Genomic DNA, 143,756 nt, shown 5'->3' on the forward strand with positions numbered 1-143,756 from the left:
CATCTCCACAAAGTTCCTCAAGGCAAAGAAGATCAAGATGCTCCAGGATTGGCCAGCCCAGTCACCAGACATGAACATCATTGAGCATATGTGGGGTAGGATGAAAGAGGAAGCAGGGAAGACAAAACCGAAGAATATTGATGAACTCTGTGAGGCATGCAAGACTGCTTTCTTTGCTATTCCTGATGACTTCTTCAACACATTGTATGAATCCTTGCCAAACCGCATGGATGCAGTCCTTCAAGCTCATGGAATTCATACAAGATATTAAATTTGAATCTCACCGCACCACTACTTAATTTGCTGACATATTTTTGTATTTGAAGTAAAATTTTTCAATTTCTGTATAGGTGACAAAACTTTTGTCTTGCCAAAATTTGCCATTCTGTCTTGATTAAATGATAAAAAATATTTGAGGTAAACTAATTCATTTCAGTGCATTAAACATCATTTGGGAGGGTTTTAGCTTTTCATATGAGCTATTTCTAACAACAATTGATTAATTAAAAGTCAGGTTAATAGCAGGTGTTTCCACAAAATAGATAACGACAAGACTTTTGTCAGGGAGTGTAGGTCTTGTTTAGGACTCAAACCTGTCTGGACACGAACTTGCCTCGGACTCGACCAACCCTGGTCTCGGACTTGAATCAGCTGGTCTCGACTACAACACTGGTTTATTTTCATTTCAAAGTAAAAAAAATGTTTATTTAGAAAAGTTTAGTAAAAAGAGTTCACTCATAGGAAATCATAGCAAAACTTTTCATAGAATATTTTCTGAAGTTCTCTCTAATTTAGATCATTATAAACTTACAGCAATGTCCCAAGTGTGGTCCAGCTCGAGGTAATGAGTTAAATATGATACAGTAGCAGTATTTTAACAATTAGAACTTTTAACACTTCAAACTGGGACAGTACCATAAAATGCAAATTTGGTTAGAAATGCTACAAAGCAAATTGTACAGTACAATGCAATGTGTATGCATAGACAGTAAGACAAACACCCGGGTTACAGTTTAAACTTAAGCAGTCATTCTGAACGTACAGCCAGTAAGATATAACAACTGATTTCTGTACAAGAATATTTCTCATAAGTCAAGTAAAAAGAAATATGGGCTACCAAAAGCCTTTTGATTAAAGCATTAACAGCCTATAATCAGTCAGATGAATCGAATGAAAACCTGCATTATTCTCCTTAGTCACATTTTACAGTCACATTCAAGGTTTATCAAAATGTTTCTACTCAGACTTCACTGATCTCAGTCACAATGAAAGATCTGGAGCGCTGTAAGTGAAAACAGGAGTGCAGTTGTAAAACATAAAGAAAAGGGAGACACGCTGGTGGAGGAACTTGGTGTGCTTCCTACAGTTGCGTTTGTGCTCCCTACAGTTGCGTTTGTGGTTCCTACAGTTGTGTTTGTGCTGTTTGTTTGTTTATCGGGGAAAGAACCCACCACAGACGTCAGGAATGATGAAAAGCGTGAGGTTTTAGTGAAGCTCTGGATATCTTGGGTGCGAACAGACCGGCTTGCTACTGTGGAGTTACTGACACTTGTGTTAGTGCTGTTGTTTTGTATCGTCACAACAGCAGCCTGGATCCATGACAGACCTTGCTTACACATCAGAGGACCACCCTGATAACCCTGAGGAACACATAAAGAGATTTCAATGTTATTGACTGTAATGTATATATATATATATATATATATATATATATATATATATATATATATATATATATATATATATATATATATAAATCCTCTTTTTTTTCAAAAGTGATTTGAGCTGTTTCTATTCATTCAGAATAAACTTGCCTCCTGTAAGTTCATGGCAGTTGTACAAATACTGCTGTTGGAAGATGAGTCCCCACAATTGACAACAGTGGTTTGGATTTGTTGAAGGGTTTGAGTAGCTGTAAAAAACAAATACAATGAAAACACATATTTAAGGACGATAAAGATGATAACTTGAAGACGTTATCCTTAATATTTTTCACTATGTGGCAGCTATGTAGTTAAATATAAGCTAAACTTAAAGGGACATTCACCCGTTTGCATTAAAAATCCTCATTTTGCATTATTGAAAGAAGGAACTGCTGTATCTTTGTCGAGGGTGTAAAACTACAAACACTCATTGATAGTTTTTCTGGGGGGGGGGGCATTCACGCAACAGACCTTTTACAGATCAGTGGGTGGAACTTGTTGTGAAATGTGAAAATACACAAACATACGCGGAAAAAAAACAATACCCTACAATCTTTTTGGAAACTAAGCTAAACGACGTTGTGGAGCAAGCCAGACTTCATGTTACAATAATAGCGGAAGGTAATCGATATGATATGGAAGAGGGTGATTTTGCAAGTATGATGGTCTAATCTGCTGTTCGTGGCACCTTTATGAGCACAATACAGCGAATAGCTGAGGCAGATGGAGGAACAGGAGGAAGCTGCGGCAAGAAGCCCGCTGCAGCCTCTGCCTCGGCTTCGTAGAGGAGCCTGGACTGGCTCGAGCTTCGATGGACTAGTAGTGCCTGTACTCTCGCTGTGCGCCTTCTGTACGAAATTTCTACATCAGATCAGGATATGGACGTTTGTGTGGTGAATTGTCCCGGGGGAGAGAGGTACTTTGCTTACGGGCGTGTTTGTTGTATGGCGTGTTCGTTTCACAGACGTGTCTGTGAAGTAAACATATTGTGCGGTGGACGCGTTTGTGTGCGGAATTTTCTTCTTTGGAATTATTCACACGTTTGGCCAAGCACTCTCAAAATAAATAAGAAACTGAGTGAAATCTGCACCTGCAACACAATTTGTTTGTGTGGTGAACCACCAAAGCTTTGTACCGTATATGGACAGCGGCGTCCTGGATACATTTAAGAATCCTAAACTGGAAGTGACAGCCAAAGCCTGCAGGGATAAATGGACGTCTGACTATAAAGTGAGTTTTACGATTTTCTTTCTTATACTAACGTGGCATGTGTACACAATAGCATACAGCTAAGCGGTGTTTTGGATTAGTGGGAGTGGCTTGCAGAGCTGTGCATTGTGGTGCATTGTGGGAGTTGTAGTTTTCCATACAAATGCGCCCTAAAGTCACATTCTGTCTTTTCTCGGTCAAAAAGGACCAAATTCTAAATTTATTTTACATTTCGACTACAAATATGACCCACTTTCAATAAAGATTAAAGGCGGAGTCCACGATGTTTGAAAAACGCTTTGGAAAAGGAGACAGGCCGACTACCAAAACACACTCATAGCCAATCAGCAGTAAGGAGCGTGTCTACTAACCGACATCCTTGCCGGTTGCGTATGTGTGGGGCGGGTCTATCAACAGAAGGTCCAGTATCTATTGGGGTAAGGGCGTGTTTGTTTAGGTGATTTCAAATATCAACATTGGCTTTCAAACATCGTGGACTCCGCCTTTAATTCAATTCAATTCAATTCAATTTTATTTATATAGCGCTTTTCACAATTTGGTAATTGTATCAAAGCAGCTTTACATAATAGATGCAGTGAAAAGCACAGAAAATCGACAGATAGCACAACATAATAAACGATAGCACAAGCAGTTAAATTTGCTACGGCTATAAATCAACATTATAAGCAAACGTATTACTAATGTAACGTATAGAAGTTAAGCCCAAAAAGGCTGCCTCCCCGGGTTGAAAAACCCCCTAGGAGAAAAAAACCCCGGAATTTTAGCCGGGGAAGTAAAAAAAGTCATAGGAGGAAAAAACCCTTGGGAGGTATATATATATATACACATTGAAACGGAAGGAGATTAAGCGGAGATTAATGTTTCAACGGGTAAAGTTTTCATTTAAATATAAGCCACTCAAATCTACTGCAATCTTCTTTATGGCGTTTATAGCACCTTAGTCGGAACAACATTGGCCTTATACAGTTAAACATCCTCTCATATCTTTTTGGACATCATATGTCAAACATGAAATACTAACCTCCTCCTGATCCTGAACCCCAGCCTGCCGTCCAGCATGTAGCATTAACGTTGAAGGTAGTACCTCCCAGATCCACACATATCGGTTGAATGAAATCTGAGAGTCGTGGTGCGCTGGCCAGCTGCACGACAGCAATGTTGTCACCTGTCAAATTGCTGATGGTGATGTTGGCGACTTGTACGGAGACCTCATTGGGGTTGAAACTGTTCTGATTCAAACGGCCCAGGATCACAGTCCACTGGGATGCATTTGTTGATCTGAGTAAGAAAAGATGTTTCTAATGAATCCAGCCAATCTGGTTTGATTCCAGTAACAAAAAAAATGGCATTGAAATAGCATTACCTGGAAAAACAACTGGCAGTGGTCATGACAAACCGCTTGGCAACCATCGTTCCTCCGCACACGTGACTGCCGTTAAATTGTAGACTGGCCATCCAAGGCCATGCACCAGAAGATGCGAGCGAGGTACCTCCTCCATCAAGGGTGTTCAGTTTGGCCTGTCCACACACCACAGCTAAAAAAAAGTCAATACAAAGAGTTAATTACCAAAAGTTGGTGTTTCTTCTGCGTTTCTTTTTGTATGGGTGTGGTATATATTACTCAATGTGTTTCTTATCAATGCTAAGGTCATGAGATCAAACCCTAGGGAATGCATATAGTTAAAAAATATTTAGCTTGAAGGCATTATAAGTTGCTTTGGATGTGTCAATAATGGTCACATCGGTTCATTATTAAAGTAACCTAAAGTCTTACGTGCAGGGGTCGTAACAGTTGCAGCAGTTGATGTAATGGCAGGTACACTGGTACAGCTCACGCTTAGGTCACCGTCAGTACCATTGGAGGTGAACGTAATGAAACCTGGCTGGTTGGTAGTGATAGACTGGTTGATCCAACTCTGGTACTGAGAAACTCGGGTATACACACCAGGAAAGTTAGCTAAAGCACACTTTTGTCCAAAGCTCACAATCCCAGACTGGATCCAGACTGAGTCCTGTTTGCTTACCATTGGTCCACCCGAGTCACCCTGTATTACAAAGGACAGGTTAAGATCATTACTAACAATGTAAAAATGATTGACAGGTACAACTCATTTAACCTGCTAGTTTTCCAATTACCTGGCAGGAGTCTTTACCCCCTTGTTCTAGTCCAGCACACATCATGTTGTTTGTGATTTCATTGTTATAAGCGCAGTTGCACTTTTTGTTTCCAATGACAGGCACATTTACTTCCTGAAGAGTTTGTGGGGAAGGCAGACTAACTAAGAAACACATTGAATAATCAAACGTGTGCCAGGTACTGCAAAATAACCTGAAGTCGATTCATAAATTTTATTAAATTCTTACCACCATAGCCAATATTTCCCCATCCGGTGACCCAGCTTGATGTGCCATTGTAGAACATGCTGCCTTCTGCGGCCAGACAGACTGGTTTTATATAGTCAGTAAAATTTACAGGTGAAGACAGATGCAGAAGAGTGATGTCATTGTCATTAGTGTTGCTGTTGTAGTTTGGATGCTTTATGATTTTAGAGACCGTACGGATGGTTGAATTTGGATTTGATCCTGACTGTATCTGTAGGCCCAGGAGCACAGTCAGGGATGCAGTTGAAGTACTGTAATTGAAGAACAAATGAGAGTAAATGAAGAGTAAAATGCATATTTATTAGTAATTTGCTGATAGTTATGTGGTTACCTGGGAAAGCAGTGAGCCGCTGTCAGGACCCATTCGTTGTTGATGAGTGATCCACCACAGAAATGATGAGAGTTCGATTGAAGACTGACCTGCCACGGCCAAGCACCAGGATTAGCACTCTGTCCTCCTACTATTTTAGTGGATAATGTAGGCCTGCCACATACTGACAATGACACAAAATAAAATTACGCTTTAGATATATACCGATAGCAAAAGTATTATTTTAGATGGAAAAATTATTACTACCTGAAAGTTGTGCATCACAACCTAGAGTAAAAAAGTGCAGTTAGTATTCATTCCAAAATATATGCAATTATAAAACAAAATCACCATGAATGCTTCAGCGTAAATTAACTATTAAAGGTACTGATTACTTTTTTCATATGAGGCTTACCTCTCACTAGGAGAATGACAGTGAACACGGCACTCAGTACATGAAACATCCTCATCGTCTCTGACAACAGTAAGACTGGCTTCAACTTTTACATGTCCCTGTTAACCACACTCCTTTCATAGGCTCATGCATGCTTATGAGATTTAACTAAGACACACCTTCTGCTTGTAATCCATTTCAGTCTTCGTAAGTGTTATTTACTGAAAAACCTGTTTGTAGATATAAATAATTTTGGAAAAATAAACAGGAATTCAGGAACTGTGATAAGGCACATTCTGGTGACTCTCAGTCATGTGTTAATTGAGTGTTGTTTCCTTCCTGTAGGCTTGACTGGTAGAGCATGACCCAAGCAATGCCAGCCATTGCACTTTAGAAAAAAGAAAAGACTTTGGACTGAAGCGAAATGTATTATTAACTAATCAATTGCCTTTAAGGTTTATTGCTAAAAAATGTGTTCCTTGTGATAGAACCTTTGCCCTTGGAGTTGCAAGTTAGGCTACAAAAACACAAGGGCATTATATAAGCATTAAAATGTCAAATGGCCAGTCTTAGTCATTGGTCTTTCTCCTCAACATTCCATAGAAATAAAGTGATGAATAAAGTCTGCGTAAATCGGAATTTAGGGCCGACTAAATTGTGAAAATGTAAAGTGAAAAATAACAGGGCATGGCTTGTTTTTATCCCCCTGCAAATGCATTGGATCGGAACTGGACTGCTGTTTCAGAAAGAAATGTGTATTTTCAGATTTTTATTTTTTTTATAAATTGATGAAAGTTTCATCACAAAACTATGTGTGTAAAGTAAATTAGGGTCATGTGTGATATTATGTAGAAGTCAACTTAACAACAGCAGGTTAAATTGACTTGTTTAAAACACAAAAGATCAAGATTCCAGTACAGGTAATAGAAGTTATCCCTCATTCTTCAATGGAAACTTCTCTCCACAGAAGAAAAGAGTTAGGCATGAAACTTTATTGTCTTACCGCTTGCTGGAGGAAAAATGTAGGGCATGCGAAATTAGTCATAACCAATAATAGTTTCTGCATTATAAACTGACTTCATTACAAACATTTGTGCAGTTGGTGCACTTGTAATGTTTTTTTATTTTGATATTGCAGTATGTTAATTTCATACTTTATTCACAAATTAAAATAATAATGACTGATAATAATTTTGCAGGAATCAGTGATTATGTGTGGTAATACTATATATTACTAAATGTATTTCTGTCCATACCAGTTGTGATGAGGATATTTTGCTCTTGTCAGTCATTAAATTAAATGTATTAAAGATGAGCACGTGCTACTGGGGACTTTTTAAACCAAAGTTGTGTAAATATTGGAAAGAACATTGACAAAACCTATATGCTGGGTTGTTTCAACTCATTGTTTAGTTAACAACAACAACCCAACATGTGTTTTGTCTGTTTCCTGAATTGAAAATTGAATTGAAAAATAACTCAGCAGAATTTAGAATGTACATCACTTTTCGACCTCTTTAAGAAGAATTCATATCTCAAAAGCCATTTATGTTGTTTGCTATTGCTTTAGCTCACCTGTCTCTATGTTAGACATTACTGACAATATTGCTCCACATTAAGTATTGAGTTTTAAGATATTGCTTGTCAAATGTTTAATTTGTATATATACTTAATAACTTAATCAACGTTATTAAGTTATTAAGTTATCTTCTTTAGCTATTACTTCCTTATTAGGCATATTAGGCCAATGAAGTAATGCCGATGAAGGGAATTTTTCTTGGCCCAGATCCAGAATTTCACACCCATTTGCCACAACCATCAGCACCAACTTGATCTTTCTGATTCCATATTACAAACAACCAAAGTAACTAAGCAACCTGTACAGATTTGACTTATTTAAAATGCAATTGTGAGGTTTTATCTACATCAGGTTATGACCTCCAGAGCAGAATTGTTATAATTGAATAATTACAATTAATATAGTAATTATTCTTGTTTCTTCTCTAAGGTAATATCATATAGAGGTTGGACCCATCTGCACCCATTTGTACTTATTTATTTCCTGCATATCTATTCATATAATTTTAATTATAACCTTAAGTCAGTATTGTTATTAAATCGTTTCTCTTACAAATCTGCAGACTAGTTCTGATTTGATAAATCCAAATTATTTATTTAAAAAGTAACAACTAAACTTGAAATGAGAAGAAATTACATTGCTGGCCAGGAAACATAGTAACAGTCACGACAAGCTGGCTCATAAGGTTGCATTCGTTATTAATATTTACATTCAGATGTTAAAGAGCCCCTATTTTCATTTCCGTGATTTTACTTTTTTTGTTGTGTTAGTGTGTGTAAGTACAAAGTATAGTCCCAAATCTTGAACCACAATGAATGCAAGGATTGTAGTCATCGGTTTACTTCCGTAATGAGTCGATGTGGACTTGATGCATATTTTCAGAATCCAGGCCACTGTGTGCTTTGGTACGCCCTCAAAAATACACTGGCGTCTAAATGGAATGCAATTGGTTTTGGGAGCTGATATTCCAAATATGGTAAGGAGTAAAGCAATTCCGTCACACGCTAGAGGTATTCTGCCAATTTCAACACACTGAACAGCTGACCAGTCAGAGCACACAGTGGGTTTTTTTTCAAATGATGAGCTTTGTACAAATCACCACATTTCAGAATGGAAGGGCATAGAGTAGCAACACAAATGTATTGTATGTGAGAAAAACCACATAAACACATTGCATTACACAAAATATACAACATAATGTTTGAGTACACCTCACTGACAATTAAGTGGGACTGCTAATATGTGTGTTTAGCATGCTGTTCCAGGGCGAGGGTTGCAACTATATACGTGTGGCAGTATGGTGATCTACAGTTAACAACGCAAGTTCACCTACTTGCAGGGGAATTTCACTACGCCTCCTGGGAACTACCCAGGAAACAAAAATGACCACTAGGTCACACAGGTTCACTTCTCATATATAATTAAAGGCAGGCATTATAATCAGCCAACGTGAGAGGGAGAATCCATAACGGATAGATATAAAGTTTTAGATAGGCTTCGATATCGAGCCTTCCAGTCCTCCTCACCACACTTTCCCCTGCTACCACAGAACTTAAGAGAGGATCCCCAGAACTTAACAGGGGATTCATTACTAGCTGCATGGTTACCCCTGTCCCAGAATTTCCGTCTACTTCCGGAACTACACCAGACCCTTGAGGGGCAGGCTGGACCGTACCCTGAAGTGCTGAACCACTAGTACCCGGAGCAGTTTCAGACACCAAAACAAACAAATCACCCTCATCCAAGTCGTCCTCACGTAGCCGCACAGGTTCCACTAATGGAACATCCTGCAGGACAGGGAAATGGCTCCTACAAATCTGTGGCTTTAATAAAGATCGGTGCACATGCTTCAATTTATCTAAATCTGTAGTAGGGGTAATGGTGTACACCACACCTCCCTCTGTGGGTGCCTTGATGATCTGATACAACACAGAGCTCCACTGGTCATGGATTTTGTTTCTACCTCTCACGCTGTAATCGCGGAGATATACCAACTGACTCTCCTTCAGTACCGATTCTCGTACCTGTAGATCATGACGTGCTTTTCGGCGATTGGGTGCAACCCCCAACCGATCACGAGCACCCTCAAAAGCCACCTGCAACCGATCCTGGTGCTCCAGGACCCACCGATGGACACTACCAGCCAGCGGTTCCTCAACTCTACCAAGCAGGAAGTCTACCGGAAGTCTAGGCTCCTGCCCGAACAACAAAAAGTAAGGGCATTCTTCTGTGGTTTGGTGAGGGGTAGTATTATACGCAAACAAAACCTGAGGGAGACAAGATGGCAAATCCCTTTTTTTCACCACTGGTAAAGTACGCAACAAATCGTGTAACGTCCTATTAAAACGTTCACACTGGCCGTTCCCAGCAGGGTGGTATGGTGTAGTGCGCGATTTTTCCACTCCGTATAAAACACAAAGCTGCTGAATGAGAGCTGACTCGAAGTTACGGCCCTGATCTGAATGGATGCGACCCGGCACGCCCAACCTGCAAAACCATTCATGCATGCTGAACCCCTTTGGCACACTGGCACCACTCGCACTCCTGACACCACTGAGCAATATCCACAGACATCCCGGGCCAGTAGCTGCATGGTGTGCTTCACCCCCTGGTGCCCATGCAGCTGGTGCAGCTGCGTCAACACCTCAGACTTCATGGCCGCCGGTAATAGCACCTGCAGGACCTCTTCCCCACCATCCGGGCGATACACCCGACGATAAAGCACCCCCTCGATCTCCACCAGGCGGCTCCACTGCCGCAACAAGATCACCGTAGCCCTAGACAGTTTCCTACGTTCTTCGGAACTAGGTGGGAACTTTCGCCTCCAGAACACCAGAATCTCTCCGATAACCAAATCGGCCTGCTGCTTAATGGACATATCACTAGTGGAATTACCAGGAAATTATACAATTTGGTTTACCCGAGTCACCACTCCCTCTTGGCCAGCTTGACGCAAGGCAGCTGAAACAGCAGCACCCAGGTACCAATCCTGCATTTCTGCTACCCCAGGGGGGTTTTGATGGGACAGAGCGTCAGCATTGCGATTGCTCTTGCCTGACCTATATTTCAGCTCGAAGTCAAAAGCAGCCAACTGGGCAGCCCAACGCTGTTCCATGGCACCCAACTTGGCTGAGGTCAGGTAGCTAAGGGGGTTATTCTCAGTGTAAACTATACACTTTTGTCCTAATAGATATTCACAGAATTTTTCGGTGAGGGCCCACTTAAGCGCAAGGAATTCCAGTTTCATAGAACTGTAATTAGAAGTATTGCGCTCAGTGAGCCTCAAACCTCGGCTACCATAAGCTATGGGACGCATCTTACCTTGTTGTTCTTTTGAAAGAACTGCCCCTAAACCTCCATGGCTGGCATCTACCTCCAAAATAAAAGGGAGTGTAAAGTCAGCATAGGCAAGTACAGGGGCTGTTGTCAGTCTACACTTTAACTCCTCAAAGCTACTCTGGCACTCAGTAGACCATGACTCCGCAAACTCCCGAGACTCACGCTTTGCCTGCTTCGGAGTTGCCAGCTCAGCCACCAATCTGTGGAGGGGGCAGCCAGCTTCGCAAACTCCTCCACAAATCGGCGGTAATAGCTAGGAAACCCCAAAAATGACCGCAACCCTGACACACTAGTCGGCAGCGGCCACTGAGAAACTGCCTCAATCTTACCTGGGTCTGTGGAGACCCCTTCCGACGAAATTACATGACCCAAGTACTGCACCTCTTGTCTGAAAAAGGCACACTTTGACAATTTGGCCTTCAACCCTTCCCTGCACAACCGATGTAAAACTACCTCCATTCGAGCTAAATGTTGGTCAACTGAGGAGGAAAACACAACAATATCATCAAAGTACAAAAGGAGGGACTGGCACTGTTGGTCCCCAAACAACCATTCCATCAATCTCTGGAAGGTGCTGGGGGCATTGCACAGCCCGAATGGCATCCGATTCCATTCAAAAAGCCCAAACGGAGTGCAGAAAGCTGTCTTTGGACGGTCTACCTCACTTACCGGGACCTGATTGTACCCGCTGGCAAGGTCCATGGTGGAAAACCAACAGGCCCCTGCCAGCGAGTCCAACGTCTCCTCAATACGGGGTAGGGGGAAGGCATCCTTCCGTGTCTTTGAATTTAAATGACGTAGTCTACGCACATGCGTAGACTACCGTCCTTTTTCTTAACCAAAACTATAGGTGGCGAGTAAGGACTACAGCTTTCTCAAATCCAAAAACTGGTTAATGTGTGCCTTCACTACCTCGTACTCAGAGGGGGGAATACACCTGTACCGCTGCCGCACAGGGACCTCATCAAACAAAAGGAATCTCATGTGAAATAAGGTTGGTACATCCTAAATCCCCATCATGCAAGGAAAACACAGACGAGTACTTATGCAATAGAGTCCTTACCTTGCTCCTCCACTGACAACACAGATAAATTGATTTCACTAATCTGCTCCTGCACAGACGGGGACGCCTCCACTAATTGAGAACTCACCCTAGCCAAAACCTCCTGAACCTCAGTGACCCCTGGGGGTAAACTAACCACATAAATGTGATTAATAGTGCCTATAACTGTACTAGCATACATCATTACATCCATCGTGCCTACATTGACCACAGGCACATAGGCTGTACCCCGGTCCACCTGTACCAAAGCTGGAGATGCCAACAAACTGGCTGAAAGACCAGAATCTGGTGGCTCAAAAAGTACCGTACCGCTTGAGTATTGCGCAGAGCATGTTACGGCAACCAATTTCATTGTGCCCCTTAAGATGCAACACATCTGATGTCCCCGCACCTTAACTCGACCCCCCTGATTTGGACTTGATTGAATTTCAACGTGATGTCAATAATGTAGTGCCTTAAAAACCGAAGCGTCGAGTTGCGGACACTTTGACATGAGACGAGACATAAAATCTAAATTACCCAAAACACCCGAGCCCGTCTTTTCCCCACCCAAGCTGTGGCTCTGCAGCTCAGTGGGAACTAGTTTTCCGACGGTTGCATGGACTGTGACTGCCCACCCCAAGTTGATGCTGTATCTACACGCGAGGCTGGAAAATGGGAAGATCTCCGTTCCCGATCGCACTCTCTGGCAAAATGACCAGGCTGCTGGCACCTTCTACAAATAATCTGACTCAGCCTAGATGCTTGAGACCATGCAGGGGGGTTTTGAATCTGAGCCACACTTTGAGTTAATTGATTTAATTGTTGCTGCTGCTTTTTCAGCATTTCGCGCAATTCACTCAATTCAGAAGTCGACGAGATATTACTATGGGTATGCTGATGTCCCTGTACCCCATACTGACTGCCATGCGCAGATGGAACCGATTGACTTCGACCTCGTGACCCCCCAGGCATTCCCTCACGTTCCCAATGCTTAGCTTCACTGCAAACCTCCAGTAATTTAATCCTGGGTTGGCGACGGACTAATTGTTTCAGCTCACATCGTAGAGCACCATCACTCACATGTTCCACAAATTCATCCAGCAATAAAATGTCTGCATTTGGCATACCATGGGGTGGTTGAGATTTCACCTTTTCCAGAAGATTCAACAGGGCCAGGGAGAACTCTAACAAGGTCTCCCCGTCCTGTTGTTTCCTAAAAAAAGGACCCCTGAAGAGCCACGTAAGAACTTGTGCACCCATACAACTCACGCAACGCTTGAATAATTTTGTTTGGATCCTCCCTCTCATGCCTTGACCGATAACGAATTTCCTCTCTCGCTTCACCCTCCAAATGATCAGCCAAAAAAAATGCCTGATCAGTTGTAGAGAGATGGCAAAGTCGCATACAGGCCTCAGCCTCTTCTACCCATTCATCGATCGTAATGCCGGACCTACCATTACATTTTGGGCACTTACGATCCCGAGGGACAAAGACAAATCGATCCGTCGCTGATGCAGACACACCAGTGAGTGGGGGATCTCCGGTGGCTGGAATTGGTACATTAGAGGGGACAGGCGGGGCACTCGCCGCTGGTTCCTGTTGCAATCTTAACTGGGCAACCAATTCTCTCAACTCATGCAATTCATCATCCATAATGGTAAAACGCACAAGCACTCACCACTACCGATGAAAATACAAGACCCAGCGGGGATGCTCCTCACATTAATTCACAAAATAGAATACTGCTGCCTGGTTTCTGCAAAAAAAGAGAAAGAGAAAAAAACCTACACAAAATACCCACACTAACCACAAAATGAAACTCACGCGAGACTATGCCAAATGTGGCGGTATGACGATCTACAGTTAACAACGCAAGTTCACCTACTTGCAGGGGAATTTGACTACGCCACCTGGGAACTACCCAGGAAACAAAAATGACCACTAGGTCACACAGGTTCACTTCTCATATATAATTAAAGGCAGGCATTATAATCAGCCAACGTGAGAAGGAGAATCCACAACGGATAGATATAAAGTTTTAGATAGGCTTCGATATCGAGCCACGGCCAGGATGCACAGCATTCGGATCACCCACGGTTACACTGGAATACAGGGACTCCACATTACCAAAAACCCACCCTTTAATCAGCCAGCCCTTTTGAATAAGCCCGACATTGTGATACAGAAACCAGCGCTCACTTACCGGAAAGGGCAGTCAACAGGTGGTCTAGTGATCCAGAGCCAGCCATGTTCATTGACTGATCAGTTCCTCCCAAACCTTGTTTACAAAACATTATTTTACGAGTTCACCTCACTGACAGTTCAGTGGGTCTGCTGATATGCGTGTTTGGCATGCTGTTCCAGGGCGAAGGTTCCGAGCTCAGGAAAAACGAGAAGGTGAGGTGCTCGCCATGTCTGGGGAAGTTGCTGATGCAAGTGTGCTTGCCATTTAGAAAAGGCACCTCTGGAGAGTGGGGACTGGTGCGCAGTGCTGTGAAGAGATAGGTTGGAAGGTTCCTTTTTAACCAGAGCACCTGGCTGCAATATTCTGCTGTGTCTGAGGCTTGTTTAACTCCTTTAGCAACTTGATGGTGGAAGTTGCTACAAAGCCCCTGCAGCTGACCTCCACAGGGCATACAGACATTTCAGCCACGCTGCTAAGCCTCATCTGCCATTTACGCATACCGTAGCCTCTTGCTTTCATTAGCTTCCTCCGTAGCATCTTCCCAAGGTACTGTCAGTTCGATTAAAAATAGACAGACTTCAGGGTGTTGGACCAAAGTACTAAATCTGGTCTTTGAGTGGTGGTTACAATCTTGGCTGGGACTGTGAGTCGCTGGCCTACATCAGTCAGCATCTTCCAGTCCCTAGCTCCCTCCAACCACCCAATCTTCATGAGTGAAGTGGCCCTTTTCTGCCCCTGTTCCCCTTCTCTGATTAATACCATATCTTTGGTTGGTTTAATGAGGGGCATGGAGTTGGTAGATGTTCCTTTGATCTCAACTGCTGTAGCTAGACATTTAAGTACTTGGTTGTGCCTCCATGTATACCTGCCCTGAGAAAGGCTCACTTTCTTGAACCACCAGTTTCCATCGTTCTGATGGTGTTGCCTTATTTCATAAGGGTCTGCCCTGAGCTAAGCCAGCCCCCTCTCTCGTACTGGACATGACCCACAATGTCAGCATTCTGCAGTGTTGATATGGATAGTTGTACAGCATCACCTGGTATCCATTTTCGTCGTAAGAGGCCACATCAACCGAGGTAATAGGCCAAACTGTAGGCACCACAGTTTTAATTTACCTGGAAGCATGGATTGGTTGATGGTCTGTAGACCCTTCTTCACTTCCTGAGTCAATTGCTGGACCTCTTCACAATCCCTAAAGCTTCTGTCATAATATCTTTCCAGACTTTTGATGGGCTTTTCTAGAATAGTTGGAATTGGTTCATCATTAATATAGAACCTTTGGTCAACCAGTTTTCCAGCAATGATTGAAATACTTCTGGATTTAAATTAATTAATTAATTCATTCTGGCCAATGTAATGTTTTCTTGAAGCTTGTTAAGTATATGCCTGGTACAAGGTGCTGATACAAGGTGCAGTACACCCCTAGCCCTGCACAGGCCTTAGGTATCACTTGTTTCTCCCAAACCACTCTCATTAATTTCCATAGAAAGTGGAGGACCTTAGGTGCGTTCTTATACACCTTGTAAGGGACCCCTTTAGGGCCTGGGGCTGATGAAGATCTTGTTTTCGTAACTATAAACTCCACCTCTTTCCATTTTGGAGGATTCACATCCATCAAGTGCTCTGGCTGTTCGATAGGTGGCATCTAGGCTGGGATCAAAGTCTGTTTGTGCCTCCTTGAGACAGAATATGTTTTACCCAGGTACTCCTCAAGGACTTTCTTTGACATTTCAATGTCCCACTCTTTTTCTCCACAAATAGGGATTTTACAAACTTAATAGCATGGAGTTTTAGTGAGCTCTATACTATGGAGGTAGTGGTGTAAAGAGCAAGGTAGGGCTCCAGGCGAGCAAAGGAAGCAGTTTTGTGCCCTGTGACGGGGCTGTGCTCTAGAGCAGGGCTATTTAAATCTTACCCTGGAGGGCCAGAGCACTGCATAGTTTAGCTCCAACCCTGATCAAACACATCTGAGCAAGCTAATCAAGGTCTTCATGATCACTAGACAATCACAGGTGAGAAAATATGATTAGGGTTGGAGCCCTCCAGGGTAAGATTTGAATAGCCCTGCTCTAGAGGATCCGAATATGAGGTAGTTGGAAAAGAAAAGCTCCTGCTGGAGCAGAACTGCTGAGGTAGTGATAAAGCATGAACTCTGCTACACAGAGCATGCAAAAGGAAGCAATGGCCCCTGCGGGGCGGTTGCTGTGGCGATACAGGCTTCGAGGTTGGAAGAAGTCTGCTGCAGCAGAGCAAGAGGGAATGGCATGAGCCCCTGCAGGGTGAGTCACTGTGGCAATACTGGCTTCAGAAAGTTGTTTGCTGCGGGAGAGCGAGAAAGAAAAGCACAGCTACGACGATACTGGCTTGAAAAAGGCATCTGCTGTGGCAGAGTGTGAAAAAAAGGCTCAGGCTTCTGCAAGAGCAGTCGCTGCATTGACATTGACTTTGTGATTGGGATGGAGTCTGCTACGGCGGGCTCAATGAGATTTGGTGGAGGTGTATGCTTTGAACAGTTGCTGATACTGGCTTCTGCAGAGGCGGGAATGTGAATCAAAGGTGATGGTGAGTTTAAGTGGTGTGGTGTGACTTGGTGCCTGTTCCCTGGGCAGTGAGTGTTTGGTGGGCTTCTTTGATGAAAGCACGGTCCGCCCTGATGTAACTGTTGAAAGCTTCAGAAGACCAGCGGCCTAGGGTTTAATCTGGGAGTCCATACTGGGCCGCTGTTGTGGCTGCTCCAATGCAGAAGGAATGACTCGAGAAATCATTGGGGGAAGCCGAATAGTTGCAAAACTTGTTTTAGGTGCTTCTAGAACCAGAAACGAGTTACTGGGCATTAAAGTCATCCCCAAAAAGTGGGTCGGATGGGAATTTGATTGAGGGGTGATGGTAAAAAGTGTAGGCCTTGAGAACTTGGTAGGGTTGGATGGTAGTTTGAATGTTGAAATGTATATAGGGTGTCCTTTCTTCATTTGGTCCTTCTTGCTGCGTTTGATAAAACATAAGATGGTTGTGTTGTCTATTATTGTTAGGTCGGAGACTGTTGGGTGTAGGTTTGGCTCAAAGGTGGCTGAAGCGGTAAACTCTGAACATCGAAGGAAACCAAAAAAGGCTTGCATAAACATGGCGTCTAGGGTGCGGGCAGTGTGGCCTGAGGAGTAGCCTTTGCGGAGTGCAGCTAGACATTTTGACAGAATTTCCAGGGTAATGGGTAGCCTGGGATCTGCACTTTTGGGTTGGGTTTTTTCGATGCCTTTTAAAAGCATGGTGGCCCGGGATTGGTGATGGCAGTTGAGAGTGATCCTAACATGAGTTTGTGAAAAAATTGGATTCCGCTAATGTACCCTTTAATTGTGTTAATTCGAAGGTCTTTGACTGTGTGCAGATATGATATAAATAAGGTTATGGTAAGAAGAGAGAAGTTGGCTAAGGGCATCTGGTATAATTGGTGGAAAACTCTGAAGCTTCTAAAGGCTGTCAGATAGGTTTGAAGAGTTCCTAGGGAGACTGCGAGAAGTACGGTATCGTTCAGAAGGCAGCGTTCAGAATGTCTTTGAGTGGATGTTTTATGGAAATATTAGTGTTGAATAGGGAGGCACTGGTGTTGGTTAAAGATCCGCTCCCGGTGCCAGCTGCCTGAATTTCTGGAAAGCAAATTGAGAGAGTGAGTTGGCTATTGTATTGTTACAGCCGGGGTTGTATGTGGCAGAGATCAAAAATTTATCACATGCTGAAATCCATATTAGACGTCTTAGTAAGGGCATTAATGTGAGGGAATGAGAGTGACCTTTGTTGATGCATTGTATGGCTGCCTTACTGTCGCTGTGAATGACAATGCTGGTGGCGGTCCATTCTTTCCCCCACAAAAAGGCGGCAACTACTATAGGGTATAGCTCAAATAATACTGATGAAGACAGGGGTTCTGGGGATCAGAGAGTTGATGGGACCATGCTGACGTGAACCAGCGGCCTCTGTAATAACCGCCGAAACCAGCAGACAGGACAGTGTCGGTGTATAATTGGATGTCCGTGGGATGAGAAATCATGCTTTCGTAAAAGAAAGAAATGTCATTCCACTGCTTTATCTATAGGCTGAGCTCGTTAAGAAACCGCTTGTCTAGGGATATGCGACCCTCAAGTGTGTTTACTGTTGTCGATAGAGAAATGAGATGCGAGATGAAAGGGCGTCCTTAGGGATTGATGCGCATTGCAAAATTGAAATAGTCGACTACTGAGAGTAACTGTGCAATGCGAATGGCACATTTGGCTGAAAATAAAGAGTGGTATGTGTAAAAGTGAGATCCTCAATGTGATTATGCGAGCTCTGTGATTATTGTAAGGTAATCGCTGAGCTCGCGTTTCCTGTGTAGGTACATTGTGCAAATGACTTCTAAATAACTTGAAAAGCAATGGTGAATTTGGCTAAAGTTAAAATGGGTGATGGATTTTGTGCTGTGTTTTTAAGTGTTACTGTGAAATCCCCGCAGTTGATCTGCCTATCAGTCTGGGGAGGTGACAGTGGTGAAAGAAGTGTAAAAAGGTCTATGTCCATACCTGCGAGGATCTGCTGCCTGATGATATTGACACAGGGGGAGGTTCCATGACAAATGCCTTGGGTGGGATTGGCATCGGTGATGTGGTAGCCAGCGTGAAAGGTTGACAAACCTGTGGGAATGAATTAAGTGCAAAAAAAGCAGCTGGAGCCGCCTGTGGAGGCAGCATACTGCTTTGGATCAATCCTTGGGTGAAAAAAATAGGAGGAAAAGTCATAGAGAAGGCCGAGGCCTGACCCGTTAGCTGAGGCATCCTTATGCTCGTGTCGGCTCCTGCGGCTGAACGCAACCCCGTATGATAGAGAGACCAAGGGGCAGCAGGGCATTGGCTGGGAGAAGAGAGCAGCGGTGGGAGGAGCGAAGCCGTTGTCGAGAGCAGAGCCGTGCTCGCACTGTCTGGCTGGCTTGCTAGCTTACTTTCTTGTGGGTTAGCAGCTGGAGAAGCCAGCGGGTGGCTTAGGCTCACTACAAACATTTGACAACATAAATGGTTCATATAATTAGTCAGATTATTTTATAAGTAGGGGAGAGCGGGGTAAGTTGTCACACGGGTAAGTTGTCACACTGTTAATAACTCCAACACTAGAGGCTCTATCTCAAAAATCAAATAGCCACTTTATGTGACTTCTTCTTCTATAGTCAACTTCCTGTTCACATGTGGTCAAGATCACTGTAATCTGAGGTTAGCACAATTTTCTTATTTTTCTGCTTAAAAAGTAAAAAAAAAATCACTTTACATTTTATGCAATACAACTGTGTTAGGTGTGAATGTTTAAAATGATTATTTTGCACAAAATAGAGGAGACCGTAAAGTGTCTTTTGATACTTTAGCTAAAGTGATATGATGAGCTAAACTTGAGATTTAGACAACATTAGCACACAAGTAAGTATGGGGCAAGTTGTCTCAATGACTTTGGGGCAAGTCGTCACATCTGACAACTTGCCCCTGTACAAACAAACACATCGAACATGCTCAGAAAACATGATATAGAAAAGAATAAGCCTCAATCTAGCAAAAAGCTGTTTCAAAAGAAAGGGAAGCAGAAATCTGGACCTATGAAAAACAAGGCAGCTAAAAGAAGAAAAATCATGCAAGAGTCATCATCAGATGATGAAGAGTGCTTCTGCCTCGTCTGTGTAGAGCCATTTTCAAAGAGTCGTCCAAAGGAGACCTGGGTAAAATGTGTAAAATGCAACAATTGGGCCCATGATGCTTGCACCTCAGGCCAGGCAATTTATGTGTGTCAGAATTGTGATTCTGGAGATGAGTCCTATTAGTCATACAGGGCATCTGTTTTGTTCAGAGGTTAAACATGTTAAGTTAAGCAAGTTATCTGCAGCGTTCCATTCAGTTATCTGGTTTTATGTGAAAGCCATAGAACATTTGAACCAAAGTTCAAAGTAAAGTGGTCTTGCCACTTAATTGAAATGTGCATTATTTGGATTGAAATAATTGTTTTTCCAGATTCTCCAGGCACGGATGTTTATATTTCCAGTTTGGTTTGAGTTTAAAAATTAAAATCAATATTCACAATTAAGTAGTTGTGTTCTTATTTTTAGATAATCTAGTGTGACAACTTACCCGCCCTAGTGTGACAACTTACCCTCCGATGGGGCAAATTGTCACAAGTGCACAGTCACTATTCAACAGTCTACAACTCTGTAATGAGATAAGATATAAAGATGTTATGAATACAACATATGTGCCCAAGACTTCCTTCTTTCATTTGGTATGAGATTTATACCATTTTGATGTATGGTGCTCAGTAAATGTTAGACAGTGTGAAAAGTGTGACAACATACCCCGCTCTCCCCTAAGTATTATTCATCTAATATTTATAATTATATAGTTGCTTTTGATATCCAGTATACTTTATATAATGCATTTTACCTTTCTTGTCAACTTTATGGAAAATGTTCATCTAAATTAAACAGTTATTATAATTGCCAAAAGCCCCAATTACAGCTGTCCGTTTGTGCGTATTTCTGTGCATATCAGCAATATGTTTGGGCACCAACTACAGTGGTTAATCAAAGATTTTAAAATTAATAAGTTGATGCGTTCTTTAGCCATTAGTTTTGGATTTTTTTGTAAATTAATTATTTGTTATTTACATTATATTATTTAGTTTAGGGTGTTTAGAATTTACCATGCAGCTGCTTCACAGAAAGTTATACAACTCTTCAAAACTTCAAACTTCAAATCTATTAATCATCAATAATATTTGCAATTACAATATCAAATATTAAATAGTAAGGTAAACAGTCAGCATTAGAATTTTTGTCATAATTGTGCAGCCCTAGGTGGTTGCAGTTATTGAATGGGTGACATTTGATGTAATGACAGGCACACAGCTCAGGCCAATGTCAATACCAGGTTAGCACAAAATGACAACACAAAAAACTATTGACAGCATATTTGCAATTTTATCTATTTCTGGAAGAACAGGTTATAAGGCTGTGAAACCACAAGAAAACAAAACGTTCAAGTAAGATCTGTCTCAATTGTTTCCGCTGTCAAAATCACATGATTTATTTATTAATCACTTATTTTCACTAAAAATGTATTTATGAGTTGACTTTACCCAAAGAAATATTGTGGGCTTCTTAGTTGAATGCATTTCTATCCAACTGTAGTAAATATTTTGTGATGCATGTGTTGTCATACTTTAAAATAGCAAAACTTATATTAGGTTTATTTTGAAATGTTGCACAAAGAGCAATTGAGGTAGCCATTTAGACAAAATCTGCGGTAAAACCCCCCCACATCATTCACCCTTATTCGTACTTTATTTGGTCCATGAAGTTCAAGCCGGTTTATGATGTTCAAATGACTTGGGTCGGATCTATGACATGAATGTACCTAGATTAAGTCAAAACAATCAGGACAAACTAGATCTAGTACAAGATAACATGTACAGTTTCATGTGTGCATTTGCGAGTAGGCGGTGGATTAGTGAATTAAAGCAGCCTAACAATTTACTGTATAATTTTACAGCAGTAGGTTAAAGTCAATAAAGAGAAGTCTCTTCTGATCACTTTAGAGTTTAAATTGAAACTGACTTGTGTTTTGACAAACAAGTTTCTGTCAAACAAGTATTTTGTCTGTTACAGTGTCTTGTGTTTCATGTCTTGAAATATACTTAAAGGATCAGTCCATTTTCTTAAAAATAATCTAGATAATTTACTCACCATCATGTCATCCAAAATGTTGATGTCTTTCTCTGTTCAGTAGAGAAGAAATTATGTTTTTTGAGGAAAACATTCCAGGATTTTTCTCATTTTAATGGACTTTAATGGACCCCAACACTTAACAGTTTTAATGCAGTTTAAAATTGCAGTTTCAAAGGAATTAAATGATCCCAAACGATATAAAAATATGCACTTTTCTATCTCAGGTCCTGTGACGCGCCAGCGCGACCTCACGTAATTGCATAATGCCGTGGGAAAGGTCAGGTGTTACATATATGAAACCCACATTTGCGGACCATTTTAAACAATAAACTGACACGAAGACATTAATTAGTATAAAAATCGACATACAACAACGTCGGAACGCTCCTCTTTCTCCACACTTGTAAACACTGGGGCGTAGTTTCGATACGATTTTTTATTTTTCTTGCCAAAAATGACAATCGTTTCACTAGATAAGACCCTTATGCCTCATTTAGAGTCCTTTGAAACTGCAATTTCAAACTGCATTAAAACTGTAAAGTGTTGGGGTCCATTAAAGTCCATCAAAATGAGAAAAATCCTGGAATGTTTTCCTCAAAAAAATAATTTCTTATTGACTGAACAAAGAAAGACATCAACATTTTGGATGACATAAATAATTGTTTTATGAAAATGGACTAATCCTTTAAATTTGCATGGTGAGAGATATTAAATGTATCACGAATTGTGACAGAATATATCTTTGTTTAGATCAATCAATACAATTTATTTTATTTAAAGTTAATTACGTGGATTCTTTAAATAAAAGAAAAACTTGACTTTGATGAAGGACTGATATGTGTTGGTGTTTATAATATGCAGCCCTGCTAATAAAGTCTTTTAAGTGCCTGGATGTGGAATCTTTGTCTTCTTATATGAGGAAAAATACATTTTTTGTTTACATCTCGCACCCTTACCTAAACACTTGTATTATTATTTGAAGTACCAGGCGTGATCTTGGACTACTTAGTTGTTTAATATCTATTGACCTCTGTTCATCTCTACCATGTCATACCTCATTAAACATCCAAACAAGTAACCTATTTTCTACCACTCGTTCTTTTATTCTGAACTGTGCTTGAATACAGAACAATGCTGTCTTTACACCTGACACCAGAGTGAGTCAGAGCTTTCCTTTACACTATTGTTACTAACAAATATTGACACCAAGTGTTGATTTTGGCTAAAGTGGAATGTACAGATGCTTAAGTACAAAGTAAACCTGTTCATCTAGTCAATCTCCTACTTTTGTTCTAAAACTGAGACACAAACTAAACACACACACACAAAAAAAAAAAATGTTAAGGTCATTGAAAATGTCCTGTCACGCTAGTGTTTTCATAGAATTTACGTCATTGGAATTATGATAAGCTTTTGTGTGCCAGTAAAGAACTTTGGTGCAAAGCTTATATGGCAGAAGTAAAATGAAACAAAATGTTGTGGGGTATGTTTAAGACTTGTGAAGAAACATACTAATGAAATACAACAAAATGCGTTCTGCATTCTCATACTGGGTGCCTAAACAGGTTCATCACAGCGATGCCATAGAATAAACATTGTTGTATCCTCAATGAACCATTTCTTTCTTACCCTTTTGTAGTCTGTCTGTAGGACCTTTGTTTCTCTACAAAGAACTTTTCATGAATGTTAAAGGTTCTATATATAACCATGCATACAGACAATGTACACTTTATTTTTTAATAATAATGTTTAAGGGGAAAGTCCTAATATGCAGTTTTGACTTTTATGTAGATTCATCTTAACTTGTTATGTTAGTTAATGTTTATGACACATGAATTTTTTATTCATAACACCTTTTAATGGTGTCCAACGTCTGCCGCACAGCATTCTCCCATCTTAGAAATATCTCAAAAATACGTCATATGCTGTCTGCATCAGATGCAGAGAGGCTTATCCACGCTTTTATGACCTCTAGAATAGACTATTGTAACTCATTATTCGGGGGATGTCACGCAAATCAGGTAAACAAGTTACAGCTGGTTCAAAACACCGCCGCAAGAGTGCTTACTCGAACTAAAAAGTATGACCACATAAGCCCAATTCTGGCATCTTTACACTATAACTAATCACCTACAAAGCCTTAAATGGCCTAGCACCCTCGTATATTAAAGAATTACTATCAGAATACAATCCATCACGTACACTGCAATCACAAAATTCTGGCCACTTAATTATCTCTAGAATATCAAAAGTGTCTAAAGGTGGTAGATCTTTTTCCTACTTAGCCCCTAAGCTCTGGAATGATTTACCAAATAATGTTTGAGTATCATAAACAGTCGATCAATTTGAATCTAAACTTAAGACATTCTTCTTTAACAAAGCATTCACATAAAATGTCAAGTAAACGTACCTATCCCACAATAGTTAGTTTGTCCAGAACAAAGCATTCACATAACTCATCTGGGTAATATACTTATGCCGCAATAGTTAGCCTGTCTGGAACTGAGCTGATTTAAACCACTATAATGTATGACACTTGCATTACATGTGAAGGCCCCTATGCTAATAGGATTCTGAATCTCTCTCCCTGTCTCGTCCTCGACCCCAAGGACAATGAGACAAACAGACCCAGTTCCTGCTGCTGTGAAGGTCATAACACCACTGATCTACTGACCGTCCTTCAATGTGTAAATTAATTTTTTAATCAATTTGGAGTTATACATTTTTTATATATAATGTTTTTTTCTGGCTCTCCTGTGATGTTGGTAAAATGTCTTACGTCCTTCTGGTTCTCACCCCCTCGAATTACAAAAAGAGCTATATAAATAAATGTAATTATTAATTATTTAATAATAATTAATAAATTTAATCGAATTAAAATGATATTTCTAATGTATTTCAGTAAGCCTTAGTGTATACAGGAGTCTTTGAAAGAGTTTTAAAAGAATGTCACATTATTTCTCACGAGATATATTTACTCCATTGCAGGAAGCAAAGGTTTGTATATTAAGAGAGATATATTTTCTACATAACAATGGAGCATCAACATGCAATAAAAAATTCCCCAGCAGTACTTAAAAGTAAGCTCATCACACAGCAAGACATAATCAAACATGTTAACAAGTGTTCATCAGATGAATGGTATAATTATTGTTGTGAGCTGCATTTTCTACAACTAATAATACAAATAATACAAAGCATTTTTTAATTGATTTTTAGTCTGTAAGGGAAGCCCCACCCAGAAAATGTTACATCTTACATAATTTCTGGTTTTGCTTAGACCTAAATACCTTACAGATGTTTCATTCATCATTTGCATACATAGTTTAAGTTATTGTGGTTTGTTTGTTTGTCTGTTTGTTTGTTAAAAATTTCCATTCTTACCTGTCTAATAGCCTAGCCCAAGTATTTCATCTCCTTGAACGTGTTTGCCCTATGGGCTTGCTTACTGGTAGACTGCTGACATTAGATTGGCGTGTTAATTTAGTTAATATGTCCTTTCATTCAAGGACAATAAAAAGTATGCACATTCAAATTATTTAATTAAGTGTAGGATCAAAAATATAAAAACAAAAGAGAGATCTGCACACAGTTCTATTCCCTATATTCATTAACAAACAACTGGCAACCTTTTGACCAATAAAGATCTTTGTTAGGAACAAATCTTTACCAATCCAAAAGTTGCCAGTTTATAATATAATTTTTATTATAATGGTCCAACCACTTAAGAAGTTTAAGGGCCTTTTTCAGTATGCGATGTTAATGTACAGTATATGTCATGGTCATTTCTCTATGCATGTTACACTCCTGTTTATGGCATTATCCACAGTTATTAATTATTAATTAACTAAATGTCCCATAGCCTCACAAAAAGTACATACCATTTAAGAAAACCACATTATCTTATTATCAGGACTATAATACTTCCAGCAATACCATGTATTATATTAAAGGGGACATTTCACAAGACATTTTTAAGATTGTCTTGTTTGTCCCCAGGGTGTGTATGTGAAGTTCTAGCTCAAAATACCATGTAGATAATTTATTATGGCATGTTAAAATGTACACTTTATAGGTGGCGTTTTTGGGTGTGTCTTTTTAAATGCAAATGAGTTGATCTCTGTACACTGTTAACCCAGAAATTGTCTTTACTCAAACAATCAAGGAAAAATCATTAATATTTTCAGTTTTGAAGCCAAAGCTTAAAAGGTTTAGTTGATTTAACTGTTAACCTTACAAAATCTATTAAACTAAAACATTCAAGTAAAATGAACTTAAAATTATTAGTTCATGTTGTGAGGAATACCCATAATCCTTTGCGGCTGACTATTTAGATTATTTTTTTGCTTTTTCACAAATTAAAAACTGATAAGAACTTTCTCTATTCAAATATTTGTTAATAAAATGTCATATAGGTTCAAGCTCTTATATTATTGATGTTGTTTTGTTGTAAATGATAATTTTGTGAAGTCACCGTTCAGGTGATCAGTGTTTCCGTACATGAACCCTGTTCAAAACATTTTATTGTATTTCTCTCCACTGTACTTACAATGTATGTCAAAACACATTTTTTGTGTGTTTCTGTGGAGAATCACGTTTATTCAATGATTGACTTAAAGTCAGTCATTAATTTTTGGTATAATACCATTTATAACATCAAAAGTAATATAAAGTGATAAAAACTAAAGTTATATGCAACAGGTTTCCTCACACATTTCTAGTAATGTCATCTAATCTGGGTTAAGAGTGCATTGGAAGAAATTAAAACATTAAGTATGTTAAACTTAAAATTAATTGTTATTTCAACCAGGCAAACATAACTTTTTTAGGGCAACGAGTTTCCATCAATTTTTAAGTTCAATTAACCTGTATGGGCTTACAGTGTACTAAATGACAGTGCCGTGGTTGGAGAGTGCAGATTAAGGGGCAGTATTATTCCCTTCTGACATCACAAGGGGAGCTAAATCTCAATGACCTCTTTTTTTACATGCTTACAGAGAATGGTTTACTAAAACGACATTAAGTTACTTGGTTGTTCTTTTTCACATTTTCTAGGTTGATAGAAGCACTAGGGGTCCCAATTATAGCACTTAAACATGGGAAAAGTCAGATTTTCATGATATGTCCCCTTTAAGTATGTATTCAACATAGTAATATATGTGACATTGCAAACATGCTAAATTAATTGAATATTTAAAACCAATGACAATCTGGATAAATATTGTGTCTTTAATTCTTTGGATCTCAGCCTTTGTGACTTGGTCTCCCATAGAGACTAACCGCAGTTATGCTAATTTGAAAACCAAGCCCACGGGGGGGAACAATCCAACTGTCTCCATTGACTTTGTATTGTGTGGGGCTGCCTCCTTGTCATTTCTGGCTTGTAACAGAAACAGAATAATGCCTAGAAGCTGCTGTGGGACAATATGTGCAGCTAACAACCCAAAAACCCAGAAATACGTTTTTATAAGCTGTCAAGCCATAAAACCCAGCCTTTAAGGAGAAAAAAGTGCTCACCGACTATGTTTCCCTCTAGTGGGCGCAGTTCTACTAATAGTAGTACTATAAAAAGTTGCCTGTTTCCACTTTTGTGTCTTTAAACGCTTGTTTTTTGTGGGTCGACAGTTTATAAAAACGTAGTTCTTGTTTTTTTGGGTTGTTAGCTGTACATATTGTCACAGCTTTTAGGCATTATTCTGTTTTTTGTTATAAGCCAGAAATTACATGGGGGCAGCCTCTCGCAATACAAAGTCAATGGAGACGGTTTTCCCCGGTGGGCGTGGTTTTCAAGTTATGACGCGTTGCGCTCTGTCTCTATTGTCCACGACAATAATATGGACGCCAGGTAATCTACTAAAATATAAAGCATGGCCTAACAAAAAATAACTAAGCACCAATCATGTTTAAATTATTGAATCATTCAAATAGTTGTTTTGTCTACTTTTAAATAAAAAGTCAGTGGTTACCAACCCTTTTCCTGGAGATCTACTTTCCTAGAGTTCACCTGAACCTGCTAATCAAGCTTTTAAAAGCTAGCTAAAATCAGAGCAGGGTTGCATCTACAGAATGCAGGAGGTTAGATCTCCAAGAACAGGTTTGGTGACCACTGTTCTAAGTCATCTTGATGCCCCCTGGTGGCCCTGGTCCTTTGGTTACAAATGCTGCTCTAAAATTATACAAGAAACTCTACCTCCATCTGCAGGGCAAACATTTCAACTGCAACTACACTTTTATATTAAGTACAACGGATTGTATGTATGGGACACAACACAAAAAAATCTGATTGTCACTGAAACAAATGTACACATTTGGCAGACATGTTTCTTCAAAACACCTTACAGTGTATTTAAGGCCTATGCATTTGATAATTGTAGACCTTGCCTTAAAGTAGTTATTTTTGTTATTTACTCTCTAAATATTAGTGCTGGGTAAAGATTAATCGTGAATAATCGCATACAAAATAAAATTGAATTTTTGCCCAAAACATGTGTGTGTTCTGTGTAATTATTATGTACACTTAAACACACACACACACATATATACATTTCAGAAAAATTTTATTTATATATGAATTTTTATGGTTAATATATATATATATATATATATATATATATATATATATATATATATATATATATATATATATATATATATATATATATATATATATATATATATACAGTAGAGGCCAGAAGTTTGGACACACTTGACTAAAATATTAACTATAATCTAGACAAAAATAAACCTGTGCCAAACATTTTTGTTATTATAAAACCTACATATTATTTTAAAATATTATTTTTGAAATAGATGACTTACACTGAATATTGAAGAAAAAGCAGTCAATAAGAGCCCAGATTAATTATAAACTCTTTCTATACTCTTTAAAATTCATCCTAAATTGAAAATTTAAAGGTGCAGTGTGTAAATTTTAGCAGCATCTAGTGGTGAGGTTGTGAATTGCAACCAACGGCTCAGTCCACTGCTCATCCCCGCTTTTGAAACACATAGAGAAGCTACTGTAGCCACCACCGGACAAACAGGTCATCGTCGGAGACAACTTAGTAAAAAAAGTTTGTCCGTTAAGGGCTTCTGTAGAAACATGGCTGCCCAAAATGGCGACTTCCATGTAAGGGGACCCTCAGTAAAAATATTTTATCGGATGTGCCTTTCGTTTACACGGCGATGGCGTTTTGGGGGCTTAAAAGCGCAAAAAAGTGAAACCACCCTTCAGAGTGGAAATCTTAATAACAATCTACCGTCGCGTTCTCGTCTAAAAAACGCAAAAGTCTGCTCATGGTGGCTCTCGTCGCGTACGCGTTTACGTCACAGGCATGTGCCAGTTCAGGAAAATAACAACAAACATGTCTGATTATTTCCATACGTTGGACCTTCAAGTTGCCATAGCAGCTCTGATAAATATACAAGTCTTTCCAGCAGTTGTACGAATTATTCACAGCAAGTATTACTGATCAGAGAAGGCGCATTAATTACCTCAGTCAAACTGTACGCAGGCTCACGGGCTTGGTGTTGTTGTGTGTCAGTGCTTCACATTGCCACCTAGCCGCCTGGAGTGCATACTACATCGAATATCACACACTTTTGCGTCACCATATGCACGTAGATTTCCCCCTCAAAATGCTCATATAAACGCGGAATAAAAAGTGATAACGCAACGCCACTTTTGCGGTTTCTTTTCAGATCATTTCAATGTAAACTTAGCCTCAGTGTATGTAGATAAAAACATCTCATTCTAATGTAATAAACACATAATAGTTAATTATGAAAGGTCTTTATACACCCCTGATAATATAGTTTTGTATATTATTTTGCATTTCTGTCAAGAGATCCTTCTAAAAAATTACACACTGCACCTTTAAGAAGCTTCTTAAAAAAATGACACGCATATGGTTCAACAATTTCTAGACAAAGGGTGTCTGCACTTCAAATAATTAAATATAACAGAGTTTTGGTTTATTTTGGATGCTTTTAGTCACCAACATAATTTCCAATGTAAATGTTTCTTAAATACATACATGAATGTGAGTGTATGTATTTATATACATAGTAACAAGCAGCACACACTCATATATTATGCAAAGAAATCACTTTGATTTTGTATGCCCAGCACTAAAAATCATCATATATAATGTAAAGAACATTCTGTGAAAATATAATCTTGATATCTTTATATGTCTGAATTACCTGGAAACCAAATACAAACACTATGCTATAGGAACATGAAACAAAATAAGCAAACAAAATATGTGACTGATGCCAACAATCTTTGCTTTCAGACTGGTAACTTACTACCTCATTATTGTATAAAAAATACATTTTGCAGATATAATGTTTCTTTACAGTGAGGCACATGAAGAAAAACACACTGTAAAAAATAAATTGTTGGCTCAATGAATTATTTTTTAGTAACTAGTTCCACAGAAATTTTACGTTCACTCAATTTCTGTCTCCAAAGTGTTTCCTGGATTGATGTTTTTTAGTTGGCCCAAACTTGACTCAAATATAAAAAAGTATGTTGGCGCAATTAGCTTTATAGTTCATTCAACTAAAATGTTTTAATCAGTTGAATATTTAAAAACTTACAGCAAAGACTCTGTCAATTAAAATTTAAGTATTTACTCAATGTTTTATGTGTTACTTCAATTAATATTTAGTATTTGGGATTTTTTTAATAACATTTTTAAATTATTTATCAAATAATTTATGCTGGTGTTGTTAACAAAATAATTAACTTCAGTCACATAAAAACAAAAGCTTTTTATTCACTTATCATACAGACTGAACACACAGAATTAAGTCTTCTTTAAATAGAGGGCATAAAACAATCCAAAAAGCACTCCAAAGTCAGTCAGAACATCTGCAGGGCCGGAGAAGCAAAAAAGAAATTTGGAAGAGAGATTAATATTTGTGTGACAGATAATGCTTCCATGTCTTGGCTGAGTTCCCGTTGCAGTGGGATTTTCTCTTCATGTAGGACAAGGGAAACTATTAAGGATGTCTTTTTCCTGACTGACCAAGCATGCCTGTGCGTGCCCTTCGTACCTTTCCTGTGTGTGCAAGTGAGCTTCCGTATGCGGGTGCTTTATATGGACACTATTGCTATAAATGCAATGTTTTTTTGTTCACACCGCAACAGTCATTTATGCTTTATATAAACTATATTAAAGATCAGTCTCCCAGTGAACACAGTTATGGTTTGCATGCATAATAATTTCCAAGACTAAAAATAACCTGCATTGAGAGATAACTACAGTTGAGGCCATAGGGCATACTTGGTAGAGATTTTATTATGCTAAATATAAAAATGTATAGCTGTCAGTCAATTAAAAAAATTAAATTTAACAAAGTATAAAAATCACAAAATTGCACTCAGCTGAATCAATCTTGTTAAAAGTTTATTTATAAATACATTTCAATGTAATCTGTATGTGCCTATGCAGTACATGCTCCATGCACATGGTTGAAGATTCATACCATCACAACATTATAGCAGCTGTCCTATATGGTTGCCAATGGTGACTAAAGCTTCATCTTAGGCATGAGCCAGGCTGGGCATCAGGGGGTCCCACCATAGAAACAGAATAAACGTCAGTTCATTGGGTCCCACGGCCCTTTGCTGCGAGTCACATGGTGCCACCATGACCAACCCCCCTTCTTTTCCCTTTAGAATCCGTATGTGTGGGGGAAGGGATGGAGAGGAGGGAAGTGAAGAGGGAGGGTAGGGTTGAAAGTATCAAGGCAAGGTAAAGGCTGTGATATGAAGAAACGAATGAACATGCGATGGTCATAAAGAGTAAGTGAGAGAAAGAGAGAGAACAACAGAACATCCTGTATCCTCCGTTATACTGGAGGGAGGAAACCATTGCCACAGCATTGACCCTGTGCCTCTGCTTTAGCACATAGCCTGAAGCAAAAGCACAGAACCAAAGAGAGAGAAAGTGACAGAAATAATAGGAACGATCAGGAGCATTTGGCTGACTTGGAATAACGAGGAAACGAGATTCAGAATGCATCTCAGAGCTGGCTATGTAAGAACCTCTCTGGATTTTTATAAGGATTCCTGAATTAGGAAAGCTGTTGTGGGAATATTGCACTGATAAGCAGGAACGTCAGGAATACTGTGCCATGAATGGGATCAGGAGGCGGAGGAGGGATTGCTGAAGCATGGAGCAGGTGAGCGATACAGCCTGGATATAATTATAAAGAACAAACATTCGCATTTACACACATAAGGTCATTTTTCCTGACAGCAAAAAAGCAAACAGGACCGAAGGATGCTGGCATCACTTTCAAACAATCCTCAGTGTGTTATTATAATAAACACATTACCTTGCAACTTGCTTTTTCTTAGCTGATAATGTTTCATTATTTTGTCTTGGTGCTCAGAGAGACCCATGTCACATTCAAAACAGGGTGGTGCACAACCTTACATATTTACGTTGATGTATTGATGCTAGAAATTAGATATCAGTAACCTTACACTTTGCTTTGAATGAACAATATTGCACCTGTTTTGCTTCTACACATGTACCATGCTACCAGTCATGTTTATCATGTTTGATCACTTAAAATGTATGCTAAGGGTTGCAATTTGGAAAAGTCAATTATTTTGGGTCCGATGAAACATGCTTTGATTTCTCTGACGCGTACAACAGACGGTTGAACTGCTCTTTAGTTGTTATGCGGTTACAATACAAAGAAAAGACGCTGATTCCCAGGGTAGATTTGCAGCCTGTGCATTATGTCACTCTTTCTCCTTTGGGCATGACACTGCAAATTCATAGCGTTTTGCATGTGTGTATCTTTATACCGTCTAGCTCCTATAAAAAAAACATTTATTCCCTAAACAAGCGTTATCTTTCCTCAAGCGTGTCACATGCTGTTTTCCCGCTCTCCGGTGATTTATCATTAATGTGTTTAGCGGGGAACATTGCATGTTTACAATCACGTCTTGCATGAGAGTAACGTCAGCCAGTTCAGGTGATGTCACCCCCATGCAATTGTAACCATTGGACCCAATGGATGCAACCATTGGATTGTTGCTGAGAACAATACAGTGTATGTATTGATGGGTGCTTGTGAATATAAATGTCCAGGAACAATGGACACATTTGAGCTATTTTAGTGGTTTCCAATTGATACCTTGAAAACTGATGGGTTCTGGTGGGGTCTGAGACAACAGGGAAACACAATTGTTAAATGCAAATAATATGTGACCCTACCTGTGAAATACAGCCGTATAATCTAATGAGATTGGGAGCATCAAAGTTGGACTTCACTTTATATTCAGTCTTTGACATGGTCTTACTCAGTCAATATTTAAGGGGGGTTCAGCGGTTTTTAAATGTATTTCATGCTTATTAACACAGTTTAAGAGTTGGTTTCCTCATGCTAAACATAGGCAACATGTAGCAAAAAAGCAGTTGTGTTGCAGAGTAGTTTCAGATTTTTTTCGAATACAGGTCCAGCTGACGTATCAGGGTATCACTTCTTTTTATGGGTACATCCCACCGGAAAAAGCACGTCAACACGTCAATCAGCTTTTTTATATCAAGACTCAACAATGGCACAAAAGAAGAAGTATGTTTTTGGATGTAAGGAGAAGAAAGCCAGCATTATGGAAACAATGGATATAGTTTGTTTATCCGGGGTAGCAGCGGAGTTTTGTGTGTGTGTTGCAGGTCTATAATGGTTCATGGAAACTTCATGAACGTCAATGATTTTAAACTGTATTTACCTAAGCATAGATGAATAGCTAGAGTTATGTACATGGTAATGACATATCGTGGGCCTCAAATGCATTTGTTTCCTAATTTTTATGTAAACCTTGTGCACGCAAAAGACAGCTGGAAAACATCTGAGGCCAATCTCAACATAACACCGACTGTGACTTTACAGTTGAGATGAATGCCCCAACATTAAATTAATTACAATGTTGTTACAATGCTAAAAACAAAGTTGTTACTGCTAGTTAGTCCTACATGCTAATTAATGCTATATTCTAGTGTTTAGGCTAAAGTTTTATTTTTGACTTTACCGTTACATTTTGCGGGTCCATACTGAAAAAAAAGCACAAACTTACCACCCAGAAAAATCCATCTTCAAACAATTATTTATTCCTTAAAATCTGTATTTTCGTCTAACACAGGCTTAAACATATATGGTCTGTTTACTAATGTGAGCTACTGACATGAGCCTCAGAGCAGAGCAATCAGAGCAAAGCTCAATATTATTATTCATGACCCTTCCAAATAAGGTAATAACAATTTAATTCAAATCTTAGGGTTGTAAATGGACATGTAAAAACGTTTCTGGATAATTTTTGCATTTAATAAAGTTACATAACTTCTATGTAAATATCAAAGAACAATTTATCATCAATGTATTCTTTGGCACCTTTAAGGACAGTTTGATATTGTGTTGGGTTTCATTGATGTCTAAAGTAAAACCCGTTGAGGACCACTGTCTGATCTAAATATATTAATTGTAGCATACTGTTGTTGACAGTCCTAGTGTACATGGATTCAAGTATGTGAATGTTTGAATGAACCCTAAAAAAAGTATGCCTGTATCAATTTTAAGCTCTGTGAACTAAATATGCAAGTAATGTTTCATGCAGAAGTTTTTAGTTGACTGTTCCCACTAGAATTGTAGTAGTTTGACATCTGTATTTGAATATGCTCACATAATTATTATGAGAGGAACAGGAAAAAGATGTTGTGAAAAGTATCAGTTTGAGCCGAGACAGGTCAGTGCTGGACACAGTGTGTGTGTATTTGTGTGTATTCAGCATGGCGCACTGCCAACAGGCAACTAGCTAGCTAAATAAGAGACCACCATGGGCTGAAATTAGCAATAGATCAATACTCAGAAAAAACTTGAACACACACACTGGAAACACACACATCTTTGCATTCATTGGTGCAGGGCGTTTAGGGCTGAAGAAATGAAAGTTAAAGCAAAAGATTATTGCATCTCATACATAACATTTATCACAACTGAGACCTCTGAGAAATATAAGGATTAAAGTACATGCGTGTTTGTGTGTATAACTGTGAGAGTGAATGTGAAGGTCGTCTCATTGATCACATGTATGGAGTGACTCTAGCCAGTAACACTAGCTGGCTCATAAAAACATTTAATACATTCAAACTAAAAATAACAACTGATTTCATCTAGTTACTTGTGATTGGTTTGTGGCTTATGAATTCATACATAAATTAGACATTATATTATGCATCAGACCCATGTATTTCCAGCATATTCTTTTTGAATCTCTTTCATCTCCACCCTTTTACATCCGTTATGACCGTAAATGTGATATTTCAGGTCTCTGTATCGTGCTGGTTAGATTACATGCATGGATTATGGATATATTTGAAATCCATTCCACTCTGTAGTAAGTGGGCAGATGGCTGAGGGTTTGTGTTTACTAGCAGATGTTTCTCTCATTTGCTCATCATTTCCACAGTAGCAGCAAAACATCATTGAATGTACTTGACAAAGTGAATAACTTCATTTCGAATCGTATGATTGTGCTTTTAGATATAGGTGTCAGCAGAATGGACATCTTGCAATGTTTTAAGATTAGCCTAGAGGAAGTGATGTAAAAAGAAAGGAAGTGGTGGTATGTATGCTATGCCACATGTGTATTCGGAGGAAACAGGACGTTTGAGCTTTACAAGCGCTGTGAGATGCTCTCAGTGGTCAAAAGTGTCCTCATCTCAGCTCATAAATAGAGAAGATCAGTAGTTCATGTAACACAATACAATACTATTCATAGAGATTCCTCTCACTAAGGTTTTATTTTAACTCTTAGTGCACTATTCTTTCCTGCATGTATAATTTATAGGTGCATGAAACAACGATTTTATTTTATTGATAAAATATGGACCTACACTGTAAAAAAATTCTGTAGAAATTACAGCATTACTGTGTATTACTGGCAACTAGCTGCCAGTCAAAATGCCAGTCATTTTGTGTATTGGCCACCAGTTCTGTGATTGCAGTACCAGTTTTAGCCACAAGTTTTGTGATTGCAATATCAGTTTTGGCCACAATCCTACATACTGTTCCTTTAACACATTTTGAATATTAATTAATTATGATGATAAATATGATTCATTGTTTCTGTCTTATAGTGTAAACAGACAACCATATTAGATGTCCACAACAACACAGCATGGCTTAGTTTGACAGGAGTGAACAGTGCAGATTTACAACAGCCTAGCCCTAGAGAATATGGGTTCATGAACCCTGTGACCTCTCTCCCTCTGCCCCAGACTCATCCTTGTGGACCGCTCGGATAAAACGCTTTGTTTCCACACAGTAGCTAACATATAAAAGCATTACTGAGTGTATAAAATAATAATGCAGCGTCCAGTAGGTAATGGGCTTTTTTGAGAGCACAATATGGATTTGATAAGATAAGCACATAGGAAAATCTCCACCATGAGCATGCATGCACTTAACTTACAAAAGAAGAACTTAAAAATAGTAAGTGGCAGAACACATGGTAACAGGAAAAAAAGGTAATTAAAATGAAAGGTGCTCTAAGCGAATTCACGTGTTTTAGACCATAACATTTTTTTGTTACATACAGCAAACATTTCCTCACTATCTGCTTGCTGCCTGTTCGCTGATCAAACTGTAAAAAAATGCGATCTCTGTAGACAGCCCAGGCTCCACAAACTGCAATAAAAACAAAGTGGCCAAACCTACAAACAGAAACGATAACAAAGTGTTCCAGCCAATAAATGACAAGAAGGATTTGGGGGTGGGGGTTGTGCGCGTTCATGAAAGCACGGAATGGAGGGGGAGCGGGAGGAGTTACCTACGCTCCGTTTGTTTGAAAACAGTTCAAACATCAACAAAAAGTGACGTCACACAGATTCGCTTAGAGCGCCTTGAATTAGAGATATGATGTTGGTTTGATAGTAACTGGGAATGAATGGAGTCTAACAAACCCTCTTATATTGTGACTTTGCCGTTGTTATTGAATTGAATCTGGTTTGGTTGGCTTTTTGTAACGCAAGCTCACTCACTAGCGATATTAAAGTTCGATAGGAAATGTATGTACAACTAAAATGCAAAGCCTGAATGAACTATTGTAACTTTGTATTAAAACATCTGCCAAATGTGTAAATGCCAAAGTTAAAAGAGGATTTAAACTGATGCATATGTATCTTAAAGGGACACTCAATTTTTTTTGAAAAATATGCTCATTTTCCAGCTCCCCTAGAGTTAAACATTTGATTTCTACCGTTTTGGAATCCATTCAGCTGATCTCCGGGTCCGGCGCCACCACTTCCAGCATAGCTTAGCACAATCCACTGAATCTGACTAGACCATTAGCATCGCACTCAAAATAACCAGAGTTTCAATATTTTTCCTTTTTAAAACCTGACTCTTCTGTAGTTACATCGTGTACTAAGACCGATGGAAAAATTTAAAGTTGCGAATTTCTATGTCGTTATGGCTAAAAACTATAATCACATTCTGGCGTAATAATCAAGGACTTTGCTGCCGTAACGGAGGCGCAATGATATTACGCAGCAGCCGAAAATAGTCCCCTTATTCAATAGCAGACTATTTTCGGGCACTACGTAATATCGTTGCACCTCCTGCATTTTCGAAAAGAAAGTGGAGTGTCCCTTTAATTTCCCCTTACATATGTCTCTTACTTTACATATTTCTAAACATATACTTATTTATTTAAGGGATACACCGATACATAATCTCTGTGGCAATACCAATATTCTATACCTTTTCTGCCCCTTTTGAATACCAGGATACAATCTGCCCTGATCACCTGCTATTTTTAAACAATCGGTCGATGTCCTATGGTGGGAAAAAATGCGTTAATCTGCCCATACCGATTAAAGGCCAATATATCAATGCATCATAGGAAGAGAGAGAGAGAGAGATTTACTGACATGCTGATTCACTTAAATCATGTATCATTACTTTTGTCAGCTATGCACATTGTGGTTTTGTTTATACACATACAATACCCACAAAATCTGCGTAAGATTGCCTGGTTTCTTATATTTATTTACTGAAGACAAAGAAAGAGCTTAGAGTATTGCAAAATAGTCTTTCTTGCCTCTCTCTGTAATGACAGCCACATGGGCAAAAGCACTGAGTGTCAGGTCATCTGTATTTCTCTGCATTGTTTTAGCTTTAATGCCCCAAGAAACATTAGAAGCTCTGATGATCTACAGCTTCCAGAGCAATGCAGTCACAAAGTCTGAAACGCTCACATAATATCTCCTGAGCTCTTACACTTCAATTCAGGTCATGTTAGGTTAATCCCTGGGAAAAAATAAACACACTTGTGAAACGTTTTGTAAATGAGACTGCCTTTGTCCCACAGAGACCTAATGGACTCTGTTGTTGAGTTTGTTAACTTGATCTAAGAGCGTGAAGAAATAAGGTCCGGTCAGATTGTTTGCTTGGTCTCTCCGAGCGACTTTGTAAATGCGCCGCCGGTCGGCCGGGCCAGTAACAATAAGCCAGCTTGAGTGGACTTCCTACTGTATATTTACCTGGCAGTCATTTCACACCCAAGCCTTCCCGCAAAATCAAACATACATAGCGTACACAAAGAAAGCTGTTTGCGTTGCGTTCTTACAAGGAAATCTAAATGGAAAAACACAAAAGCTTTGTGAGCTACCTGTATTCATTGTTTTGAAGAAATTCCCAGATTGAATTCAGCATTGTGTTTTGTGTGGTAAAAAGACAGATCTGAAGCTGTGACCTTTAAATCAATACAACATTTGCACGTCTGTTTTTCGGCATCACATTGATTGATCTGTCATGACCACAGCGTGACCTGAAGAGCTCGTGACTGAAGTGCATTGCATCTCCACATTCTGCAGGCTACAATGCCTCAAGCTCTTAAAACTGCAAACTCTGACCTCTACATCTACCATTTCCTCCCAACACGACTCATATCTCCCATGTTGTGTCATCATTTGAGGGAAGATTATTTTTGTAAACTATTATGTCATTTATTAGAATAATAGGCCTATGAGTCAGAATATCCAGTAATAAAAACATGATACTACCATGTTGTATTAAAATTTCTTCTTTAGTGTCTAAAACAACACGAGGGTGAGTAAATGATGACAGAATTTCATTTTTGGATGAACTATCCCTTTAAAAGGTCCTAAAATGTACCATTTAGGTACAGATATGTACACTGGTATACAGTATCTTTTGGTACCAATATGTACATCTAATGTAGCTACTAATATTTACTCTTTATGTATGTATTTGTACATTTAAAAAGATACCTCCCTCCCCAGTGACAATTTTTTTTACTAATTTTCTGACAGTAGGCCTATATAAGTGACCGGGGTCGGCCGGGGTCTGCTAGGGCTCTCACCCTCTAGTTTTTTTTACATTACATACATTATTTCCGCTTATTACCTGGGTACTTGCTACATTAATAAATAACCCAGATAGCACAGGTACGTCTGCAAGATGTCTGGTAAAGATCTGGAGATCTGGAATACATCTGGTGTGTAAAAACGTCTTATAAAGGTCTTAGAAAGAGCTGCTTTACATACATTCTAAATCAAAAACGTCTTGCAGATGTCTTCAATATGTCTATATGACATCTTTTAGGAAACATCTCAGAGACGTATTGCAGATGAGCAAACAATCTAAATAATACGTCTTGCAGATGTAAACGCAGACATCAAATAGACGTCTTCGAGATGTTTGTGTGCTATCAGGGAACTGGACATGAAATATTGACTGACAAACTCAAATCTGGTATGAGAAAACATATCATATTAATTATGGAGCCGTCTGGTATCATCTCACAGTACCTGGTTGAGCGGTGTTATCAGTTTTAAAAGCAAATGTTATCAGTGAACATACCACGCGAAGGACCAACCAGAATCAAGTATCCCAGAAAGCCGTGTAAATAATGATATGAAGAGTTTCGTTGCAAAACGAGATAAATCCTTTTTTTTAATTGTTCAGAAATCTCGTTTTTTTGTTGTGCATTCCAATTAATATCAATTCAACTGCAGTTGGTTTGTTTTGATTAACTTAAAAAATACAGTTAAGTAGCACCTTAAAACAAAATAATAACATGATAACATAATAAAAACATGTTTTGACAAAAATGTTAAAAAAATGGATTTATCTCGTTTTGCAACAAAACTCTTCATGTTTACTATAGACTCACAGAAGCACTTTATTATTCAAGCATTAGCCACCTTCACCACTTCAAATGTCCTCCCAATCTCTATTTCACAGTCTCGTACCTTTCTTTTTTTCGGCTGTTATGTCTTTTCGTCCCCGTCTATCGTTTTATCTTGGTACAAAGAGGGCTTTGTTTGCAGTGGCCTTGAACGCGCCGCGCTCTGGCTCCCGTCACGCGCCCTGCTACGCTTCTTGTAATGCCCGCGTGCCGCCACCAGAGAGAGCCCCGCGCCATTCACTTCCATACACTGATTGATCCAAAGCGCGCGGTGTTGGGACAGCGGATTTGCATCGGGGAGAGGGAAGGAGGAGGGCGCTGCGGGCAGACCAAACAACGGGAAAGAGGCAAATGGACGGAAGAAAACGGGATATGTGAATGCCACGGTGCAAGATAGATCGCTCAGATCATTTTTAACAGCCTCGTTTATTTGTAATTTATTTAAAACATCGCGTTTATATCATCTTAACCGCTCACTATCCCTCTGCAAAACAAGTGAAGCTGTCCAATGAATGGAGTTGCATTTTGCCTTGTTGGAATACCACCGTATCCAGAAAACGAAGTAAGTGTTGGATCCATACTAAGGCAAGGGTTAAAGATTGAGTAAGTTAGCTGATCGCTCGTGCGATGTGGAGTTTGAAAACAGTTTGTGTGTAACGTTATAGTACTGGTTAGAAAGCATGATTTACTAAGAGGATTAAGTAGCGTGGCGGCAATGTGTACAAAGTAAACTAAGACATAACAGATGTGACTAACTATTCGTTAAAGATTTGATTAATAATCGACCCAATTTCTCCACTAACTACGCATATAAGTAGTTTATGAAGCTTGACATCAAAGGGAAAAGTGATTCATGTTGTTGTTGTTGTTGTCCTGTCAGTCACTTCACGTGTTATTTACTTATCTGCTGTAAAATCTAATGTAACAGCAAAGTCAAGTGTACAGTCTGTTGATGTTGTATGCTTTAAATGCATATACAAATAGTAATCAACTTTCTATTTCTTAAAAATAGTTTAGATTTTATAACATCAACCTATATTTTGAATTAAAAGCTTTTTCCACGTTACATCATAAGTCTTGTAGGCCTACATCACATGCTATATTATACGTACAGAAGGCTTTTTCTCTTTTATCTTTGTGTACAATAGAAAGATGGTTGTTAAAACAAATAACAATATGTTTATAGACTAGTACAGAGCTGTGTGTGTATGTTTGTGTGTGTGTACTGTGTATGGGTGTGTACCAACATAATGCAGCATCTCCTGGAGCAAATAGCTGTGGCACTGTATGTCGTATATCATTATCATGTCACAGTTCTTGTTTAACACTAAAAGATTTTCCTATACAATTTTTTTTCTTCTGACAGAAGGAAAAAATATGAAACTACAGTATATGGAGGAGGAATAGATGTATTTTGTGCATCATTAGCAATAGATCGCATTACATGATTACAGCAATAGTGGATTTGCAACTGGATAGATGTACTGTATCTGCTCATGGTTTTTTTTTTTTTCGGTTTAAAAGCTGATGCTTTCGAAATCAATCTTGATTTGCATCATCATATTACCATTTTTCTGTTCTCTTTTATCATACATTTACAAATACAGTAGCATTTGGAATTTGCAAGCAAACAATACTAGACCTGTTTTGTAAACTGCTGCATAATGAGATCAAATGTATATGTTACCAGTTTCTTTAGTGGAACCCAAAAGGAGAAATGATGAAGAATTTTGAAAGTTTGGAATGACTTTAGGGTTGATGATATTACATTTAAGTGCACTTCTGCATCCATCTGGAAGGAAATTATACAGTTTTGGTATTTAAGGAGACCCAAATAGACTAAAATATAGCCGAGTGCTATTTTTATTAGCGGGAGTGGTTGATGTTTGTGTGTATGAGCAAGAGAATTTGTGTAAAAGTGTGTTGTGACCAGTGACTTTCTCTCCTGGTCATGCCGAATTGAACCCTGATTCAATTATCATAAAGCGGTTGGGCGAAGAGGGAAGACAGGATTAATGGAGAGTGGAGAGAGAACATAACACATTTCAGTTCATTTAGAAAGAACAGCAGCCTACATTAAGTGTGTTCACAAACATCAAAGCATTTATTGATTTTGAGCAGTGAGACAGACTTAACCTCTTCCATTCAATGCTACTGAAACAAACTGAGTCACATCTACCCAAAATATCAGGGTGATTCTCACGAAAACTTGGTTTTAAAAAATGTCAAGCATGAAAATGTAAAAATTGCTTAAATTTACTTTTTTTCCCACCAGACATTGAAAAACAAAGTCTGGAGTAAATGGGAACATTAATTTAAAAACTTTTACTTATCATTTAACACTTTTTGTAACATAATTTAAAAAATTAGTCCTAAAAAATCTCATTACCGCAACAGTCAGAAAACATCAACAATGACATATTTTCAAAATGACATGACAAACCTGAAAGAACATAATTTGGAGATTCTGCACATGCATTTAAAATCAAAGTATTATGCTTCTATTAATTAAATTAACATTTAATAAGCATCTGTTGCGGTAATGATAATCAAAATGTCGTGTAAGCATTCTGACAAGACAATATTTCAAATTAACTGTAAAAAAATGATCTTACCTGGTAGCCATCTTGAAGTAACTGGTCCATGTGCTTGGTCACTCAAAATCAAACTTTATTAAAATTCTGTATGTGTGCTTAAACTGTTCTCAAAAAGTGTTGCGGAGGATGAGAACATCAGGCATGGACACATCATTTTCCTAATTTTTTTTCATTATTATTATACATGAATATTCAGTAAATATTTTTTCTCTCATCTAAAGCAGTCTAGCAAAACATCCATTTATTTTTTTTCATAATATTTTTGTGTTCATTTGATTAAATTACAACATAACGCATGTTCAAACACAGCCGGACATATTGCGGTAATGAGAATTTCAGCAGAAAATGAGATAAAATTTACAATTATAAATTCTTATGTTAAAATCACACATTGTGCAAGGTAGAACACAGTATTGTGTTAATTCTGATGCTTTTTAATGTTACTATATTACACATTTTAAAGCTAAAATCATTAGTGCCGTGGTGTTTCAATGGTTTCGTGAGAATCACCCATCAGGTTTGCTATTGAGTATAGTCTGTATAACTTCAACCATACAAGAAGGTGTGTGATTCCCTATCTAATTAAAAATCTTAATTACTTGTAATTTGGTCTCAGGTCATTCAGAAATACTGGTAGAATACCTTAAACACATTGATGTTTCAGCAAAGTCATCTAAGTGCACCGAAGATTTGCATTAACGATGGCGTGCTTACTTTAAGGTGCAAGAGCTTTTTATCTGAAGGGTTTTGTTGAATATATTAGGATATTGACGAAATGTTTGAGATTTTTACTTTTATTTAGAAAGGACAGTAAAGAGTGACTGGAGATTTTGGCATGTACTTTTTGCAAGAAAACATGTCAGAGACGCACTTCAACTCAAGGCATAAAAGATCTCAGATCTGCACATGGCCCATTTGGTGCTGTAGGTCACCCATTCCTGTATAAACAGAAGCATGTGCACACCAGCCTCATTGAAACCTGGCAACATGCTGTGAAAACGACTGATGATTTTTTAGTTAATCTATGCTAAAACATTAATCTTTAAATAGCCACTGTTGTTTTTTATAATGAGCTGATGTTGGATGACCTGAGTGGCGGAGACTGAAGGATAGAGGGACAGGAAAAATACTTCTGATGAGGTTTAAATGTGTTTTAGCAGGATTGTAACTTTAATCACCTAGGCCCATTTTACACAGAGATTACGGAAAATACACGGAAAGTGCGTCCAGGGTTTGATTTTTGGTTCATTTACACTGCCAATGATTTTGCGGAATCTGTTCCGTAAAGACACGTGACGTATTTTTTCCACAGCGTCCGAAGTTAGCTTATTATCCATGATTTCTCTCTCAAGAAACCACGTGTGTGCATTTTAGCTTATGACAAGATCAACATGAGCGCGTGATGCGCTGTTCTGTCATGCTGGTAAATGATCTCAGCTTTATCTCGGATAGCGACGACCTCTCTGATCTCTGCTTCAGTCCAGTTTGCCAAAAATTCTCAAAGTGAATGTTGATCTGCGTTTAAATCTGCGTTTAAATTCCTGTGTCAAAGAGCTAAACCATACTTTTAGAGCTGCCTAATGATTAGTCGCAACAAAACGTTTGCAGAATAATAATTTTGTTTACATATTAAATATGTGTGTAAAGTGTATAATAATTATGTATATATAAATGCACATGCATGCATGTATATATTTAAAGGCAGAGTCCACGATGTTTGAAAGCCAATGTTGATATTTGAAATCACCTAAACAAACACGCCCCTACCCCAATAGAATCTGGACCTTCTGTTGATAGACCCGCCCCACACATACGCAACCCTGGCAACAATGACGGTTAGTAGACACGCTCCTTACTGCTGATTGGCTATACTGTAAGTGTGTTTTGGTAGTCGGCCCGTCTCCTTTTCCAAAGCGTTTTTCAAACATCGTGGACTCGGCCTTTAAGAAATATTTGCATGTGTATAAACATTTGTAGATTTACATATAATTTATAATATATCATATATAAATATAAATATTTATTATATCAATATATTTTTTCTTAAAATTATACATACATGTGTTTGTATTTATATATACATAATATTAGTTGATGTACTGTGTTTAATAATAATGTAAACAAAAACTTTTATTCTGCAAACGAATAGTCGTGACTAATCATTAGGCAGCCCTACAAAATTTCAGGTTGCGATGACACACAATAAATCATTAGGCAGCCCTACAAAATTTCAGGTTGCGATGACACACAATTGACACACAATAGTTTCTGCTTCTTGTTCAAACAGAATGTTTCGTTACGGCAAAGTTACTAGGTCCTTTTTGCGGGAGCGATCCCAGAACATTTACAGGACGCGTTTGTGTTCACACAGAAGCCTCTCTACCAATTTTACGGAAATTTTCTGGGACCAAATTGCTGCACTGCAAGTGTGTGTGTTGGAGAGATGGAGAAAGAATATGTATGAGGTCCATTAGCATTTAAATGCTGACTTTCTCAACTACTTTAACTTTAGATCTGCTTTAGTAAATGTGATGGTGTTATAACTTTATAGTTACCTATAACTCTTCTCTCAGATTGTTATGCTGCCATTATACGTTTTATTATACGTCTTTCTTAGTAGTGTTCCACACGCACTATATAACCAAAAGTATGTGGATACTCAAGCACCACACCCATGTTCTTGTTGAACATGAAACCATGAGTATTAATAAGGAGTTTGATCTTTAGTAAAGTCCTCACAGCTTTTACTCATCTGGCTATTTTTTACTAGATATTGGAACGTGGCTGCAGGGATGATCTGCTTCCATTTAGACACGGGGACATCTGTGAGGTCAAACAGTGATGTTATGTGATGGGGTCAGCAGCAATCCAGTTCATCCTAAATGGGCTCAATCTGGGTTTTGTGTGGGCCTCAGCAGACTCATTAACATATTTTCGATTAGATGGATAGATAAGGCATGTATGGTTTGATGATATACCCATATCCTTTCTAAATAATGGAGTGCTGAGTTTTCAATGCTTTCATATCAGTCTCCATCCATTTGAATGCATCAGTGAGTCCTGGAAATTAGTGAATCAGGAATTGATGCACGCTTACCCAAACCCAAATTTAGATGGGCTGCTTTTCTGAGAAGTCTGATGGTCTGGGTGGGGCGAGATGACTGTACAATCCTGCAGGATCTGACAAAGAATTAAGCTAAATAAAGATATAAGAAACTGTTTCATCTTGTTTATGAACCATCTATTTTATCCATAGCACAATAGTAGCTGTCTGTGACTAGTTCCTACTTCCTTAATTTCTTAATAAAGCTCCACCTATCCGATATCACTTACTCATCACATTGAAATGCAGGAGAGAAGTGTAAGACATGTGTGAGCAGTATGTGTGCGTGCGACTATACTGCGCTGGGCCAGTAATGTTGGATCTGTGCGTGAAGAATGAATCGCTGTAGGCTTTAGATGTTGAACTCTAAGCCCCAGATGGGCGTTGGCCTTCACAGCTACTCCCAGCGGATGACAACACAGATAATGGGCTACTTATTGATCCCCTCATTCGTGCTCTCTCTATAACCTAATGTAAACCCGAGGAACCATTACACAAATGGTCTTGTTTGTCATCTCGCTGTCTCTTTAGCATGCAGTCACTCCAGTGACCTGTGCTTTTTGGTAATAATAACCGTGACAGTAGCAGTGACCCTGTTTGTCACTCTTAACTCAAATAGTGGATCAAGTGACTGATGCAGATATCAGTCTGTATTTGTTTTTGGGATGACACCATTTTTTTTTAAACGACAGATACTGATTTGCCGATACTGATATTTGTTACTTGCTTTTATTATTGAAATAGATCACTGTTTTGATGTTTAATATGAGTACAGATAAAAAAACTAATGCATTAAGGTTTATTGATGCTGCTGCTGCTGCTGCATCATCAAATAATAATTGTCATAATGAATAATTAAAATAGTTTTGAACATGTATTAAATCCATTTAAGAGAGGAACATTGTGAAATGTTAGGCACATGACTTACTTCATGTACTATTTTAAAGGGGCCATGGCATGAAAATCTGACTTTTTCCATGTTTAAGTGCTATAATTGGGTCCCCAGTGCTTCTATCAACCTAAAAATGTGAAAAAGATCCACCCAGTAACTTAGTTTTGGTGACCCATGCTCTACACGCACATGAAAAAATAGGTTGTTGAAATTAGGCTCTCCTTATGATGTCATAAGGAGCTCTTATTATAATAATACCACCCCTCAATCTGCACTATCCGACCACAGCACTGCCATTTAGTGCAGAGAAAAGCACAATTGAGTTTTAATTGCAATAAACCACCATCATTGTGATCAGTGTTTGAATTTCATCAGCTCATTTGCATTTTAAAGGACACACCCAAAACGGCACATTTTTGCACACACCTACAAAGTGGCAATTTTAACATGCTACAATAAATTATTTATGTGGTATTTTTAGCTAAAACTTTACATATGTGCTCTGGGGACACCAAAGATTTATTTGACATCTTAAAAAAGTCTTGTGCCATGGCCCCTTTAAACATTTCTCTTTATTTTCAATCAGCATGCATATAGTTTTCAACTTTTATAAAAAATAAAAGATTGCATGGAATGTTTTACAGCAGTGTACTGTATTCCAGTTAATATTCAAAGCATCAAAGCAATGCTCTGTCAATGCTCTGTCACCAGTTCTACATAATTTGTTTCTGTTAGTCCAGCAAAGGGTTTCCATGCTTGATACTGATATTGAAGCAAAAGTCAACACTCAATTTCTGTCAGAACGGAGTGGGCAGAGGGCAATTTTATGGTGAGGGTGATAAAAATGCCTTTCTTCCCACTTGCATGAACATTCCTCTGTGCCCAACAGCAGCGAGAGCGCAAAACGAGGACAGAATTATAGGAAAAGCAGGGAAGTTGTGCAGGGCTGTTATTGGTATTGGATTGGAAGGCGTAATGGGAATAACACAATGGCTCTCTTTTTCAGAAGAACACCAAGGACATAGCAACTAATGCAGTTCAGCTTGTTGATGGTACACAGCTGGTGTGTGAGAGAGAGGAAGGAAGAGAAGGAGAAAGAGACACAGATCATACTGTATATTTAGTTGTAGAGGTGCAAGATCATTGTCCAGGCCAGGGAGTGATGTGTAATGAGGAGTTGAAGTGTGTAGTACTGTATGGATTGTGTAAACTTGCACTCATAAGAGGGGTTCATACAAACAGTGAGTTTTAGTGACAATTTAGTGACAAAGCGACCAAAAGTCATTTATTTTCATTGAGAATCCGTTGATCGGTCATGTGACAAAGATGAGAAAATGTTAACTTTATATCAGTGAACAAGTGAAGACACTGTAACTCATGCAATTCATCACTAGTACCGTAGGTACTGTAATCAAATGTACTGTAGAGGCTCCTAAAGGTATTTGTCGGCCTGTATGGTTCCATTAGGGAACTTTAATTTTTAAAGGGGTCATATGATGAGATTATTTTAAGGTGTAAAATGGGTGTCCCCAAAGTGCATATGTGAAGTTTTAGCTCAAAATACCCCACAGATCATTTATTATAGCATGTTACAATTGCCACTTTGTAGGTCCAAGCGAAAAAGTGTGTCCTTTAAAATGCAAATGTGCTGAACACTGCAATGATGGTGGTTTGTTAAAATTGAAACGCAATTGTGCTGTTCTTATTAAATTTCTTTCTCTCTGCACTAAATGGCAGTGCCCTGGCTGGATAGTGCAGATTTAATGGGTGGTTTTACTGTAATTTGACTTGCTACCTACATCGCAAATCTGGATGACCTATTTTTTCACATGCTTGCAGAGAATGGTTTACCAAAACTTAGTGCTTGGTTGTTCTTTTTTCACGTTTTCTAGGTTGATAGAAGCACTGGGGACCCAATTATAGCACTCAATCATGGAAAAAGTCAGATTTTCATGCTACGACCCCTTTAACAAAAGGTAAAGTCATTCTGGTAAATTGTAGGTAATTTACTAAAACGACAACAGTAAAAGTCAGAAGAAGCTATTGCCTCTAAGTGGCCATTTTCCAAATACAGAGATAATATCTTACATTTTTTTATTAAAGTTGTATCAGAAATGGTGATAATTCTAACGCTACGTTTACACGGAAACGATCTGAAGGGAAAACGCAAAAGTTGCATTGCATTATAACTTTTGGGGGGAAATCTGCGTGAATACGGTGATGCAAAAGTGTGTGATAGTCGATGTAGTAAGCACTCCAGGCGGCTAGGTGGCAATGTGAAGTACTTGAAACCCGACGTATGGAAATAATCCGACATGTTTGCTATTTTCCTGAACTGGCGCATGCCTGTGACGTAAACGCGCACGGTTCATGAAAAAAATCCGAACCGTTCGGTTCGCTTGTCTCGGAGCGCGTGTGTGTCGTACGGTTCAACGGTTCATGGCATGCGCAATGTATGTAGCCTTGTGCCCTGTATGTGACCTCAGATAGCGTGTTCCCCTTTCGCGAATAGCGCGAAAGAAGAGGTGACTGGTGTGGAGAGTGAGTGCTGCCGGTCATGTTACGTGTAGAAATGGCAAGAGGGAGAGAAAAAGAAGTCTGCCCGCAGTTGGAGGATGCGCCAGCGTCGTATAAGTTTGGTGTGTGGAAACCTTTTTTATTTCATGTTACCTATGATGACAGCGGAAATAAAACAATAGATACAGCCACATGCGACAGCCTTCTCTCCGACCATTTATCTAATCTGAAGTAATGAACACTGTTTTACGTCTTTTCGTATTCAGCGCTATTTTTAGCCTTTCGTTGATAAAACGAAAGCGGCTGATTTCCGCGTAGTTTCATTTTGCTAGCGTGTGAAAGTTGCGCGATCTTATTTCATAAACTGCCCCTTAAAGTAATCAGGACAGAAATGGTCAAAAGTGGACAAAAGGGACGGATTTAAATATTACAGGTGTAAACGTTATGTTTCTCTCTCGTTCACATATACTCTCTGCAGTATTTAAGCAGCCTCTCAGTAGAGCTACACTGAAGTTGGCATTTTGATAAAGGCAAGTTACCTTTCATGTAGATGGCAATACACATTCTCTTTTTTGCCAAATAAATGAAAAGCATGTTGAAATCATCAATGTCTTCCCTCTCGCTGTGTCAAAATCTCGCCTGGCTTTCCTCAGGGATGTTCCCAATAATGTGCTTAAAGTCAAATTCAGTTTGTGCATGATTACATGATATAACTTTTTTTAATACTGTATCCTAAACTATGGATAATTAATACATTAATAAGATAATACATTTCTGGAGTGTTAAAAAAAATACATTTCTGGAGTGTTAAAAAAAGAACAACAAGAACCGTACTGAACCGAGAACCGTGACCATAGAACCGTGATACGAACCGAACCGAGGGTTTTGTGAACCGTGCCACCCCTAGTTTTTACCCTTTAGACAGGAACGCGATGGTAGAGCATTTTTAAGATTTTTTGCATTTTTAAGCCACAAAAACATCATCATCGTGTAAATGAAAGGCACATCCGATAAAATATTTTTACGTTTTCACCCTCGAGCGTTCTCGTGTAAACAGGACCTGAGTGTGATTGTTTCATAGACTTATAATAGTTTTATTTGTTCAGGATATGAAGCATTATATGCAGGTGCATTTATTGCAAAATTCTGATTGTTAGAGCATTCAAGCTATACATTTTATCAGTATTAAAGAATAACAGATTGACGGGACTGGTACCGGCCTGCCAGCCTGCCTGCGAAGAAGAATCGCCTGCAATAATCGCCTGCTCTGCAGTGAACTACGGCTTTGTGTAGTAAATGCTGCTCCATCTGAAAAGGTGATGGCGATTTACTTCTAATCATGGATCCGCATGACAGTCCCCTACAATATATCGCCCAGCCCTATTATACATAGTGCACACACATATATAAACAAAAACTTTTATTCTGCAAATGGTTAGTCACGATTCATTGCATAGCCACAAATAAGACTTTTAAAAACACTTGCATTTCAGCATGTACGGTAACGAGTCGAAATGGTCTTGAGTTTTAGACCGCAGTCGGCCCATGCCTATATTGATTCCTGCCTTGCATCCGCACCACAAATAACACGTTGATATGCAGGACTCTGCTCTGGATTACCAGATGTTCTCCAGGCAGAGGCTTCAGAAATCTGATAAACTTCCTCTTTCCAACTCGGACGTTGCGTTTCCCAAAATTGTTTAATCTCGTGTCACACATGCAGCCAGTTACAGGATGATTCCGAAACAGCAATCAGTTTCACCACAGATATTTGGACATCTAGCATGTCAGTGAGCCTGACTGAGTCTGAGAGCATTTTATTTTGAGATCTGTTCTAATGAAAATCTTGTTTTTTTTTTTGGTGAAAGTGCAATTTGTGATAATTTGTTTTTATGATGAAAATGATTTTTTATGAAAAAAAAGTGAATTTTTGGTTGTAGCCTTTATGCTGTCAATTACAGTTCTTGGAAAGAAAATAGGTAATCGTCAGGTCACACCTACAGAAAAATCCGAAGTCGGAATCGGCCAAGAAAATTGAAACCGGTGCATCTCTAATCTGTATGTGTCTTCCATGTGAATCAAATATACGAACTCTTGCGCTGCTAACACATTGCTTTACCAGTCGAGCCACAGGAACACAATGAATTAAGAATGATATCTTATTTATATGGCTAATATATATCTTATTGATCATAACTTTTATACTTGCAAGTTTTGCAACCCATTAAAATCCTAATGGCAACAGCAATCAGAAAAGCCATATAAGTACAGTGACCTGGAGATCTTCAGTGCTAAAATGTGACTTTCTGCTCTCAATGTGACCCATCAGGATGCATATGCACATGTGTATTGTGTAACTGCACTTTAGTGCTGCCTGTCTCTTCAGACTGATCAGAATGCCTTTATGATCGTTCATGTGCAAACTTGTTGACCTCATCTTATGTTTATCCATATTAAGACTCATAAAATGCAGTTATACACACAAATACAAATAAAAGCTTGTGTTCTGTATATGACTGAACATGCCACCGTGACCCCACAATCACAAACATCCCGCTTTCTGTGTGTGTAATGGGATAAGATGTTTTTCTCTTGGGAAGCGTGTCTAGGCAGGCCGGGATTGGAGCCTGGGACTTGCCTCACTGGAGTGGCTGATGGGGAGATAAGCCAGCGTAGGGCACAAGAGCATCAGCCTCAGGGCAGGGAGGAAAAAGCTTCAACCACAACTTATTTTTGTTGTACTCTCTCTTTACATGTCTGTATTAGCTATTAAATTCATCTGTGAGAATATGCTAATAATTTTTGGTTTGGGACGGTATATTAAATTTTGGTAATATATCAGAATTTTTGCCACTGGATAAGGGATGAAACAACGACCATTTACATTGGAATGGTCTGATATGACTTTATTTTTTTGCAAAAAATGCTCTGCCAAAAATTTACACTGAGGTCAGATGTAAGCTTTCCAGCCAGCATGCCTGTTGTACAGCTGAATATTTTCAAACATGGACGAAAACCTTTAAAAGTATTAGAAATATATTAGAATTTCATCATACGCTGTTTCTTTAAATGCAATTGTGACATCTCACTTTGTAGAATACAGAGATATTTATTGAATATCGTCATGCGCCCAAAACTAACAGAGTAAGTGTCGCCCACCCTCAGTCAACATGACTGTTTCTACCTTTTGTGTCCCCAGACAGAGTATGTATGTAAATTTTAGCTTAAAATACCATATAGATCATTTTTATAGCATGCTTAAATTGCTACTTTAGGTGTGAGCAAAAATGTGTTTAGGGTGTGTCCTTTTAAGTGCAAATGAGCTGATCTCTGCACTAAATGGCAGTGCCGTGGTTGGATAGTGCAGATTAAGGGGCGGGATGCCCTCCTGACTTTACAAGGGAAGCCAAATTTCAATGTCCTATTTTTTCACATGCTTGCAGAGAATGGTTTGCCAAAACTAAGTTTCTGGGTTGATCTTTTTCACATTTTCTAGGTTGATAGAAGCACTGGGAACCCAATTATAGCACTTAAACATGGAAAAGTCAGATTTTCATGATATGTCCCCTTTAAAAGAATAGGTCACTATAAAATGAAAAATGTATTATTTAAATTTCTATATATATTTAACCTCTATGTTGTTTTAAAATTGATAAATGATGGGAAGCACACATTTGACGGTACCCAATGACTTTGTATTTGACTACAATTTGTTTTTCCTACTATGAAAGTCAGTAGGTACCATTGTGTGCTTAGCATCAATTATCAAAATATCTTCTTTTGTGTTCAACAGAATAAAGAAACTCATACAGATTTAGAACAACATGAGGTATGTGTTTGCACTAGGATTCAAACCCATGACCTATTTAACTATTTCCTCGCCAGCATTTTTTTTTTAATTGCCAGACAGCATTTTTTTATGATTTTTTTAATGCCTTCCAGAACATGTAAATATATTACCATACAATATATCAAATGAAAGAACAGACGCTCTGCTTTCAAAAAAAAAAAGTTTCATCCTACCTTCATTTGTTCTCTTTATATCATTTTTTAGAAGGACTTTTTATAGAGATCAGATTCAGAGCGATCATCAAAACATACATGGAGTTTGAACTGTTTACTCTGAGGAAATACTTTATAAGTTGGGTAAGAGCGCCACCTGGTGGATAATAGCGGAAATACGGATTGCCGGAAAAACTCTTCATTGGCAGGAAAGCGTTTCTCTTAATAGACAAGTTAACTCGTCAATGGCGGCGAAAGAGTTAAGCGGAGCTACAGATATGCTATGAAAAACAGAACCAGCAGACCTATACAAACAGCTGAGAAAGATAGCAGAGGACTGGAGAAATAGAATGAGGGAGGGAATGAAATGTGTATTCAGAGATTTCAGCTGACAGATAACCAAATATGGCATTGACTCAAAGAAGAGCAAGTGATGTTGAGAAAGCACTAAATGGATGAATGCAGGAGGCACCAGGTTTGGTGGAATGTTAGACTTATAAACAAGATATCCAAAAAAAAAGAAAAACAGAGGAGTGTGGAGGAGAGCTTATAGTATTGAGATGACTGAAGCCATATTAACTGATGTTAACTCAGATTAGAGCCTGAACGATATGCAGGGGGGGCAATACAGATATTAGGGATTTAAACAAAATGATAATGATATATCGGCCAATATTCTTTATGCGTATATTACAGTATAGTATTTATTTTTTAACGCGAACTTTAGACTTTTATAAAACAAAAGCGCCCTGCTAAAAAAACAATAGACACCATCACAGAAATTCTATTGGTTTTATTGGGAATTTTATTGGTTCTGATGGAATATGGCCCAAAACACACTACAGTGTAGTGGTTTTAATGGTAAAAGCTAATGGTTCCTATTGGTATTTTAATGGAAACCATTAGAATTTTCTGTAATGGTTTTATTGTTTTTTTCAACAGGGCGGGTACTCTCTGCCTCTTTCATTTTAATACCTGCAAACTAGTCGCTTTTTGGCGAAAATCGCCGTTTTGAATTGAAAAAGGTCATCCACATAGATCATGTAGATTCGAAGAGTTTTTTTGGGGGGGTCTCGACTTTCCATAAACGGGAGTTTCAAAACCTACTGTGGTCTGCTTCATAAAAACAATAAAAGCTCTTTGGTCATCATGCGAGGTCATCACAGCGTGGTTAAGGTTAGGATAGTCGATTGGTCAATGGATGGGACCTGAACAAATGGGGTTACGTGAAGGGCGGGTCTTCGCGTTGCCAGCAGCTTCTCTAAAAAGGCCTTGACTGCATCAGCTTTCCCGCGGATGAATTCAACTTTTGCGGGCGCGTATACAATGTGTCACCTTTTTTCAGCCCTTCTGAGTTTGCAGGCATGCATTTTGCGAGGGTGTGAAAGTTGTGCGAGCTTATTTAATCAATTGCTCTGAAATGAGCATGTTTAATAACAACACAAGCAGTTGTACTCTCACATACTGTAATATAAGTGCACAACTGCACGTCAGTTTAAACGTGCCATTTCTCTGTGTGTATTATGTGTAACAACACACAAGTGAACAAAAATGATGGATTAAAAACACCAAGTGAAAATGGGAATGTGTCTTTCTTGTCCACTTATAAGTCAATCGACCAAAGCGCGTCTTAATACTAGGTGTAAAATGTCGTGAAGACACAGCTTGACTGCAGCCGCATGAACAAGAGACCACTGACTGAACCGAAAGGGTTGGCTGGTGTCACCAGTAGCAAACAATGGAGACAAGCTCATATCGGCCGATAAAATCGGCAAAACGATAAATCGGTCAGGCTCCAGCTCAAATATCTACATCTACATCTGCATCTCTGTGTGTTATCGGAAGTCAGAATGTGATGCTACTGATGTATTTTAATGTAGTGCGATGGCATTTTGTCGTGTGTGTGTGTGTGTGTGTGAACCGAACATTTCTTTCCTCTGTCTGACACTTAAAGGACAAGTTCGGTATTTTACACTTAAAGCCCTGTTTTCAGATTGTTTATGGTGAAATAGAACGGTTTTGACTGAAATTTCGACATATGCGGCTGCCCCGAGAATTTTAGGGTGTTTGCGTTTCACCTCACACCTCTACAATGGGTTTAATGGTGCACTGGAACAATCCTTCCTAAAGTGCATTAAACTTCCGTTTACAAAGACGTGAAACTCACCGAGTGGTCGGGGCGTTCACTGATATGCTCACACAAAAATCGCTGCAAAAGATGCTTTCCAACAGCTGTTTTAGCATTCGTTGTTAACTTGTGGACCTATTTTTCCAAACGCCTCACACGTGTATATTCTTCCGCTTAGAGCTTGAATAATAGACACTCCAGCCCAGGTGGTGGCACTAATCGGCCAATGCCAATTGCTAGAATAGAAACAAAGTTCCCGGCGCGGAGTAATACCGTACCTCACAGCACAACTAATACATGTCAATGGAGTTGGCAAAAACTACGATAAAACCTGTTGGAATGCGTATTTTGCAGCGATTTTTGTGTGAGCATATCAGTGAACACCCCTGACCACTCGGTGAGTTTCACGTCTTTGTAAACGAAAGTTTAATGCATTTTAGGAAGGATTGTTCCAGTGCACCATTAAACCCATTGTAGAGGTGGGAGGTGAAACACAAACACCCTAAAACTTGGGGCAGCCGCATATGTCGAAATTTCAGTCAAAACCGTTCCATTTCATCATAAACAATCTGAAAACAGGACTTTAAGTGTAAAATACAGAACTTGTCCTTTAAATGATGTTGCTCCTTTAGGGCTTTTTTGCATGTGAGAAAGAGTAACAACACTACTTTGTGGATGTGTAAATATGGTTAGTCATGTGTTCATGAAGCTTCCTCCAGGGATTTCAAGATGTGTTTGTGCTTTTGCTGTGCTGTTTGAAAACAAATTTTAAGTTTGGAAAATCGCTGTGTCTAACTAAAATTACCGTACATGCATAAAACATTGAATTCAGAAGATCAAAGATAAATTAAATTTTTTATGACATTACACCTTTAGTCATATGCCACAGTTTGAAGAAGAATTTAAGAAAACTGAGAGATTGACGTTCAATTTAACTCAAATTCTTCCCTCTCAGCCATGAGAGAGAGGAACAGGAAGTGCTGCGCACATCTGTGATCAACATTTGTGTGACTCCTTAGTCAGCTGGGTCTGTTAACATGGATCTCGCATGGCAGCAAGAAAAGGCCAGGGGGAAAATTCACCTATCCAAGCACCCACACAAACAAACGCACAGACTGGATTTCTGCACAGTCATTAAAACAAACCGGAAAGAGCCTGCAGATGAGCTGATAGAAATGGATCATGTATCAAAACATGTTTACTTGTGTGTGAAAGTGTGTCATTTTTAGGACAGGAAACTCTTAATTATCTCTAGATAAGTTTGTTTGTTTGTGTGTGAGTTCCAGGGCTGTCCGGCATGGTTTTGTTGTGGTTGATTATCATTGAATGCCATCATAATTAAAATGGTTTTGGAGAAAACTTCTAGAATATTCTTAAGATTTGTTTTTAGGAAGATACACATGGTTTAAATCTAATTGTAAAGAACAGAATAATTTAATCACCCAGGAATTTGTATGAATTTGTACATTGTGAAGTGTACCAAAAACTTTTTGGTACTAAAAACGTTTAGATTTTTTAGAAAAAAAGCTCCACCTCAAACCTACCCCCAAACCCAACGTTACTGGGACGAAAGCAGATTGTATAAAAAATGTATATATAAGATTATGCCAATTCATACAAATTAGCCACCTTATGAATTGCAATAAGTTTGCGTTGTCTCATCTCCTTTCTCGTCTCTCTTCTCATCTTTTCTCCTTCTCTCGTTATTTATTGCATTCTGTGATCCTCATTACTTTCATCCCAGTGGAGGGTTTGAGTTTCAGCCGCCAGGGTCCACATACAGTTATACAGATGTGAACGCGCGGAGAAAAAAGGAAAGAAACACGTCATTCTTGTAGCCCAACATTATAATTTACATCTGCTAATTACATAGAGGCTGAGTGAAGTGAAGGGGCCCAGCAGACGCTGAGAGTCAGCCCTGTGAGGGGGGGTGCCGGGGCCCCTTCTGACCACAACATGCCCCCTCTTTCTGAAACTCTCCAGAAATCATAGTAGGAGTGTGATGGAGAGCAGGACATGAAGAAGTGGAAAAGTAAAAGAGAAAAACTTAGGGCGATGAAGCAGAAGAGAAACTGGGGTTAATATTGCCAGATGTGATTTTTTTGGGGGGTTAACCCACCAATTCAAAATCTTTAACATTTTTTTGAGCACACTTTTATATCCCAGTGGTGTTTTTGTAGTCTTAACATAAAAGAACCAACTTCCCCCTATAGGCACACAAGTTGGTTTTTGGTTGCTTAAACATCTAGTTTGAGTTGGTTAGTTGTTGCTCGGTGCCCTGTAACCGTATGGATTGTGGAAACGTTGATGCTTGCCAGAAGGGATGGTTGCCATGGTGATAGGGTGTGGTGGTTAAGGCAGCTGTACTGATGTGGAATTTAGCAATGCAGAAGAAAACCACACACGCTAAACACACCATTCACAGACATTTAATGCTCAGAATGATGCTGCGTGTGTTTTTACAGCAGTACAATTTCACAATTGACTTAAAAGGGGTCAGTGTTGTTGTTGTTGAATGTCTTCAGGTATCTGACACTCTTCCCAAGCATCACTCCTGTATTCAAAAACCAGGGCTTAGCACTTGGTCTTGATTGATCTTATTTGGTTCACCATCTTTCCTCATGCGTGTGTATGCACAATTGCGCGTCTTTGCGTATGCATGTATGCACGTGTTTTACCCTGCACATCTGCTCTGTGTTCAATATCTGCTCTTAATCTCTCTGGTCTTCATGTAGAACAGGTGCAAAAGCCCACAAGACCCGTCTGACCTCTTTTGCACATAACTCACATCTCATCACACAAGCAGCTGTGTAGTGACTGGACATGTGTATCCTACAGCTTAACAAAATGTATATTATTCATCATAAAATCTTGCTGGGTTATAACATTGATTATCAAATTTACAATGTGTGTAATATATGTTATTTTAGTATATGTTTAGATAAAAGATTATCCTTTTTTGACCCTGCACCCATAGGAGGATACGCTTCTATCTGTTTCTATGCTTTCGGCTGCAAATGCATTTTTTGGGTTTGTGCTTCAGTTCTGCCATCTGTTGGTCAAATACATCACTACAAACTAATTGTTCACAGTCAGTATCTGCAACATAAAATAGTTTAATCAGTGGTTCCCAATCCTGGTCCTCGAGGCCCCCGTGCCAGAAAGTTTTTTGATGTCTCCTTATTTAACACACCTGATTTAACTCATTAGCTCGTTAGGGAGACATGTTTACCATTTTTGAAGGATACTGATAAGTTGAATCAGGCGTTTTAAATAAGGAGACATCTAAAACTTTGGCCCTGTCCCAAATGGCGCACTTCATGTGGACTTTCTGGTCTCGTGGCCTTAAATTGCGCGTGCTCGCTTAGTCCACGAGTCCGTAAGGTGTCCCATCTGTCATTTTTACGCTTTGAAGTGTGCTCATCAGCGCCTCCTTTGCCCCCTTGATGCGGTATTCAGCGAAGCCCACACTGCAGCAGGCTTCGCGCACTTTACCACCAACCCAGAAGTCCTTGCAAAAGAGCAATCAGACCAATCAGACGACGGAAGGGAGGAGCTCACACTGACGGGCAACTTCTCTACCTATTTCCAGTGTGACGCTCGAGTCTGTCCCAAAATACGACTCCGTTGCACCCACGTGGACTCGCATTAAGGGTCCATAAAGTCTGGACTACGTGATGTCATCAAAGTATGGACTCTGAGGAGGACCACAAGTCCGGAGTGTGCCATTTGGGACAGGACCTTTCAGTCAGGGGGGCCTCGAGGACCAGGATTGGGAAACACTGGTTTAAATGATTGGTTAAAGGGATGGTTCACCCAAAAATGAAAATTCTGTCATCATTTACTCAGCATCATGTTGTTACAAACCTGTTTAAAGGAAGATATTTTGAGAAATGTTTGTAACCAAACCGGTTGTGTATCCCATTAACTTCTATAGGAGGAAAAATAATACCATGGAGTAGGGGTGGGCGATATGATCTTCTATCACAATAGGATAAATTTTATATCATGATAACGATATGTATCATGGTAGCGTTTTTGTATGTTTTAATAAGGTTTTTCTGTTATTAAAATCTTTAATACCACAGAAATATTCATAATTCTAATGTTCATCAAAAGCTTATACAAGCATAAAAAGATAAAAACAAACAAAAATAAAGCTCTCTGAAGATAAACAGTCAATGTATATATATATATTATTTAAGGTAGAAAAGTGATTTTGTCAAGAGCAGTGAGAGATGTTTGATAAACATGAGTGACAGACAGGAGCAAAATTAGGTAACTTCCCCTTTAAGACCGGATCAAATATACTGTTACACATGCGTTTTCTCTTTTTGATGTTCACTTCCTCTTAAGCCCTAAATGGTCGTGTTTATGAGGATACTTGAAAAGATGGGAATTTTGACGCATATATGCATTTAAGGTCAATAAAGTGGGCAAAATCTTCACAAGCTTAATGAGCAGCAGTTGCATGCATATAGATATTTTGTTTGTGTTTCAATGGCTTAAAATAACTTGTTTTATGCAACAAATAGGCAACAAAAACATGCCTATGTACCAATACACACAAGCGCATCATGCACATTGCACACAAACACACACACAAGCAAACTCTCAGGAAAGGTAGATTAAAGTCAGTCTAGACTGTGTTGTGTTATTTAATGCGCCTGGGAACAAACAGTGTTGCCAGATCTTTATAATCTCGTGTGTGTTTGTTGATTCATCTGCAGTTTTTCTCTTGTGTTTCGTGTGACCAGCAGGGGACAGGCTATAGCTTTCTTCTCAAAAATTGATTTCGCAACTGAAGCTAAGACAGACGTTTATATCTGTTTCATCAGCATTCCTTGATGAATGAATCAGGCGTGTTTTGTGTGTAAGGATGAGGGAGATTTGCTCATATCAGAGCGTGCGCTGCTCACGTAGCTTTCAGAGCTCAAGGGTATTTATTTAAACATATAAGGGCTCTGTAGAGATGTTTGTCTTTCTCAAAGAAGTGCTAGAGAGCTCAGAAGATCTTAATATTGTATTTATTTACCAATGTTTTATTGGATGTTTCTAAACTATTACCTGTTATAATCTATGAGACGTCCTCTTGAGAGATTTCACACTGACATATAGTAAAAGATATAGAGACCTATAAAAGTAAGTTTCTTTAAGGACTTCAGCCATGAGAAATTCGAGTATTTGACTCTTAATGGTAGACATTAGTATTTTGATAATATGTGAATGCTGGGATATTTGCCAGAAGATGTACACGGGTTATGGGAAGTTTTGATATTCATTTAATTACTACAGGTAAAATATTTGTCATTAAATTCCCCCCGGGCCTTGGTGAAGTCAGGCTTTGATTGTTTTCCAAATAAAGCTTTGCACGTGTCCTTTTAATTGCATAATGCAATTGTAATTGTGCTTTCATGATGTTATTAGAAGACAAACATCAACATTAAAGAGTTTTTGTGCGTCTGTGTGTTTAAATACACAGGGTATATGATTCAAGTAATGCTGTACTTACACCTAGATTAGTGTAGCTTCAATATGCTGTGATAGCTTTTATGTGTTTTGTAGTGTGTGCATCCTTCCTGATACTTTGTGTGTTGTGTTTTGTATTTGGCTACGTGTTTCGTGCTGGGACACGTCTAACTGTTGGCAGGTGAAACCAGTCTGTCCTCATTTGTAACGGATTTCAGGTGTGTGTTTGGTGAAGTTGAATGAGAGGGATTTATCTCACCTACGGTCAGCTGCGTGCCACACACACTAGACACATGTCTGTTTGGTGAGATTTTCCACGTGTGTGTGTTAGAGCAAATATTTGGTGTCTGACCTGATGCATTACACATATTACTGTACATGTCAGCTTTTTATTGTCTGAAAGTCTCATGTTAGGTTGGTGTGTACACAAAAAAATAAAGTTGGGCTTTTTATGCTATGGGAAGAAAGGCCCAGGCAAGGTATGCGGGTGATTCTTACGAAAACTTGGTTTTAAAAATGTCAAGCATGAAAATGTAAAAATTGCTTAAATTTACTTTTTTTCCCACCAGACATTGAAAAACAAAGTCTGGAGTAAATGGGAACATTAATTTAAAAACGTTTACTTATCATTTAACACTTTTTGTAACATAATTTAAAAATAAGTCCTAAAAAATCTCAGTACCGCAACAGTCAGAAAACATCAACACTGAAATATTTTAAAAATGACATGACAAACCTGAAAGAACATAATTTGGAGATTCTGCACATGCATTTAAAATCGAAGTATTATGCTTCTATTAATTAAATTAACATTTAATAAGCATCTGTTGCGGTAATGATAATCAAAATGTCGTGTAAGCATTCTGACAAGACAATATTTTAAATTAACTGTAAAAAAAAAGATCTTACCTGGTAGCCATCTTGAAGTAACTGGTCCATGTGCTTGGTCACTCAAAATCAAACTTTATTAAAATTCTGTATGTGTGCTTAAACTGTTCTCAAAAAGTGTTGCGGAGGATGAGAACATCAGGCATGGACACATCATTTTCCTCATTTCTCTTCATTGTTATTATACATGAATATTCAGTAAATATTTTTTCTGTCATCTAAAGTCGTCTAGCAAAACATCCATTTATTTTTTTTCTTAATATTTTGGTGTTAATTTGATTAAATTACAACATAACGCATGTTCAAACACAGCCGGACACATTGCGGTAATGAGAATTTCAGCAGAAAATGAGATAACATTTACAATTATAAATTCTTATGTTGAAATCACACATTGTGCAAGGTAGAACACAGTATTGTGTTAATTCTGATGCTTTTTAATGTTACTATATTACACATTTTAAAGCTAAAATCATTAGTGCCGTGGTGTTTCAATGGTTTCGTGAGAATCACCCATGCAGTGTTATGAATATTGTAAAACTGTTATTGCTGGTTATTAACTAGGGGATTTTGTTTTGTTTACAGTAAGGTTCAGTGATACTTGTCAGTCCTCCAGAAAAATGCGATTATGCGAATGCATGATTCAATACTTAATCAACCCAAGTCTGCATATTTATGCAGGGGCTGCATTTTTTTAAATGCGAAATGCACTTTTGCCGCATAAATTTCAAATTTCCACGCGCAGGGCTTGCGTGATTTCACAATCCTGCCATTTTTATAGCAAAAAGTCACATATATAAAGTTGAAAAATGTTGCATTTACTTCACACAAGCACAGCCATGTCCCCTGTTGCTATGGGAACGTTATAAAGTGACATAATTGCGCGACGTGAACATCATTAAAAAACTCCAAACCCCAACCACAGTTTTTACAAGTTTCCGCAATTTCATTGCACAAAGTGCATAAATATAACATTTTTTAAGAAAACGAAAACGTGCCGCAAGATCTAGAATTTTTGCCCGCATCAATCATAATAAAAATTGTGTTCATTTGAGACCCTGCTTTCCACTGTAATGGACATCACTTTTTTTTCAAACCAATCAAAATGCTGATCAACCAATCAAAATAAGGCACACCTGAAAAATCAGGTCTAAAGTTGTTAAATGATGGTGTCAGTTTTATTGTTATTGTCATTTAATTCATACTTGAGCATATGTTTGTTTAGTATTCAAAAGCAGATACGTTGTGTCCTAGTTTGCGAAAGGGTCAAATGCATTCATGATTTCAAAAATACTGGATAGTACACCCAAAAATGAAAATTAAGTAATCATTTACTCTCCCTCAAACCTGTATAAAATATCTTCATTCTGCTGAACACAAAGAAAGATATTTTAAGGAGTTTTTGTAACAAAGCAGATCTGGGGCACCATTGACTTCCATAGTAGGACAAAAAATACTATAAAAGCGAATGGTGCACAGGTCCTTGAAGGTTTGAGAAAAAATGTAAGGCCCTGGGAAGTTTTTGAAAATATACATGTATATATACAGGTCATTGAAAGTGCTTGAATCTATTTTATGCAAGACGTTTTATGAAAAAAATCCATATTATTTCCTGTGTAGTGTAGGATAATATCATAAAAACTCTACACTTTTTGAGCACACGTGCCAAACTGTTTGCTTTAAATGCTTATATCTTCTGTATGCAAATGTTGATTCATACCAAAATGCTTTTTTGCATAGTTGTGTTTGACACATGAAAACGTCTCTGGTTACGTATGTAACTGTTGTTCCCTGAGAAGGGAACGAGATGCTGCGTCTCCCTTGCCATACTTCCTGCGTCCCTGCAACGCCGTCTTTGGCAGTATTTATGATGCCAATATACTTTCTGGCTCCCGCGTCACCCTGTCTTTGTCATTAAGCCTCACCATTGGTTGAGTATGATATACACATTGAGACGCACTTACCCCTGGGGCATCCCCAAAGTGTCACCGCAGTGACGCAACGCGAGTTCCCTCGAAAGGGAACTGTAACAATGTATCTTAAAAGTTAACACGATGTAACTTTGCTCTTACTTGAAATGTGTCCCAACATTTAGTCCTTGAATTTGAGGGTATTGGACCTGGAAAGTCCTTGAATTTGAAGTTTACTAAGGTGTGGGAACCCTGTATCTAACAGAAGATCCAAGTAATTCAAACAGGTTTAAAACAATTTCAGGATGAGTAAATAATGGCAGAAGTTTCATTTTTGGGTGAACTATCCCTTTAGCAGCCAATGTTTTAAGGCAAAATATAAAGGAAATATCTACTTTCATGCAACCAGTTATCCAACATTTGTTTTGTAAAATGAAAGAGTCTGTATATGTGCGTTTGTTGTTTTTTAGTAGCATCTGTTTCAGTCTTTTCGTCTGGCCGCAGAGAGCAGCTGCAGCGAGGTGTCTAGCACTGGTGTTTCTGTCTGCCAGTCTGTTTTTTGTTGATGTTGTCGTTTTTGGTTTTCTTTGTTTTTCTCCCTCCGCGACTTTTCCTCCATGTGTTTGGTTAGAATGCTTTTTCGTTCAATTTATTCTGTCTTTGTGGCAGAAAGAAATATTTGTATTTGCTAGCAGAGCTGGTGTGTTTGTTAGCACAGCCGTTATTTTTTTCTTTCTCTGAGGGCACTTTTAGAGAGCGGGTGGGGTGTGTGTGAGGGGTGTTTGCATTGCTCAGTTTCACACACGCAGACTGATGGGCTCTCAGCGGGTTTTAGCAGAGCTTCAACATGTTGGACTTACGTGGACTTTGGACTCACACAGCTTTTAGTCAACGTCCTGTTCGCTACCTAAAGAATTTGCTTCTTTTCATGTCTTTTCACTTATGGAACAAAGGATCTGTAATGAAAAGGTGGTTGGAAATGGAAGATTTGATAATATAGAAATCTGAGAGCTCCAAAAGTTTCATGAAGTAGACAACGATGAGGGCTGATAAGAAAAAACCGTAGAGATGACAGTGATAAGGAAAGAGCAGGAGGGATGCAGACGTCCAGAAGATAACAACGCCGAAAGAGAAATTGAGATATGAGCGCATGCAAGTGAGATAGAGAGGACGAGATAGAAACGGGCAAGAAGAAGTATGAATGAGTAAATGAATGAGAGAGAGAGAAGGAGAGAGAGACAGCAAGCAAGAGAAAAGAAGGGGGCCGGCTCTCTCATTGTGACACAGAGAGCTGGAGGTTACAGTCAGTCCAGAGAGAGAGAGAGAGAGAGGTGACTGATTTAGAAAGTAAAGAAGGTTAAAAGAAAATGAGTGAAGGACAAGACTGCGTTTAAAAAAAAAACTCGGATTAAATTCATTTTCCATCCACTAACCGGCTTCCCTGGATCTTGCCAACACTGCCACGTGCTCACCACTGTCTACCAGACAAGAATTTGGCATCCTGCAGTCGCCCTCATCTGTGGAAATGCCACTGCGTTGGTAACACAACATTTCAGCTTGTGTATGTGTCAGCACAGGAGGTGCAGAGTTTGTGATATGGAACTTATCCGTTCAACTCTGGAATGCTTTAAGAAAGTCACCGACATGGATTAAGGAAATATGTGGAGATTCGGGCGAGTTTTATCTCTCTTTTGGAGAGAACGGACACTTCTCGACTCATAGCTTTTGTTTCCCTTTTTGTCCAAACTGGAGGTCTAAATGAGTCTTTCATGATTTTAAACTTGTGGAACTTTGCCTGCACACTTCTGTGAGTTTACGTGAGATGTGATGTCAGCGGCTCAGGTGCCACTGGCGATGCCCGCTGTGTGCCCGAGTGTAGGGGGTAAGGAATGGTGTTTTCAGGATGCGGTGGGGGTGGACTGCAGCTCTCCCGAGCCTCGATGTATCTGGGTGGCTGTTTTGCACGGAGAAACACCACAAACAAACGGACAAATTTCGGACCTAGAGACTGACACTTTTGAGAGCACAAATGGCATCAGGGTTGGCAGAGCTCTGCTGAGACCCTCACCGACCAACAGGGTAAGCTGTTTTTGTGTGCTTGTGTGTTTGCATACTTGGATAGTCTTAAGTTAGAGGGTGTCTTATCACTTTTAACACTTTTTAAGAGTGTTGAAAAGGTTGCATTTGTCAGAATTGCTTAAAAATGGATGCAAATTCATTTCTAACATTTATACGTTTATGTAAAACTGATGGACCAGGCATTTTCAGAAGAAAAAAAGAATAAGATTGACTGACAGTATGAGGATTAGAAATGTATTTTCATCATGATTTCAGTGTGTACCCTATTATTTCCAAAAGCATAAATGGGTGATTCTCACGAAAACTTGGTTTTAAAAATGTCAAGCATGAAAATGTAAAAATTGCTTAAATTTACTTTTTTTCCCACCAGACATTAAAAAACTCAAAGTCTGGAGTAAATGGGAACATTAATTTAAAAACTTTTACTTATCATTTAACACTTTTTGTAACATAATTTAAAAAATTAGTCCTAAAAAATCTCATTACCGCAACAGTCAGAAAACATCAACACTGACATATTTTCAAAATGACATGAAAAACCTGAAAGAACATAATTTGGAGATTCTGCACATGCATTTAAAATCAAAGTATTATGTTTCTATTAATTAAATTAACATTTAATAAGCATCTGTTGCGGTAATGATAATCAAAATGTCGTGTAAGCATTCTGACAAGACAATATTTCAAATTAACTGTAAAAAAATTATCTTACCTGGTAGCCATCTTGAAGTAACTGGTCCATGTGCTTGGTCACTCAAAATCAAACTTTATTAAAATTCTGTATGTGTGCTTAAACTGTTCTCAAAAAGTGTTGCGGAGGATGAGAACATCAGGCATGGACACATCATTTTCCTAATTTTTCTTCATTATTATTATACATGAATATTCAGTAAATATTTTTTCTGTCATCTAAAGTAGTCTAGCAAAACATCCATTTATTTTTTTCATAATATTTTTGTGTTAATTTGATTAAATTACAACATAACGCATGTTCAAACACAGCCGGACACATTGCGGTAATGAGAATTTCAGCAGAAAATGAGATAAAATTTCCAATTATAAATTCTTATGTTGAAATCACACATTGTGCAAGGTAGAACACAGTATTGTGTTAATTCTGATGCTTTTTAATGTTACTATATTACACATTTTAAAGCTAAAATCATTAGTGCCGTGGTGTTTCAATGGTTTCGAGAGAATCACCCAAATATGCTGAGCAAAATGTCTTTAAAACCCCTTAAAATTCCAGTGTACCGTAGGAGGGACACTGCATTATTTGACAGAAAACTTCATCAAATAAATACAACAACTCAAAAACAAAAAGCTAAACATGTCATATCTTTGGAAAGCTAAAATTTCTGGTACAATTTGTACTTTTTAGGAATGCTAAGGGGTTAAAGACACAAAGATTTTTCTGTTGTTATCTACTACATATCTACCTTGAAGGGTTTTTGAAAGCTGTCATTTAATGTCATTTACTTCTTACAGACTTTTAACCACAGACATAGTGGCGAAGGGCAGCATACACTAATTAGAAAGTAAAGGCTCCGGATAAGGGTCTCATTAGGTAACTGTGTATGAATGTTTGTGTGTGTGAAGCTTAGTTTTTTAAGTGGTTTGTTTCATGCACATACATTATAGGATATATTGAGGGCATGTTTGATTGTTTGTGTCTTCCAGTTGTTCTCTCATATGTACAAATACTTGGATTCTGGATCTTCCAGAATATCCCATTTTGAAATGCTTTTTTTTTCCTTGGACGTGCACATAGTCAGCAGCTGTCAGCCAGACATGCGTACATATGTATACACAAGACGCTTAACCAAACCAAAGTCAAACCGCTTTGAAATATGCATGGTTGGTATGACCCCTCAATTGGATTTGCTACTCCCAAAAAAGCAAACTGTTCTGCACCATGTTTGAAAATCCTTTCAAAGATGAAACCTTTTATTAATTATCATAACAATGATATATCTCATTCTGCTTTTTTTGCAAATGTAAACAAGGCAGTATGTTTTAATGTTTTCAACCCTGTTGTATTTCTCGCTTTTTTACTCTCTAGACTTTAACTGATTTAATGCTCTGTATTCCTAGTTTAGTTTCAAGCACAGATTGTTTCTCTTGGGTTTTTAGACTGAAACATAAGGTTGCCAGGTGGTCTCCTTGTTAAAACACACATGTGTTGAAGGTTTACTGTATGCCATCACTGCACTGGGACCAGCACTGTGGTGCCTGCTGTGATATTTGTCTTCATTATGTGTTTAATCTTTGAAATATTAAATAAACATTAAGTTTGTCGGTCATTCAGGGACATCACTAAATCGGCCGGGGCCCTGGGTAATGGCATTAAAAACTGAGCCCCCCCCCCCAAAATGCTAGGTTATTTTCAACCCAGCATTGAGTCCAGCCGTTATTCCAAAATATTGTATATTTGACCCAGCAATGGGTTAAAGCAACCCAGCATTTTGGGTTTAAACAACCCAGCATAGGTTTATTTACAACCCAAAAGGCTGGTCTCAACCCTTTTTTGACCCAACACTGGGTTGAAAATAACCAAGCATGTATTGAAGTACAGAGCAAAATGAAGAATCATTTTGTCTTACAGGAAACACAAGACTGTGTTGAATGCATTGCAAGTTGCTTAAGGGTCTGCAAACATGCAGCTTTTTGGATAAAAATTTGGTTTAAGATCCTTTCCTGGTCTCTTTGCTCTAAAGACAAAAATACTTAAATAAATAAAAAAACAAACATAATATTCAATATTATGATCATATATAACCTTCATTACCATGCCGGATACAAGTTTATCCATTCATGTTCCCGTTTCTTTGTGATTCCTGGACTCAAAGGTGGAAAACCCTGTTTAACAGCGCGCCAGCGGATCTAAAATAGCTGACAGACGGGTTTCGCGCACATACACCTCCTCTCAGTCATCTGTTTTGTGTATGTGTTGCAGTCATGGAGCAGGGTGTCGGGGATTAAACACTCAACATTAATTACACTCAAATTTTCAGCCATAATTACCCATTCATCTGTTGGGAGCGTATTGTTTCTGGCCACGCTGTGCTTGTGTAAGCATAGCCTGCCAAGATAAAAGACTGGATCCATACTGAAACCTAATGACACGTGGTACGTTGAGGATATTTTGCACTACGCAGTGGAATTACGGTCAATTAGAGCAAGAATGTGTCGGGTCTGTGTTAACCCATCATCAGGAGGTCATAAACGATGACGTAAACCGAGAGGTCATGATAGGTTGCATATTCAGTTCAGAATACAAACTATTTTAACAAGGGGAACAGTTGATACAGTCTTTACATTTACTTATCTGAGGCTTGTTACCGAAGCAATTTAGAAATGAAGAAAAGTTGAGGCTATAGATGTCATTGGCTCACGTACGGGATGGAATAGTGTGGAGTTGAACGAAGTGCTTTGCAGAATTACATACAGACATCTCTGTTGGCCAGATACATACATAACCAAACCAAAGCAAATGATATCATTGATTAATTCTAAAGGATCATTGGATAGATAATGAAACATCATCTGGCATATACTTAATAGTTATTTCCTAACCTTAAAGAGCTCTGAAGATCTCATTGACGTCAAAGAAGTGACTTCTCGTTTTTATTAAAGAATCAATTAAGAAATAAGTGATGGAGAAACACAAGGCTTATTGCTTAAAATGAAAGGACCTTTCTGAACCATAGATTAAGACCAGTGTATGTGTGTGTTTTGTGTACAGTTGTATGCAAGTGGTTTTGGGGGTAATAACAGGGTTTGGTATTCCCATACCGAGAGGAACCTTGTGGTCGAAACTTGCGTGTTGGAGCCTGTTGGAGCCACTCTCTCTCTCTATGTCCTTCTGCCTATCTTTCTCGGTCTCTCTCTTTAAGGCTAGTTTTTGCATGTCTGTCTGAACATGTCCTGGCTTAACGGTAACCCTTATGGAATTCACACATGCCCCAGTACTGTCATTCTTTCATTCTTTTATTTCCACACCTTTATTGTGTCTTTCACTTGTATTTGTCTATCTAATCCGATCAGCAGGCCCACACAGAATTTGCTTACATAAGACTGTGCAGAAGCTCAGCAGATCTCTGAAGAATTGTATTAGCCGGCAATCACAAAGCTCCCATCTCTGGAGTGTTTTTTTACATTTTGTAATATTTGATTAAAAATGTTTTGAAAATGATTTATTTTAGCTGTTGGTTGTGGCATTGTTGGACATTAGTAAGACTGCAGTACTGTCAGCATTTAACAAATGTTTGACAAAAGCTTCCAAATCAAGCTAAGATCTGAGGCATAATGCACCTGTTATTTTCTTGAAAGGGTACAGGTTGGAGTCGTGGCTTACTTGGTGCCCTAGGCAAGATAAAGCAAAGAAAGTGTTTCTTCTTTTATTTTAAGTTTTTAAAGACTTTTTGCCTTTATTTGATATATGTTAATGTGATGAGAGCACAGGAAAGTACAGGATCGGAAAAGGACCTTGAGCCAGGATTCAAACTCGGGTCACCGGAAGTGCATCTGCACTATATTTCGGAGCACTGCCACTACAACATCAGATCTCACAGAAAGTGTTTTTCTTTGTAAGAACTACCAGTCCAGTGGTATAGTTTCCAATCCTCCTGACATAATAAAGAATTTATTCAAAATGTATACAAAAGCGCTTAAAGGGTTAATCCTAGGGATGCTCATATCAGTTAATTTTCCCGACCGACAACCGTAGCTTCTAAACCGAACATTGACCGTTAACTTATAAGATTTTAATATGAAATTGTCATTGAGTAAAAATACAGTTGACGGTTGTCTGTGAACTAGTAAAAACAAAAGATTTAATTTGAACGTGCAAACAGCAGTGACAGATCAACAACAGAACCAGGATTCATACATTATCAGATATTCACGCAACATTACCTCATTAAAAAGCACGCGATCAGTCCAGAGGATTAATATCCAAAAAGGGCCGATTCAAAGGGTCGTTTCATCTACCACAGTGGTCATTTCTAAAGCAGGATGCTTTTCAGAAAGTTTTGCTTTTGCGTTGTCTTTCTCCGTTTGTGCAAAAAGAGAGATGTTTATGGACAGGGTTAGAGGCCATCAGCGAACGTCTGTCCGGATGTGCGCGAGACGGACTGCGTCATCTTGCGCGGACATGCGCGCGTCTCCGTTCAGCTTCCAAACACGTAACAAATGATTTCTCATACAAATGATTACTTTATCAGACCGTCAATAATTTGTGTCATTTACAGGACATTCACAAATTAAAGATAAGAAAAGTGGCGAAATGTCTGTCGGCTCATGACGACACGCACCATGTATTAACTAATATTTTTTTTATTTTAACTGATAATGTTAATCGGTCATAAATTCTTACCTTCGGTTAACGGTTAAACGGTCAATGTGAGCATCCCTAGTTAATCCAAAAATTAAAATGATGTCCCTAATGACTCAATTGCCTCATGTCGTTCCAAACCTGTAATGCTGCGTTCAGACCAGCCACAGTAGAGGCGTCAAGTGCGGGGGATTTCAATGTTAAGTCAATGTAAAGACGCGTTGATGCGCGTCTGGAGGTCTCGCAGCGCAAATGAGGATATGAGCACGGCTATTAGCATGTCTAGTTCGCGCGAAAAGAGCATTGGTGTGGCAAGCACACGAGTTGAAAAATGTGAACTTTGGCGGAACAACGCGCCACGTTAACCAATCAGGAGCTTGCTCTAGTAGTGAGGTGATTACAGAAAGGGAGCGGAGTCGGAGAAGCCCCTCCCATGATGTGAATTTTCGCGTGAATGTCTCGATGACTAGAATTTTATATGCAGCTTTCACACGCGAGTAAACTCAAAATGTTCAAGCGGGAAATTTGACGCCTCAAACGTGGCTGGTGTGAACCCACGGTAAGAGCTCCGTTCATCTTTGGAAACACAGTTTAAGATGTTTTAGATTTAGTCCGAGAGCTTTCTGACCCGCCATTGAAAATCCATGTACGGTACACTGCCCATGTCCAGAAAGGCAACAAAAACATCATCAAAGTGTGACATCAGTGGGTCAGCCAGAACGTGTTGAAGCATCAAAAATACATTTCAGTCCAAAAATTATGACTCTATTGAGCATTGTCTACTCCTCAGGGTCTGTTGCGAATTCACGTGCAAGACACTGTACGTCAGCAGCGTCACTGCAGTGTCATGCACGTGGATTTGAATAAAGTCGTAATATTTGTTATTTTGGGACCAAAATTTATTTTTAAAGCTTCAACACATTCTAATTGACCCACTGATGTCACATGGACTACTTTGATGATGTTTTTATTACCTTTCTGGACATGGAAACCGTACATAGAATTTCAATGGATGGTCAGAAAGCTCTTAGACTAAATTAAAAACATCTTAAACTGTGTTCCGAAGATGAACTTATGGGTTTAGAACGACACGAGGGTGAGTCATTAATGACATGATTTTCATTTTTGGATGAACTAACCCTTTAAAGACAAAACATAATTATATCCAGAATAATAAAGATGTAAATTATTTAGTTTTTTTTTTAATCCAATTGACTCCCAAATTAGCCAACTTGTAAAATATTACTGTGAGATCAGGCAGGACCTTCTCTCTCTCTTTCTCTCTCTCTCTCTCTCTCTCTCTCATACTTTCTTTTCTTTCTGTCTTTCGTCTGAGAGAGTTCAGATGTAAGCACAGAAATGAAAACAGCAGTATAGACAGAAATAGAGTGAGAAGGAGAGAGGGGGTGAGCCTGCGGTTGGTGTCAGGCCTGCTGGATTATAGAGTAGGAGTTCTGCTGAGTGCTGAGAGATGTGGGGAGTTACGGGAGGTGAAAAGAACAGAACTTAGAAATTGATGACTGCTTTTCTATGAAATGCATTTGGTAAGAAAAATCCCCATTCTTTTAATAGATCAAGTATATTGGCTGAATAACTGGCACAGTCTCCGGGGAACTTCCTATGTCTTAACCAAAAACTTCCTGTTATAACGAAAACCTCAGAACTGGTGAGGTTGGTGTGAGGTTAAAAAGGTAAAGGGGTTTTCTTGCAAAAATTGGGAGATGATGATATCATCAACGTTTATAGGAAACAAAACACCTTTGCACAAATACTTTTTTATCAGGGCCAGTGGATGAATTCCCACGGCCCGGCATAAAAACAGCAATACAGCATATCAGCAATGTCTAGACATATTTAATGGCCCTCCCTATATATTAGGGACTGGGACAACATTTCTCCTTTACATTATTTAATAACAACAAACCTTTTTTTATTTTAATAGGTCCTATTATTAACAAGTAACACCAGTTCTGTATATGGGTGATTCTCACGAAAACTTGGTTTTAAAAATGTCAAGCATGAAAATGTAAAAATTGCTTAAATTTACTTTTTTTTCCCCACCAGACATTGAAAAACAAAGTCTGGATTAAATGGGAACATTAATTTAAAAACTTTTACTTATCATTGAACACTTTTTGTAACATAATTTAAAAAATTTGTCCTAAAAAAATCTCATTACCGCAACAGTCAGAAAACATCAACACTGACATATTTTCAAAATGACATGACAAACCTGAAAGAACATAATTTGGAGATTCTGCACATGCATTTAAAATCAAAGTATTATGCTTCTATTAATTAAATTAACATTTAATAAGCATCTGTTGCGGTAATGATAATCAAAATGTCGTGTACTGTAAGCATTCTGACAAGACAATATTTCAAATTAACTGTAAAAAAATGATCTTACCTGGTAGCCATCTTGAAGTAACTGGTCCATGTGCTTGGTCACTCAAAATTAAACTTTATTAAAATTCTGTATGTGTGCTTAAACTGTTCTCAAAAAGTGTTGCGGAGGATGAGAACATCAGGCATGGACACATCATTTTCCTAATTTTTCTTCATTATTATTATACATGAATATTCAGTAAATATATTTTCTGTCATCTAAAGTAGTCTAGCAAAAAATCATTTTATTTTTTTTCTAAATATTTTTGTTTTAATTTGTTTAAATTACAACATAACACATGTTCAAAGACAGCAGGACGCATTGCGGTAATGAGAATTTCAGCAGAAAATGAGATAAAATTGACAAATTATACATTCTTATGTTAAAATCACACATTGTGCAAGGTAGAACACAGTATTGTGTTAATTCTGATGCTTTTAATATTACTATATTACACATTTTATAGCTAAAATCATTAGTGCCGTGGTGTTTGAATGGTTTCGTGAGAATCACCCGTATGCACATTATGGTAATTTTATTTAAAATTTCCTTAATTTATTATAGTATGCAATTTATGCATAGTGCAAATTCTGTGGAAAAAAAAAACATTTAGTTGCACCAAACTGTAAGTAAATATCAAAATAATTCCACAGTACATAAACATTTTGGTCATTTTTACATGATGTTTTCTTCTTCACTGTACACCAAAATCCAAGAACTTAGATGAAATCGATTGTTTTTTTTTTTGAGGTTTCCTTCAGCTGTGGAGATTCTTGGCCTGTTTTCTGTCTGATAGGAAACATTGCTTTTACGTGCCCCCTATGAACTCTTTAAAGAATGCTGTCAACACACATATGACATCATGATTCCCAAATGTGGCAAGATATTTCCCGTACCCTCCCCCTTCCAGTTACTTCTCTTAACGTACTCATGTCTTGTTTGCTCAGGTGGCTTAAGTAGATTGACTGATCCAAAACAGTTGGGAGGGTCATTTAAAATGTCAGGGCGTTATTTTTAACAATTATCTGCAAAGAGTTTTTACCAATTACCACATTAAATGTGACGACTACACAGGGATGCATTTCTTAATTTCCTCTTAAAGACTTATTTCTACCAAACCTGGACATGAGTCAATAGATCCAACTATGCTTTAGAGATGTGACATTTCATTGGTATAGCAACATTGGATGAAATAACTAAATGCGTAATAAAGATGAGTGTTAAATAATTTCTCTCTCTTTGTTTCTGCTAGGCAAAGGGGCGGAGAGATGGCGTCTCTTCATCCAGTGAGAACCCTCGGCCGGTGGTCAGGAGTGGGCCAGAGGGGTTGGGTGTGTCCTGGCAGGGTCCACGTACACTCTTGCTTCATAAAAACTCTCAGGGCTTTGGCTTCACGTTACGTCATTTCATCGTTTACCCGCCAGAGTCCGCCCTGCACACTAACCTCAAGGTAAGAAGGGCTCTTAGCGAGCTCACATATCTCAAAATTAAAGCTGCAAATGAACAACATTTTTACCGACCAATCACAGTCAAGAGGTATTCAGCAACTGAAATAAAGCGACATTATAAATTAAATAAAAGAAACATGAATTGAATAGTCAGACGTGAATCACTTAATTGTGCTAATCCAACCCAACCACGCTAGAAACCACAAGAAACACGCTATCCCAGTTAGTTCAGATTCAGAAACACTCAAATTCTTTTAAACGTTGGCCTTAAAATGAAGTTTTTCCAGATGCACGCTCACCAAAATGCGAAACCTCAGCCGGCACTATAAACGACTCTGATACAAATACATACAGTCACGTGTCACCCAAACGACCCCAGATAACAGAGGTGTGTTTGACATCATGCGAACTGCACGAACCGATCGGTTTATGACATACGCACAACCGGCGCAACGTCATAGAATATCTCTGAACAGGTTCACGCCCACTTTTGGGGGAAAACAGACTAGACCTTCCATTGACTTCCATTCAAAATAGCGGAACAAAGCAACGCTCGTACACAGCCGGCAGGCGTAAATAATTTATGAAATCACTCAGATTAAACATGTTGAGTAATTATCTGTCCACCCTGCCTGCCATAGAGCGCGAAAGATACATTAACACATTTAATTTGGTCAATATAAAAACATGTCCCTTTCATTCTCAGAGCGTCAAATTTGTGTAACAACGCTCCCTATTTATTTACGCCTGCCGATATTTATGCAATTTTATGCAATAAAATTGTGGGAACTTGCAAAAACTGTTTTCAGCTTTTGCAGCTTTTCAATGATGTTCACGTCACATAATCACGTCACTTCATAACATTCCCATGGCAACAGGAGACATGGCTGCGCTTGTGTGATGTAAATGCCAAATTTTTCAACTTTCTGCTAAGATATATGTGATTTTTGCTACGCAGATTATGAAATCATGCAAGCCCCGCATACGGCACACGGAAATCTGCAATTTATATGGCGAAAGTGCGGCATATTTGAAAAAAATGCTTCCCCCGCATAAATATGCGGACTTTGGCTTATTATGCGTTAAATTATACGATCGCATAATTGCGTTTTTCTGGATGGACTGATATATGGCATTTTAAGCTGGAACTTCACATACGCACTCTGGGGACACCAAAAATGTATATAACATTGTTAAAAAGTCTTGTAATATGTCCCCTTTATATTACAGAATATATTAGGATATTGACCGAATTGTTGAGCCTTTTACCTTCATTCAGAAAGGACAGTGAAAAGGGATTTTTGCATGTACTTAGAGGGTTTTGCAGCGAAAGACCATCAAATTTGTTAAATACCAATGGAATGACTAAAGTGACATTTTGTAAAAAAAAAAAAAAGAATCTCAATTATATACTAATAAACGAATAAAAGTCTGTGAGGTGCCCGCCAAAGCACATTCTATTAATAGTCTCAATTGTACTATTTATTTACTGTATTACATATTTTTTATATTAGCTTGGCTTCTTTTATGTATGTTGTTAACATTTTAAACAACGATAAAACATATCAACAAGTAAAAAAATAAGTAAAACAAAAAAGTTTTGAGTAGACTATATCAAAAAGTTGGACTCCAGATAGTTTTATCCATTGTTGGTATGGATAAAAGGTTGGAGACTCTTGCTCCAAAGCAATGATATCCGTAAATTTTTTATTGGGTCCAGCTATTTTGCTTTAAGCTATAGTGCTGGAGGTGGTTGTTTACACACTCATAGTTTGTCTTTTGCCTGGTGTGTGTGTTTAATAGTGTGTGCACATGATGTTGATGAAACAAAGCTCTTTTATGATAGTGTGTATGATTGGTGAGCGTTCTATCACCAGCTGCAGCTTGCTTTCCTACTCAAAAGCCTTTTTTGTGTTTGACTGGTACCACACATCCTCTGGGCTGTGCCGTACCAGGCCTGCTAAGGACATTGTGTTCTGGTCCATATTGGTCTTCACTGTTCCTAGTGTCCACATGGTCACATGACATTATTGTGACTTCTGTCACCCCACCAGCTTAGTGTTAAAGGGATGGTTCTCCCAAAATTCTAATTCTGTTAGCCTTGCTAATTAACCATCTATTTAATCTTGCATGAGTTTTAAATGTGTGATGATGTTTGTTAATGATTAGAAGTGTTTAAGTTGTGGTTTTCCCTCGGACTCTCCCTTTCTGTCTTTCTCTCTTCGGTGGCAAAGCCACAGTATTGTGTGAGTTTGTTAGGAAAGAGCACAGTCAGCTTAGACTAAACATTGGGCTGCTCACTTTAAACTGCCTGATCAGCGTTGCGAGACACTGGTTTGCAGGCATATGTATTATCTAAACAGTGTTTTTTGTTGTAAAGACCCATGACGTTTATACCACATAAGGCAAGGGTTCATTCCTGCTCATGTTAAGCATCCTGTAAGTCTGGCATGTTTATGAATATGTATACAGTATGGGGCTAATAGGCGGTCTTCAAGAGGAGGCCCACGGATGTCTAATAATTCTTGTATGATCTCAAACTAATCCCACATCTAAACCTAAATTTAAGATGCTAAATGTTATGCCTTGCAATGTAGGCATATTAATAATAAGTAAATATATGGCACTGTACACAAGTTATTATAGGTCAAGCTTAAAACTCAACACTTTGTTTTATACACTGTGTGTGTGGTGGGGTCCTATTCATTAGTTGGTCTTGATAAATGTTTGTCTAAAAGCAGCACGATTGCTACTGTGGTTCAGGTACAGACATCTGTTTCCCAGTGCTGCCATCTGGTGTTGAGACACATTCAGTGCTGACCTCACGGTGAGCACTGATGTGGTTAATGGTCAAATTGATTCATTGAGACACATCAGGAACATGATGCAGTCACATAATTTGCTTTATGTGTCTTTGTTGCTTATTTTTATGCATAACTGAAGACCCATATTGCACAGACATTAAAGGGGAGGTTTAATGCTATTTCATGCATTTTGACTTATTAACACAGTTTAAGAATTGTAGTCCTCATGCTGAACATAAGCAAAGTGTCAAAAAAGCAGTTTAGCTTGTTACAGAGTATTTCTGAGCCAAACTCACGCCTCTTTTACCTACAAGTTCCGGAAAGTTTTTTTCGAATCGGGGTGTCCGTTACGACTGATTGACCCCATATTCCTTTTATGGGCCTTTACCCCCAGAAAAACACGCCTGCCCTGCACGTCAAGTGAGAGCGAGAACGGGCATTAGCATTGCTCCGTCGAGTAGAAGTCACCGGTATCACTGAACAGCACGCAACATCTTTGTTTTATCAAGATAGTTCGACAAAAGAAGTGTGTTTTTGGATGTAAGGAGAAGAAAACCTTATTTAGCTTTCCCTGTCTTAAGACAACCGTGGATGCAGTTTGTTTTTCTCGGACAGCAACATAATTGCGAATGAGTTTGTTTGTTCCCTGACTGCATTTCGGAAAGGACTGCTTTACAAACAAGGCTCAGTTTGACGCCGGATTTTCCAATTGTTTACAACTGTTGGAGCGGTCAAAACTTCAAAAGACCCCGTTTAGTAGTCACAACCACAGGCGTAAGTAAATCAAAATCTCGCGTGTTTTGTTTGCAATCACGCATACGTGCATGTAATGTAAACAACAGCAAACATTTTTCGCCTTAGTTGGCATTGTACTGCATGTACAACATTTACACCTTTTAAAACGGGCAAATGCAGTAAAAAACTGGATTACGTTACGTTGCTTTTTTATTAAAATAGCGGATAAACAAACAAGGATTAATTACTAGGCGTCCTGCAGTAATCGTTGCCGCTGTTGTTCCTGTTTGTATATTACTGACTCAGTATCCGATTCTGGACTATATGTATAATGTAAGGCTGGTTATTTAAAAAAAAAAAAAATTTAAGTTTGATTTCCATCTATGTTGGCTGTGAATCCAAAAGTAGTATTCAAAGCTGCGCGTACTCGTAACTCTTCAGCTCCGCCCACCGCACGCCTTCAAGTGTTCAACCTTTTCCGCCAAAAATCGGAAAGGCTGTTCTTTCTTTTATAAATCTGACAACACGAAAGACTCTTTGGACATATAAATGATAATATACTACTCTATAGGTAGGCAAGAATAACCCTAGATTGGCAAAAACGTCTTGTGTTATGCCAGCTTAAGTTAAATAATAAATTGTAAATCATTTGGTACTTTGTACTTGTTACAAGCTCTGGTATTTGGAGCATTATGATTCTCATTTCTGCAGTGCAGATAAGGGTGCAATAAAAAATGCCTCCAGTTCTTGACTTTTGAACCACTGCTTTGAATGTATGTAATGTCACTAATCTAAAACTAGGTAGTTGCTGTGATCTAACTATCCTTTTGTTTGCATTTAGGATGAAGAGAATGGAAATGGAAAGGGTGAGTCTCTCTTTATGTTTCTCTCTTTGGAGTTTCCCGTTCATTCAGGTCAATAAAAGGCTGTGTGAACTTTAGTCCCAAAATCATGTTGCTTATACCTCATGGTTCACATAGGGCACCTGTTTCACACTTTGTAACTGTCTACGTACATTGTCATTCTTTGCTGTTTGTATGTTTTTTGTATTTGATTTAAGATGTAAGCTGTAGACTCAATATTATGTCATTCACAAAATTAAAGGTGGAAATATTTGTCACATGGCGCCCCTTACAGGTTCAAGCTATTATTGCTTCTATTTAAGAGTGCAGGTATAAAAAAATAGATGTATGATGCCCACCTGCATTCAAATCAATCAGGTTGCAGGCATTGTTACCCAAAGGAGTGCACTTAATATTATTTATTCAATATCAATATGCAACTGATATTAGCTGAAAAATTACAAGATATGAGATTAAAACAGTGATGGTATGTTGTAGTTAAACAATAGGACAGATTGTGCTAATGACGTGAGACAGGTATTGATGGGGCATCACAAATCGGTTCATTTATTACTGCCTTAACCTGTTTGATCACTGCTGTCTGTCTTTACCCCTGTCCCATCATGCCATGTGTCAGACAGGGGCATCTGCATAGCGAACACATTTCATATCATTAGTTTAAATGTCTGTTAGGGCTGTCACAATAATTAAATAATCATCTCATCGTGATTATTTGACCTTATTGCAATGACTTCAGATCACCGCAATGATTGCACATCTCTCTAAAAAACACAAGGGGGAGCTGCAGCACCTGTATAAACAAGACAGTATCAGATGGCGCTCCTTAACGATATTGTAATGCGATACATTGCAAAGCCATTCAAAACAGTTGAATAAACTGCATTTAAGTAGGGCTGCAACAGTTAATCGCATATCCCATTAAAAATGCCTATAAGACTATAAATTGTCATTTTTTTTCTAATTGTGGGTTGTGTGTTTTATACAGGGCTCCATCGGAGTCGCCTGGAACCTATGGACACCATCTTTGTTAAGAGTGTGAGGGAGAAAGGCCCCGCCCACCAGGCTGGTTTATGTACAGGTAAGAGAAAAAGTGTGTGTGTCAATATTTTCATTGAAATTAGATGATATGGGAGTCAATGAGAGAGATTCATTTCTGTAAATCTACATTCACTGCTGTTGTTTTTCACTGTATCATTTAATACTCACACAGACTTTCCTGCTAACACACACACATAACCCTGTACATCAAGATAACTGTAGGTGTTGTTGATACAGATTTAGTCCCCGCTTTTACATCAGTCCACTTGTGTGTATACATACACAGCATGTGATAACTTGTTATGGACTCGGTGCCCCATGGTCGTTTTCCTGTTAAGAGGCCATCACCATTAAGGATTCTGCCTTACTGTATGACATGATACAGAAATTATATATTTAAAGCACTGCCTTTACTTCTATTGTTGACATCTGTAATTAGCATGAATTAAAAGTGACTCATTATAAGCGTGTGTGTGTTTGTAATAGAGAAAGACATGGGATCTCTTTCTGTTTAGGAAATGTGTGGTTGAGTTTAGTGGTGGGCTGTGAGGAGATGTTTCCGCCAGGCTGTGTGTAAATATTGATTAAATCTACTGCTCTTTACAGTGTAGCAATAGAAACATGTTGTACCATCTACAGGCACTACATAAATATCAGCGCTCGCAACATTTCGAAATTCAACATTAGCCCTTTGGGAGGATACTCTTAGGTTTTGGTAGCCCAAAATAAATGTAACTAGCCCAAATGAAAAAAATAATTATGTAGAAAACTAAAAAGGATCAAAACATCAATCAAGAGCATTTATAATTGACTTAAGTTGGTGTATTTTTGTGTGTGTGTGTTTATGTGTGTGTGTGTGTGTGTGTGTATACGCAGAGCTTGAAATTGCGACCATTTTAGCAGCATATGCTCATGAAATTTAATTGCCGTGACCTCAACATATATTTGGAAGCGTTTGTGCAAATGCAAGTGATTGTTGTGGTGCGACCTGTTTCAATTTCTTTATGAAACTTTCGCATATACTATGAAATAATAAGCGAACGTCTCATAGAGACCAGTGAAACTTTACACACATGACTTAGTTTCATGCAGATTGTCTTGTTTCATTGAGAAATGCGATCGTCAAATACACACTGACAACCCATCAAAATAAAAGTCAGTTAAACGTAATAAAGTTGACAGAAATATATTACTACTTTTAAAATGATACAAATAATGATTTATTTCTTAAGTAATATAATCACACTCAAAACATTTTTTAATTTAAACAAAGTTTTGTTATGCAGCACAAAAAATGCAATGTTTTAATGAAAATTTATTCGTTTTTTATTTGATTATTTTAGAAAAGATCAATTATTACATGTTATGAATTCAGTTTATTAAACATGCTGTTTGATAAGGGAAATGTAATTAATCATTAAAGAAAATAAAAAGTGAAAATACAAAATCCAATGGGATTAGTGAAAATAAAAAACTGAATTTAAAATAAATTATTTAAAATAATATTAAATAGTATTTATTGGGCCTCATGAATCTACATGTTTTAAGCATATTTTACTTAAATATTGGCCAAGCACAAGTCAAGTATGTGGCAAATATTTTAAGATCAAGTTTGATTCAAACTTTTAAAATTCAGGATTTTGAAGTTGTGGTGCTCCTATAATTTTCAATGTACACTCCTAAATTTTTTGCTGGTGCTCCTAACTTTTAAATTTGGCAGTGCCAGTGCTACCTACTAAAAAAGTAAATTTGAGCATTACTCACAATAAAATAAAAAAGATATTGTGCTTTTATAAAATAAAGAAAATGAACAGGGTGCGTTTTCGGTTGTCTCGAATTCCATGCGCATGTATTCTTCTTCTTTATTTGTTTTGTTAATCTTTTAATTACTTAACTGAAACTTATTTTGTGTAAGCCTTTTTATTTATTCTGTTTTCTCTATACACACAAGTGTTGCAGGTGCATGATGTGACCATGTAGGAATCCTCTTGTTCTTATGATGCTGATATTTTTATATACACTCAGATACCCTGCCTTTTGTACTGTTTTGTACCCCAAAAACCGAACTGGTACAAAATTGTTCCTTAAGGTACACAATAGGTTCTTAGGGTAAAATATTGTACTATTGTATAATAATTAACCTTTGAGGGTACCACCCCGTTGCCAGGAAAGGTACAGTTTTGTTCCGTTCTTGTACCTTTTTTTCTGACAGTGTACAGTATATTAATATTACATTTATTTAAAATATCAACATCATAAGAATCAGCATCCTATGCAGTAATCTGATAAAAATAATTGAATAACAATGCATAATTATTGCTAATGGTCTGTTGTTTAAAAAATGTATGAAATACTGTAAATGTAATTTGTTATTGCAGGAGATCGGCTGGTTAAAGTAAATGGAGAGAGTGTGCTGGGTAAGACGTACTCGCAGGTCATTGCACTGATTCAGAACAGGTGAGACGACATCAAAAAACTGTTGGTTACAGATAGACTCAAAACTTACCTGGAAGTAATAATGCAGACCAAGAATGGGGATGTACGACATTATTTGGATTGTTTAGTTAAAGCTAAGTGACGGAAGATAACTGAAAGGTTAAACCTGACCTGAGTCTTGTTCAAGTAGAATGCGTGACAGATGTTTTGTGTAACAGAATGACCTAAGGCAAGTGTTTACTGTCAGGCCAATCACAGTGTACGTGTGTCACTTTGAAGTCAGCGTTTTACATTAATCACAGTCTTAAAGGCACACCGCAGAACTTTTTGGCCACTAGGGGGCGCTAGACATGTATTTTTCATGCCTAGCGCCCCTAGAGGCCACAAGTGCAGCAGCACTGTCGCAAAGGAAAAGAACCGGCCAACCTTAAAACTTAAAACTAAACTAAAAACTAAACCTTTAAAACGCTAAACGATCAACATTTTGAGGCATCCGGGAGAAACGCCGTCATGTTACAACTTCTGATGAGGAACTCGTCGTGGCAAAAGCCATTTCTCAATCTGAAGGCCGCAGCCTCCGGATGTCGTATTTCTAAGCTGCATACGTCATCAAGACTGTCTTATTTTAGAATATTAACAATTTTAAAGTTGACTATTATACTAACTTAATCGTAAATTGTTGCAGTATGCTTATGACGTGCGAATGTAATGCTCGGATTACCTTAATAACCCAGGCTTGATGACGTGTGCAGCCTGCATATTTGACCTCCGGAGGCTGCAGCCTTCCAATTGAGAAACGACCAGAAGTATTTCCTTGCCTTTTTCCAACAAATATTGTTGCATCGTCTCTCTCTCTCCCTCGCCACCAGGATTTTCCGCAATGGCGCTCGTTTTTCCTCTTTTGTGTGAAAATTGTCGCTCCAAATCCAAGTAAACCGATGTGTTTAGGTCTGACGCTTTGTAATACGTCACGCGAGTGACAGCAGAACGCAGCAAATGAGGAAGAGAGAAGAGAGAAACGCTCGGATCTGATTGGTGAATAAATAAGGATTGGTTTTACACTGTGTGAGTTTGAGCAAGTTTGACTGCTGTAGCATCCTGGATTGTAATGTTAATAAATACCATAGACAGTAAAAGAAAGGTAAATACGTGAACACGTGAATGCAGCATCTGAATACAGGGAACTATATGCAAGATAATCGCCGTCATTTATAAAGAAGGTCGCATTTATGTATGAATCAAGATTGTGAGTTTATATAAAAATTGCCTTAAAGGGGAATCGAACCCGGGTCACCCGTGTCATAGGTCCGTGACACAAACACAGTGCCACAGAGTCACATAACAGAAGTTGCTCTCTACACTCCTTAAGTAGCCTCCAGCAAAATTCACGTTAAAAAAAAATGTGTGGAGGAAATGACGTATGCCGTAAACAGTCGAATTTTGTAGTTTTTTTTGTGCTCTGGTTACTACCCGAAGTTTTTAAGTACAAGTAAAAGCGATACAGACCCCGTCAGGCTATGGTAGACATGTCATTCAACCTATTTAAAGTCGATGTACTATCACAAGGGTCTTGAAAATTTATAATGAAGGTTGAAAAATTACATGGTGTCGCTTTAAGGATATGCAGTTCAAAATACGAAACACTTGAATTTATACAAAATGTATTCATATTCTCACCCCATCTTATTTTCTCTCTGCAGTGAAAGTGTACTGGAGCTCTCAATAATGCCAAAAGATGAGGATGTCCTGCAACTGGTGAGTGTGAGCACTTCTGAAACACCTTGCCACATATGCCACATGAAGAAAACATGTTTTATAGGTGTAAACCGGTAACAGCTTAATTTATTTGACATATAGGATCCTTACATATACATTCTTATGATAATAAGATGACACACACTTTAAGGGATCCCACACATTTTAAGAAACTGAGGTATGATGACTTTACTAATGTAATTCAGATGATTCAAAAGTGTGACTCAATAGATTTCTTCAATTGCATATGTGAAGTACTGGAATATCATTGATTTCGTAAGCATGACGGTCATAAGATTATAACACATGCAAGCATACCTTCCTTCCTGAAAGACACAGCAGACAAACATTTACACTCACATAGTTTTGTCAGTGCACGAATTACTCATTTGGCCACATGATCAGACATGCAACTAACCCAAGTCAGAGAAAGAAACCTAATGCGTGCGTGTTGCACATACAGACACATCGCTGTACTAAGGCACTCACGCTGGTCTCATTATCCATAAACCCTCCTGAGAGACCCCACTTCTCTATCCATCCCCTTTTCTTTCTCTCCTTTTCCATGTTACTCTCCGCGCACCCCTCCTTACACCCGCATCAACTACATTCCAGGAATGACATCATCAGTTATGTGGCCACTCCCACAGGGTGGAGAGACGACGAGACAGACAGAGAGAGAGAGAGAGAGAGAGCGAATGAGAGCGAGAGAGCCTTGGGTTGGGTAGGGCTCACCATAGACAGAAAGAGAAAAAGAGATACAGAGAAAGACGAGAACAAAAGGAGAAATGACAGCGAGACGCAAGCTTGAAAAAAGCAAAAATGAGGACTTAACAGGTAAATTGAAGTAGTTGAAGAGGACAGTATTGAGAAAAGGAGCGAGTGAGGGAATGTACACATTGGGCCTCCGGGAAATGCTTTACTGGAGCTCTGCGAGTTTCCATTCTTTTTGTATTTGCATGTATTTTCGTTTTGCATGCACGGTGCTGTCTGTTAATTTGCCTGTCTTGAATCATGAGGCTTTTGGTCAGTCATGTTTCTGTTTTGTAATACATTTTTAATGTGGCACATCTTCAGAGTGTTTTGAGGTCAGTGGTAATGAAGGGCTGGTGCTTCTGGTCAGCTTGACTTCCTCTCTTTAGGGGAACACAGTTGTCATTGTACAGATTGTGGAGATTGTTACGGTTAAGCCATTATGCTGCTTTGGAGGAACAAGTATGGTGGATTTGTAATGAATGTAATTGTATATTTAGATTACAATTAAGATGTACCTGGTATTTTGTTCCTTTTTATTGTTGTTGAATCGTGAAATATAATATAGAAGATAAGAGCACTTTTCCTGAATTCTGTCATGTAGTTGAATGTATTAGACCAAGTAATATTGCAACTAATCTTAACTTGTATGAAAAATAGGCGCTTTGAAAACTTGTCTGATAACTCTGTGGGCAATAGTTTGGAGCAAACAAAGTAGTAGGTGGTGTCAATATCAAAATTTGTCAACACGTGCGCCGTAAGTTTGAATAGACACTTGTATTATTAGTAATGATTAGCATTTTGATTGGAGCCAAATATGTTAGATGAATCCTTTAAGTGTATGGTGGTTTGGGAAGCTGTATATGCTAGTACTACAATGACAGTTAGTCTATATATTAACTTCTTAACCTATTGCAAACTTAGACTTTAATTCATCTTCGTGTCCCTTTAGACGGAACCATAACATTAATAAATGCTTTTCTTAGTTTTGAACCCTCTCGCTTTCTCTTGCTGGCATACTCTCATGATGCCTACCTAATAGGCAACGACCCATACAAAGGAAAGGCCCGAAATCTTCCTCCACCACCACCTCTACTCTACCCTCCACGAACAAAATCACAACCTCCTGTAGGATACTCCCCTAGGACTGCCCCGACTTCTCCACTCATGGGGCAAAACCAGCTGGACAACTGGAGCCACTGGCACGGCTCCCCCTCGGGTCCCTCTTTGCCTCTTGACAACCGCACAGTCGCTTCCAGCAACACTCTCTGGGCGGCCGAGGGAAGGAGCTGTGAGCCAGGCGGTGTTGGTCACAGTAGCCCTGCTCACCGAACCGAAGAGATCCAGTATGGAATGACTGATATGGGACAAATGAGAGGACGGACATACTCATCCTCTTCTTCATCAGGAGGACCGCTGAGCCCACTGCATCATGCTCATTTTTCCAATCACAACGTGGGTACTGGCATGGCGCACATTGGAGGCCGCAAGGAGAGTCCCCCTTGGGTCAGTCCATCTCATTCAACTTCGACACCCCCATCCAGCCGCAGCGAATGCACCCAACAAGCCCTTACCAACTGGTACTACAGTCAGGTACCGGGTCGGGAGCGAGAGCGTTCAAATTCCCGCTCCTTGCTCCCACGGCACAGGAGTTTCTCACAGGATCGTCTGGTTGAGAGTAGGAGGGCCAGACGTATCCAGCATGCAGCTTTTCCCCACAGTGCGTCACAAGACACGTTGTTGCTTATGCAGCAGCAGCAGAGCTCTCCGATGCATGTTGACCCCCACTGGAGCCATGGAGACCAGCGGGGTGAGCGTGTATACATACAGAACAAATCTGTGGCGTCTCATGGGCGCAAATCCACCGAAAACCTTCTGGGAAGCCGGTTTGGGCACTCAGGACGTTCACTGGAAGCTTTAGACCAAGTTGTGGGGATGTGCTCACCACAGCTGGAAAGACCCACCTGGGTCCAGCAGCCCCCAAACAGAACTGAAGCCTTTCCAAGGCATGGGGGGCGTTTTGCCCAACACAGAGATACGCTCCAACAAATTCAACACCACCACCAAACAGCTCAACATGAGCAGCACCAAACGCAACACCACACACCCCAGCACCTTCAACACACAACTCAGCGTCAAAACCTCACACATACACCACAACACACGCAGCGCTCATCTCAGGCATCACAACCTCAGCAGGCAGCTTCACAGACAAGACATTTACCCTCTTGCCAGAGTCTAGACGAAGAGCCAATCGGCTACCGCAGCTACAGCCCGTCTTTTATTCGCAAGACTGGCCGCATCCTGCAGCAAGCCCAGTCATTTAGAGACCCCTCTTACACAGGTCCACACCTAAGTTGGACCCCTACACCCAAAACTAGTCCTCCGGAGGGACTTCCCTCCTCGTCCGCTCCCTCCCCAACCCCACCGACCACCTCCACATCCACAACTTCCATTTCTACACCCCCTGAAGGACAAGACAAAGCTTACCGGCCCACTAATCACGACAGAGGGGCTGGAGAAGCAACAGGTGAAGCCCAGGCTCAGACACAGGAAGTGGTTATGAGGCAGAAACCACCCATTGGCCGCAGGGGTGCAAACGCGCTCCGGCACCAACACTGCGCCCTGGCTCTTGATTCCAGTGACCCATTACTCTTTACCTCTGACCCTACGGATCCCCCTGCCAAAGCTGAAAGTGCCATATCTCATCGGCGCACGAATGGTAACCTACCACCGCTCTCTATAGATGATGACTCTCTTGCTTCAATCCCTTTCATAGGTAAGTCTCTTTCATCTCAGAATTTTCTTTTTGAGCATTTTTGAAGAATTTTTCCACATATACAAACTTTGTTTCTCTCTCAGTTTCTCTTTTCCAACACTTGCCCATTCAAGCGCATGTGGGCACATGGTTTTTACTGTACTTGAACAGGAAAACTGATTGAATATCTAGACTCCATGATGGGAATGTTAGAGAATGACTACACTTGTCATAATAACTCGCAACCCCACCGGTCTTACTATTCATTTCCTCTGTCTGCTGTACATCAGTCTGTGTATTTGGAAACATTGGAATCTCCCGTGGTCAGGCTCACAATATGAGTTGTCTGACGCTGAATCAGACTTACTGGATTAAAATTAGTCTATTATGTCTTTTATGCGCTCCATTTTTCCCACTGTTCCAGTGCCTCACCCAATCCATCCTGTTTCAATACTTGATCTACAAGAAAATGATTTATAGTTGTTAGTAGTGGTTGAAGGGATAGTTCACCCAAAAACTTTCTGTCATGATTTACTCACCTTTGTGTTGTTCTGGACCTGTATGAGTTTCTTTGTTCTGTTGAGCACAAAAGATCATCAGGAAAACAAATACTATGGAAGTCAATGGGTACCATCAACTGTGTGCTTACCATCATTTAGCATTCAAAAGATCTTTTTTGTGTTCGGCAGAATGGGGAAGCTCATACAGGTTTGGAACAACATGGGAGTGGGTCAATTATTACAGAATTTTCATTTTTGGGTGAACTATCCCTTTAAGAGATATGACATTTTAGTGCAAGTTGTTTTGAGGTTATTAAAATGAAACATGGTTTGGTTGAGAGAGATGGATTTGTGTGTGTCTTATATTTGACTCGTGATATTCTTATAAATAAAGCAAATAAGAAGTCTTTCAGGGTAGAGTATGGATAAAGCTCTTATAAGCTCTTCATTTCAAAACAACAGAAGTTTATAGTGCGTCTCCATTTGGACGGGACAAACATGCATGCATACAGTACATTTGTGTTTGTGCGTTTGCTCTGGCCTGCAGCTTGTGCTAATCTTGTCTCTGCTTGCCTTTTATTGCCAAACCAGACCAGAGTGCAAGATGAAATCTACTGCAAAATGGCTGTCTGAATGCAAAACATTCAAAACAAACTATGACAGACACGTACCACCAAAACCTGTCACGCTGTATGTGCTAAAGTGCGAGAAACAGTTGACAATAACTCTCTAAATTGTCTAATTATACATTGCAGAAGATCAGCTGAAGTGCTATTGATTTTACAGTTGCCCCTAAAAGCTTTGAGACGGGCAGTTTGCTTTCCTTTTGTGCCATTAGGAGTTTTATAATGGCATTTGTTTACAACAACAAAAATACAGAGCGGGTTCACAGATTATTTGCCTGTTGGGAAGTTTTTAATATGTAGTTATGATTGCATAAACTGTTGTTAGTGCCCTACTTTCATTCCTGAGGAGGGTTAAGCCTGAAAACACTATTCTTTGCATAAAACTGCCCCACCTATAGCATTCAGTACTCATGTAAGGCAAAATAACAGATGCATGTTGGTGCTAATACTACAAACTTCCCAGGAAGCAATAGCTGTCATTTCAACGTCTAGATTAAAGGGCACCAATTATCCGATTCGCAATTTTAAATTGCCTTTGATGTGTAAGTGTGTATTGGTTCATGTTAAAGATATGCAAAATGTACAAACCCCAAAGTAAACTATTGTCTCCAACTTAAATCTTTTTTCTTGGACTACAACAAACACAGGGATTGTAGGCAACAGTTTACTTTCTGGGATTGGTTATGTAGACAAGACCGACATTATCATGATTTATCCCGCTTCGGACTCAGTCTGTAAGTTAACTCCTGTTAGTTAGCATTGTGACCGAATCTGTCAAACATGGTAAGGAGGAGCGTCACATTTTCGCCTGGCGTCAGAGGTATTCAGGCCAATCACAACGTACAGATTAGCTGGCCAATCAGGGACACAGAGCTTTTTAAATCAATGAGTTTTGTACAAAATCAATGCATTTCAGGAAGACAGTATAGAGTATCTAGAGCTACAAAATTGTATTGTATGTGGGAAATAATGTGTTTTTAAATAATATACCACGCGAACACATTTTATTATACCAAATACACAAAATAACGTTGTTTTTAGCAATGAAATAGGTGCACTTTAACTATAGACTCCAGCTATAAGTAACTTACTTTTAGCCCAAATTAACTTGAATTTGTTTACATGTCGTCTTTGCCTAGCTTGTGTGATATTTCATTATGTAAGCAAAGTCAACAGTAGGGATGGGAAGATTACCGGTTTCACGATTAACCACGATAAAATGTCCTGACGGTAAGTATTATTGTTTAAAATTTAATTATCACTACAACCGTGTTTGATTACCTTGATTTTGAAAACTCGCGGTAAATCCTGTCCAACCAGAATCAGTTTGACGCAGGCGCGCACATGCAGCATAGTTTTTTGCACAAGAAGGCATTTAAGGGATAATGTATTGTATTCATTCGCGGTAAACTTATTAGACAGATTTATTTATTTTTTTACCACAGGAAGAATTTCAGGGACATGAAATATTAAATTGTGATTTTCAAAAATAAAACTTGTTCAAATGTTTTCAGTGTGTATATCAGTTCTTTTTGAACATTTTCGTCTCATTTTAACAAAACTGTGATAATATTGATAACCGTGATAACTTTGGTCATTATAATCATGATATTAAATTTTCATACCCTCCCATCCCTAGTCAACAGTGATGACAATGTGTTTGGTTTTAATAAATGTATTTATTTAATTTATATTTAGACGTCTATTAAATTTTCACTGACAGACCAGACTTTGCCTAAACTTCTGGGCTTTGTTCGTACGGCTATTAGACGACTTCTAAATGTGAAATTGCTTGCTGGGTTGTGCGGCACAACACACCCTGTGTGCAGCGTTTGAGTCAGTTTGTACATTTGTGTTTGTGAAAAGATGTGGAAAAGCGTGAGAATGTACATAATCAGGATTGGTTGGTTGGAAAGAGACGGGTGAACTAAACTGAAACTAACAGAAAACAAGCTGCGACATGTTAGACCATACTGATGATAACACAATAGAGTTTTACTCTTTACCTAACATGTCAGTGAATTTATTTGGGCATTGATAACAAGCAGTGTGCAACCGTCTGAATTTTTGAAATTGTATTGCATCATTGTGATTATGGATGAAACAGAATGACATCATTCTGCGATAATTTTGTGTCTTTATTTTGGGGAAACCAATTGACCCTTTGCTAAGCTTAAAACATTACTGACAAATCCTACTGTATTCAAACAATTATTGATGCCATCTGCCTTTTTATAAGACAAATGTAAGCATATTGTGTTTTGGAAAGTATCCACAAATACAATAAAACCTTTCCACGACATATTCGCCAAGTCTTTAAATAAGCGTGCTTGCTGTGGATTACATTTATTCATTTAGCAGACGCTTTTACCCAAGAAGCATGAAACATTTTGTCAGAGAAGCCAACAATATGCATTGTCTGCAAAACTATGTTTAGAGTTTTATATAGCTAGGAAAAGATGAACAACATATTTAACTGTGTCAGCCCTCATTCATCAAGCTTTCAGAATATGATAAAAAAGCTGTGGGAATATTTTATACAGTATGTTCATATTGAACCATTGCAATACATTGTTGTGAGCAGGCTTGTTGTATTGTCTTTCATTATAGTGTAAGTTTTTACCACCCTGTGATGAAGTCTGTTGAGGAAGATTTTTGGGGGTTAAAGGTGAAGGACACACACATACACACTCTTACACACTCGGATATTTCTGGACACAATTGGCACACTAAGCTCTTTCTGTAATCAATGTGCTCTTTGTGTTGCCAATTAAACGGGGAGGAGTCTTACACACTAACACACCAGAGATATGTGTACTTCAACACGCATGCAGAACTGTTAGGAATGTGAACATTTTCTCTTATAACCGGATAATGTTTTCCACTGAATTCTCTTGGTTGAATTTTGGTTTGCGATGCTATAAAAGGAAACATCGCTGTGTTCGTTATTTCTGCATTCTTCACAATTTGGTTTTGTGGAAATGTAACTAGGAAGATTGCACATCATGGGCAGTGAGGGTTAGTTTATGTCAGACTTGGATAATGTTTATAGCATCCCATCTGAACCTCAAAATATGGCTATTGCACAAGATATACGTTGAGTACTGTACATACTGATTTCGGATGTAAACGTTTTGTATGTCCATAATGTTGTGTGTGTGTGTGCGTGCGTGCATGTGTGTGTGTGTTCATACTTAGACTGCAGTAATGAGGGCCTTTGTTAAACCCACAGGACAGCTATTTCTGCCAGTGGCTGGAAAACAGGCACAGTTCAGGTTCCACATCCCAGAATGGGAATGTTCACGCCCCTGCTCTCTTCTAAAGAGAGAGAGGGAGAGGAGGATTTGGAATTCCTGTGCCTTTACTCTGTCTCCTTGGTCACCTCAAGGACTAAGAGTTAGAACTCTGTTAAGATAGTTAAGAGAGAGAGAGAGAGAAATAGTAAATAAAGAAAACTCCATTTAGTTAAATGTAAGATTTAACTATCTGGAATACTTGAATCCTAATGGTTAATTGCACAAATCAGATATAATTTTTGATTTATGACCACAAAAACAGCTGACTACTGTCCCCGGCATACGTTGTGCTACTTTCATGTCTCTTAGCACTCACATTTTTCTCAAAACAATTTTTTAGGAAAAACTCTGTGAAATGTGCTTCCTACAGTATTTGATAATTGCTTCACATGCATGACATTTGAGAGGTAATGTGATTTTTTTGTGATGTCATAAGGCTTGTTCGACTTCTTGCAGCGCTGCAGGAACCGACAGGCGGATGAAGTCAAAGTACCGCAGGAACGATTCGAGAAATCATACGACATCTAATGTTGTCTTGCTCTCGTGGTGCTTTGACATCATCCGCCTGTCAAATCTAGCAGTGCCACATGAGGTCAAAATTGGCCTGTAGTTTCATTGGCATTTATGTATTTTTGGGAGACCTACAAATACAAGACCTTAGGGGGGGGGGCGGTTTCCCGGACAGGGCTTATCCTATTCCCAGACTAAAATGCATGATTGAGTCTTAATTTCAAAACACCTTGCACTGACATATTTTAACATATATCAGTACCATTGTTTTGTCTCAAAATGCACATCAGTATTGTTTTTTGTAAGCATTGTTTGTAAAAACGTTAGGGGTGGTTTCCTGGACAGGGATTAACTTAATCCAGGACTAGGCCTTAGTTTAATTAGGAAATATAACTAGTTTGAACAAACATGCCTAACTAGAAACATTACCTGTGTGCATTTTGAGGCAAAACAAAGGGCACTGATGTATTTTAAGTTGTTTTCAGTTTGGACAGCTCTTAAAAATGTTTTAGTCTAGGACTAGCCTAGGCCCTGTCCCGGAAACCGCCCCTAGGTGTCTGACATTAGGCAGTGTCCCACTTTAAGACAATTCACCCTATTGGTACACTGTTAGACTTTTTATTGTACATATACGGTAACTCACTGGCAACATGTTACCATAACTGTACATGTTTTTTACAGTATGATGCCTTTACCGCAGTTCCATTTTATAGCTTTTATAACACTATTTTATTCAACTACAGTAGCACTACTGCTGTTGTTTTACAGCAGTCTACCGCAAATTTAAAACATACAGTAAATCACTGTAAATTAAATGTTAATACCCATAATGCAATGCATATTACAATAATGAACTGGAAAAGAAAATGATGGTATTTTACTGGGCATTTTGTGGTAACTAACTGTAGAAATTACAGTTAAGTCTAACAGTGATAGTTGTCTAATAAAATGATTAATGTACAGTCAGTCAGTCGTATTTTTAAATGTAAAATTTGGAAGATATAGAATATAAATGTTTTAAAATTTTATATAAAAACACTTTTAAATGATGAGAGATTAAAGCATGTCTGAAAGAAAATCCATCCTAGATGAAGGGCCTTGTGACACACAGATAAAAAATGAGAAATATGACTTTTGGGGCTCTTTGAAAACTCTTGTTTACATTTTCTTTGTAGTTGTGTGCTGCTGCCATCTCGTGGTATGGAATGGTATTGTTTCAGGTGGTTTGCAAAATCTTTAGTCATTCATTGGCTTTAACATACTGCCAGTTTTTTATAATGTTACCTCTCCAGAGAAGGACCTGACATATAACCAGACCTTTAACGGTTGTGGACAAAGAGGAAGTGAAAGCAATTTTAAATGAGGGCTTTAAAAACAGAACTTTGTTAGAGATGAAGTGTCATCACCAGAAGCAATTACTTTTTTATCAGTTATTAATCAGGGTAACTGATAGTCCCGCCTCAAAATCATGTCATTGGCCAATACTGCTGTGTTTAAACTGGTCGGGTTGTTTACACAATATTTCAACATTTTCCAGAAATCAGTCCACTGGTGACTTGTAGTGGATTCAGGTAAACTGGAAAAAAGAATAAATATAAATTTTTAAGGGACAGTGTCAATCTTAGTTTATAAAAAAACTAAAAAAAAAGTTTTTGTGTGTGCCCGTGTACAGGATTGACTATACTGAAATGTCTAAAAATATCCTCACAGACAAAATGTAACATAAAGAGACTTGTGATTTAAGTGGTCCTTTAAAAGGCTCATGAATAAGCTAAATATTGTTTTACTTGAAATCGAATGTGTCACCAGGTTTGTGTAAGGGTTCGGTTTAGGTTAAGATGTAGTAGTGCTGTATTGAATGGATGATTTTACTTATAAAGTAAAACAGGCGCACTGCGTGCGTTTATGTGTTTTATAATGACAATAGACCACTGACCCAACACACACACGACACTTTGAGAGAACTGAAACCATGTCTTAATACAAAGAGGGCTTGTACATTTCATTTCCACATTGAGCACATATTTGATTGAGATTTCATGGAGCGCTGCAAGTCAGGTACAGATGAGAAAGTTTTTTGATTATTCTTTCTTTATCTTTATGTTTTATCTATTTTAATATTTTCATTTATCATTTGCATACATAGTTTTAGTTTGCAGTGACTGAACAGTAACGTTTGGTAGCTTGCTGAAAGATATGATTGTATTAATTTGGGAATGTAGTTTTTTATTCTTTTTGCACGTACAGTATGTGAAACCCAGAGAGGAAGACAGATCTCAGTGATATCTTAATCATTAAAATTATCTGTGCAACATATACTTTGCTTTTCTAACCTTTACGTTCTTTATTTCCTTCCCTTTCATTTTTTTGTTCCTTTTGTTAAAATCTTCTTTTACCAATATAACTTTGTCTGTATTCCATTTCTTCTCTCCTTCTATTCTTTCTTTCTTTCTTTCCTTCCCTTTTTCCTCTTCTTCCCTTCCACTCCTCCCACAGATGAGCCGACCAGTCCAACTGCAGATCTGCGGGCGCGTCACGTCCCTGCCTCCTCCGTCGTGTCCAGTGGCGGCCTTAACTCCGCCCCTGCTGTGGCCACATGCCCCGCCTCCCAAACCTTCACCTTTCCCCACCGTCTTTTCTCCCTCAACTGCAGTGAGTGACGCAGAAAACGAGAGCACTGTTTTGTTACGACGCTTGCATCAGAAATGTCCTCAGTCCTATTTTTGCCTGGAACTGTAACAACCCATAGAATTGTTTTACTTTTTGGAGAGCCGAACATTCAGACGATGCATGTCGACGACATCAAACCCCCACCCATTGCATGCATACTCATACAGCACCAATGTATGAAATTCACTCTAGTAGAAAGTAGAAACGTATGTGTGCATGTCGTACTACATGATCGATCGGGAATGCCGTTGAATTGCCTATGGACCACCACTCCAAATCTCTCTTACTCACTTTCCTCACCTGATCTCAGAATTCCTATTCCTGTATCCTACTCAACACTAACTGTCCTACATAATATTTCTCTCTTCTCCGTTATGATGATCTCTTGTCATTTATTGTATGTAATTAATAGACTCTCTTTGTCTCTCTACATAAGCAGAGGATGCCAAGTCTAATCGTCGTTCCTCTTACCTGTTGGCCATCACCACTGAACGCTCCAAGTCATGTGATGAGGGGCTTAACGCATATAGAGAGGAGGGCCGGGGCTTCTCGTAAGTGTTTGGTCGATAATAGGGTTTAAAACTTTTAACTAACAGTATTATCCTGTTATTTGGAAATATTTTGACTCGTAAGTTTTTATGGTCTTTTAACAGGAGGATTTCAAAGAGAGTTAAGAGCTTTTTTAATGATGGGGTGAGTTTCATTTTCTGAATCGCACCATGACGTGCAATGTTTCTATTTTGCTACTTACAACAAGTGATTTTTGCATGTCATTGTTTAGTCTCTGGAGGGTCTTGATGTCGCTGAAGAGGTTCGCTCGAAACGTCACTCTACCTCTGAGCTGGGCAGTATCAGCTACAGTGACGTGAAACGAGAAGGATGGCTTCACTTCAAACAGATCCACACGGAAAAGGGCAAGGTAAGAGAAAGAGACGGACACAGATGTTAGGGTTGGGGTTGAGGGTTGCCCAACGCGTGGGTGAAACCCTCATTTAAGTGGTTAATTTGTTAGTTGTGCAAAATTTTGCCTGCTTTGTTCTTGCAGAAGGTGGGTAGTGCCATCTGGCCTTGGAGAAGGGTCTTCTCTGTGCTTCGAACGCACTCACTGTTCCTCTACAAAGACAAGCGAGAGGCGGTGCTTAAAGGGGCGGCATTGGGCGGCGGGGCCGAGGAAGAGCAGCCCATCAGCATCAGGGGTTGCCTCGTAGACATAGCGTACTGCGAAACGAAACGCAAGAATGCCCTGCGCCTGACCACGCAGGACTTCTGTGAATATCTGCTGCAGGCCGAGGACAGAGAAGACATGCTGGAGTGGATCAAAGTCATTAGAGAAAATGGCAAGACGGACAATGAGGTGAAAGAGACATGAAATAGTCATTGCATTATTGGATGACTTTCATACTTGCTTTAAAGGGACACTCCATTTTTATTTTTAAATATGCTCATTTTCCAGCTCCCTAAAGCTTAACATTTGATTTTCACCATTTTGGAATCCATTCAGCTGATCTCAGGGTCTAGCGGTACCACTTTAGCATAGCTTAGCACAATCCATTGAATCTGATTAGACCATTAGCATCTGATTAGACCATTAGCATTGCGCTAAAAAATAACCGAAGAGTTTCGATATTTTTTTCTATCCAAAACTTGACTCTTCTGTAGTTACATCGTGCACTAAGACTGACGTAAAATTAAAAGTTGCGATTTTCTAGGCAGATATGGCTAGGAACTGTACTCTCATTCTGGCGTAATAATCAAGGACTTTGCTGCTGTAACATGGCTACAGGAGGCAATGATATTACGCACTACCCGAAAATAGTCCCCTTAGTAACTTTCAATGGCAGGGGACTATTTTCAGGCAGTGCGAAATATCATTGCGCCTCCTGCAGTTAGGTTACGGCAGCAAAGTCCTTGATTATTACGCCAGAATGAGAGTATAGTTCCTAGCCATGTCGGCCTAGAAAACCGCAACTTTAATTTTCCGTCAGTCTTCGTACACAATGTACCTACAGAAGAGTCAAGTTTTAGATGGGAAAAATGTCGAAACTCTTTGGTTGTTTTTTGGCGCGATGCTGGTGGTCTAGTCAGATTCGGTGGATTGTGCTGAGCTATGCTGGAAGTGGTGCCGCTGGACCCGGAGATCGGCTGGATGGATTCCAAAATAGTAAAAATCAAATGTTTTACTCTAGGGGAGCTGGTAAATGAGCATATTTTCAAAAAACTTGAGAGTCCCTTTAAAAGACAATCATGTTGTTTTGAATGAGTCCAGATGTGTGATAATGATTTTATTTTACGTGTCCTTTACTGCAAGTAAAGGAACCATTGAAGAGCTTTTTGCTTCCTCTGACTACTGCTTTATTTAAAGGAATAAAATTACAGGTTTTAAGCTTTTTAATGTTACAATATTATTACTTCTATTTCAAATTAATGTACAGAGTCAATTATCAATGCATTGAGAGAGGTGTAAACATTGTGTATCATTGTTTGTTTAATCTTCCTCATATAGCAGCATTGGCTCAACCAATGTCATGAGTTTGGGATGGGACTGTTTGTTTGACCAATAGGGGATGTAGGAACAGTTATCATTAGCCCATATGCCTTTTATATTTTTCAATATTAAGTTTAATTCCTCTTTATTCCCTGTAGGAAATGGGTTTCTCCCGCCAGGCTCTCATCAACAAGAAACTGAATGACTACAGAAAGCAGAGGTGAGTTTGCATGGCAGTGTAACTTTGCACTGGTGCCATGGGTTGTTACCAACATCCACTGTTGTTTACAATAATTACCTTCCTGTTGGTTGCCTCCTGCAGTCCAACGGGTAATAAACCAGACTCCTCACCCAGAGTGCCTCGAATGACATTTCTCCACAGCAATGCGCCTCCGCGCTCACCAAAGCATGAGGCTAAAGAAGAGAGCAGCCCGCCTAAATCTCCATGGGGCATAAACATAATGAAGAAGGCCAAAAAGCCCGGTCCTAAAGCTTTTGGAGTGCGTCTAGAAAACTGCCAGCCCGCTACCAACAACAAGGTGTGTCTTTAATATTTACTAATTATTCACATAAAATGAATATCTGAAATCACCTATATATATATAATCACCTGTATAAGTACTGTATATAATAAGCATAGTATTAAAACCATGACTGAAAAACGAATGTGTGTGCGTGCATGTGTGCAGTTTATTCCTCAGATTGTGGAGATCTGCTGTGGTTTGGTGGAGGACATGGGGCTGGAATATACGGGAATCTACAGAGTACCAGGAAACAATGCGGTAGTGTCCAGTCTACAGGAACAGCTCAACAAAGGGGTCGAAATCAACATTGCTGATGAGGTAAGATGTTTATTGACACACACTCATTGTTACGTTTCACTGGCTCTTTAAGATTGAGTCAACATGCTGGTTATATTCACTTCCCATGTGTAAGAGATGCTTCCTCAAAACCTGTTCAACTGCTTTCACCTTTTACTCATGTGCAGAAATGGCAGGACCTGAATGTGGTCAGCAGCTTACTGAAATCCTTCTTCCGAAAACTTCCTGAACCTCTATTCACAGATGGTGAGATTTTTTAAAGATATGAGCATGCTAATTGTGATTTACAGTACAGATAAAATAATATTGTGTTTCTTCTGAATGGTGTGAAGTAGTATGTCGTGCAGTTACAGTTTCTCATTCTTCTTCTATTTCTTTTTATTGTAAAAGACAAATACAATGACTTTATTGAGGCCAATCGAAAGGAGAACCCCAGCGATAGACTCAGAACCATGAAGAAACTGGTATGACTGTTTTCATTGTAAAAAGTGAATGATTAGTGGTATTGATATTTCCTATTTTTATTATATTTATATTACCCTTTACCTGGCAAAGCCCTTTTTGAGTGGGGGGTGAAAAGGTGATGTACCCCTTTAAATTAATATAACACTGGCATTTTTGGTCTAGAAGACTAATTTTGGTCTTGTTCTAAAGACGACACATTAAAGTTTTTTCCTGAAGTGACTGGAGGTAAAAATATTAAATAAGAAAAAATGTTATAGCAGTTTAAATTTATTGTAATAAATAAAAATAATGCAATATATGAGGCATTAAATGAGGTTTGTGTTGGTTTCCTGTGATGTTTGCTGCATACTCTTGGCACAAATTAATAAATTACAGTCACTCCATTTTTATTACTGCTAAAAGGTTTTAAAATATGAAAACTACATTCTTAGACCTTTCCAACAATATATAATTTGTCGTAATAGATAAAAATTTACATACAAAATATTGAAGTAAACTCGGGTGTCCTGCTCACAGGACAGTGCCAGTTAACGGGTTAAATTATTTTCCTAAATAAGTTTTTCTATTATTTTCACATACTTGTATCACATTGCATTTTCTTTCGCTTCCTTCATATCTTTTTTGCTCGCTCACTCTTTTCACAGATACGTGATCTACCAGATTATTATTTTCACACTCTAAAGTTTTTAGTTGGACATCTGAAGACTGTGGCAGACAACTCTGACAAGAACAAGGTAAATAATACATGATTTCCTATGTGATTTATTTTTTATGCATTATTTTAAGTCCTGTTGAACAACAAAGCTTTGGCAAAGCAATACAGTACTTCTCCACCAGAGGGTAGTGGTACAGTATGCAAACAATTGCCAGGTTATGAAATGAATTTGGGACTTTTCATGGTGGCGTCCAGTTTAAAATTGTAATTCACTTAGATTTCAATGTTATTAATTTTGAACATTAAGCCAGCAAACAAGCTCCATAAATATGAAAGATTTTTAAAATGGACTCTCAAAATGTGACTTCTGAGCCTAGGTGCTCAAAACAGCAGATTTAAGTCCGTTATTAAAAAAATGTTTTTATTATTTCAGCTTTGGTGTGTTGACTTTAATTCTTAGAGATTTCACTACTTCACATTAGTATTAAAGGCGGGGTGCATGATCTCTGAAAGCCAATGTTGACATCTGAAATCGCCTAAACAAACACGCCCCTACCCCAATAGAATCTGGACCTTCTTTTGACAGACCCACACATATGCAACCCAGGCAACGATGTCGATTAGTAGACCCTTACTGCTGATTGGCTACAAGTGTGTTTTGGTAGTTGGCCCGGCTCCCTTTTTCAAAGTGTTTTCCAAAAATCATGCACCCCGCCTTTAATCATGACATTATTCTTTTAGGAAATAAAGTTTATTTGCTGATTTGGCATGGGGGGGTGTTGCCTGGTTGTCTTGAGATTTTTAATAGATTTGGCTAGCTTACATTATTAGGTTGAGTTAATAAATCTTTTATTCCAGTGCATGTACTGTACTCATTTTTTTTTTTTTATTCTAAAATTGCTGTGCTTTCGTTTTTTTTTGTCATTTTTATTGTTTCTATTCCATGTAAAAATGCACTATATAAATACATTTGAACTGAACTGAATATTTTTTGCTTTGATCGTTTTTGGTCAAGCACCCATTTTAAACCAAAGAGCGTACTTGTATTCTGTTATTGTTTATGTTTATCGCAACTCATTTTGAGAATGCACACATAGCCATAAACATCATAGGGATTTAGGTGGAAAAGCCTCTTGATGCCCTTCAATCCTAAATATGTGGTTACATTTAGGGATGCACCGATATGGAAACTTTGGCCGATACCGATAACCGATAACTCTTTATATTTGGGGGCCGATAACCGATTTCTATAGGCTGATAAATATTCATATTATTTTCACAATGATAAACTCCCAGACTGCGGACATCTTGTCTTTGCGCTAGACTAGCATACTCTTCTTAAGCCCGCAACATGTGTCATCTTTGTGCTATGTCACAGAAAGCACCAATCAAAACTTCATATGGCCAGCAATGAGCAAGTGAAGTGGTTCAACAAACCAAAATAATCCATCATTTATCGGCCTAATTTTGCTATCAGACCGATAACCGATAATATTAAAAATAAGCAGTTATCGGCCGATATATCGTGCATCCCTAGTTACATTATTGGATGTCTTGACTGTATGATAGTCTTTAATTCGTAAAATTTTATACCATGTCTTACAGATGGAACCACGTAACTTGGCTCTAGTTTTTGGCCCCACCCTCGTTCGGACATCAGAGGACAACATGACAGACATGGTCACCCACATGCCTGATCGATACAAGATAGTAGAGACACTCATTCAGCATGTGAGAACACACTCACAAAACATACCATAGTTTATACAGCTAATCCTCTTTAAATTATGACACTAAAGACGTTTTCTTTCTCTTTGTGCAGTACCTTTGGTTTTTCTGTGAAGAACATGAAACGGATGAAAAGGTTTGTTTTATTTGTGTTTAATAAGAAAATGACATAAGGCTTCATTAATGTCATTTATTAGTAGGTCATTAAAGACCCCATGGAAACCATTTTTTAAATTATTATTATTATTAATAATAATAATTCAAATCTATAAAGAGTTAAACTTAATGTTAAACTTAACTTACTTACAGCACAGCACGGTCACATTTAATTTCCAAAGCATTTAAACATAATATATATATAAAAAATGAAACAGTGTTAAATATCTAAATATTAAATGTTGCCCCTCAGACACCAGTGGACACAGAGGATGTTCAGCCTGCACCCAACATAGATCACCTCCTCTCTAACATCGGCCGAACAGGCATACTAGGAGAGGCGTCAGGTAACAGAGCTCTACCGGTCACTACCGGCACTGTCCAATCATTTCAATGTGCACAACAGCCAGTCAGCGCTACTGGTAATATCCATTAGTTGACTAATTGTTAATGGCAACCAGCCATATTCCATCACAGATGACTAACACTTGGTTAATACTTTCATCTGCATGTCTGGACTGACAGGTGTGTTGGGAGTGGACTGTAGAGTAGTAGTCTATTGCAAGCTCATATCAAACACTTTTCAAGTTTCCTGCACGTTGAATACACTTCTCTTGAGTTTTTTTTCTCTTTTTTTGTTATATTCACTTTCTGCTGTCTTTCTCTGTACATTTCTGCTCATTTCTTAGCTGAGCCTGTGGAACAGCCACTGCGGTAGGATGGGTTCACCCTGCCATGACTCTCTGTGTGTGTGTGTCTCTGTGTGTTTAAATGCTTATATACTGTATAAGTGAGTGTTAAATGAAGGAGGTGTGCGGTGGCAAATTGTGTCTGCTTTCTCCTCCTCTGACAATCACAGTTTTTGCCCTTGCTCCTCCCATGGCTTCTTTTGATGCCATGGGTTGATGTCATCAGTATGTGCCGTGATGTCATCAGTGTGCGCTGTGTCATAACTGCTGCTTGTTCAGGGTGCTTCTCAATACTCAAATTGTTGCTTCCTCGTTTCCTATGCGGTAGTCTCTTAATGCATGCATGATACAGGACGCAACAACAACGCTTTGAAGTTATGCTTGAGTGCAATCTGCAGATGCTTTACAATGCATTTTTTTAATCAGTATTTGTATTCGCTGGGATCAAACCCACAAATTTTGCTCTACTAATGCAGTGCTCTGCCAACCGAGCAACAGTAATACATTTTATAAAGACGTCTTGCTTTGATTCCTCCATTTTTTAAGAAAGCGAGGATGCACAGTTAACGAAATGAGAAGCACCCATGATTCCCTTTGCTTCATGTTTAAGACCCTGTTCACATTGGAGATGGTGGATCTTGTGTGAACACTGTCTCACAGTCACTGTACTGTAATTGGGGGTAATGCTTAATGATTGACACAGAGGTTGAAGCCTGCATATTAATGCAGTAAGTGACAGTCACAGGAAGTGATGTCACGGTTGTGTTATCCTCCTCTGTGCCTCTCATTAGTACAGCATATAACATGGTACCGATGTATTAACCCCTTTCACTAACTTTCACAATCTCTCTCCCTTTCTCTCTCTGTTCTTAACCGGCCAGACTCAACCAACAGTGATTCTGCAAGATCTAAGGTCAGTATTGACCAAATTTGTTGTTTTTACTTTGATGCGCATGCTGAAGAAATTACAACTATGAATGCTAGAAATCTCTGTTAAAGCAATTCTGTGAATTGAAACTTTTATGACTAAAGGGGGTCGCACACCGGACGCGCCGCGCAGAGCCACACCTTTCTAAAAAAATCGAACACATTGTTTTCTATTAGTATACTCACACTGGCGCAGACAGGTGGCGCCTGTTCGCGGCGCCCAGCTTTGACTCAGGAAGTTGCTCAAATTCCTGTCGCGCCACTCACATAGTTTAACATTAAATAACATCATATTTGTCCCAAATCGTTAGCGATTAACATTGGCTGCTAACGTATATTTAGCATTTTGAAGTAGACGCTATCTGACTAAGATCGCACTATTTAATGTGCACTTCCGGTGTACGAAACCTCTGAGTTGTCCTAGACGCGACGCGGCGCTGAGCTGCGCGTTCGGTGTGCAACCCCCTTCAGTGTCTTAGTGTTTTGTTTGTCATTTTTCTTTATTGCCTTATCGACTCCTCCTTACATTTTTCTCAGGGGTCGTGGGGATCAAAACGTGACTTTACTGCCAAGGATATCCTGACGTTATCGATCATGTCGGCTGTGACCCGCAAACGCAGAAAACGGCGTAACGGCCGTCTCGTGGGCAGCAGCACGGATGACGAATCTGAGCACGAGCGTATTAAATCCTGTGTCTCCGAAACTGACGATTTGCAGGAGATGGGGCAAGTTGCATCCTTCTCTGCCCCTCGAGCAGAGGGAGAGGAAGATGAAGAAGAGGAGGATGAGGAAGAGGAGGAGGAGGAGAGACAGGCAGCAGAACAAGAGAAAGAGGAGGAAGTAATTCCCAGTATTTCCTTAACAGAGGAAGCCCCTCCTGTAGTGCTACTAAGTGAAGAGGAGGAGCAACGATCAGAGGTGAAAGGTCGCAACTGGAGAGGCGACGACGCACGTTCTATTGTGTCCGGATACTCCACTCTATCCACATTAGGGCGGAGCTTAGCATCAGAGGGGCGCGGCGAAGATGCAGATGATGAAAACAGTGAACTGATCAGTGAAACCGATAACGAAAGTGGATTCGCTTCACGTTCCCTCACCCAGGAGCGGCCAGAGAAACCAGCCCGTTCCCCCCAAAACTCACAAGCATCACCCGAACCGACCGCCCCACGCAGTTTTCTCTATTCGCACTGTAAATCCCCAACTCCCTCAGCTGCCTACGACTCCACCCCCGCTCCTCCTCCTCCTCCTAGCCACATAACTCCTAACCCTGAAAATAAATCGACCGATGGAGCGGTACGTGCCTCCACGGCCTCCAGCTCCTCTCACTCATCATCCGCTTCCCAACGCCCCCACAGCCGCCATTCCTTTAACTCCCATCGGCTCATACAGTGCGACACTCTCGCACGCCGTCGGATAAAGGTAGACAAAGCAAAAGCTCAATCCTTGGACCTTTTCGAACTTTCCAGCTCCCCAACCGCGGAAGGGGAGCAACGATCCAGTGCGAACCAAACACCAAGCCACCTTCCTGATTCCTTCCGGTCTCCATCGCCAAGATCCAAATCCTCCAAAGGTGTTGGCGTGAGAAACGAGTGTACTACGGTGTCTTCATCTGGGCCTGGAAGTAAAAGCTGCTTTTCGTCCCCTGAGCAGGCGTCTCTTGCGGATCAGGTACGGGCTCGACTCCTAGGCTCAGCTGACGACCTGCGCAGCGTCGGGCTGAGGAAACAACTCTCGCCGGAGACTCGTAGAAAGAGACGCGCGTGGAGGAGGCACACAGTTGTGGTCTCCCCTACCGATTGTTCTGACAAGACACTTGCCATCGCTGCCGCTCGCACTACCAGCAACAAAAACCTTCCTCTAGCATCATCCTTTCCTACTGAAAGAGGGTCACACCCTGAGAGTTCAGAGACTGATGCCCTAACTGCACGACGGGCAATGCCTACCTCTCGCTTTCGTGACTTCTTATAGCAATGGAGAACAACTGTGTGTACAGGCTAGTGAACCAAGAGAGCTGGATTTGTTTTTATTTGTAGCAGTGTCTTCTAAAGTACGTGCTAGCTGCTTTTAGATGCGTTCACACTGACAGCGATTAAATCGATGGTTGGTAGTAGGCGCAAAGGTTGACATGTGTTCCACTGTCTGCACTCCCATTGATGGCTGATGCATTACATCATTGCTCATTTGCATAAAAATGGCTGTTCCCTCAAACAGTGCACTATTTAAGGGTATAGGGAGCTGTTTCGGACACAGCCCATCTCTCATTGAAAATGAATGACTCGCTTTGTCACTACAGATCGCTCTCATTGTGAATGCCGGATTAGATCGCTGTGTGAGAGTAACTCAGACCCTTAAAGTCTGAATTTTATTTATATACTCTGACCTTTAACTGCATGGCAAATGGGCTTTGCGATGTTGCCAAAGTTTTTCTCTTTTCATGTTTTTCTTTCTTTGCTTAGCCAGTCATGTGACATCATTTTTACTGCCAAGACACTTGCGACTCACATGCCACAGAGTGCTTTCCCAAACAAACCAGAAATAAATTAATTATCTAAATGTGCCGGTACAGTATTGGTTAAACAGTGTTAGCAAACAGGAACAGTGTTGATAGTTACAGTATCGTTTTAAAAACATAATTCTACCAGTAACTTGTACGCCACAATAAAACCCATAAGAGGCAGTGTGGGATGTTCACCTTCCCACATATTCATTTACATTGGGTAACAGTTCATTGGCGAAATCACGTGTATGTGTGTCTGAAATTTCCTGTGTAATATAAGTATGAGGTTGAGTGTGTGTCTGTGTGTGTCAAACTGTTTTGTAACATTTGTACAAAGCCTTGCTTAAGTTAACCTTGTAAATACACACAGTATATAATATTATCATTTCTTTTTTTTATTATTTAGTTTTTATATGGTTTACAAAAGTGCACTTAGGTGCATGGTCATTTTTTCAAGATGTTACTTGAAATGTTTCCTTAATATTTTTGTTTGTTTGATTTGTTTTATACACAGTATATATTATACATATATTTTGTATGAATTTAATATGACTTTTACTTTGAAATATTGGGGTGTCCCCGTTTTAACTCCACTAGACTGTTTTTTCCCAGTTAATGGCCTTTCTCTGTGACTTACAAAATACTATGCAGAAATCTATACACCTCAATGCAAAGAAAAGAGCTCTAACCTGCAAAGAAAGTCTGTCACAAGCTATAATAAATTCTTATTGCTGAGCATATTTCTGTCTAGTTTTGTGGTTTCTCTTGTCAAAGTTTAAGCTGCAATGTTAGCCAACACAGAAGAAGATTGATGCATATCTCTATTTGTAAAAAAAACAGATCAAGTCAAATGTATTTTATTGAGCACTAAGACAGATTACACAAAGTGCTCTGCAAAAAATACAGGAAAAAAAGATGAATAAACAAAAGCAGGTCTCCACAAATCCTAAATGGAAAGGAAGTGCCAAAGTTTAGGAGATGGAACCTCAAATGCACATCTCATTTGTCACAAGCCTGGAGGTACATCCAGCAATCCCTGGTAGGAATCTTAAACTGGATTATAAATATAACTGGAAGCTAGTCTAAAGAGATCAAAACTGGTATTGGGTGATACCTTCTAGAAGACTTGCGATGTGAAAGGTGAATTATAATAATAAGATAAAATCATCTTGATTACTTGCACTTTATCATGCAAAGAGAGTTATTCTTGCTGCTAAGCATATACGATTAATCTGATTTTGTGGTTGGTCTTGCCTAAGTTTAAGATGCATGGTCATTTTCAACACAGAGCAAGATTATTGTGATAAAAGAGAGACAGGAGATAAGTCTCTGCTTATGAAAAAGTGTTTGCATTAATGTTAGAAAATAAAGCTTGCAATAAAAGATTTTTTATAAGTAGCCTAAATGTAACTTTAAAAACATTATTTATTATTAGGCTACACATGCAACCAAACTCAGATTGTGACATTAAATTAAGCACTATATAGTAAAGCAATGTATATCCAAACCTCAATGTCAAGCTAAATATACAATCTGATAATACTTTTCAATTATTTCTACATTTCTAAATAAGAAAGAAAAGCAAGTGTGGAAGAGGGATGATGGAAGAACCGTCACTAGAGATGTAGGCAACTGTAGTGTTTATGTGTACGTAGCTATATGTGGTGTGTGACAGTAGAGTTGGTCAGGTTCATCAACTTACATTTTAACTTAAAGGAACAGTATGTAAGAAATGTATATCAATTAATCATAAAATGACCCTGATATGTCACTAGACATTAAGAAATAATTTTCATTTCAAATACTTATATCGCTGATAACAGTAGTCTGGCCAGGATATTGTCATTTAAAATGTAGAGTTGCAGCCCTCAACTGATGTTTAGGTTGTCATTTCGTGTATTGGCCACCAGTTGAGTGATTGCAGTACCAGTTTTAGCCACAAGTTTTTTGATTGCAATACCAGTTTTGGCCACAATCCTACATACTGTTCCTTTAATTTCAGTGATGGCGCAAAGTCAGATCATTTAGTGACAATCGGAGTCTGACTTTCCTTTGTTTGTGTGTTTGCAGTATCATTAAGACCGGGAAATACAAAGGTGAACCTATAGCCTATATGTACATAGAGCTAGCCTATGTCATGGAGGTAAACGCACCTGTCTCAATGATGAGCACACCTGTCAGTAAAATATTGATATTTGATAGACCTTTGCATGTTTAAAAAAACAAATATATATTTTCTAGTCACACAATTATCCAAAAGAAAATTTTCTCTCTTGAATATTGAATAGTTTCTGACTTTGGATTGTAGCCCATCAAATAGTTCATTTATAGGATATTTACTGTATTATCTGTCATATTAAAATTACTTGACCTACGTAGTAATTCAGAAGAAGATTAATAAAAACATTGTTAACTACGATTGAAGTAGCTGCATTAGTATGGTATAGTATGTAAGGAATAACTGACGACGGGGCATTGAAGTATTCGAAAATAATGGAATTAATTAGCTTGGACAACAGTTACCACAGACAGTGCTCTCGTGGTTATTTTAAGACATTTGACAGGTAAGGCGTGCGTTACAGAAAAATAATCAACACCCGTGGAACATTTCCAAACCAATCAGAATAAAGCATCCGACAGCCCCGTGTTATAAAGTATGATAAATGTGTGTGATATAGGCTATGTCTCTTGTTTTAGATCTGTGTTTAGCGCTCCTCGCAGAGTCGAGTTACGTGCTGCACCGTTTCACAAGCGTCAAGTGTTTCAACAGGCGTCACAGCCGCGCGCACTGATTCACACGCACTGACTGGAAGATTCATGCGCGTTTCTTCTCCGATCTGTCTGTCGATTAGTCACATTCACAGCTCGGTTCAGGACAGTTGTAAGGACTTCTGCCTGTGTCCGAGGGATCTTAAAATGTTGGGGAACAAGAAGAAACCGGCGGCCGAAACTAAACACAAAGCGCAAGACCTGAAAGTGCACGATCCGCTGCGGAAACTCGGTAAGCTCATTTTAACATTATTTATATGGTCTCAAATGAGGAGAAAGACATGTAGCTGAAATATTTGTCTCCTCTAAATATGCCTTCTTTTGGTTTAGGACAGAACTTTACCTCAGCAATTTCAAAAAGTCATGTTGTACACTTTTTTTTCACAACAAGTCTTTAAAGCTGTCTTTAAAGGTGATTTTACGTGACGTACGTGTAGCATATTAAAATATCCAGCATGTACACATGCTTATATGTAAACAGTACATGTATTCGGTTAAACATTTAAGTTATCTCTATTGAAATTTTTTTTTCCATTTTGTAAGTCGCTTTGGTTAAAAAGCCTTTGCCAAATTATTAAATGTAGAAGTTGATGTGGCAAGCTAATATCTAAATCATTTTTGACGTGATCACAGATTATCAGCCTTCTTTTTAAATTAAATGTGGACTATCAAAATACTGAAATTTGCGTGTTGACTTTTCTTTTAAAGCTAAAAGATAGAGGCTATAAAACAGGTAGTTCCCAAACATTCCTGACTGATGAAACGTTTTTGTTCTTACAATATGCATGTCATTATGACTTATGGTAGTACAATCGCGATCATGTGCCTTTTATGAAGTAGTTAACAAGTATAAACAGTAAACATGATGCCACATCATCCAGTGAACACTATGTGGTTTTTATGGCTAAATGAAAAGTGCAAATTTCTCTCCAATACTGAGAAAAATATAATGGGTATGCTGGTACACTTTCTTTGTCAGGTAGTACAACCCAAAAAAAATAATGCTATTTAATCAAACACATTTTATTGTATTTTAAAAGTATAGTTATTAATTAATTTAATATCAAAGGCAATCCAGCATACAAGTCTTAAATGTACATTTATTGCAGGGGTCAGGTGGTGCAACCAGGACGTCAAATGGTGCAACTGCTATGAATGCCCTTAAGATATAAAAAGCATTAAGCGTAATAATTTTAATAAGCTAATAATTTTAGTTTAAATTAATTCAAGTTATGGTTGTCTGTAATTGTTTTTATATTTTTTGTTGTTCTTAAGTTACAGTTATTAAATGTTAGTTTTATGGTAAAGTTGTTATACACTTTTAAAAGTTGTTCAGGATTATAATTTTAAATACCACTTTCAAATAAACAAACGATCAGCATTACCACATTAGTGATTGCATTAAAACGTATTTGGCAAAAAGACAATGATTGGTTGTACAACCTATGGTTGTACTATGGCGTCTTTTCATAATTGTTTAGTAATACTGGACTTTGATTACAACTTGAGTTTGATTGTTTTATTGACACCTCATGGTTTTTGATCAGATCTGTTGTATCACACCTCCGCCTGTTTTAGCTTCGAGGTTTCCAAGATCTGCTGGGAAACTGTCCGCATTCACTGGCTTCTTCCCATTACTACTATGACTGCGTAACTCGAGAGCTAAGCCTTAACTATTAGGAATGGGCTATGTGTCATTACGTGTATCGATAAATCCTGCTTTATTATAGTAAACTTTGTGCTCATCAGTCTTATTTTCCATAATACAGTATAAGGAATGGATTTTCATTGCAAGTTTTATTGAATATTACTAGTTCCATAGCCACAATGGACCTCATCCATCTCTACCTTTTTGATAGATGTGCCAAAAATAAATGAACTGTTTTTATATTGTACTTGTTTAATGGTGTTGATGGATTTTTTTGAAGAGGCAGTGAGAATGACTTCATGTTGCTTTTCCAGTGCACTTCACTCCAAAATAATCAAGTGGTCCTCTTCTGTTTTAAGCGAATGGGAGAGATGAAAATCAAAGTGAAAATGTTTATTCAGCTGCTTTTAAGATTAGGTGCCTGCGAAGGGGAATAACACATGTATGTAATGTTCATTGCGTCCATATTTACATGCTCACTATGGACAGAAGTCACATTTGGCAAGCTGTCAGCTCTGGCCTGTCCGATGGGTGATATACTAGGCCAGTTTTCCCAACCTTTATTCTTCCACGGCACAGTTTTGATAAGTAATACGTGAAAACTTAATCTTGTTTGATGAACACAAAGATGATATCCTGGCTGGAATTGATGAGAGTGACACATGCAGCTGTGACCAACTCAGCAATCTGGTAGTTAACTTTGAGCGCTTTTTCAAACACTGTGCCGTGTTATTTTTTCCACAGCACACCAAACAGGCGTTCACACACACTATTGTGCCGCGGCACAGTGGTTGGAAAACACTGTGCTAGGCAGATGGCATGGGGTCATTATGTGATAAACACAGATCGGTTTCAATTACATTTACAAATTACATTAAGAAATTTGGCAGACACTTTTATCCCAAGCGACTTCCAGTGCATTTAAGTTTATTTAAGTCGTTTTATCAGTATGTGTGGAAGGAACCCATGACTTTTTGCACTTCTAATGCAATGCTCTAATTTCTTGTTTGGCAGCATTTTAATGCCAAACTCGGCCTTTACTTTCTGGTCACCATGGTGAGAGTATCTTTGCTTCAAATGCATTTTAGAGCATTCGCCATGCTTTGACTTATCATCTTCTTTTCTATCTTTTTCGGTCTACTGCTTCCTTTTAAACCGAGTTTTAATTCTACACTAAAATAAAAATGTATTAAAAATGGAAGGAAATCAGTGATTTATTTGCGTTCGAGATGGTGTAGAGCAGTGAGTGACCAGAGCAGATGTCCATGTTAAGAAAGCATCCATTTCACTGTGGCTTTATGTTTAAGTCTTTTGCGCCCCATTGAATCTTTGGCAGATATTCTGTGTCTTTTTCAGCACATAATAGCAAGGCTTAAAGCGATACTCAAGGGAAAATGAAAAAGGGGTGTAGGCCTGACAGATGTGGAATATATAAATGGTCATTGTGTGAGAAATAGGTGTGTAAAGATTCTTCATTTCCCATTTGTGTTACACATAAAAATAACAGGACACATGATTGAAATAAATAATGAGGGAATTTTCATTTTTTGTTCCGTAATAAAGTACCTCGGAGGTACATATTGGTAAGGCTGTCACAATTAGGAAATTTGGCTGACGGTTAATTGCCTAATAAATTGTGACAATTAATTGTCTGTTTAAGGGCTTTGACGATTATGACGATTAATTTTTTATTGCTTTGACATTTAGTTCTCATACATTTTTTTCACACATGTTGTACTTATTTAAAGGTGCAGTGTGTAATTTTTAGAAGGATCTCTTGACAGAAATGCAAAATAATATCCAAAACTATATTATCAGTGGTGTATAAAGACCTTTCATAATGAACCGTTATGTGCTTATTAACTTAGAACGAGACCTTTTTATCTACATACACCGAGGGTCCCTTACATGGCAGTCGCCATTTTGTGCTGCCATTTTTCTACAGAAGCCCTTAATAGACAATTTTTTTTACGAAGTTGTCTCCGACGATGACATGTTTGTCTGTTGGCGGCTACCGTAGCTTCTCTATGTGTTTCAAAAGCGAGGGGTGAGCAGTGGAATAAGCCGTTGGTTGCAATTCACAACCTCAGCACTAGATGGCGCTAAAATTTACACACTGCACCTTTAAATTAAATATTTTGCAAGGTTAACCTGGCAGTAAATATTAATACACATAACACATATTTAAAAGTCATAATTTAATGAATATATTTTTCAAAAACTGAAAATTCTTCATAAGAAAAAAACACAATAAAGTGTCTGAAAAAAACGAAAATAAAAATGCATTCAAAATAAACCGACTATACCAGAACAGGCCTTAAATAGTAGCCATTCATACTAAGGTCAGCTCCCCCTTGTGTTTTTTAGAGAGATATGCAATCATTGCGGTGATCTGAAATCATCGCGATGAGGTCAAACAATCACGATGAGACGATAATTTAATCATTGTGACAGTTCTACATATTGATACTAAAGAGTTTATAATAATACCTCAAAAGTACATATTGGTACCAAATGTGTGCCTAAATGTTACAAATTAGGACCTTTTTAAAAGCGTACTGCCCAAGTGAAATTTTTCTGACAATGCTTGTTGCTGATGTTGACAGAAAGATTGACATCTTGAATCACTTGAATGACAATTTCTCACCATGTTTGTGACTCTAGACATACAGTACTGACCTTCGAATTATCTCACAGCTGTGTGAAAGACTTCATGTCTATTTAATTAGGAAAATATCAAATTTTTTTGGATACAATTTCATAACAGATCCATGCTGGGAAGTGTTAGTTGCTGACACACATAGCCTTGTGAATATGATATCAACCTTTTGCAGACACATTATACATAAATGATTACGATGTGGATAACTCTTACGGTCGTGACACTTATTTTTTACAGCATGTAACAGGTGTCATGGACAGAGGGGCCACGTTGTAAGCCTGGAAAACATATTGGAGGTGGAATTCCTTGTATTTAATGTTGTATGTGTGTGTGCTTCTCTTAGGTGTGTTGGACGATGAAGATGTGCGTGCGATGCTTCGGGGATCAAAGGTGGTGAAGGTTCGATCTCCGCGTTGGCGGAAGGACAGGAGCCTTAAGCTTTTGGAGGACTGCGTGACTGTGTGGTGTGAGTCCAGCAAATCTTCCCGCAAGAGCGAGACGGAACAGACCTGTGAGTAAATCATCTGCTGAAACTCACACTGCTGTAACCCATATCAAATATCCGAAATCAGTTTATATCGCAGTAGTACTGTAGTTACTCTGAAAGCAGAGCAAGTGTGAGCATTCCTAGCAAGCAAAAGCCATCATTTCCCCCTTCTAGGTTAACACCACAGACCTGATATAGTCTGGCTGTGATTATTAGCCAACATATCCATGATCTTTTGCCAACTAACAACCAGGTGTTTCTGAATGACCTGAGGCCGGATTAGGCGGATTTGAAATGATAGTATTTGATGAACCTATAATAAAAGAGGTGGCGTTTGGCGGCTTTTGCATCTGAGCTCCTCATATCATATATGCAGATCCTAGTTTCATATATAGTACTTGCCAAAAATGTAAACTTGTTTGATTACTTGTCGTCATGCGTACTTTGTAAGGGTTTCGACATTCAATTGTTACTGGAAATGACCTGCAGGAAGCAAACTCGTGAATAACATGAACAACAAATCCCCCCAGGCTTAAACTTGCATAACAATTAAGCCCAGTGTGATCTCCTGGCGATTAAAGGGTCTTGTGAATGAGTCTATAATGGTGCTTGAGCATTTGTAAATAATCCCTAGTTACAGCACAGATATACGATACGTTTCTATACATTTAAACATAAACATTCAGATTAAGGAGTCAGAGACACGCCTTACAGGAACAATAATAATTCTAGGAACAGAATTCTAGGAATTTCTGTCAACATTTTCCTGTAAAACTATCTGGCAAAGCGAGTCAACATGTTATCTTTTTTGGGTTTGGTCTACCTAAATGCCGCTGGAACACTGAAATCCCCAGTGTAAACGTGTCTGTCATCAAAATGCATCTTGGACTACTTGTTCTGATTCCAAGTAGTCGGGTACGCATTGTGATATCAGTGTCAAATCAGTGTAATCTAAACTCGAAGAAGTCATCATATCTGTACTCTTTTGTATTTTTCTGATATACGAGCTGTGTTCTGCTGACTTTTGTTGTTTTAACAGACCCCAGTGTGTTTTTGTGGTCCTAAAGCACTGCATATATTTAGTGTGTTTGTCTGATTTAGCATACAGCTCCTAAAACTAAAAAAGGCATATCAGATAAAATAGTGTAATTTTAAAAGACCAGTCATTTCCAGTTGTTATTAAAAGCTGTAGCGTTAGGTTGATATATAAATTATTTTCACCACACTAATAAACATTGTCTCATATAAGCAGTGGTGGATCTGGGTGATGGGGGATTTAGGGTCAGACTTTTTTTACACATTAAATCATTTTGGCTTGGCTGTGAACATACCTACTTGTGGTGTATTGCTTTTTTCTGGGTCAGGGGCAGGAATTTCCAACCCATGTCACAGTAAACACAAACCCATGAGGTTTTGTGGACATATGAAGTTATTGATGCGTGACACAGTGTGTTTCTATGTATAGAGCTGTTGGTTTGGTTTTGTGCAACAAAAGCAGGTCATTTACCTGGAAATGTTTACATTTCTATTAGATATTGGTTTACTGAGCCCATGTTAGATTGAGCAGCTTGTATGTTGAAATCTAATACAAAAAGTTCCACAAATTGTCTGCATGCCTTCTGTGTGAAAAGTCCATTATTGGATATCTGGTTCTATTTATGTACGTTTGTATTTTTTGCCTTTATTTGTTCAAATTAACTTATTTGATTTTCTGAGATTTTTGGAGGAGTTTATATTTTGTTTACCAATAAATGATTGGTGTCTTGGATGTCATTACCTTCACCTTTCTATGATTATTACTCTTATTTAAATTGTTCTCCACTTGGTAAAAATTATACCTTGAGTTTGACAAAGGCGATTTGTTTCACCAAAATGAAAAAATGGTGCTTCAGTGAGTGCGCAGACTTTATCCTGATGTAGCCAGTTCCTTTAACCTTGCACCTTAAAAAGATGTGTGTTTGTTTTTCTGCTTTATTGTTTGAACAAAAGGCAGAAACAATGCCGTAAGGGGTGTGTCATAGTAAGGACATGCATGTCTGCAAACTGGAAGAAACTGAGATTGTTCACCAGCCTAATAGAGCAGCATGTCATGAGCCAGTTTATGATCAAATCAAAAAAGAAATGCATGCCCTTGATTTTACACGATAGAAATGTAAATAATAAGCTAACTGAAGACCCTGCAGGCAAAATCCACCAAGTGCATGATTACAAATGCAATACATGCCACGTTACATCACATTTCTTTACGGGATGTGTGCAAATGCATGCACAGATTTTGAAAAATCATTGGCAGTGTGAATGAATCAAAATCAAACTGTCCGTGGACAAATCCTATACACATTTTTTTTATATTTTCTATAATCTGTAGGTGAAAAGTGCTTTTGTGAACATGCACTTCATGGCCAAAAGTATGTAAGTGACACATACCCTTTTTTAAAGGAGGTGTGGTCTTACCAAACCTGGTAGATTATTTCTTTATGGACTTTGCATTGTGCATAGGTGCAGTGTGATGGAGGAATAAAAAACTAAAGAATTTCAATGTAGAGTAAATATTTATTTAGGGAGATTGCATGACTTGTACTTGACTTTATGCATTAGAGGATACATTATAGGAAGGTGTGAAACAGCCAAACCTCTTAAAAGCAGGGGTTGTTTGCATACTTTTCACACTGTAGTTTTAAAGTGGGACATTGTCCAAATCTGTTCACCTCACTCTTTTAGTGATTGTTAATGTATATGTAATCACACAGATTCACTATTTGCTTCCAGCCTAATGTAAACATGCCTCAGATTACACTTTGATACAGAGGCATTATGAGATTTGTGCTGTTCTAGCATATTTAATCCACCCCTGTGACCTTTTAGATGAATGCTAATTTTTTATCACACTTATGCTCTTCATAATGGAATGATAAACCGATCTGAGAGTGTGGTAAATCCGACTTCCTATTTTAATCCTATTTAATCCCTAAATTCATGGCGCTTTACTGGAGCATCTGAATGATTTTTCTCTTATTCGATTATTGTCTGTCTACATACTGTAGTTTAAACATTATTTGAAGAGCATTATTTGAATCATGAACTTGAGCTATCCCAAGAATATAAGCAAAATCTAACTAGTTTAATTTGACTTTTAATGATATATTTTTTTCTAAAACTCTATCAAAGAGCTTTACTGTTTAAGCAACCAAACAGATGCTCAACATCTCCAGCAATAAAGAACTGGCAAAACATGCCTGGGTGATTCTCACGAAAACTTGGTTTTAAAAATGTCAAGCATGAAAATGTAAAAATTGCTTAATTTTACTTTTTTTTCCCCACCAGACATTGAAAAACAAAGTCTGGAGTAAATGGGAACATTAATTTAAAAACTTTTACTTATCATTTAACACTTTTTGTAACATAATTTAAAAAATTAGTCCTAAAAAAATCTCATTACCGCAACAGTCAGAAAACATCAACACTGACATATTTTCAAAATGACATGACAAACCTGAAAGAACATAATTTTGAGATTCTGCACATGCATTTAAAATCAAAGTATTATGCTTTTATTAATTAAATTAACATTTAATAAGCATCTGTTGCGGTAATGATAATCAAAATGTCGTGTAAGCATTCTGACAAGATAATATTTCAAATTAACTGTAAAAAAAAGATCTTACCTGGTAGCCATCTTGAAGTAACTGGTCCATGTGCTTGGTCACTCAAAATCAAACTTTATTAAAATTCTGTATGTGTGCTTAAACTGTTCTCAAAGTGTGTTGCGGAGGATGAGAACATCAGGCATGGACACATCATTTTCCTAATTTTTCTTCATTATTATTATACATGAATATTCATTAAATATTTTTTCTGTCATCTAAAGTAGTCTAGCAAAACATCCATTTATTTTTTTTCTTAATATTTTTGTGTTAATTTGATTAAATTACAACATAACGCATGTTCAAACACAGCCGGACACATTGCGGTAACGAGAATTTCAGCAGAAAATGAGATAAAATTTACAATGATAAATTCTTATGTTGAAATCACACATTGTGCAAGGTAGAACACAGTATTGTGTTAATTCTGATGCTTTTTAATGTTACTATAATACACATTTTAAAGCTAAAATCATTAGTGCCGTGGTGTTTCAATGGTTTCGTGACAATCACCCGCCTAATGCTGAAAATTCATTATACTAGTTCTTCATGTGTTGTTTTTATAAAATTTATCAAATTCATATTTCATTATATTAATATTTAGATGTCACCTTACTTACAATACACTAAACCTAAATAAAATATTAAATATAAAATCTTACTCCAATCTCTAAAATAACTTTTTATTAATAATCACATTCCCCAAAAAAACAATCATCCCTCTTCAGTGTCTGGCACATCCCATGTCCCACATTACATAACTGAGCAGGTGCCTGGCAAGATTTGTACACTGTAATAAATTTAATGTCATTAACATGTCAGGTACAGCCTGAACGCATAGGATCATATCAAGATGTTTTTAATTTAGTTATTTTTAGGGGTCAGACCTAGTAAAAAAAGACTTAACATTACATACTGACAAAGATGAGATTTTTACTTTTAGGAAAGGTGCAAGTGTGTCTTGTGTTAACAAAAGTCATTCAAAGATTACAATTTATATTTTCATTCACACAAATATCACTTCACACATACGTGTACTTTCTGTATGTGTAATTCCCTCGCACATGGGAACATTTAATTTATGGACCTCTAATAAACCCCTGAGGTCTAAAGTTAATCTGTAACTACACTATCATGCGTCTGTAGAGTCCAGTAGTACTGCTCAGTAAAGACTGCATGTGTTCAGAGTAACAGACCATTAATGTCGCCTAAATATTCTTAGGGGGCGTGCACACCAAAGCTTTTATGCCCGTGTTCAGCGCATGTTTCCAATTGTTTCCAATGCGTTTTTCAAATAAGCCAGCAGCTAGCATTTTTTTTCCGCGCTGAAAACCGGCGCTCAGCGGTTTTTGAGTGTCGAGAGTTGAAAGAGATTCAACTTTGAGTAAAAAGCTCTGCTCATCAATGTCAGTTCTCACACGGCCATCCAATCACAATGGAGGAGGGGTGGGCCATTACCACAACAACCAACCAGCTCAAGTATCAGAGCTACCAAAGCGCTCGGCTGAAAAACAGCTGGCATTTGGCGTCCTCAAGGCGTTTTCAGCCGCGTTTAAAAGTTTTGGTGTGTCCAGCCCCTTAATGAAAACCTAATGAGCCTTAAAAATGCATGGAGCCAAAATGTCTTCTTTACCGAGATCTGCTTTTGATAACTTGCATTTATTGAGCCCACATTGATTTGTTTGTACTGCAGACTTGAGAGATCGGAAAGTCACCCTCAGTTTCTGTTTCTATGCTGTGTCACACTGTGATCTGGAATTCAAGCTCAGCTGCTCAGCCCCTCCTGTATCCCAGCATGCCCTCACACCTCACTGACTGGCAAGACACTTGGGGGACTAAACAGGGTTCACTAAAGAAATGCACTGTAACAAAGCATTATTGGTCAAAAATATAATGTTTCAAAATAATTATTTTTGTTTGCTTACTATTTTAAAGTTTTTTCAAGCCCTTTTTACACAAAGATACTCTAAAAGTGAGATTGCTTGCTTTTTGGTTCATTCACAGTGCCAATGAATCTGTGCGTGCATTCACATGCATACCATAAATAGATCTTGTAAAGACATGTGACGTATTTTTATACGTCTGTTGTTTGCTTATAATCTGTGATTTCTCTCTCGAGAAACCACGCCTGTGCATTTTAGTTTATGATAAGATCATAAGGAGTGAGTGATGTGCTGTTCTGTCATCTAAATATCTGTCATCGTGAATAATCTCAGCTTCAGTGTGGATAGTGACGAGCTCTCTGATCTCTGCTTCAGTCCAGTTTGACGTGAACGTTGATCTATGTTTAAATCCCTATCTCAAAGAGCTGAACCGTAACTTCTGGTTGCACTGACATGCGCATCCTCACTACGGCACGCCCCTTACAGCATTGTTTCTGCTTCTTGTTCAAACAGAATGCTTTCCCTGTATGTTACGGCAATTTTACTAGGTCCTCTTTACGAAACGTTTACAGAACATTTACTGGATGCGTTTGTGTTCACACAAAAGTCTTTCTGCCAATTTTACCGAATTTTTCTGGGACCAAAGTGCTGTGTGAATAGATTTTCAGGAGCAATTATTGCATCGCAGTAAAGCTTAAAAAGCCCCTGTTTCATTGCTTATTGTTATTTTGTGTATTTCGTATAATACAATGTGTTTGCATGGTTTATGGTTAAAAAACACATTCTTTTCCAGTGGTGGCTCGTGACTGCTCATCCGAGGTGCGCAAATTCAAAATAAGTGTTCGGAGTGTCATGTGTGTTGCTTGCGTTTTCAAAATATGTGTTTGTTGCATCATGTGAACCATGTGCATTGCGTATTTTGTCAAAATAAGTGCCTGCTGCACACGTGTCAAAACCGTTTATGATAAAAGAGACGCTTATGTTCACAAAATACACGCAAGACACTCCCTTAACAGTAAACTGTGATTACACATTAGATTATGTGAGTATCTGGCAAACGCGAGCGTCTCTCCTATCATAAACCCTTTAGACACATCTGCAGCAGGCACTTATTTTGACAAGACATGTGATGCACACACGATCTCTCGAGGCGCAGAACACATATTTTGAAATAAAAGAATCACACACGACAAGCTACATACATGTTGTGACAAACTTCGCATCGAGCCTCCTCGAAAAAAGAAGTCACCGGCCGCTACTGTTATTTTCCACATACCATACATTTTTAACACATACGCAAACCTACGCAGGTTTAAAAAATCTGTCTGTGCGCGTACACTACATTCGCACTCTTCTGATGACAAAAATTGCATCACACGAACTGTACACTCGGATCCTTGTGTAACCTTTTTTTACCATATTTCAGCCTTTACTCTCATATTGTTACAGTCAACACAGCAGGCGAGTCCGATTATTGCATAATTTTTAGCTTAGATCCTGCATGACAATTAGGCAGACACTTGCAAAATAGTTTTGGGAGGTTTAATGGATACAATTTGTATAGAATTCTTTAAATGTATGCATTGTAACCATATTTTTACAGTGTGTATGTAAAGTTTGTGCGTGCAGTGTTATTTTATATGATAACCTCAGTGCAACACTTTAACCCTTTGGTTATTTGGACTATTTATTAGGATAGATAAAGATAGAAGACACATGATTTGGCAATACGTGTTTAACAGCTCGCTCTCAAATGAATCTGGGTGATAGACAAATCTGTCCGAGTGTCATTGTCATGATGGACAGGGCCTCTTTAATGGTCAACAGATGCATGGCCGAGCCCCTGTAGCATTCAGGCTCCTGCGGATCTCAGATAAGCCTTGTATGCAGAGGGCATTAGTGAGGAATGTCAGTGGCATCATAAACGCCTATTCATTGCCAGCTTGCACATGCCACAGTACACACTCGCTGGTAAAATTAACAAACCACTTCTTCATACACGCATATAATGAATGCATGTTTGCCTGGCAGCCGTTGGAAGTGGGTAGTAATCTTTTCTCTGTTTAAAAGGCTGTGTGTTTGTATTGTCTCTGCATTGTCCCTTTGTTTGAGATCAGAGAAGTTTTTGTTGCCAAATGTTTACCACACTTAATATAGCTGACGTTTTAGAAATCTCTCTTAATAATAATTCTTCATAATAGTTTTGAACTCAAGATGGCACAGCGGATATCTGACTCGTCTTGGAGCTCTCCAATTATTTCTGTTTTTGAACTTACTCTGTGTTCAGTCATTCTTTCTCAGCTTCACCAAAGATAAACTATTGGACAGTAGGAAACACACACCACACAACATTTGACAAATTTTTAAGTGTTCTGACTAGGGATGCACCGATAGGATTTTTTTGGCCCGATTCCGATTTAAACAGACAACTTCTGGCCGATACCGATGCCGATACCGATATTAAACACTTGTATACAATACTATACAGTTGGTCTATTAGCTAGTTTATTTCTGCATCAAATTATTTTTACTGAACATGGATTGGATCTAATTAACATTCAGCTGACCAACATAATAAGAGAGGCACAAATTAAGCTAAAACAAATATAATAAGACAGCATGACAACCTTCAAAGGTGGTTTTTGCTATTCAGCATTTATTTTATTAACAACATTAACTCGTTTTTTTTAAATATAACGGATTTCTTTATGCAGTTAATTAATAAACAATCGGTATCGGCCTTTCTCGTGCTATTGCCGATATGCCGATGGTTTCAAATTCATCAAAAATCGGCCGATAAATATCGGTGGCCGATACATCGGTGCATCACTAGTTCTGACGTTTTGCTGGATATTCTTGTCGGAGGGCGGCGGTGTCAAGACGCAGACAAGGGAAGCGAGCTGGCCCGCTGGTTAAGCTCGCATGGCTTTCACACTGAGCTCCCAAGTTTTCATCTTGCAAATCTCCAATCCCTTCCTATCCAAACTGAAGATCAGCTTCTTCTCGCCTGCACTAACAATGACTTTGCAAACTCTTCTGCACTGAAACCTGGCTGAGTGAAGCCATTCCAGAGATCGCATTACATCTGGGATTCCAGCTGTTCGAAGCGGATCACACCGTGAAGTTTACGGGGAAAATTAGAGGTGGTGGATTGTGTTTCTACATTAACAGAAGTTTCTGTTTAGATGGAATAATAAAGCAGAGCAGGATTTACAAGCCTGCTGCGATTGCACAGATTGGACTGTTTTTAAATGACGAAAGCATGCCCGGGTTCGGATTGGTCAAAGCCGGTGTGAGTGTGATAATTGCGCTCGGGCACGGTTTGTTTGGGTAGGTATGATATGAGTGCGCCCTAACTAAGGAGTTCAGACTAACAAAGGAGATTAGAGTTGTTCAAAGAAGCTGTGCTGAAAAGCTGAAAAAAATAGTTTTCAGCCAACAACATGGCTCCATTCTGGACAGGCCGGTCTTTACAGGATCTTTACGGCATGTGTGTGAATGCATGCCCTAATTCCAAAAAATTATTGGCCGATTTTTGGTGAATGAACCAAAAATCAAACAACCCTGGACATATCCCAGATGCATTTTCCATGTATTTTCTGTATGAAAAAGTCACCATCCCTACAGTTTGTGGAGAATCAACAACTGGCTGTGATCTGAATGTATTCTACTGCAGGTTTGAGAAGCCCAGACTCAAACTCCACACCCGCTGACCTGCACTTCACCAATTCACCAACACCTGCTTTTGAATCATTCTCACAATACTTTGCTAATCATTTGCTAATCACACATGCCAATCATTCTGCGCAGTGCCATATAAAGTCAAACACATCTATGGTTTCTATTGCAGCAAAAGTGGAAACCAAGGGTAACCCAGACATGACACCTGTTGCAACTATTCTGTGTATTGGCATGGGTTGGCACTGTGATCTGCCACAAGTCTTTTTAAGACGGGGGCTAATTATTGCAGGTGTGGAGCACAGCGAGGTGCATGGTTTTTGACCGTGAGACACGGCTTATAGGCAAATCATGGAGAATTTTTTTACTTTTCGTTATGTTAATAAATGAATATCCAACTTTATTTTTGGACTTTTAAAAGTTTATTATACTTGCTTTAATTATTTAAAGGTGCAGTGTGGACATTTTAGCGGCATCTAGTGGTGATGTTGCGAATTGCAACCAACGGCTTAGTCCACTGCTCACCCCTCGCTTTTGAAACGCATACAGAAGCTACGGTAGCTGCCACCAGACAAACATGCCATCACCAGAGACAACTTAGTTAAAAAATTGTCCATTAAGGGCTTCTGTAGAAAAATGGCGGCACAAAATGGCGACTTCCATGTAAGGGGACCCTCGGTGTGTAGATAAAAAGGTCTCGTTCTAAGGTAATAAACACATAACGGTTCATTATAAAAAGGTCTTTATACACCACTGATAATATAGTTTTCTATATTATTTTGCATCTCTGTCAAGAGATCGTTCTAAAAATTACGCACTGCACCTTTAAGCCAAGAGGAAACTGCATGTTAAAAAAAACAACTTAAATGTGCGCCAACAACACCACCGAGCAGTGATGAACAGGGGTTGTTAAGACATATTATTGTCTGAATTCAAACATTGTTGATAACATCTGGGATAATGTAGGTACACAACAAAATATATAACACGTTTTTGAAAATTGTAATACAAAAATCATACACATTACGCATTTATCATGTAGCAAATGTATGTTTCTCATTGCATATCCAAAGTCTCCATATAACTCAGTTTTATGGACGTGTCTGTATGTTTATTTTTGTTTTTGGGAGCACATTTTTCGATCCTCTTTTGCACAGGTCTTGTTTTACAAGAGCCAAATTAATCCTCACAGACACACAGAGTCATCAAGTATTAAAATAAGCAGTGACGTTTGACCTTGTACTTGTATGAAAAAAAATGACAGGGTCCTGCTTATTTGTTTGACAAGTTGTGGTAACCTGTTAGCTAAAAGAGCGAGATGGTCTTCTTTTAAATAAATTTTGAGTGATTTTTTGGGAGGGGTCTATAAATGTATTATTTTGTGTTATTTACTGTAGATTAGATCTTGCTTTTAATTTGTTTATATTTACTGTTTGGGATTGTTTATGTAAATGTCAGGGTTCCAACGGGTCCTTGAAATCCTTGAAAGTTTGTGAATCTGGAGAAAAAAAATTCAAGGCTTTGGGAAGTTTTAGAAAATATACATACATAGATACAGATCAATGAAGGTGCTTGGATCTATTTTATGCAAGACGTTTTCTGGAAAAAAAATCCATATTATTATCTGTGTATTGTAGGATAATATCATAAAAATTCTAGACTTTTTAAACACACATGTTCAACTGTTCGCTTTAAATGCTTATTTCTTCTGTATGCGAATGTTGATTCATACCAAAATGATTTTTTGCATAATTGTGTTTGACACATGAAAACATCTCGGGTTACATATGTAACTGTTGTTCCCTGAGAAGGGAACGAGACGCTGAAACAAGTGTTTGTCTAATTATTTGTTTAATTATTAAGTAATCCTGTGTGTCTCTTTCAGTCTCTGTGACAGAGGTGGAGTGTGTACGGGAGGGCTGTCAGTCAGAATGTCTGCGGCAGATTGCGGGTTTGTTTCCGGAGAGCCATTGCTTCACCGTGGTGTTTCGTGGAGGCAGGAAAAGTCTGGATATTTGCTGCCCCACTCAAGAGGAAGCTCAGCACTGGATCCGAGGCATCCGCACGCTCAAAGACCGCGTGGGCAACATGAGCCAGAAAGAAAAGCTGGACCAATATCCTTAAGTCCTAATGCAGTTACACTAGTGCTAATAATGAACACGCTGCATGTGGACACATGCCCATGCCATTTACAGTGTTTAAAACAGGTTTGGTTTCCTTAGCTGCCATTTGCCACAAATCCACTTGTAAACACATTCTCTCAGGCTGTATAATATTGCTTATGCTCAGATAAGTGTTGCTAATAATAGACCATATATTCAGCATATATTTACTAGTCTCTCCATTGCACTTCACTAGAGAGACTGTATCTCTTTTTATATGAAAATCCCCTTAATAATGTTCTTACTTTTGTATTCTATTTACATTTTAATACCTTCTATTTTTTACTTTAATTTATTTCACCTTTGTATCACTAAATTATAAACAGACATAACCTATATACTAAATGTATACCTCAGGTCCATGTAGCTTATACACCAATGTCAGTTTGTGTAGTTTTCCCTAATAACACACACTTGGATTCGAGGCTATCTGAAACGTGCAGATCAAAACCAGGATGGAAAAATGAGCTACAATGAGGTGAAACACCTGCTCCAGCTGATCAACATTGACCTGAATGAACAATACGCACGCACCCTCTTTAAGGTGAGCGTGTGTGTCTGAAAGTACGGTAAGATCATGTTTATTTTTGGATCTCTTTAACCCTCTTCTTCTCCATAGAAGTGTGATCGGTCCCATGATGGACGACTGGATCACATGGAGATTGAGGAGTTCTGCCGGGAGCTGATGCGCAGGCCAGAGCTGGACGCGGTGTTGCGGCATTATTCCAGTAACGGATGTGTGCTCACCACCATGGAGCTGCGGGATTTTCTGGGCGATCAGGGGGAGGATGCGTCGCTGGCTCATGCTCAGAAACTTATCCTCACTTATGAGCTCAATGACTGGGGTATGCAGCCATCAGCATTCAGCGTTAGCTATTATCAAAAGCTTGGACACAATGAGGTTTAGTAGCTATAGAAAAGAAAAGCAAATTAAATATTTTAATGACTTATGGGGGTACACACCAAACGCAAATTCAACGATTTGCATGAGTAGATTTTATATAAAGTCAATGCAAAGACGTGAATAGACGCTAACTCGCATGGGCCGATGCGAATGACGCGAATTGGAATGGTGCGATTGAACCAAAACATGCACTATTCGCCTCAATGCATCTTCGCACAAGTTGAAAATATTCAATTCAGGTAAAAAATTGACACAACGTAAAATCCCGCGAGTAATCTAGAGCGAGGAACGCGATGCCTTGCTTTTGGTGTATACACAGCATTATTTAGGTGAGCTGTGCTATCTACATGAATTTAATAGCTCTAAATGTCAACTCTTGTCTCATTGTGTAACCCTTAATAGAGACCTCCAGCAATCAAAAAGTTGTAATAAATTTTATAAAAATTTTAATAGAAATATAGCCTACAAAAGATTATGCATAATAATAATACCACATTTTTTTATTATATAATAACTAAATAATAATTTTTAAATACTTGGTTATTTAAAAAAAAAAAACAAGAAATAAAGGAAGGTGGCCTTTATTTTAAAACATTTAATTCAGTTTAAATTGATTTCTATTGCACTTTTCACAATGCATATTGTTTTAAAGCTGCTTCACACAAAATGCATGTTTATGTCAGAAATAAAGTTGTTAGATGGTATAAATAATATTTTTTACAGTAAGCAAAATGTGTGTGTAACAGCAATATTATAGCAATGATAGGTTATATTAAAGGGTATTATAAGTGACCCTGGACCTGGATCATAGCATGGGTGTATTAATAGCCCAAAATACATTGTATGGGTCAAAATTATCTGTTTTTAATGCCAAAAATTATTAGGATATTAAGTAAAGATCATATTGTGAGATTTTTAGCTATAAAGATATTTTGCAAATTTCCTACTGTAAATAAATATATTTAAAATAAATATATTTATCATTAGTAATATGAGTTGCTAAGGACTTAATTTAAGCAAATTTAATTTAATTGATTTTTTCACACCCTCAGATTCCAGATTTTCACATAACCAAATATTGTCCCATCCTAACAAACCACATCAATGAAAATGTATTTATTCAGCTTTCATGTGATGTATGTAAGCAATAAGGTACGAGAGGCTGTGCTGTATCGTGAATAAGCCGTTACTTATTCACGAAACAGCACTTGCCTCGAGTACCTTATTGCTTTTATAAAACGTTTACCACACAATATTAAAGTAAAAAAACAATAGTGCAACTTTCATGAAGTTAAATCAATAAAAGCATTCCTTACGCTAGAAAAAATAGTCCCTGACTGCGAACAACAACATGAAAGCTCAAATAAAAACAACAAACTGTTCTCAAAGTTTGTCTCATTATATGTTTATGTGTTGCTAAGGGCGCAGTGATGTTGAGTGGAGCCGTTGGGTGGGGCGGTCATGGCAGTGTTTTATCGTGGGTGGGGCACGCCTGTTGACCAATCGGAATCAAGGATTGGAACTAACCGTTTTATAAAAATCATTTAATTTCAGGGAATGAATTAAAGAAACTGACTCTTACGGCTGGTTTTGTTGTTCATTGTCACGTATATATGAAATATTTGACAGTTTTCTATGATATTTCAGAGCTGATGTAATTTGAAGAATATTTAATTCCATTTCCTCTCCCAAAATGTTCAAAACCACAAATCTGATAAGTTAATAGTGTAAAAAGAAACAATTACCAACAAATTATCAAATGTGTTAGTAAATAAATGGCTGGGGAGCAGTTCTAACGCTAAATTGTAAAGTCACACCCATCCGCAAACTCGATTAGCAGCTATAATGTGAGAGCATAGCTCAGTGTCATTATCAAATAGCTAAGACATTACACATTGGTTATTCTTATCAGTTGTTGCAACTATTAACAGTAATTCATTAGTGTTCAGCTGTTTGACTATCTCACCCTCAGCCCAGAAGAATCTGTTCATGACTCAGAACGGTTTCACCATGTACATGCTGTCAAAAGAAAACGACGTCCTAAACCCTGATCACGTGGGTGTGTATCAAGACATGAGCAGACCCCTAAGTCACTACTACATCTCTTCTTCTCATAACACATACCTCACCAAAGATCAAGTGACCAGCACCAGCAGCACAGAGCCTTATATCAGGTACAAAAAACACACACCAGTGCAATGCTTTCAGCACAACACAGGTCTGTGTCAGGATATTATTAGCATAATTTATTATATTAACGTATACAGTAAGCACTTTAGGCTCTGATGGAATTGGTTTACATTACAAGTTTTTTTTTCTGAGATGTTTGTAATTAGTGTAGTTTTTAGTGATTTAGTGTACTGACTATTGGCAACTATGCCATAAGTCTCTATGCACTATGTACCACATGCTCACCAGGTGGATTAAAGGGATAGTTTAGCCAAAAATCTTAATGCAGTCATCATTTTAATCACCCTCAAGTTGTTACAAACCTGTATAAATTTCTTTGTTTTGCTGAATACAAAAGGAAGATATTTGTAATCAAGCAGGAAACAGGAGCACCATTGGCTTTCATAGTGGGACGGAAAAATGCTATGGAAGCTCAAAAATTGTTTGGTTACAAACATTGCTCAAAATATCTTCCTTTATGTTCAGCAGAACAAATACATGTATACAGGTTTGTAACAACTTAAAGGATTAGTCCATTTTCTTAAAAAAAATCCAGATAATTTACTCACCACCATGTCATCCAAAATGTTGATGTCTTTCTTTGTTCAATCAAAAAGAAATTATGTTTTTTGAGGAAAACATTCCAGGATTTTTCTCATTTTAATGGACTTTAATGGACCCCAACACTTAACAGTTTTAATGCAGTTTAAAATGGCAGTTTCAAAGGACTTTTTGCCCAGAATGGAGTGAAGATGCTGGGCCATGACCACCTGTTGCTCCACGGAGCAGTGATTCTCCACAGACAAAAACGGGAAAAAAAGCACTTTCAAACAACAACTTTTTGTCTTCCTCTGGTCCTGTGACGCACCAGCGCGACCTCACATAATACGTCAAAAGGTCACAGATGACGTATGCGAAACTACGCCCCAGTGTTTACAAGTGTGGAGATAGAGGACCGTCGACGTTGTTGTATGTGGAATGATACTAATTAATGTCTTTGTGTCAGTTTATTGTTTTTATTCATGTAACACGTGACCTTTCGACGACATTACTCAATTACGTGCATCACACAGCCGGAGGAAGACGAGAAGTTGTGGTTTAAAAGTGCATATTTTCTATTTTTCTTGCCAAAAATGACAATCGTTTCACTAGATAAGACCCTTATGCCTCCTTTGGTATTGTTTAGAGTCCTTTGAAACTGCAATTTTAAAATGCATTAAAACTGTTACGTGTTGGGGTCCATTAAAGTCCACTAAAATTAGAAAAATCTTCTCAAAAAACATAATTTCTTTTCGACTGAACAAAGAAAGACATCAACATTTTGGATGACATGGTGGTGAGTAAATTATCTGGATTTTTTTTAAGAAAATGGAGTATTCCTTTAAGGGTGAGTAAATGATGACAGAATTGACCTACACCAATGAACTGCTTTAGCGCTGTACTCCCAGTCTGCTTAGCAGAACCATAGAAATATGAAAAACCTTTTTGCAAATAACTCTTTTAAATTAATACAACTTATTGAAAGCTATTGTGTTGGTGTCTTTAGGGCTCTGATTCAAGGCTGTCGATGTGTTGAGCTGGACTGCTGGGACGGTGATAAAGGAGAACCCATGATCTTCCATGGTCACACGCTGACCTCTAAAATACCCTTTAAGGAAGTAATTGAGACCATCGCACAGTATGCCTTCAAGGTATAGACACATAAAGCCTTTTATAACTTTTATATTATACTACACTGTGATCAATATAATATTAGTGATCAATAACTTCTTCCTTTATCTACAGACGTCTCCGTACCCTCTGATTTTGTCTGTGGAGAATCACTGCTCCGTGGAGCAACAGGTGGTCATGGCCCAGCATCTTCACTCCATTCTGGGCAAAAAGCTTCTTACAAAGCCACTAAATGATCAACTACAACATCTGCCTTCACCTGAGGTTACACACTTTTATTTTTAACAAATAACATATCTCCTTTACCTTTTCTTTGCTTAATGTTTTGCATGTTCTCCCTGTAACCTTACCTACATTGATATACTTAAAACAGCAAATTACCATAGTACACTGTGCATAAATACGTAAGCACAAACTACCCAGATGACCAAAGTTGCCAAAATGTGCAAAACATGCAGCACCGGGTATTGTGTCCCACTATAGATAGTTTCAGCAATAACAACATAAACAAGTGGCTTTCGTGGCCCCCGCGTAACTTCCCTAAACTCCTTGAAGAATAAATAACAACAAAGTCCTTTTAAAGTCATTTATTAGGAAGCAAAATAAACAACACGTAGATTACATAGGAACCCAAAACATTTGTTATTTTCGACGAGGTAATTGTTTAAGAGTTCAGTTTCAGCAACTAGTCAGACCATTAAACAAACAGAAACCGGAAGTTAAGTTCAGACCAGATGCTTATCGCGTCACTGCACTGGACTTGGCCTTTTGTATAAACCATGACTTTTTACTAGGGGTGGGCGATAAATCACCTGCGATTCTCATGCGTATCTCATCAGTAAAGCCTTTTTCGTGATTAATAGTAAATCACCTTCACCTGCTTTCAAATGGAGCGGCATTTACTACACAGAGCCTTAGTTCACCGAGAAGCTAGGCAAAATTGCATTCATAACCGTGGACAAATCGCCTCTGATAATGTATGTGATTTGACCTACGGCTCTGTGTAGTAAATGCCGCACCACTTGAAAGCAGGTGATGGCGATTTACTACTAACTAATCACGAAATTGATGATGAGATGCGCATGAGAATCTCAGACGATTTATTGCTCACGCTTACTTTTTTTTACATATTTTGACCCTTTAAAGAGTAACTAAACCCTAAACCAACTTTTTTTAGTTAATGATCTGTAAGAATGATGCTTTATTAGTGCCGTTGGGATCTGCCCACTTTTCTCGCATTTTTCAAATATTGCCAGTGGGTGGAGTCCGGCTCTGAACAGGGGTTTAGTTACGCTTTAAAGTCTGTGTAAAGTCATTTCAGAGAACTGTTTTTAAAAGCATTATAAATGTATTGCTGAAACACAAAGACTGAAATATGTAGTGCTTAATTCTGGAGTTACACCGTTTTTTCATATTTCATAGTTCGGAATTATTGGGGCGGGGCCAAAATGCTGGCTCGATAATGCACTGGAGCCACCGACCATGGCCCCACCTCTAACACAGTCGCGAGAATTCATTCAGGTTGTAGCGGTATTTGAAATTTGAGAGAGACGGCAGCTTTCCCGCAAGTGGGCGTGGTTTTTAGCACTGGCAGCGGACACACCCCCAGTCTTTGAGAGCAGAGAATCATGCCTGTTTTTTTTTTTTATTTAGAAAACTTTTTTATTTATTTAATGGTTTTTAATTATTCAAATGTGTCTGGGTGGTTAATATCACATGTTTCTGTGGTATCACAAACTGAGGGCACATTTAATATTGGACTTTACACAGACGTTAATTGATTTACCAAACATTAAGACATTACACAACATTCATTTCAAATTGATAACCAAAGGCTTTTATCCAAAACCTCTTCCATGCATTCCCTGAAAATCAAGTTTGGTTTTGTAAACCTGTCTGTCTGTCTAACTACTTTGTTTACTTTCTAAGGGTTGTAAGTAAAAAAAAACACTACATCCTTCCAACAATAAGTACAGAAGTGTGTTCAAACACTTCAAGGAAATGAGTAGCCATTTACTACTATGAATGATTTTGAGTCAACATCACATGACAGTGCTTAAAGTTATTGTGTCAGCTTTTGTCTCCAACATTCTTGCTCTGCTTTATCATCATATGCTTGTGTTTTATTATGGTGGTGTCGTGTTTCAACATTCAAGCGGCTGAAGTAAATAATTGTTTTATGTCTTTTTCAAAGTCTGAGATGGGGGCCTAGTTTTATGAAAATGTATAAACTTAGCATAAATTAAACTTAAAAGAAATAAGGCTACCAACAAACCCATATATTCCTGCATTGTTTAATTTAAAATGTTAATATATGAAAACTCACATTTTGCCCTTTTTACTCTAGGAGTTAATGGGGCGGATCCTGATTAAAGGGAAGAAGTTGAGTGGTGATCTGACAAAGACTGACAGCTGTACTAGCTTCACATCTAGCTCGGATGAAGAAGTAGCTGCTGGAGGGGGCAGAAAGGGCAGAAAGGATTCTGGGAAGGTGAGTTCTGATGTGTATTAAAGGGGACATTTCACAAGACTTTTTTAAGATGTCAAATAAATCTTTTGTGTCCCCAGAGTACATATGTGAAGTTCTAACTCAAAATACCCCACAGATATTTTATTATAGCATGTTAAACATACCACTTTGTATGTGTGAGCAAAAGTTTTGGGTGTGTCCTTTAACATGCAAATGAGCTGATCTCTGCCAGTATTATCCCCTTCTGACATCACAAGGAGAGCCAAATTTCAATTACCTATTTTTTTACATGCTTGCAGAAAATGGTTTACCAAAACTAGATCTTTTTCACATTTTCCAGGTTTATAAAAGCCCTGGGGACCCAATTATACCACTTAAAGAGGCCCTTCCACATAAAACCGTTTTTACTTGTATTTTTTGATATGTGTTAGGTCCATGTGTGTTTGTGTTGTGTCGTGAATGTGAAAATTAACTTTCGCCTCCTCTGTCAGCTCTAGCCACTGAAAAGAAATAAGCGTAGAAATCAGGTCAGTTAAAAAAGCTTATCAGTGTGACGTGGAACTGATCGAGGTCATTAATATTCATGAGCTCTTCAACTTGAGCCCGCGCCCACATATTACGTGTAGTTGAGTTAGTTTTAATAACAAGTTACAGCAAGGATGGCTAAACGTCAACCGTACCGTAATCGGGCCATTGTTTTTCGTCGAGAGACATCATTCCTATTAAACGAGGGAATCATAACAGTTGCTACATATTTGGATGTTCAGAAAAACGCTGGATTTGAAGAGAGACTGCGATTAAAAAGCGGATCCGGACAGAATTGCGCAGCTTATGTGAGTAAAGCACTTTAGTACTTTGTGTCACTGTAGTGGCCGGTGTTTTCTCTTCGGAGGGACGCGAATTCATGCTGCACACACGTTGAAAGGGTTTATGATAAAAGACACGCACGCGTGTGTGCGAGTAAAACACTTTAGTACTTTGTGTCACTATGAGTTCTCTTTAGGGACGCGATTCACGCGAATTCATGATGCACACGCATCGAATGTGATAAAAGACATGTGTTTGTTTGTGCGTTCGTTACACGTGTGTCGAAAGGGTTTGTGTAAAAGACGCGTGTGTGTGTGTGTGTGTGTGTGTGTGTGTGTGTGTGTGCATGCATGCGCTGCTACACGCGCATCGAAAGGGTTTACGATAAAAGACACGTGTGAGAGTGTGTGTGTGTGTTTGTGTGTGTGTTTTTGTGCGTGGGTTTACGATAAGGGTTTGTCAAAAGGGTTTATGATAAAATATGCGTGTGTAAGAAAGACACTGTGTCTTAAGACACTCACTTGACATTAAACTGATTACACATGAGATTAAATTGAAAGTTAGTTAGAACGAAAAACTGTTATCCAATAATAGCAGTGGGTGTTTACTTCCAAGTCGTCAATGCAGCCCGCCCATTAAAACGGATCACTTCTCTAACCAGCCTCAAAACCAGGGTACAAAATAGCCTATTACTTATTGCTTTTGATGTTTTTGGATGTAAAAATCATGCAAACATCATGAGTAGACCTCAGACAACAGTCTAAAACAATAAAAACGCCAGAGGAAGGGCACCTTTAAACATGGAAAAAGTCTGATTTTCATGAAATGTCCCCTTTAAGCTCTAGTCCAGATTATTGGTTGAAAACGGGGTTTAAAATGTTTAAGCAAATGCCTAATTTGTGTCTATTACGTGGTTCTCTCAAAAAAATTGATTATATTTCATCTCTAACTAAAAGTCTTATGTAAAAATGAAATCACTGGCTGGAAGAACATTAAACTTGTTAGGGATGCACAAAGAGCCACTTGAGAAAGAATTTTAAATAAAAAGTAACCACTGTATAACTACTTCATTTATCAGGTGAATGCATTAGCATATATACTGCATCCAGAACCACTGAAATGAAGTACATTTCAATGCATTCATATTTAGCATGCAAAATCTGTGTGTATTGTATAGTATGCACTTATATGTATAATTTCCCTCCCCAGCCTGTGACCTCTAAACTGAGTCCTGAGTTGTCAGATTTGGTGGTGTACTGTCAGAGTGTACTCTTCCAGGGTTTCGATGCAGCCAATCAGAGTCCCACTAGTGAGATGTCATCTTTTTCTGAGAACGAGGCGCTCAAACTGATCAAAGAATCAGGTGGGATGAGCAAGTCTTCCTTTGTTTACTGAACTCCTTTGATGTTCTTCTAAGAATTAAGTCTTGCCCTGCCATAAAAAATAAAAGCATGCATGTGTTTGCAGTTGGCCTGCTTTAGTAGTAAAAAATATAGTTGTGTTTACTATATTAGTTAATTATTCACCAACACTGGTTAGACGAATTACGCATGAGAAGACCTGAAAAGGATAGTTCACACAAAAATTCTGCAATCATTTCCTCATGTTGTTTTAAACCTGTATGATTGTTGAACACAAAAGAAAATGTTATTAATAGACAGTTCAAGAACATATTCTGCTAAATGATGGTAACCACACAGTTGATGGTATCCATTCACTTCCATAGTAGGAAAAAACAAATACTATGGGTACCATCAACTGTGTGCTTACCATAATTTATCAAAATATCTTCTTGAACTGTCCCTGTGAACTACATGTGCCTAATTGTTTAATTGTGCGTGTTCTTGATCCGTGTAGGAAAGCAGTTTGTTCGACACAACAGCCGACAGTTGAGCAGGATTTATCCATCGGGTCAAAGGCTACAGTCCTCCAACTATAACCCACAGGAAATGTGGAACGCAGGCTGTCAGATGGGTAAGGCGTTAATTATTCAGATATTTCTGTATTTGCACTGCAGAGAAACTTAATTTGATTCTCAAACTGTTTTGTTTAGTGGCTCTGAACTTCCAGACAATAGGAGAGCAGATGGATCTGAACCAGGGCCGTTTTCTGCCCAACGGTCGCTGTGGATACATGCTAAAGCCTGAGTTCATGTGTCACCCCAAATCTAATTTTGACCCTGAAAATACAGGTGGAGGGCCAGGACACATACCAACACAGCTTACTATACGGGTGAGCAACCTGTTGTTTCAGCTGGCCAAAATGCCACAAATATAGTTCAGGCTCCCATCTGCTTTTTAAATACACTCTTGAAAATAAATATGCTACCAAACATTCTTCACAGTGATAGAGGAACCATATTTGGTTACCTAAAGTTTTTAAAAGAACTATTTCCTTTCAACCTTTTTAAAGTCTTACAAAAATCTTTTTCCACTACAAAGGGCCTTTTGTGAAACCAAACGAAAAGGTTTATCGGATGTTAAAACTCACACAACACACGCTGTTTCTGCTTATCTCATGTTAATCTTAACCCTGGTTAAACAAACTATATCCATTGACTCAGTGCTTTAAGTGGGCCAAAAGAGGTGCCGGTACTCTATTGTTTTTTTTTCCTGACTCGACTCGGGTTTTATATTCAGCAGTCAACAGAAGACCTTGTAAAAAATAATAAATCCTTTTATAAGTTTGTGGATTTGCTTGAGCTAGAATAGCTACTGAACATAAATAAAATGTGCAAAAGGATTTTGAAAAAATACCATTAGAAATAGCTATTGTAGAAAGAGCTTTTGAACATAAATAAAATGTGCCTAACATAGATATGTGGGTAAAATTTTCAGCATGGTTAAATGCTAAAACTATACTAGTCAACATTTGAAGTATATCAAAAAGGTTCATCAAAGTTGTCCTAAGACAAGAACAGGTTTGGGGTATTGGTTTTAAATAACTTTTAGAAAAGGTTTTGATCCACTTCAAATGTTGACTAGTGTAGTTGTTCAGATAGAAAGAGCTTGAAAAAAACTTTAAAATGACGTGAAGACCATGTCTATGGGTTCAAGAATAACAAAATACTGGCCATTTGAAACTCGAAAGTCATTTATTTTGTCCCATTGTTTTCCATTTTGCGGGTGGTAAAACTACTGTGCACGTCGTTCAAATTCATTGAAATTTCGTTCAGTTGTAGTTAAGCAATTAAACTAAATGTATATTACAATTTCAAGAATGTTTTCTGCACATCGCCTGATGAAATCCGAAGTTGCGTCAAGGGGAACCAAAGTGACAGCCGCGACAGCGGAGATTATCACGTACCTACAAACAGGTATTGAATAAGGCTTGCGTTAAATTGCGTTCTGACTGTGTTCTTTTACTACTCAGAGTCTAAAACAAGGAGGGCATATTAAGTGTTCATTGTATTTTCATTTTAACCGAGCAGCTATGGTTGCGCATTTCACACACAAACACACACCTCTCCAGAGCACGTTGGCACTGACTAACCGACGCATGCGCTTTTAACTTGTAAACGCAAGGGTGTATGGGTAATGTAGTCTCTGCTCTCGGAGGGACGAATTAGAAGGCGTACATTAAGGGCGCTCTGAAAAGCCGCAGCGCAGCCAAAGGATTAAATTAAACCTCTGATTTTTAAACAGATGTGCAAATGAGCGTTCCGGTACGCTAAAAGCACGTTCTGGGCGCACGGAGAGGTGGTGGTACCCTCAAGAGCTATTTTTGGAAGTGGCGGTACTGAGTACCGGTGGCGTTCCGGCCCACTTAAAGCACTGCATTGACTCCATAAGGACTTCCGCTGTACTACCTGCAGTGAAATTGTCCAAAAAAGAAATAAAGCAAGATTGTAACGAATGAATCTTTCATTTCCGAAACTTTCACAGAAATTCTCATTTATACATCCAACTGCTTTTTTAAAACTTTGCCTACGCTTAGCATGAGGAATCCTACTCTTAAACTGTGTTAATAAGTCATACACCAAACCATACAGCAAAAAATGGTTCCTCTATGGCCCTGTGTAGCATCTTTATTTTTAGGCGTGTATGTGGATAACTCTGAAATAGAGCTTAGATCGGGCCCAACAAATCAAGCCCGACTCTACCCGAGCACGTTGTGTCCAAGCCTGGCCCGGCCCGACATGTTCACTGTAATTATGAGCCAGAGCCCGATTTAAACCCGACCATTTTTAATATGCGAGCTGTTATAACCAGGGACAGCGTCAGATTTTTTAACACAAGTGCTGCTGTGCTAGATCATTTAGGCAATTGGTTGATGAAAAATGTATCAAAATAAAGATATAATTAATACTAAACGAAATAAAGAAAATCTTTCTTCAGAACAAAACTTAACAAACTTGAACCTAAATGTGCTTATTTAATGGCTAAAGCACGTAGGCTACTACAGACTCTCTTTTTGTACAAATTGTAGCGCATTCATTTAATTCTGAATTTTGCACATGTAAGTTGAAAGGCATTTTTTGTGCATAGTAAAACATATCTATAACATTTATCAAGTTCATAATTGTGCATTCATTTATTAATTATTATCTTAATGAATAATACGACAAGAAAGAAACATGTAAACTGCGTTGTTTATTTAGACATAATTGAATGGATCGTAAATGGATCTGAAATTTCGAATGAGGAAGCGTAGAAAAATATAAAAAATGTGCTTTATGCGTCTGTTTACCCCGTATTTTTTTTTTTTTTGCTGTCATAGGCGAGCAGCGAGACGCATCTAATGCACGAGACGAGACAAAGCAACACATATGTTGTCACTAGTTTCCATACCTCTGATTTTCCTCCAAACTTGCTTTTTCAAGCTCCATGTTGCACTTAAACTAATAGTACAGCAGGTGTGATGTGTCAGGCATGCGAGAGTGCGAATGGACGGGACGTTGCACATGACATGTGACGTGCTTTATTGAGAGCCCGACCCGGCCCGAGGATGGTGTGTCGGGAAATAAATAAAATGGGTCAGGTTGAGTCCGGACTCGGGTTCGGGCAGAGAATCTTAAGCTCTACTCTGAAATTCTTAAATAGCTCTAGTAGATAATTTTAGTATAAAATTATTAATCTTTTTTACTATATATTGTTTATTATTATGGGTCTTTACAGGTGATTTCAGCCCAGCAGCTTCCCAAAATAAATACTGACAAACCCAACGCCATCGTTGACCCTCAGGTCTGGGTGGAGATCCATGGAGTTTCCATCGATAAGGCTCGTGCCAAAACCCAGCGCATTGACAACAATGGTAAGGCCGTTGTTACCAACCTACATTCCATAGTCTTTATTCAGCCCGCCGCCATATTGATTCCAAAACAAGTCCAGAGGGTGCGCTTTAAACATTGAAAATATGTCATTTAAAACATTTCCACAGGATAAAACATTCAGGAAACATGGATTGTTAAAATTAGAAGGGACATACAACAGATGTACACTTAGTTGTTGTTGTCATTTATTGTAGCACTATATTGATGCTTACAACATTAGAAATTACCAGTTAGCCAACAGGCTAATATCCAAAACAATGTGCTATTCTCATCTCAAATTAGGTCATATGTCTCTTTTAATTTTGTCAATCATTGTTTTTTGAGATTCTTTGTCCTGTGGAAATGAGTGAAATTATGTATTTTCTGTGTTTGATGGCTAAATGACCAGCATCCCGATACAAAACAATATAAACGCACCCTGTGGACGTCCATCCCTCAAAGCTTTGTTTTGGTATCAACATGGCGGCAGGCTCAATACGGTCTATTAGGTTTTTGGATTGGCTTGGACCGTATTTATAGTTTCTAATCTAATATAAACATTAAACAGTGACGTGTTGGTATTTAAAGTCAAGTAAATGCATTCATAAGCACGACTGTGGATGCACTGAAATATAATGGCATGCTTTTGTATACAGTTATTTATTAAATAAACATTTTAAAGTCACTTTGAAAAAAACAGCATTGCCAAAAACGTTATGTTTGTATAATTCAACATTTGTAATATTGTCTATGGCTCTCTGCATTTAATAAGTACAAACAGCTTTTATTCGGAGCAGGTTCACACAAAATTGCCCGATGAGATTTTGACTTTGTGTGGGTGCGCGTGTCTCCTACAGGTTTCAACCCACGCTGGAACTGCACTCTGAGCTTTCAATTGCAGGTGCCTGAACTGGCCTTGGTGCGCTTTTTGGTGGAAGATCACGACCACACAGCCAAGAACGATTTTATTGGCCAGTTCACTCTGCCCTTCACCAGCCTACGAATAGGTGTGTTCAGCGAGATTGATTTATATAAAAACAAGGAATGCTGTTATTCAAGTCTTGTATGAATCTGTAGAGCTTGGGGAGCTTAGGGAGATGGAAATCTTATTCTTGTGATCTCCTTGTAATGCATACAGCTTATGTTTAAAGAACACTGACATTATTACCTGCTCTGAGGTTATCATTTATCATTAAAAGCAACATGACAGAAGAGTAGTTATTACATATGGCATTTTGCTTGGTAAAATAGAGTTTGTTATATAACCCGGCAGGGCAATTCTCCTCCTAATGCATGGCTAGTATAAAATGACTGCCATTACAAATACACAAAGTCATAAGACCACAGAACAACACATTAGAGTTTCTCCTTACACTATATGTGTCTTTAAATGCCAGCATTGCCATAAATTTGAACTTTGTGATTTTTTTTAAGCAAATTTAATTCTGGGTAACTTTTGAAGTTGTGCCTGTAATTTGGGCACAATCTGTTAGTTGCTTTGTATTGCTTTACAAATTTGCATTTAATTCAAACCCAACAACAAACATATACAATAACCGGGTGATTCTCACGAAAACTTGGTTTTAAAAATGTCAAGCATGAAAATGTAAAAATTGCTTGAATTTACTTTTTTTCCCACCAGACATTGAAAAACAAAGTCTGGAGTAAATGGGAACATTAATTTAAAAACTTTTACTTATCATTTAACACTTTTTGTAACATAATTTAAAAAATTAGTCCTAAAAAATCTCATTACTGCAACAGTCAGAAAACATCAACACTGACATATTTTAAAATGACATGACAAACCTGAAAGAACATAATTTGGAGATTCTGCACATGCATTTAAAATCAAAGTATTATGCTTCTATTAATTAAATTAACATTAAATAAGCATCTGTTGCGGTAATGATAATCAAAATGTCATGTAAGCATTCTGACAAGACAATATTTCAAATTAACTGTAAAAAAATTATCTTACCTGGTAGCCATCTTGAAGTAACTGGTCCATGTGCTTGGTCACTCAAAATCAAACTTTATTAAAATTCTGTATGTGTGCTTAAACTGTTCTCAAAAAGTGTTGCGGAGGATGAGAACATCAGGCATGGACACATCATTTTCCTAATTTTTCTTCATTATTATTATACATGAATATTCAGTAAATATTTTTTCTGTCATCTAAAGTAGTCTAGCAAAACATCAATTTATTTTTTTTTCTTAATATTTTTGTGTTAATTTGATTAAATTACAACATAACGCATGTTCAAACACAGCCGGACACATTGCGGTAATGAGAATTTCAGCAGAAAATGAGATAAAATTTACAATTATAAATTCTTATGTTGAAATCACACATTGTGCAAGGTAGAACACATTATTTTGTTAATTTTGATGCTTTTTAATGTTACTATATTACACATTTTAAAGCTAAAATCATTAGTGCCGTGGTGTTTCAATGGTTTCGTGAGAATCACCCATCCGTTGCTTGAAGTTAAACATCACATTTCTAATTTTGAACTCTTTACATTCACTGTGTTGAACAGGTTATCGTCATGTACATCTGCTAAAAGCAGACGGCTCCAGTCTGTCTCCTGCCACCCTTTTCATCCACGTGAAGGTTGTACGTCGAGGAGTTTCTATTAAATCCGTTTCGGAGAGTTTGGGCAAGTAGTGATGTTCTTCCATCATGATTCCCTGGATTGGTTATTTCTGGAGGTACCCTATTGAAGGACAAACCCATTAATTGGGCTCTTAAGATGAAGGAACTACCAGCAGCACCTGTGAGACCACTGAGACACAATCGACTCAGTGTTTGTAGATCAGTTGCTGATTTATTAGCACTATTCGTTGTCAATTTGTTGATCTGATCTGAAACCTGACATGTTACGGACTGGTTAATGTCGAGTGTAAAAGTTTTACAGTATGAAGTCAGTATTGTTTGAAGCTACTTTACAAGTCAGTATTTTTATTTGTCTTAAAAAAAGGACAAAATGTCTATGGAGTCTCTGTGAGCCTTGAAATAAGAATTGTGAACATGTTAACCTACTGTTACATTAGGGCCTCTGCTAGATGTATAGGGCCTGGGACAAAATTAATGACGTGCTGACCTTCAGGAACAGTAAGAATGTGATGTAGAGGAAAAAACATGGCATAGATGTTTTGATTCATTTGAACACCATAAACATCATTATAAAAGAAGAAGAATATATCAGAATAACATTTATCGTTTTAAGTATGACTAATGATGAAATTAGTGTTTTAACCTTTTTAACACATTATGTCTGAGACAGAAGTTTTTATCATTAATGCTAAAAGCAAGCATTGTACAGTGTATATTTAGTATCCTTAGATGCTTTGTATGCCTTTCTAGATATTCCTGTACTGTTACAACAAATAGATTAAGATTTCATGATCACGTTTGTTGAATCATCATAGTTATAGCATTATAGAGAACCGTAAGGTTTTAGTTTAATTGTGTTTTGTCTGCTTTTGTACTATGCTAAACTAGACAAGATATATATTGCATATATAATGTAATATAGTATCACACATTAATATTTTAACTGCTATGTTTTTATCGCAGATTTTATGTTTTTAGTTTAGAAACCGTACTCTGTGATCTTACTTGCTCATACAGTATTATTTGTGTGTGCGTGCTGATTTTTTAGGCTTACAGATTATTACTAGATTACTTACTGTATTACAGCATGTTAACATTGATGTAATTAATTTTAACGAGTATTTATTTTTCTGTTATCAATGCAGTTCATTACTTAATACTTGTTTATTTTCTTGTGTATTTTGGAAAACATGTAGTGTGCCATAGTGCTAATTGTTTGTTTGTTTATTAGTGATTTTTTTTGTAAGATGTAGCGCCTTTGTAAGCATGCACACATTTTATAAATCTGTTTTTATTACAACTACTTATTGTGCCTTTTAATGATTTTTGAATGCATGTGTGAGAGGATGAGACAACATTTTATGCCTGGCTCTTCTGCAGTGAAAGCAAATAAATACTTTGGCTTTGTCAAAAACAAAAAAAATGCATTTGCTTAGCCAAGCTAACATCAAAGACCTTTAGGATGGAGATTTGACTGCTATGATTAAAAAGCAAACATTATGTGACTGAAGAACATTACAAAAATTTCCTAAATAACTAATTTTTGATAAAAATGAAATATAATTTTCCTTAACAAATTAGCAATAGTCTAGGCCAGGGGTTATCAAAGGGGGGTGCTTGATGCTTAGCCAGGGGTCCATGAAATAATTTGTCATAAATTATTATATAATAGTTTTCTACCTGTATTATTAAGAAAGGAATATTTACACATCAGTCTTGCTACTGTTCATTTTAGGAAAGCTTTTAAGATAAAAATTACAAAAGTTTTAAGTCCAAATGTAATTTGAACAAAACAACCCTCTTAAAACACCCTCTTAAAAGTTGAATTAACATGATTCATGAATGTGTTTTTGTTTATCAAAAAAAAGTGTAAAATATGTTTTATGGTAAGAATATGCTTCATAGGGGTTCTTAAAAAAATTGGTCTAGGCTAGTCATAACTTTTTTTTCTAATGCCCTGTAAATGCATTAGTTGTGTTAGTTAATATAAATGTAAATTAATAATATAAAAGTTACTAACTATTGTATTTTGCTCTGACAATTCCTAGTTTGAGAATCTGGTGAGAGGATCCCCAGTCATGTACATTTGCAAACATCTACAAGTCACTCAGAATTCATAAATAAAATACATTTAACAGGAGATACTGCCATCTCTTGGTCAATACGTCCATCAAACACATTTATGGATCGTTTTACAAGCCCTAAAATGGAGTGTTAGGAATAATTAATCTATAAAAGAACTACAGAGACCATCATGCTTTGCTGCCGTCCGCCAATAGTTGTGCGGGGTGTGAGGGCACGGGGCGAGAGTCCTACCGGAAGTGACGCTCCTGGTGAGATCGAGGACGAGTTCCGGTCCGGTGACGACGCGAAAATGGCGGCTAATTCAAACAAACAAACAAAAAATACAAGTAATGCACATAGAGAAAATCGTATCGGGATTGGATCAGAGACATTTAGGTTCGATGACACGGGTGAAGAGGAGGATGATATGGAGGTAGGGTGGACACAGGTTAATACGGGGAAAAAGGGGAATAAAAAGAGGAAAAAAGGTAAGGAGGGTAGATCGGAGAGTAGTAGTTCACTAGGAAGTGAGGAAGACGTGGATGAGGGAAATAAGAACAAGAGTGAATTAAGGGTAATACTTAAGTTCAAAGAAGAGGCAGGGGTTTCAGGTGTTAATCCGTTGGCATTGACTTATGAATTGAAAAAAATGGTGGGTGAAATAGGGTTTGCAAAAGTGTTACAAGTTGGTGCTTTATTTATAGGGTGCAGGAATGAGGAACAAAAAAACAAAGCCATAAAAATAAAAACGGTGAGTAAACAGACGGTATCGAGTTATAAAATTGTGGGGCAGAATTCATGGAAATATGGCGTG

At 38.3% G+C, this 143,756-nt stretch overlaps 3 protein-coding genes across 10 annotated transcripts; 2 read left to right on the forward strand and 1 right to left on the reverse strand.

Moving 5' to 3' along the window:
- Window positions 1-673: 673 nt before the first annotated feature.
- LOC129424757 (polyserase-2) lies at window positions 674-6,178 on the reverse strand. The gene is made up of 10 exons (XM_073857109.1): window positions 6,041-6,178; window positions 5,893-5,913; window positions 5,647-5,809; window positions 5,298-5,566; window positions 5,070-5,212; window positions 4,708-4,978; window positions 4,297-4,468; window positions 3,955-4,211; window positions 1,815-1,912; window positions 674-1,640 (listed from the first exon to the last, which is right to left on the reverse strand). The coding sequence occupies exons 1-10, from the start codon at window positions 6,093-6,095 to the stop codon at window positions 1,257-1,259; spliced, it is 1,833 nt and encodes a 610-aa protein (XP_073713210.1). The 5' UTR covers window positions 6,096-6,178; the 3' UTR covers window positions 674-1,256.
- A 25,454-nt stretch (window positions 6,179-31,632) lies between these two features.
- Window positions 31,633-106,793, forward strand: arhgap23a (Rho GTPase activating protein 23a). 8 transcript variants are annotated; one of them, XM_073857107.1, is made up of 24 exons: window positions 64,955-65,714; window positions 74,691-74,888; window positions 79,267-79,291; window positions 80,274-80,366; window positions 82,705-82,783; window positions 84,463-84,514; window positions 86,282-88,049; window positions 95,457-95,612; window positions 96,067-96,181; window positions 96,284-96,323; window positions 96,412-96,549; window positions 96,676-96,984; window positions 98,274-98,335; window positions 98,438-98,654; window positions 98,805-98,957; window positions 99,104-99,182; window positions 99,327-99,400; window positions 100,046-100,135; window positions 101,662-101,787; window positions 101,879-101,920; window positions 102,194-102,287; window positions 102,630-102,654; window positions 103,511-103,542; window positions 104,094-104,233. In XM_073857107.1, exons 1-23 carry the CDS (start codon window positions 65,463-65,465, stop codon window positions 103,524-103,526), a joined length of 4,203 nt encoding a protein of 1,400 aa, XP_073713208.1. In that variant the 5' UTR covers window positions 64,955-65,462; the 3' UTR covers window positions 103,527-103,542; window positions 104,094-104,233. The 8 variants fall into 8 exon arrangements, with proteins under 8 accessions (XP_073713207.1, XP_073713206.1, XP_073713208.1 ...); XM_073857106.1 differs by lacking the exons at window positions 64,955-65,714; window positions 102,630-102,654 and adding an exon at window positions 31,633-32,085 and having other exon boundaries at window positions 104,094-106,793; XM_073857105.1 differs by lacking the exons at window positions 64,955-65,714; window positions 102,630-102,654 and adding an exon at window positions 40,415-40,691 and having other exon boundaries at window positions 104,094-106,793.
- A 1,952-nt stretch (window positions 106,794-108,745) lies between these two features.
- Window positions 108,746-141,670, forward strand: plcd3a (phospholipase C, delta 3a). The gene is made up of 15 exons (XM_055191601.2): window positions 108,746-109,054; window positions 113,476-113,643; window positions 124,710-124,938; window positions 125,401-125,530; window positions 125,606-125,831; window positions 127,863-128,064; window positions 129,606-129,750; window positions 129,845-129,994; window positions 132,078-132,221; window positions 134,217-134,370; window positions 134,865-134,981; window positions 135,061-135,239; window positions 138,125-138,260; window positions 139,116-139,265; window positions 140,802-141,670. The coding sequence occupies exons 1-15, from the start codon at window positions 108,871-108,873 to the stop codon at window positions 140,927-140,929; spliced, it is 2,442 nt and encodes an 813-aa protein (XP_055047576.2). The 5' UTR covers window positions 108,746-108,870; the 3' UTR covers window positions 140,930-141,670.
- Window positions 141,671-143,756: the final 2,086 nt, after the last annotated feature.

The sequence above is a fragment of the Misgurnus anguillicaudatus genome, chromosome 19 (assembly GCF_027580225.2).
Source record: "Misgurnus anguillicaudatus chromosome 19, ASM2758022v2, whole genome shotgun sequence".
Classification (NCBI taxonomy): domain Eukaryota; kingdom Metazoa; phylum Chordata; class Actinopteri; order Cypriniformes; family Cobitidae; genus Misgurnus; species Misgurnus anguillicaudatus.

Coding starts and splice junctions, on each gene's coding strand:
- LOC129424757 (XM_073857109.1), bottom strand. CDS start 6,095: ATGAGGATGTTTCATGTACTGAGTGCCGTGTTCACTGTCATTCTCCTA. Junction 4,469..4,707: donor AACTGTTACGACCCCTGCAC/GTAAGACTTTAG, acceptor ACTTTTTTTTAG/CTGTGGTGTGTGGACAGGCC. Junction 1,641..1,814: donor CTGCCATGAACTTACAGGAG/GCAAGTTTATTC, acceptor TGTGTTCCTCAG/GGTTATCAGGGTGGTCCTCT.
- arhgap23a (XM_073857100.1), top strand. CDS start 65,463: ATGTCAGCGGCTCAGGTGCCACTGGCGATGCCCGCTGTGTGCCCGAGT. Junction 98,958..99,103: donor AAATCAACATTGCTGATGAG/GTAAGATGTTTA, acceptor ACTCATGTGCAG/AAATGGCAGGACCTGAATGT. Junction 103,543..104,093: donor GTGATTCTGCAAGATCTAAG/GTCAGTATTGAC, acceptor CATTTTTCTCAG/GGGTCGTGGGGATCAAAACG.
- plcd3a (XM_055191601.2), top strand. CDS start 108,871: ATGCGCGTTTCTTCTCCGATCTGTCTGTCGATTAGTCACATTCACAGC. Junction 129,995..132,077: donor AACATCTGCCTTCACCTGAG/GTTACACACTTT, acceptor TTTTTACTCTAG/GAGTTAATGGGGCGGATCCT. Junction 135,240..138,124: donor CAACACAGCTTACTATACGG/GTGAGCAACCTG, acceptor GGGTCTTTACAG/GTGATTTCAGCCCAGCAGCT.